This window comes from Balaenoptera musculus, chromosome 9 (genome assembly GCF_009873245.2).
Source record: "Balaenoptera musculus isolate JJ_BM4_2016_0621 chromosome 9, mBalMus1.pri.v3, whole genome shotgun sequence".
NCBI classification, from domain to species: Eukaryota; Metazoa; Chordata; class Mammalia; order Artiodactyla; family Balaenopteridae; genus Balaenoptera; species Balaenoptera musculus.
The window spans coordinates 61,396,040-61,540,218 of record NC_045793.1 but is presented as its reverse complement, the minus strand read 5'-3'; the positions used below and the strand labels follow the sequence as shown (position 1 = coordinate 61,540,218).

The following is a 144,179-nucleotide window of genomic DNA, read 5'->3' as shown; positions in this document are numbered from 1 at the left end:
ACATTTAAGTTGCTTCCATTTCCTGGCTATTGTAAATAGTGCTGCAATGAACATTTGGGTACATGTATGTTTTCAAATTATTGTTTTCTCTGGATATATGCCCAGGAGTGGGATTGCTGGATCACATGGTAGCTCTATTTTTAGTTTTTTAAGGAATCAATTGCTTTAAATGTACAGATTAATTTCGAGAGAATTCATTTGGAAACAATATTAAGTTGACCATACATTAATATGACAGCTCTTTATTTATTCAGATCGTCAATGTATTTCAGTAGGGTTTTAGAAACTTTATTCATTTAAGACTGATGTACTATTTGGGAGAAAGGAGCAGATTCAGGCTTTGTGGGGCCCAAAGCATATGCTTAACTTAGGGAAACTTCTTTTAGAAGAAGAATATAAGATTACACATACAGAGTTAAGTACGAAATGAATTTATTTAGAATGAGAACAAAATAAAAATAAATTACGTATTTTTTAAACTTTACAATATCAAAGACATCAAAAAATCCAGTTATTAACTAACTGCACAACACACCTCTGTAATACTTTTTCCTACATTTTGACTGCACATTCATTGATCACATATTCATATGAAAACAATTTTATATTTTTATAGAATAATATAATGCTAATTGAGTCTTTCCCTTTTCATAGTAGATTAAAATATGCTTTTTATCAATATTATAGTTTAGAAAGTTTTTTCTTTCAGTTTCACATCTTATTCTTGGTAAGTCATAAATTTTTTAAATTGTTATCAAATTTGTGACTTCATTCAAGATTTTTTTTTTTAATATATATAGGAGTATAAGATTTTAAGACATTTCAGTGACTGACAACTCTTAAGATAGTATTTGAATTGGTGATATTCAACCAGTTTGCTCTTGATGTGTATTATGAATCTTGTGATATAAATGTAAAGTTAAGTATTTCATGGCAAATTAGCAGGAAATTCAAATTTTTTCAACTTTTTCATATGATTCACTCTTCTATCATTTTCTAGCAAGGCTGTATAAAGCCTGTAACCAAAAATGGCTATTTATTTTTTTCTCCCCATAAATCCATTCATTGTTGCTTTATATATTTGAGTTATATTATTATGTGCATATTTGGTCTTGAGCAAAATCTCCTGATCTATAGTTTTATCACTTTATAATGTCCTTTTTTGTTTCTTTTTTTTCCACTAATAGAGGCTAAAATGTTACATGTATTGATAGTAAAAGAAATTTAAGTAATTTTTAACAAATATCTGTGCCTTTGCTGTTGACTATTTTTTCTCAATTTTATTATTTTTTTTATTGAAGTATAGTTGCTATACAATACTGTTTGTTACAGGTGTACAATATAGTGATTCACAATTTTTAAATGTTATACTCCATTTATTGTTATTATAAAATATTGGCTATATTCACTGCATTTTACAATATATCCTTGTAGCTTATTTTATACCTAATAGTGTGTACCTTTTACTCCCCTTCCTTATTTTGCCCCTCCCCAATTCTCTCTCCCCACTGATAACCACTAGTTTGTTCTCTATATCAGTGAGTCTGCTTCTTTTTTGTTGTATTCACAAGTTTGTTGATTTTTTACATTCTACATATAAGTGATATCATACAGTATTTGTCTTTTTCTGACTTATTTCACATAGCATAATGCCCTCCAAGTCCATCCATTTTGTTGCAAATGGTAAAATTTCATTCTTTGTAATGGCTGAGTAGTATTCCATTTATATATACATATATATCACTTCTTCTTTATCCATTCATCTGCTGACAGACACGTTGCTTCCATATCTTAACAGTTGTAAATAATGCTGCTATGAACATTGAGGTACATGTATCTTTTTGAATTAGTGTTTGTTATTTTTCAGATATATACCCAGGAGTGGAATTGCTGGGTCATAAGGTAGTTCTATTTTTAGTTTTTTGAGAAACCTCCACAATGTTTTCCACAGCAGCTGTACCAATTTATATTTCCACCAACAGTATACAAGGGTTCCCTTTTCTCCACATCCTTGCCAATATTTGTTATTTGTGTTCTTTTTGATGATAGCCATTCTGACAGGTGTAAGGTGGTGTCTCATTGTGGTTCTGATTTTCATATCCCTGATGATTAGTGATGTTGAGCATCTTTTCATGTGCCTGTTGGCCATCTGCATTTCCTCTTTGGAAAAATGTCTATTCAGTTCTTCTGCACATTTTTTAATCAGGGTTTTTGTTTGTTTGATATTGAGTTGTATGAGCTGTTTATATATGTTGGATATTAATCCATTATTGGTCATATCATTTGCAAATATTTTCTCCTATTCAGTAGGTTGTCTTTTTGTTTCATCAATGGTTTTCCTTTGCTGTGCAAAAGCTTTTAAGTTTAATTAGGTCACATTTGTTTATTTTTGCTTTTATTTCCTTTGCTTTAGGAGACAGAACCAAAAAAATATTGCTATGATCTATGTCAAAGAGTGTTCTGCATATGTTTACCTCCAGAAGTTTTATAGTATCTGGTTTTATATTTAGGTCTTTAATCCATTTTGGGTTTACTTTTGTATATGGTGTTAGAGAATGTTCTAATTTCATTCTTTTACATGTAGCTGTCCAGTTTTCCCAGCACCACTTATTAAAGAGACTGGCTTTTCTCCATTGTATATTCTTGCCTCCTTTGTCATAGATTAATTGACCATAATTGCATGGGTTTATTTCTGGGCTCTCTATTCTCCTCCACTGATCTGTCTGTTTTTTGTGCCAGTACCATACTATTTAGATTAATGTAGCTTTATAGTATAGTCTGAACTCAGTGAGCCTGATTCCTCCAGTTCTGTTCTTCTTTCTCAAGATTATTTTGGCTATTCAGGGTCTTTTGTTTTTCCATAAAATGTTTAAATTATTTGTTCTATTTCTGTGAAAAATGCCATTGGTATTTTGATAGGGATTGCTTTGGATCTATAGATTGCCTTGGATAGTATGGTCATTTTTACAATATTGATTTTTCCAGTCCAAGAACATGTTATATCTTTCCATCTGTTTGTGTTGTCTTCAATTTCTTTTATCAGTGTCTTATAGTTTCCCAAGTACAGGTCTTTTGCCTCCTTAGGTAGGCTTATTTTTAGGTATTTTATTATTTTTGATGTGATGGTAAATGGGATTGTTTCTTTAATTTCTCTTTCTGATAGTTTGTTGTTAGTGTATAGAAATGCAACAGATTTCTGTATACTAATTTTGTATCCTGCAACTTTATCAGATTCATTGATGAGCTCTAGTAGTTTTCCGGTGGTGTCTTTAGGATTTTCTACATATAGTATCATGTCATCTGCAAACAGTGACAGTTTTACTTCTTCCTTTCCAATTTGGACTCCTTTTATTTCTTTTTCTTCTTTGATTGCTATGGCTAGGACTTTTAAGACTGTGTTGAATTAAAGTGATGAGAGTGGGCACTCTTTTTGGATGCTCTTTTGTTTTTTAATTTATCTACAAAGCTGGGGAAAGAAAAGACATTTTTCAGATTCCTTTTCAGCCATGGCTCAGAATACTGATTATGTTCTGCCAATCGGAAGTACAGACCCAAGATTGGGAGGACTGACTTTTTGGCTATATTATTTTTCAAATCAAAGTTACAGAGACATGAGTTTCTGCAGGATTATATCCACATCCATTCTCCAACTTCTTGGGTAATTAACAAGTAATTCTGGTGGTTGCAGCAGTTGGACTCTGGATTCTGGTGCCCAACCACAGTTGAGGCAGCATTGTTAGCAGGAACCTAGCCTATTGTGGTGGTGTGTCTTTGAACTCAATAATTCCAGGGATGACCTCTGCAGTAGTAAGTCCCCTAGTAGGTCAGATGTGGGATCTGGGAATGATTTCTGGAGAGCTAGGCTAGATTCCACTCTTCTGGCTGTTCTTTGATTTTCTCAGCATTGATTACTATTATTGAATCTTTTTCTACTTAATAACTGAAGACAGTCACTGTTTTCTGCAGTGAACCTCAAAGTCTTGTTCAGTTTTTCCTCTTTCATTACACAACAAATCAAAGTAGTAAAAAATAATCCTGCCGTTCCCGCTTCCAGAAGTTCCCTTGTGTTCAGTCACTCTTTTTCCCTTTCATAGTTCAGGCTTTTAGGATGTAAAGGAAAAAGCATCAACTTTGGATACTGGGATCAATTTATGGCCATACCACTCCCAAGCCATGTTTTCTTATATAAATCATTTAATCTCTCAGAATCTTAAATTCCTCATAAATAAAAGGAGATTGCTACTCAGTTTATAGGATTTAGGGAAAATTAGAGCTATTATGTGATGCTTTGTGAAATTTCTCTACCCCATTACTTGGTATTTAGTCTTAGATACACTATTATCATTATTAAACTCCTACCTTGAATCCTTGTCTTCTTGTCCTTGGACCTTTTTTAATCCAGTTGTGGAAAGAGAAAAGCTTGGAATAACCAAGAAAATAGGAAAGTAGCCCTTGCCTTTAAGGACTTTTCAGTTTAAAGAACAAATGTGGGGACTTCCCTGGTGGCGCAGTGGTTAAGAATCTGCATGCCAATTCAGGGGACATGAGTTCGAGCTCTGGTCCAGGAAGATCCCACATGCCGCAGAACAACTAAGCCTATGCACCACAACTACTGAGCCTGCACTCTAGAGCCCGCGAGCCACAACTACTGAGCTCGCGTGCCACAACTACTGAAGCCTGTGTGCCTAGAGACCATGCTCCACAACAAGAGAAGCCACCGCAATGAGAAGACCATGCACCACAACAAAGAGTGGCCCCCACTCGCCAAAACTAGAGAAAGCCCGCATGTAGCAACGAAGAAGGAAGGGAGGGAGGGAGGGAGGGAGGGAGGAAGGAAAGAAGGAAAGAAGGAAAGAATGTGAAGCTTTCTGGAAAGCATGACTTAGGCTTGCTTTTTCTATTTTCAAATCTAGGTTAATTTTGGGTTCTAGACTAAGGCAAGCAAACCTTTTAAAATCAATGGAAGGATTTTTAGATGTATCTCTCTAACCAAAGAGCAACTGAATTACTTTCAGTGGCTGAGATAAAATTATTAACTTCAAAACTCAAGCCTTTTTCACTTCCAGAAAAATGAAGTTGATATACTTGTCCATAGTAGTCCCCATCGGTACAACAAAAAACCCCCAGAAACTATATATAAAACAAACATAAGAAAACTCTGAGAGATGGAGAAAAGGGAACAGACCACTAGGGAATATGGGACTCAAGGAACACATGGTGATGAGAGTTCCCTGGGTTTTCATATATTCCAGACTGGGAGCTGGAAGAAGCCAGAAACCCAGAAATGCCAATGGGCACAGACAAAAACTCCAACAAAAGTCTGCTCTCTCTAGAGCCAAAGAGACAACAAAGGAAAAGCCATTAAGACAGAAAACCTTCAGAGAATCACCACTCTACTTCAGCTGAACACCACATAAAAAACTGTGGTCCCACCCCCATTCACACCAGCAAAGTCACAATGGGGAGTAGTTAGAGCTAATTCTCTAAGGAGAATGCCAGAAGGAATTTTTTCACATCAGGAAGGAAGAAAGATCGTGGTCACATACATAAGTACAGTGGGTTTCCTTCTCCTCTTGAGTTTTCTAAATTATGTTGATGGTGGAAGCAAAAAGTATACTACCCTCTGATGTGGTTTTAAATGTATGTAAAGGAAATGTTTAAGACAATTACATTAAAATGGAGGATGGCAAAAAGAACTTAAAATGAAGTAAGTTTTCTATATTTCACTCTAATAGGTGCAATGATGGCAGTAGTAGACTGTGATAAGTTCTGTATATATAATACCTAAAGCCACTACTAAAAAAGTTATATGAAGAGATACACTCAAAAACAAAAGCAATTCAATGAAAGAGGCATAGTTTTCCAATACATAGTGCTGGGACAACTGGACATCTGTATGTGGAAAAAAAATGTGCCTTAACATAAGTCCCACACCTTATATAAAAATTAACTCAAAATGGATCATGGACTCAAATGTAAAATGTAAAGCTGTAAAATATTTAGGTAAAAAATAGGAGAAAACCTTTGGGCTATAGGGCTAGGCAAAGAGTTGTTATTCTTGACACCAAAAACACAGTCCATAAAATGAAAAATGGATAAGTTAGACTTCATCTAAATTAAGCACTTTTGCTTTATGAAATAACCTGTGAAGGTAATAAAAAGGCAAGCTACAGAGTGAGAGAAAATATTGACAAATCATGTATCTGTCGATAACTATAAAGAACTCTCAAACTCAAAAATAAACTAAAACAATCTAATTAGATAACAAGTAAAAGATATGAGTAGAATTTTACTGAAAGGATATACAGATGCCAAATAAGAACATGAAAAGATGTTCACCATTATTAGCCATCAGGGAAATGCAAATTAAAGCCACAAGGACATATGACTATCATAAAGGCTAAAATAAAAAATAGTGATAACTCGAAATGCTGGTCAGAATGCAAAAAAAGAAGCACTTATGCACTGCTGTTGGGAATGTAAAATGGCAAAGCCAGTCTGGAAAACAGTTCAGCATTTCTAAAAATTGAACATGCCACTATCATACAATCCGGGATTTGCACTCCTGGGCATTAATCCCAGAGAAACAAAAACTTGTGTTCAAACAAAAATCCATACACAAATGTTTATGACATCTTTATTTTATTCCTAACTGGAAACTACCCATATGTCCTACAGTGGGTGACTAGTTAAACAAATGAGATACATCCATACCATGGAATAATACTCAGCAATAAAAAGGTACAAATTATTGATACACACAACAATCTGGATGAATTTACAGAGAGTTCTGCTGAGTGGAAAAGCCAATCCTAAAAGGTCAAATCTTGTATGATTTCATTTATATAACATTTGTTTAAATTATTTATTTATTTATTTATTTTTATTTATGGCTGTGTTGGGTCTTCATTTCTGTGTGCGAGGGCTTTCTCTAGTTGCGGCAAGTGGGGGCCACTCTTCATCGCGGTGCGCGGGCCTCTCACTATCGCGGCCTCTCTTGTTGCGGAGCACAGGTTCCAGACGCGCAGGCTCAGTAGCTGTGGCTCATGGGCCTAGTTGCTCCGCGGCACGTGGGATCTTCCCAGACCAGGGCTCGAACCCGTGTCCCCTGCATTGGCAGACAGATTCTCAACCACTGCACCACCAGGGAAGCCCATATATAACATTTTTTAAATGGCAACAGTTTAGTGGTTTCCAGGGGTGAAGGAGAAGGTGAGTTGAGAGAAAAGTGGATGTGACTGTAACCAGGCAACATGAGAGATCCTTTTGGTGATGGGATTCTTCTGTATCTGTTACTGAATCAGGTCCAGCTGCTCACCACTCTAAAATTAGTACTCAAGAGAGGCAACGTTGGTAAAAAGGAAAGTTGCCTTTAATCAGAATGCCGGCCATCTGGGGCGATGGTGGACTCAGTGTCCCCCAAAAACCACCTCTGAAGATTCTGCTCGGCCATGAAAGTTTTTAAAGGGAAAAGGGGAAATAATCTCAGTTAATCATTGAGATGGGGCGTCAGAGTCATCGCCGTTCCCCACTCACCGCGTACAGCCTATTGTGCATGCTTGTCGACTTCCTGTGATGTTTCTTTACATGCTATCTTGTTCACACAGTTTGTTCAGGAGATTACTGAAGGGGAAGCTAGGGAAGAGGTCTGGTGGTCTGTTAATTATTTATTCTTCATTTCTACTTCTTTGATCTATGGAAAGGACCAACAGATTAGGCAAGGTATTGTGTGATCAAAAGATTTGAAAGGTGTGCTAGGGCCGGAGATGAGTAGGGCATGAGTGTGCCTGGTTTAAGGTTAGTGACAAGACAAAAGGGGCCTCTTGTAGAGAGCTCTTTCCTGCAAAGAACTCTTTCCTGCCAAAAGCTGCTTGCATATCTTGACTGTATCAGTGTCATTATCCTGGTTGTGATACTGTTCTACAGTTTTGCAAAATGTTACAATTGGGGGAAACAGGGTAAAGGTACATGGGATCTCTCTCTATTATTGCTTACAACTGCATGTGGATCTACAATTATCTCCAAAAAAAAATTAAAACTTTAATTAAAAAAAACTTATGTCTAGAAAATTCCTGACCAGAAATGAAAAATTTCACAGTCATCCTTGTAAGACAATTTATTCTTCATTATTGTGGTAAAACTATCATGAAAGGATCTCAAAAGTACTCCAGACTTCACCAAAGACTTTGAGTTTTTTTGAGAACTGTTTCAGGAGGTAGCACCACTGCCTTTTAAAGTAAAACTGTAGCCTACCAGAAGAGGGCTTTCAGCTACAATCCAAGGACTTACGACACTTTTGGTAAATGGGGTCTCATTACTTTAATGTATATTTTGATGACACAAAAGGTGCACCTTTTTTCTTAAGGAAGCAGTCTTCATCTATTTACATTACTAGCCCTTTTTCTCCCTTGTTATTATAGTTATTATAGTAAAGAGTCCCTCCCAAGGGGACACCATCATGACATAGCAATGGCTAACCCTAGGCTACGTCTGGGAGCCTTTAAATAGTTTATCCAATCCCCGTACTTAGAAAGGTGGCGTCTTCCTCAGTTATTCTCTTCCATGGGCTTCTCCCCTCCAGTTAGCTTTCTTTTTCACTCCCATTCACCTTCCAAAAGCCACGAGATTTACAGTGAGGCATTCCTATTTGGCGTTCTTGGCAGGAGTAGGTCCTGGGTCATTCTTGAGAAAAGTAAGTGCAGCCTGGAAACAGTGACTTACATTCTCTGTCTCTCGTGGCCTCCTGGATTTTGACATACCTTCCCTTGTGACTCCCTCCCAGGACTCTTCTACTTGCAGAGATGCTCCCAGAGTTGCATCCTCTTGCTTTCAGCTCACTACATTTCTTCTGAGGCTTTATTCCCTTCTCTCCCCTTGCCCTTTATTTGACATTGATCTCACACTGCCCCGAAGCTCCTCAGAAGCTCTGGGTCTCTGTGTGGAAATACAGCTTTAAAACCCCTTGAAGTCTGGAAAAAGTTTTCCAGAAATTCAGGCAGGAGTGAAGTTCTTTTGGGGTCCCTGCAGTAGCATTAGGGGTGATGATGAATGTTTCACCTGACTTTTCTATGGAAACATGCATGCTATAGTTCCAGTAGGAAATAGCTTGGTCTTGCTCTGGGAATTCAACAGGTGAACTACCAAGTATAAATACAGAAGCAGGGGTCTTAGTCTTGAAAATGATATACATAATTTTCTCTGAACCACTTTAGCTAGGGCCCATTGGTTTAGTACAAAGTGTTCTCCTTTTCATTGCTTTATATCTTTTAAGTCCAGTTTTAGTGTCCTCTTTTATTTAATTTTAAGCAACTAAGTTTTGTTGTTTATCCGTTTTTAATTTCTAACTTCATCATATAAGGATTGGAGTATGTAGCCTGCAGAAATCTCAATTTTTGGGGAAAAAAGTATTAAGGTTTTCTTTATGGTCAAATGTAAAGTTTGTTGTAAAGAAAAAAAATTTTTTATGCTCTATTTATAGGATTAAAAATTCTATGCTTATCTGCTAAATAAAACTTCTAGATTTTTCTACATCCCTGCTTATTTTTGCCCAGTAGATTTGTCTTATTCTCAAAATATATACATTAAATTCTCTCACTATTGTTGTGCCTCAATCACCTTATCCTTGCAGATCTAATAGTGGTTGCTTTATACACTTAGCTGCTGCTTTATTTGGTGTGTATGATTCATCACTGTTAAATCATTTTCATAAACTACTTGTTATGATGCCACAGTGTCTGTGATTAATATAACTGCTCTTGTGTGGGGAGGCCATTGTTAAGTTTGAGGTCCCCAAATGCTATAACGAACATGGCTCTCCTATGGCATATCAACACAAACTATAAAACTTTTCATCTTCCCAGATGATGCATTCAATTTTTTTTTTTCATTCAATTTCTTCAGAGTAAACCTGTCACTTTTTTGGCCTGGGTCTATACTTCTCTCTCATCTACCCTTCAGGAGCTTGGAGATAGGGCTGAAGGAAGATACATTTATTGGTATATTGTTTTCTCATTAATATCACTTTTCACTCCCAATCTCTGTTACACCTGCTGAACCTAAACCAGAATCAATCTGAGGTTCTGAAGGGCAGAGAGGAAGGGGGAGACAGAGGAGGAAGATCAGTCTAGAAAGTTCAATGTCTGTTGTATTTTGGTATTCCTGGGGGCACAAGATTGGCAGAAGACAAATGGCGGGAAATGGAAGGTTTGACTGAAGAGCCAGGAAAATATATTTTCTCTCCACTGGTTCCTCCTAAGGCTTCCATGGAGGTTAATAATTGTCCCAACTCTTTCTTTCTATTTCCTGACAACATAGCTGTTCCTAGTGTGATATTAAGGCAGTCAACACTGAGATCTAAAGGCATCAAGTTGTAACAGTGGAAAGATGGATTCTTCTTATGGTTCCTTTATTGGCTATGGGTTCCTGATCAGAAATAGGACCTAGTGATTAAAGGCATGGGTTTCAATGTAGACTTCCTTGATTCAAATCCTGTTTCTATCATTTACCAATTGTGTAATCTGGGCAAGTTACTTAATCTCTATAAATCTCCGGTCCTCAATTTACAGAGAAAGGCTATAATCGTTTCTATCTCAGGGTTAACATGAGGAGTAAATGATATAACGTGCTGCGTTTCATGTAGCACCTGCCACCCAGGAACCTCTTAATAAGTAGTAGCTGCTGTTGCTGCTGTTATTAATACGGCTACCTAACATCATCATGCTCCTGTTTTCTCATTTTCAAATGCAGCAGGTGGGAGTTAATTTAATTGCTGTCTCCTTAGAAATGAGTGCATGTAGATTTTTCTCTGTCAGCCTTCCTGGCTTAGGTTTATTTAAATCTACTTTCATTGTTGAGGACGTAGAGTTCTTATCGTCTGACCTGGTACCAGTTTCATCCCATTACCAGCTCCCTGCCGTGCCCGATGCTCAGCGCGTACAGTTACCCACCTAACACTGAGAGCGCCATTCCCGGAGCTCTGCTCTCCCAGCAGCGTTGACCTTGGCGGCATCACGTGGTCTGCTACACCTTTGAGTGAAGGACTTAGATTGCACTTCTGGCCTCTGAGGCAGGGTGAGGTGCTGAAGGGGCCAAACTTTCCTTTTCTCTGAAACAAAATGAGAATTAAAAATGAGCTCTGAACTTATACAAATCCCAAACAAGCACATTGGAAGGTTGATGGTCTTTTCAAAGGAGGTGAAAAATCGGATTTAATTATTGACAAGGGATGAACATGGAACATTTTAAATACTAACAGCAAGTTCTTCACTAAAGTTTGTGAAGGGAGAAAGGAATGAGATTCAAATAAGCTTAAGAAAAACTATAGCAAAACTTACAAGAGTAGGAACTTTGCAATATACTAATGCTATTTGTATTAACATGTCAGTTATTTTTTTTCTTTTAAAAAATGCTCATATGCATGTGGATAATACACATTTGCAGACTGATCCCCAAAATGTGCATGTCTAATCAAAGTTTATTGGAGAGGGAAATAGTCATCGGTCTTGTCTATACTTTGCAGAGTCCAGGGTAAATGCCTCTATCACAGGGTAAAACCAGAGCCTTGTAGAAGTCCATGTGATGAAATACAGGAGATAGGCTTTGGTGTCAGGCTGGTTCTAAAATAGGACTCTATCACTTATTATCTTGGTGACTTTGGGCATGTTTATACTTCCTCTCCATAAAATAGTCCCAGTTACTTCATCTATAAAATATAATAGCTACTTTAAAATATTGCTGCAACAATTAGAAATCATGCTTGTAAATAGCCTGGAATATATAAGATGCTTAAACGTAGCTACTACAAAGAATGGCTTCGTGTCAGTACTGATATGAGGTATATTTAAACTTTTATTTAGGTGTGTGTGTTGTAAAGAATTTAACCTTGCTCAAAGAGATCTGGAGAGTATCCTACCTAATAAAAATGTCTTTGTTTACCTGGGGGTTTCAAGCCACAAAGAGAATCTCTCAGTGGCATTTAGTGTAGGGGCTTTAGGTCGTATGATATTAGCTCAGCCTCCGCAGGAGCCAGAGATTGAGGTCAGCCAATCAGATAGCCAACCAGATCCATGTGACCAATAAAATCTCTGGACATCAAGGCTCTGGTGGGCTTCCTTGGCTGGCAATACTTCCTGTGTGTTTCATACATTGTCGCCAGGAATGGTAAAGCTATTCAAGACTCCACAAGACGGCAGTAGGAAGCTCTGAAAGTTCATGCTTTGAACTTTCCTGGACTCTGCTCCGTGCATCTCTTCCTTTAGCTGATTGTAATCTGTATCCTTTTAGTGTAATAAACTGTAGCTGAGAGTAATTTCAGTGAGTTCTGTGACTCCTTCTAGTGAATATCAAAACTGAGGGTAGTCTTGGAGACCTCTGAGCTTGCACATGGTATAAGAAGTGTGGGTGATTTTGTGGAATGTTCCCTAACTTTGCAAATCGCTTTGCAACTTCTCCGTAAATCTAAAATCATTCCAAATAAAAACATTTATTTGAAAACAAAATGAAACAAACCGAAACAAAAAACCCCAGAATATACCAGAATCTGCTCGGGAAAATAAAGCAGATATAGGATATTAAGTGAAGGATTCTCAAGGTTAAGGAGCAAAGCCTCAAATCACACCATCAAATTTCACAAACACCAGGAACTTGACTGCAACCACTGGTAGCTCTTTCACCAGGGCTGCTTCTGCCTCAGAAACTCAAACTTGCAAACACTAGAAAAGCACAAGTGCTGCTGCTCCTGTCATCTGTACCAGCAAACATGGAAGCCCCATTTACAGTATCCTAATCAAATATACCTTAACTGCAAAGGAAGCTTGGAACTTGAATTCTGACATCTCCCTTGGGAAGGGATGCATTATTTTGTGGGAAAAATAAGAAAGAATAACTAAATGGATGACAGAAGAAATATACCAAAGAGAAAAAAAGAGATTGCAACTCCAATTCACTCATGATTAGAAAGATATTCTTAACTCCATGGAGAGGCAGAATTGGCAAATATGATAGCAATAAAAGGTATCATTAGTTTAGCATCTATTATGTGCCAAGCACTATATATACACCATCTCTAAACTCTGTAAAAAACCCCGTATGGCAGGTATTACTATCCTCATGTTATAAAAAAACAAAACTGGAGTCCGAGAAGTTAAACATGGCCAATGTCACACGGTGGCAGATCTGACTGACTCCTTATCCTCTCCAGGCTGCTGCTTTCAGAATGTCACCAAACAAAGCACCTGAAATTAGGTTCACATTTCTATGTGAATAATTAGTAAATGTATTAGAAGTTTGCTTACGTTCAGTTTTCTCAGAAGAATGGTTTTCGTTCTGAAATCCCAGTCAGTGCCATGTGCCCAGGTAACTGCTAGTGATCGAGAGCTCAGGAAAAGTGTCCACTCAGAGGTGGTCACAGAGTGGGCAATGTTGGACAGGTGTCAATAGACATAGAGGATCAAGAGGCGCTCTCTGGCTTCAGGAACACTGTGGAGTTCACCTTCCTGGGGATGGGAAGCCTGGATCAGGCCATCACCCCACTGTTTAGCTCCTCACCTGGTGGAGCCTGCCTGAGGCCCTGATGATGACACACAGGAAAAAGAACACCGCCCATTTTTTTAAACTTCCAACACGTGCATCATTAGAACATTGTACGCGTTTTACCTTGTGCACTGCCATTCGGTTTTCTGCCAAAGACTTAAAAGACATTCTTCTTTGTTTTAGCTGAAATATTATTTGGGAAGGTTATGAATTCCCAATAGAAAATTCACACATGGGAGAATATGAAGGTGGCAGGTTAATACCTTTGTCTGACTTGCCACATTTAAATTTCTCTATCTAATCATCCTTGGAGATTTCAATAATGTGGACTTGTTTTTGCATAATGTGTATGGTATAAATGGTTCAGTACCCATGAACAATGCTTTCTTTAGTATCGACATGAAAGCATACCAGAGTGATATATTTAACATGCAAATTGAATCGTGTGACTCTCTCCTTCAATGGCTTTCCTTTGCTTTTAGAATAAAATCCAAACTCTTTACCATAATAGAGAAGAAAAAAAAAAAAAAGGATTTGCTTGTCTGTGTTATTTCTTTTGACCTTGGCTCTATAAGCCTGAATGGATCTATCTATCCAACTCAGCAGCAATGTAGCTTGTTACAAAGATCCAGGAAATATAGTTCAATTTAGTTAAATGATATTAAGTACCTATCATATGTCAAGTTCATGGTAGATGATGGGGGTATAAATGTATATAAAACATGGAGGAGGAGACATATATAAATCAATAGTTACAGAACTATTGCTTGTAACATGTAACAATGAGATACATGCAAAAAAAAAGTGCATTCACCATGGAGTGGTGGGGCAAAGCAGGGAATGACTGTTGGGAGGTAGACAGCCAGAGAAGACTGCACAAAAGATAAGATGACTAAATTGGGGGTTGGAGGATGAAGTCAATAAAGCAGGAAAAAATAAACAGTCCAGGGAGAGGAACCAGCGTGTTTAAAAAGCCCAAGAGTATGAAACAACACTGTAAGGGTTTTGTCATGTTGGGCCATAAAGCACGTGAGGAACAGGTCATAGGGGGGATGACAAGGCTGGGGATAGATCATGAGGGACTTGACTTGTTGATTGCTAGTCTTCAAGCCAATGGTTTCCAATAATTTGTGAGTCTATGGTAGAGATGTGAATGGGAAACAACATGGTGACACATCATGTTTTAAAAATCTATGAAGATATACAGTATTGTGTGTGTAAATATATAAAGAAAACAAATGTTCATATTCTTGTAGTAATAAGTACCGTAACTATTCAAAATCGTAATTGTAAATTAGTTTACATTTTAAGGTGAGGTTTGTCTCTAACTGAGGGCTTTTTCTGGTGGCAAAAACACATTCTTCAGCCTGCCAAAGGAACCTAAAAGTACCAGCCCAAAGAGCGCAGGAGTGCCCCGAGTCACCTCTCAAAGAGTGAAGGAAGTGTGTTAGTGAGAAAAAATACTGCTGCTTCCTTCAACCCTTAGAGAGACGGGTCTCAGGTTTCCCTCTGCTCTTTCTTGCAGAGGCCCCAGCCGACAGCCCAGGTGCCCACCGCAGTCACCGCGCATGAATGCACCCGAGTGGCTCTTTCCTTCCCCATCCCACTGCCCCCCCGCCCGCCATGCCTCCTCCCGCAACCTCCCAAATAAATCCTTGCCTCAGGGTCTATGATTTTCATGTATTCTGTGTATTTTAGAAATGTTAGGAGGAAAAGACTGTAAGCCTCATTTCATGTTCAGGAGAACTGTTTTTCCTTTTTTTCATCCATTACAAGAGTACAGGAGATTGTAAGAGTAAACCATCCCAATTTGCAGAGATTAGAACTACCAGACCATAACTCTGGTCATCCCTCAGCAATGTGCTGCCCTTTGGGTAGAACTGTTTATTGCTCCAACTCCTGAGCTTTCTTCCACACTCCCAAGACAAGGGAACTGCAGTTTCAGGAAACCCATGACCCTTCGTTTGTCCTGGCTTGATGTCGGCGTCACAGCAAGCTCTGCCCCAGTTACACTGAATTACGTGACACTCTCAGCTCCACATTCTCTCTGGTAGACCTCACCACGTGCCCTCAGCTGGAGCAAAAACTGATTTTACACATTGATCAAATCTTCACACTTTGAGCTATGAAGGACTGATGGTCCCAAGTGTACAATCACATCCTTGAATGGTTTTAAGCAAGGGAATGATATCTGAATTTTATTTTACAAAGAGCACTCTGGAAGCCAAAATGGAACATGGAATGAGTTAGGGTAAGAATCAAGATAATAAATGAGGAGGCCATGTGTAATAAACCGGGTTACAAATTATTAGGGCCTAAACCCAGGGAATGAAGTTGAAGACCAGGCAATAGATTAAAGCAAAATCATAGTAGTAGAGTATTCTCAGAGCAGTGGCCACAAATGCAAATGCCTCTAGGCACCATAGACGTTTGGTTACATCAGGATTTTGTTTTGCATTTGAGACTGAGTTCTACCAATAATAATAATAATAATACAGTATACAACATACAGGAGTCAACAGTTACCTCAGATGGTCTCTAGAGCTGGGACTTACCTTCTCAGGGAGTGCTGTGAACGAGTTTTACAGAATCTGGAAACTCCTGAAAATGTATATGTAATTGTGTGTACTTTTGTGGAGAGAGAGTTCATAGCTTTATAAATATTCAAATAGGTTCAAGACCCAAAAGAGAAAGCTTTAGCCTAAGAAAGGCAAAGAGAAATGCCATTCACTCGGGGGGCGGGGGGGGGGGGGGTGGCACGTAAGTCAACCCTGAGTGAATGGTAGGAAGATCTTGTTGAGGATGAAGAATGAACCCTGAACATGTGAGGTACTGTGAAGAGTCTGGCCAGTGTAGAAAATGAGACCCGGATGTTAAGGCAGGAAAGTTTTCAGCAGTAACTGCTGGGGAAGCTTGACACGGAGCCGTAGCATAAAGCTTTTTCAAGTCTGTGTCAATACTTTTATCAGAGCTGACTGGGAAAATCAGCAAATTCCCCAGGCTTTACAGAATGGATGGGGGTCGAAGGGGAGGTGTTTCCAAATAGGGGAAGTAATGGAGGAAGAAGCATTAGTGGTTCATGTGTCAAAAATGACCAGAGAAGATGCTAGTGGCTATGCTAAGTCCGCACAGGGCTTTATGAATTTTAGAAAGTGTCCCCCCTTCCTCCAAGGGGGTTCCCTCTTGGTGGATGGTAAACCCCACACATGCCCTCAGCCAGCTGCCCTTGTGCATGGCCTCACCTGCACAACAGCCCTGCCCCTGGCATACGTGGACATTGGGGACAGCACATCAACAGCCCTCCTGCCGCCTCCTTCCAACCTTCCCTAGTCGTCCCCTTCTCCACACACCAGTTGCCCCAGACCCCCAGTTCCTCTCCTGCCATTGTACCTTTCAGAGTCGCACTACATACTCTCCACACACTTCCCATCTTCTAGACAAAACGTTTGTTCACCCATCTTTCCCCTCCCTCTAACATGCTCCTTAGACAGAAAGCCTGGCGACATCTTCCCAGCCTTGCTCCCTGTTACATGTGCGCTGTGTGTTCAGGGCATCCCTGATGGCTCATTAGGCCTTGCTGCTGTCCCTCGGGACACTTCTCTTCCCTCTTCTCATTCTATCTTCTTCTTCCCTTCACATCACCTTTCTCTCTTGCCCTATGCTCTTCATTTTTTTTTTTTTTTTGCTCCCTCAGGCCCTCTGGTTGATCTTTATTACTTGCTTTCTTTGTAAAATCAGGAACTTAAAGCCAGACAAGTCTGGAGGTAAAATAATGTCACTGTGAATGTCACCACTCCATAGTTGTCTGGCTTTTCTCACAGTGTTTTGCAGAAACCTTAGAACTCAGCGCTTTGTCTAATTCCTCTCAAATGGTTCTTAGACCTGAAGAGGGTATCTGATGCGTATCATGTCAAGGCCTCTGTGCTACCTATTGGCACTTGCCATTCACTTCCTCAGCTGTCCCAACTCAGCATGGTGGTGGTTTCTACCACTGCTGGGACCCCAGTGCCAGGGTCTGCAAGATGTCCCCACCGTCGCTCCTACCCAGGGCAAGGCTGCCAATTACCGAAGGTTAAAGGTGCTGAGGTCTGCCCAGGGTGCCACCTTCCATTGATTCCAACACCCATGCTGCCAACATCTTAGACTTTTAACATCACAATGTCCTTTTCAGTATTCCCATGCTGTCCTCAAGAATTAATTCACCAGCTTTTCTCTTGTTATTTACTAAAGTTATTCAAATGTAAGCTGCCAACACTTTGATAAATCATCAAATATATTTTGGTTAGCATAAAATAACAGTGAATATTTATGATTCTAATATCTGGATCAGACTTGTGTAAAGAGCAAATGGTATTTCATCCCTTTGACCATTATAAATTAATTTTCATTCATTTATCAAACTTTCTCTAACATTCAATTTCCACATGCTATTTATTAAAGCTGCCTGTGATCTTAATTCTAAATCAGAATTCACCTGTAAAAAGATGGGGTGGAAGGCACACACCATGCCTTCCACGGAATTTCCCATAAGATCCTTACTATCTGTTATGGGTTGAATTGTGTCCCCCCTCCAAAAGATACGTTGAAGTCCTATCCCTCTGGTACTTCACAATGTGACCTTATTTGGGAACTGGGTCGTTGCAGATGTAAGTAGTTAGGATGAGGGCGTGCTGGAGTACGGTGGGCTTTTAATCCAACATGACTGGTGTCCTTATAAGGACACAGAGGGAAGACAGCCATGTGAAGGCTCAAGCAAGTTGGAGTTTTGCTGTCACAAGCCAAGGAATATCTGGGGCTATCAGAAGCTGGAACAGGCAAGAATAGATATTCCCCTAGAGGTTTTGGAGCAAGTATGACTCTAATGACATCTTGATTTCAGACTTAGCCTCCAGAACTGAGGCTAGAGTTTTTGTTGTTTTAAGCCACTCAATTTGTGTCACTTTAGTACAGTAGCCCTAGCAAACTAGTACACCATCCAAGAAATAGCTCTGCTACTAATTCACTTAGTCAGCAAGTAGTTAGACGTCCACTACTGTCTCTCTATGCTGAGTGCTGGGAATTCAGAGATGAACTTCCAGGGCAGCTGGGTCGGGGGACGCAGACACACCAACAACCAACACTGACCAGAGGGATACCTGGAATATGACACAGATAAGTACCAGAGACAATGAGAGCAAACACATGAGCTGTGCCCAAGGTAATTGAGGAAGGCTTCACAGAGAAGGGGCCTTTAGGCTAGATCGAAGGAACAAGCAGGAATTCTAAGGAAATGGAAGGAACAAGAACTTTTGAAACAGAAAGAATAGCATTAGGAAAGGACCCCACCGTGATATTTTACTGTTAGAGTTGAATCATTGTCCGTGTTCAAATCCACAGCAATGACCTCCTAGCCATTCAAACAAACTACACCCTCTGACTTCTGATATTATAGGGAGTTACCCTAAGGTATCCATTTGTTTGGCACTCAGAATAGATGACTCTATTGTCAAACAGAGTCATCTTTGAAAACACTGTTTTAAAATGTAGGTTTTATTATTCATGTGTGGTGAGGCCAGCAGGTCAGGAGATGGTTGCCACTGAATACAAAGTTTGTTACGGTTCCCAAGAGGAAGGGCACACCACACCATGGGGGCCGCATGGGGAAGCATCGGGGTTGGACAGGAGGGTGAGGTAGGCGGAGAAGAACTTGGTTTCTTGGGGAAGGAACAGGAGAGGCAAGGTAAGCAGGCTCAGGGTTGGCTGGTTTGGATAATTTCAGGGGGCTCTGGGGTGTGAGGGCTGTCTCTAGTTGTCTGGTACCTGGCCCTGGGGTGATTAGGGTGGGTGGATAGTGGTCCAGAGTGTGAGAGCCAGATAGAGGAGATGTGGATGTGCGTGTTCTGGATTGGTTAGTTTGCATATGAAAGGCATGCTCCTGGGTTTACTGAGTTTACTGTCTCTAGGACTTGGCTAGCCCGGGGAGGGAGGGATAGACTCTCCAGGGTCAGCAAGGCATCAAGATGTCAAAGCATCTGAAATGTAGAAGATAAAAAGACATGATTAATACAAACACCTTTCTTAATTACTGAGTCCAGATTAGATAAGGTGCAATTCTACTTCCTAAGTCGCCCACCTTAAAGAAATTATTTTAGCACTAAACACCTTTTCTGAAATGATAGGTTCCAAAACAAACAGCACTGCCAGGTTACAGGTTCCAGTGCTGAGTCCCAATGTGTCTCACGGGACTGTCTTCTAGGACTAGAAGAGGACCCCTTGTATTTCTTTCTGTATGAAAGGAAAGTCAGATGGAGTAGCTAGCAAGGAGTCATTTGGACTAAATGAGAGGTAAATGAGTTCATTTACATGGTGTCAATCTGTAGCAAATTGATTCGTTTGGTTTTTATGCCAAGCTCCAAGAGAACCAGGCCAACCATTTCCACAGATAGAAATGAATGATCCAGTTATCTGAGGATTGACTTTAGCATACTGATTCCTTTAAGAAATAAGACTTTTCTTCCTTTTTTCTTTTATTCACTTTCTTTTGTCCTTCCTCAGGAAAAAAAAAAAGTATCTTGGAAGTTAAAAAGGCAAAACTCTTAACATAAGAAGTTCAAATTCTTCCAAGGCATTTGCTACCATTGACATTATTAGCAATATCAATCCTTAACCTTCATTGACTACGTCTTTTGGTTGGTTGGTTTTTTGGGTTTTGTTTGTTTCTTTTTTGGTTTTTAAAAAATTTTTTTTGCTAAGCACCATGCTAAGAGCTTTACAGGCATGACCTCGTTTTATCCTCCTAATAACCCATTGAGATAGGTATTCTCACTCCCTTTGTGTTGGAAATTTAAAAACTGAGGCTTACAGACATTTAGGTAACCACAGGGGCCCCGTTAGAAGAAAGAGTGTGATAAATAGGACTCAGAACCAAGGTCATCTGATACCGTAACACATGTTTATGACCTCTATGCTAGTGCTTCTTATTGTGCCTGGAAATCACTCTAGGGTCTTGTTAATATGCAGATTTTGACTCCTCCCACTTCAGTAGGGGCCTGGGAGTCCTCATTTCTAATGCGCTCCAGGAGATGCTGGTCACCGGACCCCCTAGCAAGGCAAGGCAAGGCTGTTTACTGGCATTCAGATCTATTCTTTTCAGGAAAGCAAGAATCCCATGTTTCCAAGTGCTAAAGGCCAAAATAAATGGTGAAATTACCTGTTCCATTTTAAATCTTCAGATAGTTTCTATTTTCACCTAAAGTTAATTTTTTTTTTAATTCAGTGAATTTCAAAGTTTTTCTAGCTGCAAAACTCTTTAAAATTCATACACTTTACATTTTAGAACAGTTTCTGTTGACAGAAAAATTTCACATAGTACAGAGTCCCACATACACCCTATCCCCACACACGTAGCGTTACCTATTATTAATATCTTGCACTTAGTATGGGACATTTGTTACAACTGATGAGCTGAGATTGACACATCATTATTAACTGAAGTCTGTAGGGTTCACTCTTTGTGTTGTATGTTCTATGGCTTTGGATTCTGCCGTCTTCAGACAAGACCCATATACATGCTGGAGATCCCGTGGATATGATTCTCACCATATCCTCCTGTCTCCCCAACATCTGCCGTTTATCGTGTGCTCTACTGTTTTTCTTATGAAAGAAAAACATTTTTGGTATGGACTCATGTCTATACCAAAAATGAGAAAATGAAAGACCAGAAAAAGCTTCACGTTTCCAGAAAGCAGATGAGAGGCATCACTTAGCTTCACACACATTTGTTGACTGCACAGTCCCAACTATTTTCTGAGTTTGAGATACTTGATAGACAGCTCCTTTCTCCTGCAGCTTTGTCCTTTACGCCTCCAGCCAGGTAGGATACCCACGATAGAGGAGGACGGGACACTTCAGGATTGCAGGAGACCTAGCATTTTCCCAGGGCACCCAAGTCTGGCCCCTCCTCTTGCCCCGTTTCAGCTGCAGCTCCCCTCCGCTCCCTGCCGAAAATGGTACCACAGTGTCAGTTTCCGCCCTCTCAGTGCAGTCTCACGTCCACGCTCTCCTAGGGACTGTCTGGGGTTCCTCTGGAATGAAAGGATGCCCAGTTAAATTTGAATTGAGTATATTCATTGGACTAATCATTTAGTGTGTCCATTGGGACTGACGAAAAATACTACACACACACGGAATTTTTTTTTCTTTGAAATTCATATTTAACTGAGTGTCCTGTTTTTGTTTCATTTTGTATGTGTTTCGTTTCGTATGTGTTGTCATGTGTATGTGTTTGTTTCATTTTGCTATTGAATCTGGCAATGCTGCCTCTAAGCTCTCTTCCCACCCTCTCAAGTCTCCTCCCAGAGACCGTGTTTCATCTTTCGCTGGGACCTGCTTAGTGTTCCCTCCCAAATGAACCCACTCTCTTGAGGTACTGTCCCTATTTTCACTGTAGCTTCAGAGCCGAAAAACGAAATGTCCTGTCACATCTTTCTGACATAATGGTAAGAGTAGACCTCTCTAATAATTTTCAGTCCTCTCTGTCTTTCCCCTGTCACCAAGGCAAACATTAGGGCAATCCAGAAACAGAAATAAATTGGTAAAGGAATGTTCTTCCTATGAATCCTTCCTTGGCAACACCATCTTCCCAGGAACGACCTCATATTTTCAAGCTGCACTTTATAGCTACTTTTTTTTTTTTTTTGCTGTGCTGGGTCTTCGGTTCGCGCGAGGGCTTTCTCTAGTTGCGGCGAGCGGGGGCCACTCTTCATCGCGGTGCGCGGGCCTCTCACTATCGCGGCCTCTCTTGTTGCGGAGCACAGGCTCAAGACGCGCAGGCTCAGTAGTTGTGGCTCACGGGCCTAGTTGCTCCGCGGCATGTGGGATCTTCCCAGACCAGGGCTCGAACCCGTGTCCCCTGCATTAGCAGGCCGACTCTCAACCACTGCGCCACCAGGGAAGCCCCAAGCTGCACTTTAAAGTCTTTTCCCAACTTTATTTATCTGACATGTTTATGTGCTGCCGCTCACCCCTCCTCTTTTTATTTGATCCAATTTTGAAATGCCCCCTTTCAGTTCTTTAATTCAGGAGGGACAAGATACTATGTGATTACAAACTTGCCATCTTTTATGTATTAGGATTATTTTGTGATAACAACATTTTTAGAGACAAAGATATAAAATATGAAATATTTGCTCAACTCTAGACTTAATGAAGCCATCACAGTTGGATCTCTTAGCACTTTCTGAGTGTAAAAGGGATAGATGTGTGGACCTCAGGAAGGTCTGGTGATTTGTTTTTATGTCACAGAGGTAGACAAATGAAGGGACTTGTTTTGTAGTTATTTCCCTCAGAGGTCGCTAAGCTTTCCAGTTGCTCTCCTGGGCTGCCCACACTCTCTCCATTCCCCAGTCACTAAAGGCTTTCAGACCTTTTCAGGTAAAAGCACATTCTGGTCTCTTCCATCATAGCCTTGCTCTAAAACTAAGAGGAAAAAACCAAAAGAGCTGGAGGTCATTTTGAGAGCTAAATAATTCAAAACCTATAACCTAGTCTATTAGTTTAAAAACTGAGAGGGTTGGGAATTAGGGCAGCACATGAAGAACTGTGAAAGCAAATGTCAGAACACAAAATCCTCCATGTATGAGCTTTATCAGCCGTGTGTCCAACTCCTCAACAGAACTGGTTTTCACCTGCACAGGAAATCAGCCTATCTATCATAACATTTTGTGTGATAAGCCTTGTGTACTGTCAGATGAATCCACTGTATTTACCGCACTTGACTATTTCCCAAAATCAATCGCACCCACAAAGGCAGAAGATAAACTGCCCCTGAGAAATACTCAAAAGAATTTGACGAGATACGTTAATATTTTTAATCTCTTCTTAGTATCTCTATCATCTGGGCTAAATGACTTGACACAATTAGGTTTCAGTCCATTAAACTTGTAAAACTAACCAACTTGAAGAGGGGGGTGGTTCAGTGACCATTGCAGTGAGGTGAATATCACTTTCAGTGAGAGGATTTTTCATTTCTAAATTAATTTATTCATAGCATCTCTCTCAGTTCTGCTTCTGTAATCATTATGCCCTTTCAATGTCTTTCTGAAGTTTATATCACTCTAAAAAGATAATGAAATAAATAGAGCTTGACCATCCCTATGGCAAGGACTTAAGAAGCAAATTTGTGAGGAAAGCTAAGCCAGAGAGAAAGATCCCAAGGTAGTAAATAAATGGTTACATGTAGACATCATCAGTATTCAACCATTGATTGTTTTGTTTTGTGTTTGTATACAGAAGTGCCTGTAGGGATTTCAGTTTAGAAGGTAACGATCTCACACTTCTTTTTACTATGAATTTAGGTTCCACTGAGGTAGTTTTGCTTTTGCCACAAGAGTTGATGCCACCTGACACAATTTTTTTATGTAGTGCTATTTTGTTTATTAAAAAAAGATTACTTTTCCAAGAGCTAGAAAATGCCCACCCACCACAGAGCCTGTAAGTAACCCTTGCTCCAAATCTACCTGGCAAATACAGCCATTGACCCACCCCAGCCCCTGCATGGTGGTGGTCCTGCACAGAAAAGAAGCCAGTTCAACAAAAAATGTCATTTTGACAGAGATGGAAACTGTATTACCCACCTGGACTCTCCCGGGGCCACACAGCCATTCGATCTGTGATGTAGTCAACAAATGTGCGTTAAAGTTACAGTGTGTCTCCCTATGTGCTGGGGACACAGTGGGGAACAAAAGACTCTGCTGGGTCTCCAGGAGCCCACTAATCTAGAGCCGAGACAGACGAGTCACGGGCAAGTTCAACGCGGTGTGATGAGCCCCACGGGGGGGGCGGGGTAAGGAGCAGCCTCCTGCGGCACCTGGAAGACGCATCTAACTGGGTCTTGAGGGGTCAGGGAAGACTGTGCAGGGAAACTATCCCTCTCTGAGCCCACAGTGCTTCCCGTATCAATAGGCAAGTACATGTAAAAGCGACCTTCCCCAGCAGTCAGCAAGAAGATGCTCCAGTTCTGTCATCCTCCAAGAATAGCAACAAAAATGCCTGAAGAGCATGCTGCAAGTTAAAAAAAAAAAAAAAAAATTATATATATATATAGTACTTTTCCAGAAATTAAATGTCCAAAATAATTTAAAATATACTTAGAGATTTTAAGCTTGTAAAATGGAATATTATGGACATGAATTAAAGCCAACTGAGTTTTATACAAGTCCCACTACACAAGAGCAAGGAAATTATTTCACAAATCTGAAAATAGCAGGACAATACATAAGAGCTAAGGTTCTGATATGGGATGGATTTTTGATTTAAAGCCATCAATTACACACAGCCTGCCTATTTATGTGTCCTCTGTGGGGCTGAAGCTCAGTGAATTTGGAATAGAGTTGCCCCGAATTATGGAATTATACAATGTTACAGCTAGCCTAATCGCTAAAGCATACAGTCCAGATCTCTCTTGTGGCAAATGCGGAAGTTGAAAACCAGAGTATGTGACTTGTCCAAAGTTACAACTTAGGGTAAATGGTTTCAGAGGCCTGTTGCCAGACTCCCGGACTAGGGATTTTTAGCCTTTAGCCAATTAGACGGTGTGGTACTTCTGTGTTCTGGTCCACACAACATCTGTTCCAACTTTCTTCTTGTTTGGCTTCCTGGACCATAGATGCTGGAAAAGCTGCAAACTGCATTACCCAGACTTTCAGCCAGGATTATACAAGTGACCTGCTAAAAAGAAAGAATTAATAGCTGGACTGTAAATCTTACTGATGCTTGAGCACAGTTTAATCTTTGGTCAAACTTCTTGAAGTATCCACTGTGGTTAACTGAGGAATCCAAAGATGTTGCTAAGTACGCTGTACCTAGTTATCAGGATTGTTTATTGTATAACCTGTCATTTATGGACTGCGGCTGCAACAAAGAGTGGGAGCTCATCACAGTGACTTTGGGAAGCTAACATGATTAGGAAACTGTTGGGGTTTTTTTGTTTGTTTTTTTATTTTTTTAATTATTTATTTATTTATTTATTTATTTATTTTTGGCTGTGTTGGGTCTTCATTTCTGTGCAAGGGCTTTCTCCAGTTGCGGCGAGCGGGGGCCACTCTTCATCGCGGTGCGCGGGCCTCTCACTATCGTGGCCTCCCTTGTTGCAGAGCACAGGCTCCAGACGCGCAGGCTCAGTAATTGTGGCTCACGGGCCCAGCTGCTCCGCGGCATGTGGGATCTTCCCAGACCAGGGCTCGAACCCGTGTCCCCTGCATTAGCAGGCAGATTCTCAACCACTGTGCCACCAGGGAAGCCCCTAGGAAAGTGTTTAAGCTCAGGGATCCTAAACTCTGCAGTATCCCTTTGCTGATATGATCCACACTCACTTCAGTTTCTTTTCATTTCCTGTGACCAAAACATACCCAGTGCATGTGGCTGGGGACATCAAAAGCTGCATCCAGGGCCTCTGGGACGCTGTTGTTCTGGATGCTTTCTCTCCTGAATCCTTTCTTAAAGCTAAGTAAGCACTGTGCTGGGCAAGGCTATTGTGCCTTGACGGTCTGAATAACCATCCAAACGGGAAACTCACTCTGGTGACCTGGCATTGAGGTTCTGTCAAGCGGATCCACCTGAGTGTGACTTGGAGGCCGAAGGGAGCACCAGGTGATGTGACAAAGCCATCAAAGCTCTTAGCAGGTGCAAGGACAGAAGTATCTGTTTTTTTCTGGGGCATGCCAGTGTCTTTCTACTGTCCGGACTCTGGCATCATAGGTGCGAGTAGCAGGGATTTTTCCCTTATAGCTAATTCAGTTTTGGTGGGATGCATTTCCCGACTCTTTGCTCCTGGCTGTGTAGATGCCATGGGCCAACCGAACCCTTTCAATATGCATCTTTCCACCAGGTGGAGGGGATTCTTTTTCTGCCACTAAGAACCCTGATCAGTAGAGTTAGGGTTTTCTTTTCTCCTTTGCATTGAAAGGATTGTTCTGAGTATTTTTACTCTAGTTTGGCTATAACTTCTGTTTAAATCCCTGATCTGAGTTAAGCCATCCCACCTACAGACCCTAAGCGGCAAGATCATTTTCTGCTGGATTCTGCCTAAAGTTCAGAAGCGCCACACAGCTGCCTATGACTTGTTTTTGCATTGCTGACCCACCACTTAGCTTTTCTGGTCAGTCAGTCAGACAGACAGACAACCACTTGAAGAGGAAGGGGAACTGGACCTGTGGTTAACTCTGCTTGGGTCTCCACGGCCAGGAGAGTTTGGGATAACTTGGGAGGCCTCTCTGGCCTCATGAACATTAAGACAAACAGCCAAGGAAAAGGAAGTTTGGGAACAAGATGCTTCACCAAGAGCCTGCTTTGCTCACACAACAGAGAAGGCAGGAAAACCAGTGCAATGGGGTGGTCCCCACCCACCTTGCCAAGGCTGCAATACTTCACTCCGACTCTTGTCAACCACCCGTCACAGCAGCAAGGCCTGGGCTTCGATTGCCAATGGAACAATTAGCCTAAATATATGCATGGGGACTTCCTGGTGGTCCAGTGGCTAAGACTCCATGCTCCCAATGCAGGGGCCCCGAGTTCAATCCCCGGTCAGGGAACTAGATCCCACATGCTGCAACCAAGAGTCCGCATGCCACAACTAAATATCCCACATGCCGCAACTATGACCTGGCATAGCCAAATAAATAAATAAATATTTTTAAAAAAATAGGTAGGTATTGAGACATTGTGAAAGCTGCAAAGAGAGAAAAAAATGAGAAAAACACAATTCTCTCTCACAGGGAGCTTATGTATTAGAAGAAAAATCAGTCTCTTTTGATGCATTTAAACCATGTTGGAGGAATTCTGGGGAAGGAGAGAGAGACCGGTGTGGAACCAGAGAGAAGGGAATAGGTTGGTCCAGGGAAGTTAGGGACCCTGAAGCTGGAGGTCTCTAAAAATGAAGAGGCAGCATTTGAGGGGAGAGGTGGAAGAAGACTTTCTAAGCAGGAAAGAAATGGGTAGAACAAAGTAGAGAGGAGATAGGAACAAAGAACTGCCAGCGAGTGGACTTACTTGCTTAAAGGGAGATGATTACATGGACAAAGGAAAAAGAGTATGTTCCTTTAGGACAGAAAGAAAAGGCGCTTGAACAGTCTTGAATCTGAAGTTCCGCTATTGCCCCGCCTGTCCTCAAAAAGGAGAAAGGCAGTAAATCAGCAAGCTTAGGCTTCAATTTGTTGTGCAACTGCCTCCTGAATGTCTCAGAACTAGGACACACATTGTATGGCTACAGAAATATAAGCAGAAAGAAAACATGCCACGTTAATGGAACTGCATGAGGTTCATGAACTTCACCAGAAGGCTCAAGTTTGAAAGAGGAAAGGGTAAGACGAGGCTTTTACTCTTACCCATTTATCTAGTAACTCATATGACTGCCTCTTTTGAGTGGGGTCCAAAGCAATAGAAGGCTCTACAGCAAGTCAAGAATACGGTGCAACTGCTCTTCCACTTGGGCCTTATGACAGGGGTTCCAATGAGACCCAAAATGTCTGTAACAAATGGGGCTGATGTGTGAGCCTCTGGTGAGCGACATAAGGAGAATCACAGCCTAGAGCTAAAGGGTTTCAAAGCAAACTCACACCCTCTTCTGCAGAAAACTGTCCTTTTGAGAAACAGCTTTTGGCTTGCTGTGAGGTACTGATAAAGATTAACTGCCTAACCATGAGATATCAAGTGACTATGTGACCTGAGCTGCCTATAACAAACTGGGTGCTGACTCACTAAACCGTAAATTGTGTTTACAGCAGCAATCCATAAGCAAGTTCTATGATGAGATGGCTCAGACTTCTTTGACACCTACTTTGCTTGCATTACCTCTTTTCCCTCAGTCCACATTGACGGCCCCTGTGAGTTCCTTTGACCAATTGATTGAGAAGGAAAAAACTCAGTCCTGGTTTACAGATGTTTCTGCACAACGTGTTAGCACCAACCAGAATGGCTGCAGCATTGCAATCCTGCACTGAACTTCAAGCAGTTTATTTGACTGTTCACTTTGCACCAGAAGATGGACAAAAGTATGTACCTACATTGATTTAGGGGCAATTGTTAACAGTTGAGCCAGATGATCAGGGACTTGGAAAAAACAATATTGGGAGACACCAGACAGGGAGGTCTGGGAAAGAAGTATGAAGATGAATCTCTCAGAAAGGGCACAGAGTGTGAAGATATTTGTATCCCATGTGACTGGTCATCAAAAAACATCCATTGCAGTGGAGGTTCTCAGTAATCAGGAGAACAAATTAACATGGTGTGTGGATGTCATTCGATCTGTCCCCAACCACCCCAGTGCTTACTCAATGGGCCCATGTACAACGTGGCCATGGTGGCCGGAATGGAGACTTCCCCTCACCAAAGCTGACCTGGCTTCCACTCTTGTTGAATGCCTGACCTGCCAACATCAGAGATTAATGCTGAGCCCCCTGATGTGCCAGTATTCCCCAGAGAGACCAGACAGTTACCTCGTACAGATTGATTACATTGGTCTCTTCCCTACATGGAGGAGGCATGGGCTTATTCTCATTGAAATAAACTGTATCTGGACATGAATTGGTCTTTCCTATTTATAGTTCCCTGCCAGCACCCCAGTTTGTGAACCTCTGGAATGCTTTATTCATCATCATGGTATTATATAAATATTTCTCTTCATCAGGGACCTCATCTCAGAGCAAAAGTGCACAATGGCTCATTCCAGTGGAGTTCATTAGTCTTCCACTACCCATCACCCAGAAGCAGCTGACCTAGTAGAGTGGTGGAACAGCCTACTGAAGACGAGTTATGATGCCAGTCAGGAGATAATATCCTGAATGGATGGGGTTCTATTTTACAGGATGCAGTTGACATTTTTTAATCAGTGACCAATATATGGTACTGTTTCTCCCATAGTCGGAATACATGGGTCTGTTATTGAATGGGGGCCCCACTGCTCACCACTTACAAAATCAATTACGTACTCACAGATGTTGGTAGAATTGATCAGAATGTCAGCAACCTGGGGAGATGGTGGACTCAACATCCCCCAAAAATCACCTCCCCAGTTTCTGCTCGGCCATGAAACTTTTAAAGGGAAGGAGGGAAGTCATCTCAGTCAATCATTGAGATGGGGGTCGGAGTTGTCACCATCCCCCCACTGCGTGAAGGCTCATCAACTTCTTGTGATCTTCCTCTAGATGTTATCTTCTTCATACAGTTTGGTCACAGTTTGTTTGGGAGGTTACTGAATGGGAAGCTAAGGAAGAGATCTAGTCATCTGTTAATTACTTCTTCATTTCTACTTCTTTGATCTACGGAAAGAACTGACAAGTTAAGCAAGGTATTGTGTGATTAAAAGATTTGAAAGGTATGCTTGGGCTGGAGATGAGTAGAGCATGGGGGTGTCTGGTTTAAAAGTTAGTTTCAATAAAACTTCGCTAAAGTGACAAGAAAAGGGGCTTCTTGCTGAGGGCGATTTCTTGCAAAGAGCTGCTTACAGGTCCAGGAACCGACATATGGAATTCCATGTGGTTCCTCTCACTATTAATAATCCAAGTGCAGAATTTTTGATTCCTGTTCCCACAACCTTGGACTTTGCCAGTTTAGAAAGGAGAATCACTGCACACAATGATGGTTCTACTGAATGAGAAATTAAGACCGACACCTAGCTCCTCATGCTGCTGATCTTATATGTAAAGATGGGCTTAACCTACTGCTGATGACTGATCCTGATTACTAAAAGGAAATTGGATGTCTGCTCTACATTAGAGCAGGGAGGATTATTTGGAATCCAGGAATTTCTCCGCCCCCCCCCCCCAAAAAAAGCAGGTCCACTGAAGATTCTGACCGTTCAGGAATGAAGGTTTAGAACATCCCACCAGGCACAAAACCTTGACCTTCTGAAGTTAGGGCTGAGAGGCAAGGAAACGTGAGATGGGTAGTGGAAGAAGGAAGTTATAAACATATCCCTGTGACTAGTTGTAGAAACAATGACTAAATGGCTATATATTATTTCTTCTTTGCATTTTGTATGAATGGGTGTATTTGTGTGTATTTGTAAATACAAATTTATTTTTCTTTCACATCCTTCCACGTACTATTTTATATATGTTTACCGTTTAGTCTCTAGGTGACCAAATATTCAGATAGAACTGTGACTGAATCGGGGGAATTATTATGGCCCAGAGGTACATAGCGTGACTGCTAATGAAGGTGGATTCATTTACGGTTGAGACTTTGGGCCCCTCATTTTGAGAAAAGGGTGAGAATATCTTTATTTGAACAAAGGATAGTTGCATTTCTGCGTAAAAACAGAGTTGTTTTTGTCATTGTTTGGAAGACAAATAGGCATAGAAGTGATGTGTATGTGTGCTGAGCAGCCAAAGGGAGGAGTTTGTCAGTGATTAGGTTATGATCTCACAGCTTCAAACCCACCGTCTGCTTTGTGAGGTTGGGGCTGCCACTCTGCAAATCACATTTCTGCTCCGCCGCAAGGCTTTGTTAGGCTCTGCCAATAGGGGGCGCTAGAGAAAAACTACTGGACAGGCGCGGGAGGAAGAGGCTTGCTCCCTCCTGCTACTTACAGTGTGCTGCTTATTTGCTCTTCGTTTCTATCAGGGTCAGCCCAGCCTCACTTCCCTTTAGAAGTGGCAGCTCATTCTCTGCCATTTGCAAACTGGCCTCATCAGACCGTCTCAGAGACGCGACCACTAGCCGTCCCCTGCACCCTCCTCAGAGGTCTGAGCCTCAGCTGCTCAAATCACCATCTCGAAGCTTCTGAACCTTAATCATTTCAACCTCTCCCTTTATTCTCCCAGCCCTAGAATTGATAGCTGCTTTCTGGAATCTCTCTCTCTTTGATATCTTAGTGTCCTCTTTCTGCTTTATCAGTTCTTCAAGAACTAGTTAACAATTCTTTATATTAAATTATCTCAGGGGAAGTGCCTGGTATGGTTTCTATCTCCTGAGTGGCACCCGATTCAAAAGACACGCACAGACTGGATCATAAAGCATCGTACAATACCTCGTAAGAAGACCCTCAACAAGATGGTTGAAGGGTTTTTAAAGCAGGAAAGTGACATAATTTTTCTCAAATTCAAATTGGATTATCCTGGCTGCATTCAGGAGAACAGGTTGGAGGGGTCAATACTAGAGGTGGCTAAGATGGTGTGGCAGAAATCCAGACGAGATGCTGGCTTGAACTGAAGAAGCGGAAGTGTTGATAGAAAAAACTGAGTAAATGTAAGCGCTATTAAATATCGAATACTAGTAGAATCAACAGGAATTGGTGATGAATTGGTTAAAGGTAGGAAGGAGGGAAAGGAATTTATTTCACATGGAGGTGAGACAGGAAACCATCAAGGATGATACACAGTCTCAGGTAATGACAGCTGGTGATTCCATTCAGAAAAAGAAGCCCAAACACTGAAGGGTAATCAGGTTTAGGGCAGTCACATCAATTCAGTTGTGAACTGTGGCCTTTGGGTCTTAGGACATCTAGGGGTGGTTGGATTCAGAGATATGGAACTCATGAGAAGTAGATCTGACCTGGAGATAGAGATTTGGGAGTCATGAAAATGCCTGGTAAGAGAGCAAAAGAAGTTGATGGAGTGTCCAGGGGGAGAAGGGAGTGAGAAGAGGTCTAAGGTCAAAACCCTAAAATACAATGTGAGGATGTTTGGTGTGGTTTTGGAGCAAACAGTTGTAGTTCTCTCCATTTCTGAATTTGAAAGGTACTATCAGCTCTGTTCAGATTTAGGGCCCATTTGTGGGACTTAAGGACTTCAGAAAGGAGCTTCACAATCTCCTCCTTTTGGGATAGTTGCTATGCTGTCGTCTAGCGGTCACTGCCATGCCAGTGTCTCCCTGCATAGGGGATTCTAGCAGAGACCACCTTGTTCATTGGCATGACTCCTAGGTGGCCAGTGTGGGGCGCTCATCTCTGAGGAACTGATGCAGAGGTGCCAAAGGAATGCCGAGACCCTATGGGCAACACGAGACCTCTGAGTGAGTTAGACTACTGCAAAGCCGCGTCTAAAGGGCCACTTGATAGGACATGCATGACATATAGGTGCTGACCCAACAGGGGACCAATCTATTACCTTGACCAATTCAATTATATTTTCCTTTGAGGAATATAATGGTGTAATGGTTAAAGGCACAGGTGATAGGCAAAGTAAAAGAGCTGATCCCAGCACCTTGCACTGAGCAGCTGTTTGACCTCCAGCAAGTGACCTCACTCCTCTAAGCTTCAGATTATTCATCGATGAAATGGTGAAAGTAATAGCAACCCCAATCATAGGGAAGTTGACGTTTAAATGAGAAAATCCTTATACATCCCAATGCCTGGTATATAATAAGCCTTCTCTGTGAGCTATCTGTGCTGGATATCAGTTTATTTAGGCTCCTCTCCAAAGTCAGCCTGCATTACCGGCTCTATGATACTGGAGATTTAAATATTTCTCCTTTGCAGTGAGCACAGCGTTAAGCTTTATCAATGGAGGGTTTTTGCAGGAGATGGGATTTCTCTCCCAGAGTATGGTACGCTGCCATTTTTGCTTCTTGCTCCTGCTGTGTGGCTGTCAGTGGCACGTGTGTTGGGATAGCCAGTGGTACTCTGCCCCAGCTCTGTGTAGCCTGGCCTGAACTGGTGATCACTTCACACGGCCCTCCCAACGTGGATACTGAGCCTCCCAGGCCTTGTGGCACTCTGCCCACAGATAGGCTTCTGATGCCCCAGCTCGCTCTGTGTGCCTGCCGCCAGCCTCAGCCTGCTGGCACTCCCTGAGTTGTTGCCCAAGGCCCTCCAGACATGCACACTGCACACCCCAGGCTGCGCACTGCCCTGCCAGTGAGCAGGATCCCAATACCCCAGCCTCCTCTGCAAGCCTGCCTGCCAGCCAGCCTGCCTCAGCGTACCTGCCGGAGACTAGCTCTAGCCTGGGCAACACAGCAAACATCTCTGCTATTGTGTGGGCTGCAACCACACCTTCTCCAGTGAGCTCAGAATCCCAGCCTCGGGGAGGGTGCTTCATTCCAACTTTGTCCTTCCTTGGGTACCCTCCCTCAGCCCTAGGCTATTCTCTAGAGTTCCCTTTACATCTTTAGAGTTATTTCCCTATTATATTTAATATTTTTTAATTTTAAACTTTTCATATTCAAATTAATGGTAGTTTCTGTCTCCAGAATGGACCCTCGTGCACTATTTTTAGATATTTTATTCAACAAATACTTACTGAATTCTTGCAATGTGGGCAGCACTGTTCTAAGTAGTAACAAAGCATCAGTGAACAAGACAAAATTCCTGCCCTAGGAAAGTTGTATTCTCTATAGGAAGATTGGGGCATCGGAGTTAAATGATGTGAGATGTCTCTTAGGCTCTAGAAGGCAAAAGGTGTCCCTCACATGTTTCATAAACCTAAGCTTTGAGATAAAACTCACATCTGCTCCCTACTTTAGAAAAGTTGGTTTAAAATACTGACTAATTCAAATCCAGTTCCTTCAAATGTTTCTACCACAATCTTTTTGTTTAATCATATTTTAAAGTCAAATTGCTTTTGAGTGATCTTGTCTTGTAAGTTCATTATGATATATATTTTAAATTTAAAATTTTACTATTCTTTACTATCCTGGTGCTTGGTACCGTTTCAGTCATCTAGGGTGAGTGGCAGTATTCATTAGATATGTCGTTACTATGCAGATATTCTTTCGAAGTTGCTTAGCAACAATTATTCGATATTCAGCTCTTAACCAGCTTTTGCACAAAGATGTTTTGAAACCCTGAAGAGGGTGTACTATTTCAGGTATCTAGCTTTGAACTCTTATTTCTTTGCTAAAATAGCACCAGTTAATCTTACAATTTGTACAAAAATGATACATTTATTAAAGCCCATAATAATTGCCAATTGAACCCAGCATTTCTACATGTTTCTGTCAAACTTAAGAGATATCCAAAACACAAAACTAGTTGGAATAAGTGAATTAGTGTTTCAAATTCACTCATCTTGAGTGTCAAAATGAATTTCTTAATCAAATAAATTCTGAAAATGAAAAGATGAAAAATGAGATTAGGCTAGGTAAACTTACCATCTTCAAATTCAGTAATTTTATATGAATCTAATTGACATTACAAAGATCCTCTAGTCCCTTCTCTATCAGGTCTCTTACCAAAAGAACAAAATTAGAAACCAAGAGAAAATGCAAACAACCCTCAAGTATTGTTCACTACAAAGCCAAGTTTATTTGAAACAATCAACTAACTTGGTGCCAAGGGCTAGAAAGCAAAGACCTTTATAAAAGATGAATAAAAGCAACAAGGGCAGACACAAAAGTAACATTATCTTTATTTTCCCTCGCAAACCGGTACGTTCTTACATTACCATACTGACCAAGTTCATAAAATGTTACGAATACATCAAAATTGTGGCGAGTTTGTTTAGGCTAAAAGAAAGAGGGGAGCTAATTAAAAGAAAGAAAACTTGTTGATCCTTAATTGAAACAAAATAATTATTTTCCTGTTTTATTTAATCATGGGTGGTTGTTGTTTGAGTTCTACTGCTTTTCTAAAAACAAGCTCAGAAATTCGTCAAAATTTCCTAGAGCTTTTAAAAACTGTCTAACCCTCTTAAGTGCCCAGGCCCTATCCCATGTAGCATCTTCAGAGTGGGCACCCAGTAATTTGTATTTTTAAAAATCCAACATCATACACAATGGTAAAATGTTCTTTAAATAAGTCCCAATATGCCGTGTGTGGGGCAGGGCAAGAGGTTGTTGATATCTTTTTCTTCCTATGATCTTAAGCAAGTGTCTCCAAAAGCCTTTCAGACAGTCTATTTAGAGATTTTTATTTTATTATTTCTCTTTCCTTTGCTGTTAGTTTAAACAACAGCTATCTTTCCCACTCCCAAGGTTTTTACTAGTTTAAAAACTGAAACTCAATGAGGTATACCAGATATACAGAAGAATGTATAAAACATACATGTATAATTGAAGAATAATGATAAACATTCACATAAACATCACCCAGTCAAAATATAAAACATAGCCACCCAGGACCGCAGAAAACCCTCATATGTCCATTACCAGTCACAACCTTGTTCACTCCCATGGAAATAACCATCCTTCCAATTTTTATGACTGTTATTTCCTTACAATTTTACCACTAATATCTGCATCTCTTACAATTTTGTTTCATTTTGACTGCTTTTGAACTTTGTACAAATGGATTCATACCATATGTATTCATTCGTATTTGACTTCTTTCAGTGAGTATTATGAGAAGCTATAGTTCATTGTTTCATTGCTATATGACTATCCATAACTTTTTATCCATTCTACTGTTGAAGGACATTAGGTTTGTTTCCAGTTGGCAGCTGCTAAAATAATTCTTACATGAACATTCTTGTATAGTATCCTAATCCTCCACAAGTGTACATATGTAGGAGTGATTTTGTCAGTGGTAAAGTAATCTTAATAACGACAGTACTAGCAAATAACAATGAGAGTAAACACTTTATAGTGTTTATTTTCCAGTAACTGTTCTGAGCAGTTCATTTTCCAGGAACTGTTCTGAGCAGTTCAGCAAACACTTTATAGTGTTTAGTTTCCAGGAACTGTTCTGAGCATTAACTCATTTAATCCTCACAAGGGCAAAAATTGATTCTTGGAGGCAGGGTAGGAGGACAAAATCGTACTCTTTTCATGTATAAAGTCATATGCTCGAGATCACAGAACTAGAAAGATGGGCTTCAAATCCATATAGTTGGCAGCAGGGTCTGTACTCAACTACCGCATCATCATGTAATAGTATGTATAGGCTATAAACATCTTCAAATTTGTAAGAGAATGTTAAAATGTTTTCCAGAGAGGTTATACTAATTTATACTCCCACAAGTAGGATAAGAGAGTTTCCATTATTTCCTTTAACAACACTTGTTATTTGTCAAATTCCTTATTTTAATCTGGAGGTTGTGTGATACAATATCATTGTGATTTGCATTTGCATTCCTCTATTACAGATGAGGCAAAGGGTATTTTTTATGTTTACTGATCATGTGGGTTTCCTATTTGTGAATTTCTTGTTTAAGTTTTTTGCCTATTTTCTGTTGGATTTTACATCTTTCTCATTGATATGTAGGAATTCTTTAGATGTTCTGAATACTATTTCTTTGGCCTCTATACGTGGTGCAACCATTTCTTCACACTCTGAGGCTTGCATTTGCACGCTTTACTCCTTTTAATGAAAAAAAGTAACATGTTAATATATTCAGATTTATTTACTTTTTTCCTTTACAGTTAGAACTGGCTGTGTCTTATTTTAAAAATCCTCTACCACCCCAACATTTTGAGGATATGCTCTGTATTATATTCTTACAGTGTTGTAATTTTGCCTTTAACATTTCAATTTTAAGAAACCTACAGCCAATTCTAGGCACCAAAAAAAGTTGTTTTTTTTTTTTCCCCCACAAAAATACCCAATTGTCCAAGAACCATTTATTGAAAGGGAGTCCTTTCTCCACCACCATTATGGCAATGGAAGTACCACCATTGCCATAAACTAAACCTCCATATAATTAAATGCTACACTGTCTTAATAACTATAGTTACGTTACCGACTGGAGTTCTTTGAATCTTTAATCAATAGAAATTAGTAAGAGGCCAGACAAGAAATTCAGGCAAGGCTTTATTGGGACTCGTGCTGCAGCACAAGGGAGCGAAAGCAAGCAACAAGCTAGCCTTGCTAGCTCTCTGGGGTGTGGGCGAGCTGGTCCCTTAAATGGGGTGAGGTTAGGGGCAGGTCCAGGGGTCGGACAGGAGGGGTGGCTTGGGTGGTCTGCCCACCCCTTTGGTGGTGCTGGGATCATGTGCAGTAGCCTGTTTTGCTCCCAACACCTCAGAAGTGGCGGCTGGGTTTTGGTCTTTTTGTTTCTTGTTTTTCATAATTTGCCCCAAATGTACATGCACACAGTTACTTTTCAGTCCCTTGTAGTTTCTTTGTATTCTGCTGCTTGAGGAGACGTTTGTCCAGGTGCAAGCACTGCAGCAAAGGGTCCCAGGTCCCAGCCTGTCTGTTATGTTTGGATATCTCACAGGCAGGGTAAATCCTATTACATTGTTCTTCTTAGAGTGTGCCTTGGCTATTCTTGGTCTTTGCATATCCATTATGGATTCTATAATGTGCTTGTCAATTAGAAAAAGATCATCTGGAATTTTGATGAAAATCGCAATGGAACTACAAACCATTTGGGGATACTTAAGATATTTATAATATTCAATCTTTAAATCTTTGAGCATGGAGTTCAACTTCATTTGTCTTCTTTTAGTGTCTTTAAGTAAAATTTCACAATTTTCTCCAGAGAGTTTTGAATATCTTTTGTGAAACTGCTTTCTAAGTATTTAATACTTGATATTATTTTAAGGATACTTTCATAAATTTTCAAGTTGTTTGTTGCTATATAGGAATGCAATTGACTTTCATATAGAAATTTTTCCATCTAACAAACTTGCTAAATTCTCTTATTCATTCTAATGATTTATAGATTCCTTTAGATTTTCTACATATATGATAATGAGACTAACAGTTTTGACTTGAAGAGCAGTGATGACATTCTTGTCTTTTCCCCAGCCTCAAGGAGAAAGCTTTCAAGGATTCTTCATCATGTTTGCTGCCAATGTTTGGTAGAAACCATGTAATCAGATTGATGAAGTAACCTTTATACCTACTTTGTTAAGAGAATTTCTATCATGAATTGATGTTGAATGTTAAGCAAATGCTTTTTCTACATCTAACGAGATGATCATGAGTAAATCTCCTTTAATTTGATTATGTGGGGGATCACAGTAATTGATTTTCTAACAACTTTGGATTTCTGGCATAAACCTGACCAGGTCATGATGAATACTTAGTTTAGGATTTTGCAACTATGTTCCTAAGTGAAATTGGCATGTAATTTTCCATTTTATCATTTGCTATCAGGAATTTGCCAGTCTGATATAAAGTTAGTTAGGGAGCAACCCTCTTTCTCTATTCTCTGTAAGGGCTTAAGTTCGGAATTATTTATTTATTGAATACTTGGCAGTACTCATGAAAGAAGTTATTTAGGCATAGAATTTTCTTTCTAGGAATATTTATTAATTTAATAACTGTAAAACCATTCTTCTATTTTGGTAAGCTATATATTTCTAAAAATGTGTCCATTTCTTCTACATGATACAAATTTATTGGTTTTTAGTTGCTCATATCATATTTAAAAATCACAGAAATAGTTATGTCCTCTTATTCACTCCTGATATTATTTGTGCCCGCTCTTTTTTTTCTTAACTTCACCAGAGACTTGTCACTGTTGTCTTTTTTCAAAGAATGAACTTTTGAATTTTTAAAGTTTTCTGCCCCTATCTTGATTTTCTTTTCTTTGAGATTATTTTATGCTGTTTTTCTAATTTATTAAGTTAGATGCTTCTCTCATTAATATTCAGCCTTTCTTTTTTTCTTTCTTTCTTTCTGCTAGACACATTTAAGGCTATTAATTTCCTTCAACTACTGCTTTGGCTACAACCCACATATTTTATTAAGTATTCCACTAGTGCTCAGTTTCACTTATATTCTAGGATCCATTAGGATTATTTGGAACTGTTAGCTTCCTAGAATATGGGGCTGTTTAATCACTTACTTCCCAGGTAAATACCAATTTAAAATGATCCTCCTAGTAAATTGAACCTTTCATTTTATGAAGTTACTTCCTTTAGCAATCTGCCTTAAACAATTTTTTTCAAATATGTATATACCTACATCAGCTTATTTCCGATTGGTATAACTTTTACCATCATTTTACTTTCAAACGTTCTGTATTTTATGCTTTAGGTGTGGTCTCTTACCATAGCATATAATTGGTTTCTTTTAACCAGTTGAACAATCTGCCCTTAACTGAATAACATCATCCATTCACATTTAAGATAATTACTGACATTTTGAGTTATATCTCTCAATTTTTATCTCTCTAGTTATCTCCTCTTCTATGTTTTTTCTCTTTCCTTATTTTATAATGATTATTTTTTCCTATTTCATTTTTCCCTTCTACTAGCTTGGAAGTTATATACTCATTTCTATGTAACAACCACTAACATGTTATATAGAAATGAGTTACACACTAGAAATCACGTTTCCACTTAGTTAATCAGTACTTTTATTCTCTTCTCAGTCCATCCAAACTTAGAGCACTTATTCCAATCACTACCCTACCATCTTACATATTATTGTTTTTTAAATCCCTCATTTCTTAACCCCAGGAAACATCATTATTGTTCCATATGGTCAATGTTCCTTTAGATTAATCTATATTTACAACAATCTTGGTCCTTTATTCCTTCTTTCATCACTTTTCTACTATACAAAGCACATCCTTTAGAATTTCCTTTAGTAAGAACCTGCAGGTGGCAACTGTGCTCATGCTTTGTTGTCCGAAACTGTCTTTATTCCACCCTCATTCTTGAAATATATTTGCTAAGTATAGAATTTTAAGTTATTTTTTGCTCACGCATTACAGTTATCCAACTGGGTTCTGGCTTCCAAATCAGCTAAAGAAAAGTCTAGCTGACGTTGCTCTGAAGGTTATCCGCGACTTCTGTTTTAGCTGCTTTTACAAGTTTTTGTCTTCAGCATTCCACTGTTTCACTGCAGTTTATCTAAGTGAGGATTTCATATTTATCCCACTTGGGATAAATCTGTGGACTGGTATTTTTCATTGATTTAAAAATTCTCAGCAATGATTTCTTCAAATATTGCTTGTGCCCCATCATCTATCTGAGACTATTATTAGCTATACATTAGACCCTTTGGATTTCTCCACTCTGATATTTTAAAATTTCTCCTCTATGTTACATTCTGGATCATTTCTTCTATTTTGTACTCATTGATTCTCTTTTCAGGCCCATCTAATCTTGTGTTAAACCTCCACATTGGCTTATTTTTAATTTTAATTCTTCTATTTTCCATTTCCAGAATTTCTATTTGGTTCTTTTTAAAATATGCTAGGTCCGTTTTTATAATGCCTTGTTTCCTGTAGATATTTTAAAACTTTTTATTTTTTAAACATATAAACATAGATGTTTTATATTATACATGTGCTAATTCCAAAGTTATTTTCTTGTATATTTGCTGCCTTTCATTCATGATGCTAGTCTTCCTTATGGACTTTATTTAAACTTAAGGCATTCATTTCCTAGGAAAACTGTCTAGCATCCTCCAAAGATTTGTTTACATCTGCCAGGCATTCATTCTGGGGCCACTAAATTCATAGCTCAAGTTTTGTCTGTTTTAGCACCCAGATAACTTGAATTTGGGGTGACTTCACTTTGCACAAACACTGGAGCAGGTTTGCTTCTGGCTCGCTCTTACCCTGATGGCGTAGTCCTTAGCGGCTGGCTTTCTCCACCTCTGGAGGGCTGTATGCTTTGTCCTCTGCCTACTGTTCCAAAGGACTATCAAAACCAAAGCTGAAATTCACCCTCGGAGCCAAGGAGGCTTCAGCAGTTTCACTTAGATATTGGCCTTGTAGTTACTTAATCTCTTAGAATACTGCCAACTCTAAATGCTTCTCAAAAATACTTTTATATTCTACCTAAAAGTTTTCATTTTCATGAGGAGAAATGCTCAGATTAACAAAGTCTGCCACATTACTGAAAAGGAAATCTAACGTCTTTGTGAAATGTTGTCTATTTCGTAGCATCCTTTTCGTGCTTATCAATGTCAAGTAATTTCCCATGTCGCTAAAAACCCTGTGTAAATCTAAATTTAAATTGTTTGACTATACATGTTATCACAACTCATTTAACCTTTCTGATGTTTGGGGAATTTTTGTTCTCAAATTTTGACTCTTTTAAACACCAATAATATGTTTATATCAAAAACTTTGTCCACATTTCTAATTTTTCCCCCCCCTTAGGGCAGAATTCTAGAAATAGAGTTAATGGGTCCAAGAGCTATGATAATTTTTAAAGTTCTCAATACACATTGCCAATTTCTATAAACTGTACTAGATTCCCCTCAACCACCACCACCAATGGTAAGTTGATAACTGAACCATCTCTAGATCAAATGTGCATGTCAATAAGGCGATGTTTACAGCCAAATGGAGAATAATATATTAAGGAGTATGCCAAAGACAAGGAAGCCCTATACAACTTACTACAGAAAAAGAAAAAAATTGTAAGTCTGAAATATCAGACTAGGTAGAGAAAAAGTAATGATTCTGAAATAGTAAAGCAGTAGAGTGCATCAGTTTTAACTATATAACAAACCACCACAAAACACATAGTGACTTAAAAGGACTACCATTTACTTAACTTATAATTGGCAATTTGGGCTGGGATCAGCTGGGCAGTCCTTCTGGGCTTGGCTGGGCTTATTCATTTAACTGCAGTTGGCTGAGAGCTGGCTGGTCTAGGATGGCTTCATCTCTGCTCCACATTCTCCACAAGACCAAGTTTGTTCACATGGTAGCCGGGTAGGTTTCCAGTAGTGCAGGTGGAAGTGTACAAGGCTCTGAGGCCTAGAGCCTGAGTTGGCATAACGTCATTACCCATATTCTTTTTAGCAAATCAAGAAACAAGGCCAGTTCCAGGTTTGGGGAATTCTAAAACGGATGGAATTCCTGACGGGAGGAACTGCAAAGTCACACTGCAATGGGTATGGGTACTAGAAGCGATAGAGAACTATGGCTGTTTTGCAGTCCACCACATGGAGTTGTCAGAATTGAATAATGAGAGGGAGGCCTCCAGGAAAATTGTGAAAATCTAGGCTAAATTACAGAATTCTGGACTGAGTATATGTTAATATCATTCATTCCCTGAGGAGGGAAGAAAAGTAATTTTAAATATGAGTTGGAAAATGCCAAACAGAATTTTAAACACAGATCTGAAGGTAAGAAATGAGATTTAGGTTGGTGTTTTAGATTTAAGAGTATAGCTAATATCTGAAGCAATGGATGTGTAAAGTAGGAGTCCTAAAGACGAAATCCCAGAGAACATCACTTTTTTAAAAACGAGAAAAATTATAACCTAAAGGAGAGTTAGGCAGTATACAAACCAAGCAGGAGTGAGTTAAAAGCAGGAGAGAGTAAATAATACTATCAATCAAGCCTCACAGGATAACATTCAATCTTTTTTTTTTTTTTTTTTTTTTATTTTTGGCTGTGTTGGGTCTTCGTTGCTGTGTGCAGGCTTTCTCTAGTTGTGGCGAGCAGGAACTACTCTTTGTTGCGGTGCGCAGGCTTCTCACTGCGGTGGCTTCTCTTGTTGTGGAGCATGGGCTCTAGGCGCACAGGCTTCAGTAGTTGTGGCGCACGGGCTCAGCAGTTGTGGCTTGTGGGCTCTGGAGTGCAGGCTCACTATTTGTGACACATGGGCTTAGCTGCTCTGCAGCACGTGGGATCTTCCTGGACCAGGACTCGAGTTCCCTGCATTGGCAGGCGGATTCTTAACCACTGTGCCACCAGGGAAGTCCTTAACATATCAATGTTATACTGATTAATACCCTATTAATTTTGGCAAGTGAGTGGTTACCTTGGTGAGAGCAGCAGATGAGGTAAAAGGAAAAGGAGACAGTGACATTGAGGGTATTGCTAAATGGCTGGATGAAGTGAAAGATCACAGAAACTAGGGCAGATTGGGATGGAAATGAAGGCAGTAAAGGAATGATACTGAACAAACTGAGTGGTCAAAAGACTAATGAGTTCACAGTTACAGACCACTCTCTGACATGCCGCTGCTTTCATCAGTTCCCACACTCTTAGTGTCTCAGTATTTACACGGCACACCTACAGCAAACAAAACAAAACCCCACAACAGTTTCACTACATAGTTCAAACAACTCAGTAGGTATTTAAGTACTAACAAACAAGTTAGCACCTACTGGACACTACACAGCTTCTCAAACACTGTTAATCATACTGGACATTTTCTGTCACTAATTTTTGTGTGGTATTTGCTTTTCTCACAGCAATTGCTAAAGCCCAGGTTTACAAAGATATGTCATCCAAAAGAATGTTGCAATACAACAGTAAAACTGAAATACCTCAAGCTAGTAACTGTGTGGTGTCCAATAAATATGGCTGTGATTTCCTGAAAAATTTGAAATATCCTGCAGCACCGCTGTGGTTCTCTGTGGTGCCCTGGGGCATCTCAATTCATATTTTGGGACCCACAGCTCTATCCCCTATCCTTGCTTTATTTCTTCATAGTTCTAACCACCCTACCTACTTTTATTTATGTATTTTGTTTCCCTCCTTTAGAATGTAAATTCCATAGGGATAGACATTTTGTCTTTGATAACTGCTGTATCCCAGTCTCTAAAATGATGCCTGGCATATGAAGGTTCTTTGGTATTTGTTGAAAGGATGACCAGGTGCAGAAGGAGTAAAAAACTAATCACATTGAGATGCAATGAGAAAAGCATGGAATGTAGTAATTCATAATTTCAGAATTGGAGCTTATTCAGTTTTGAATAAAGTAGGTTTAAGTGTAGCCAAGAAAATGGGTGGTTGGATTAGTGAAAGTGAATAATGAACCATCAAAGAACCATCTGGCTACTAGGTTAGTCAACCACATAGATAGTACTAATGTCACCAAAATGATGGCAAGACATGAGATGAAGAGGTATGAGCCAGGTACCAAAGAACAAGAAAATGTATAACCAAAAAGAAAATACTACAAATGAAAGAATTCTTAAGTAAGGGTGACATAGTGATGGGTTGAAAGGGACAACAGGAGGGGGTTCTATGTTACAGTGAGTTCCAAAGGATCCCCAACTCCCACATCACAAAACACAGAGAAGCAGTGTCCTCGCAGGTGTTAGGTTTCTATTAACCAAGAAGATGAAAAAGATAGATAGTACTATTAAGAGTTTAAGGATGTAACGTATTCGTTCATGATGAAACAGGGTTCCTGAATGCACAGTTAAGACTAACTTCAGGGCAAGGGCTTTATCTTATTCATTGTTTTATTCCTGGAGCCTGTTATAATGTAAAGACTAATTACTGATTGACTTAAGAGAAAAGACTCACTGATCAGTCTATAGACTGATCAGAGAGGAATAGGAGAAAGGACTGAGGGACCCAGCAGCCATACACATAGAGAAAGCACAAGACAGAAAAAACAGAGCAAATATGAATTAATTTTTTAAAAAGCTGGCATAAACACAATTGCATCTGAAAAATGATCACTTAAGAATCTCAGAGTACACGTACATAATTATATATGCAAGTTGTTTTAGTGTACAATATTTTTTTTAATTCATAATCCCAGTCACATTCAAAAATGCTTATTTTTTTTTCAGTGTATAAATCGACTTAAGTGTAAGAAAAAAATAATGAAAGTGTTTTTATCTCCCCATGAATTAGGCCATAAATGAGATTCTCAAGGTAACTACAAATTAATTTAAGCGGTCATCTGTTATTAACAAAAACACCAGAGAAATGTATTAAACATTGTAAAATCTAGTAGACAAATGGTAATATGTATAATACTGAATCCTAAAGCTTCTTTTTAACCTTTCATTGTAAATAAACAATGACTCAGGGAGAAGGGACATTTAAAAGAATAATCATATGTATTATTAAAGCAGAAGTGATAAAATTTTCAGGGTAACAATGTAGTTAAATAATAACCTTGCTGGACTTGAGCTCACCTCCTCTTGCAAAAACTCCAAAATCACAATCAGCTGATTTTTCAGCAGAAACTCTGCAGGCCAGAGGGAGTGGCACGATATAATTAAAGTGATGAAAGGAAAAAACTTACAATCAAGAATACTCTACCCAGCAAGGATCTCATTCAGATGTGATGGAGAAATCAAAAGCTTTACAGACAAGCAAAAGTTAAGAGAATTCAGCACCACCAAACTAGCTTCACAACAAATGCTAAAGGAACTTCTCTAGATGGAAAAGAAAAGGCCACAACTAGAAACAAGAAAATTAATTATGAATGGGAAAGCTCACCAGTAAAGGCAAACATACAGTAAAGGCAGGAAATCATCCACACACAAATATATCAAAACCAGCAATCATGAGGAGAGTTACTAATGCAGGATATTGGAAATGCATTTGAAATTGAGACCAGCAACTTAAAACAATCTTGTATACATATAGACTACTAAATCAAAACCTCATGGTAACTGCAAACCAAAACTACGATGCGCACACAAAAAAGAAAGAGCAATCCAAACACAACACTAAAGATAGTCACCAAATCACAAGAGAAGAGCACAACAGAGGAAGGGGGAAAAAAAAAAAAAGGCCTTCCTGGGTGGCAAAGTGGTTAAGAATCTGCCTGCCAAAGCAGGCGACACACGTTCGATCCCTAGTCTGGGACATGCCGCAGAGCAACTGAGCCCATGTGCCACAACTACTAAGCCTGTGCTCTAGAGCCTGCATGACAAAACTACTGAGCCCACATGCCACAACTACTGAAGCCCACAAGCCTAGAGCCCGTGCTCTGCAACAAGAGAACTCACTGCAATGAGAAGCCCACGCACTGCAACGAAGGGTAGCCCCCAGTCCCTGCAACTAGAGAAAGCCCACACACAGCAACAAAGACCCAACACAGCCAATAAATAAATAAAATAAAAAGAAAATTTTAAAAAAGGAAAGGAAGACCTACAAAAACAAATCCAAAACAATTAACAAAATGGCAGTAAGAACATGCATATCGATAATTTCCTTAAATGTAAATGGATTAAATGCTCCAACCAAAAGACACAGACTGGCTGAATGGATATGAAAACAAGACTCCTATATATGCTGTCTACAAGAGACCCACTTCAGATCCAGGGACACATACAGACTGAAAGTGAGGGGATGGAAAAAGATATTCCATGCAAATGGAAATTAAATAATAACCTCAGAATTCTACATCTATCAATCATTATCATAATATACTTATAAAGCTAAAGCCATGAAGCTAATGCTTGAACAAGAATAGCATTAAAACGAGTTTATACATAAAAAAATTTTTGGCAAAATTTCACAAGCTTGTCCATTTTAGAGCCATTCTTTCTTGTTCAATCCAAAAAACAAATCTATCCAGCAAATGCTGTTACTTCAATAATGTAAAGTTTCATCCACTTATGATCCTGATCTGTATATTACAGAGAGCATTCATCCCCAGATAAAAGAATATTTCATTAACACCAGGCATTCTCAAAGCCTAAAAGCTTATGAAATAAATTTTAAAAACCAATGATAGTTAAAATAAGGGGCTCTGAATTTGAAATGCTTTGTTAAACTTTATTGTATAGACTAAAATTTTGGTTTCCTGGACTCAGTAATACTAAACTGCCTATTGGGTTTAGTAGCTTCTTGCATCAGCTCCTGCAACTGTCCAATTTGTTCATCACGAAAGTCATTAAGTCTTTCTTCTGGTAGGAAGATGCCAAAACATGCTTTTTCAGTTGAATTGTGTCTGTTTTCATTAGCTTGTTGCTGTAGCACTGCTGCATATGCCTAGTAAAAAGAAAAAAATTGAAGGTTATAGATATTAAAATGAGATCTGTATTCATTTAATGTTGAAGAACTTACTTAAAGAATTCTATCACTGAGTCTTGTGCATTTGGCAAATAAGACACGAACAATATAGAGCTGTGTCTTTACTATTCAGTGATAATTTCAAATACATCTATCTTATTTTTAGCATTTTAAGAGTTTTATTACCAAAGTCCTGAATCTGGAAATCTAGAAGGTTCAAGGCAGGTAGGAGTGGTCCATGAATGGCTTTGAGAGCATGCATGAACCACCCAAAAATCATACACAAAATTGTATGTACACAAACATGCACATAGTTCTGGGGCCATAACTTTCATCAGATTTTCAAAGGGGGAGCCATGGGTCTTATAGGCTTAAAAGTGGGTCTCAAAATTCTTTAGGTTCATTCCCCTGTCTTCAATTTAAAAACGAATTTAAATCACACTTAGAAAAAATTTTCAAACCTTTAAGCTTTCAATATTTAACAACCATCTTTGCCAGAAAAAAATTCTACATTTTTCACACTGTAATTTTTCTCTCATTCAGTCTTCACTTTCAACTTAATATTCCAACTACCATTATCTAGCACAGATTAATTAAAAGCAGATTCTCACTCTAAAACCAATATTTTAATCAGGCAGGAAGTACCACTGTATTTCAGTCCATGAAGTTAAATTATGTGCACCCTCTGGGTAAGTAAACAAATTAGTTAACTCTGGATAATGCTGCAATTCTATCTGGTTTAAGATAATTAAATTGCTTATAACTAACTGTTAGATACCAGCATCACCAAAGAAACTTTAATTTCAGATATTCCAAACCTTTATTTGAATTGGAAATAATATCTTTGTCACATTTTACAGAAACCCATTTCATATAATACCAAAAAATTGCACACACCCTAGGGCTTTATAAATTCCACTTCAAAGTAATTGTATAATTTGGATAATACTTTGTAATAGGGTGGGTGGGAATCTGTTTCTGCATTGCAGGATGTTTAATAGTGTCCCTGGTCTCTACCCACTAGATGCCTGCAGCACCCCTCCTCTTAGTCTTGATAATCAAAAATGTCTCCAAAGACTGCCAAATGTTTCCTTGCAAGCAAAACTGCCCAGGTTGAGAACTACTGTCCTAAAGACACTTTCCAGCATGTGGACAAGAGGCATTCAAAGAATGTTCATTGTGGCATTCCTTATAAAAGCAAAACATTGTTTATTAATAAAGTGTTTATTTAGACACTTCTTTATAATCCATTAAGTGAATTCAATGTCTGTATTAACATGAATAAATCTCTAAAATAATCAGAATCCAAAAAGCAAGTTAAAAAAATTTATTCATTTGTAGAAATAGAAAAACCAATACTCAAATTCGTATGAAAATGTGAGAGGCCTTGAAGAGCCAAAACAATCTTGAAAAAGAAACAAAGTTGGAGCATACACAGTTCCCAATTTCAAAACTTACTGGCTTTAGGGTAGATATATATAGACCAATGGAATAGAACTGAGCATCCAGAAATAAACCCTTACATATATGGCCAACTGACTTTTGACAATGGTGTCAAGTCCATCAATGGGGGAAAGAATATCTCTTCAACAGGTACTGCTGGGAAAATTGGATTTCCACATGCAAAAGAGTAAAGCTGCATCCCTACCTCCCACCATATACAGAAATTAACACAAAATGGATGAAAAACAAACATAAGAGCTAAAACCATAAAACTCCTGGAAGAAAACAGGGGTAAATTTTCATGACCTTGGATTTGGCAACGAGTCTAAGATATGACACCAAAAGCATAAGCAACAAAAGAAAAACTAGATAAACTGGATTTCATCAAAATTAAAAACTTCTGTGCATCAGAAGACACTCAGAGTGAAACGAAACTGCAGAATGGGAAAAAATATTTGCAAACTATATGTCTGATAAGCATTTAATAACCAGAATATATCAAGAATTCCTACAACTCAACAATAAAAAGACAACTCAAAAAATGGGCAAAAGACTTGAGTAGACATTTCTCCAAAGATATATAAACCATCAACAAGGACATGAAAAGATACTCAACATAATTAGTCATTAGAGAAATGAAAATCCAAATCACAATGAGATACCACTTAATACCCACTAGGATGACTATAATAATAGATAATAAATAAAAGGAAAATAACACATATGGGCAAGAATTTGAAGAAACTGGAAACTTGTACATTGCTAGTGGGAATATAAAATGGTATAGCCACTGTGGAAAACAGTTTGGCAGTTCCTCAAGATGTTAAAGAATTACCATATGATCCAGCAATTCCACTTACAGGTATATACCCCAAATAAATGAAAGCAGGAACTCAGATACTTGTACATCCATGTTCATAACAGTACTCATTATTCACAACAGCAAATATGTGGAAACATATCCATCAACAGATGGATAAATAAAATGTGGTATGGACATATAATGGAATATTATTCACACTTAAAAAGAATTCTGATACATTCTACAACACAGATGAAACTTGAAAACATTATGCTAAAACTGAAATAAGCCAGACACAAAAAAACAAATATTGCAGGATTCCACTCATGTGAAATATGTAGAATAGGCAAATTTATAGAGACAAAAGTGTAATAGAGGACACCAGGGGCTGGGGGAGAGGGAGTGGGGATGTACTGCTTTTGGGGCACAGAGTTTGTTTGGGTAAGAAAAAGTTTTGGGTATAGACAGTGGTAACCGATGAACAAGACTGTAAATGCAATTAATGCCTCTGAGTGGTACACTTAAAAATGGCTGAAGTGGTAAATTTTATGTTATATGTATTTTTACCACATTAAAAAAAAAGCTATGCAAGGAGTTCTACTCCCATTAATAGTGGAGTACCTTCTATCAGACCAACCCTCCTGCAGATAACATAAAGTCTACACAAAATATAATCAAACAACAATCCCAAGACACTGGAGAGCAACCAAATCAAAGTAGAAAGGAGATGACAGAATGACAGGGAACACAGGGTTAGATTGCCACTTTTATGGCATTTTTCCTGAAGGAAGATGCCAGTTGGTGCTGCAAGGTTACTGAGGACTCAGAGCACAGTGTGGGAGAACAGCAGCAGTTGGAAAGTAAGAAAGGGAAATCTCAGAAAAAGAACTACAAAAGGGGAACCCCAAATTCTGCAAATAAGCTCTGCCAAAATCTCTGGCTAACCCCTTAACTAAGCATGCTCACGACAGACTACAAGCCCAGCTAAGGCAAAAAGAACTAAATAGACACTTCTTGTCAAGGGGGACACAGAGTTTGGAATCTGAGTTCTGCCAAGTTAACTGCTTGATAAAACAAAAATCAATACACTTTGGAAGAACATAGTGGAATAATGTCTCTACAATGTATCTATCATTCAGTGTCCAGAAAAAAATCCAAAATTACAAGAAACATGAAGAAACAGAAAATGTGACCCATAATCAAGAGAAAAGGCAATGCCTGAAATGGTTCAGACATTGCCTGCAGCAAAAGATTTTGAAGCAGCTATTATTTATGTTCAAATACATAAAAGAAAATGTCAGAATAAATTCATAGATAAGAAATCTCAGCAGAAAATGAGAAACTGTAGAAACCAAATGAAAACTCTAGAACTCTAAAATGCAGTTATCTGAAATTTAAAAGTCCTCACTGAATGGGCTTAACAGCATACTAGAGATGAGAAAACAAAGATTCAATGAACTTGAAAGTATGTCAGTAGAAATTATGCAACCTGAAAGTGAAAAACTATTAAAAAATGAACTTAATCTATATTTCTGTTTTTGTGCCAGTACCATACTGTCTTGCTTGGTAGTATAGTCTGAAGTCAGGGAGCCTGATTCCTCCAGCTCCGTTTCTCTTTCTCAAGATTGCTTTGGCTATTCAGGGTCTTTTGTGTTTACATACAAATTGTGTGATTTTTTTGTTCTAGTTCTGTGAAAAATGCCAGTGGTAGTTTGATAGGGATTGCATAGAATCTGTAGATTGCTTTGGGTAGTTGAGTCATTTTCACAATGTTGATTCTTCCAATCCAAGAACATGGTATATCTCTCCATCTATTTGTATCATCTTTAATTTCTTTCATCAGTGTCCTATAATTTTCTGCATACAGGTCTTTTGTCTCCTTAGGTAGGTTTATTCCTAGATATTTTATTCTTTTTGTTGCAGTGGTAAACGGGAGTGTTTTCTTAATTTCACTTTCAGATTTTTCATCATTAGTGTATAGGAATGCAAGAGATTTCGGTGCATTAATTTTGTATCCTGCTACTTTACCAAATTCATTGATTAGCTCTAGTAGTTTTCTGGTAGCATCTTTAGGATTCTCTATGTAGAGTATCATGTCATCTGCAAACAGTGACAGTTCTACTTCTTCTTTTCTGATTTGGATTCCTTTTATTTCTTTTTCTTCTCTGATTGCTGTGGCTAAAACTTCCAAAACTATGTTGAATAATAGTGGTGAGAGTGGGCAACCTTGTCTTGTTCTTGATCTTAGTGGAAATGGTTTCAGTTTTTCACCATTGAGGACGATGTTGGCTGTGGGTTTGTCATATATGGCCTTTACCATGTTGAGGAAAGTTCCCTCTATGCCTACTTTTTGGAGGGTTTTTATCATAACTGGGTGTTTAATTTTGTCGAAAGCTTTGCATCTATTGAGATGATCATATGGTTTTTCTCCTTCAATTTGTTAAAATGGTGTATCACATTGATTGATTTGCATATATGGAAGAATCTTTGCATTCCTGGGATAAACCCCACTTGATCATGGTGTATGATCCTTTTAATGTGCTGTTGGATTCTGTTTGCTAGTATTTTGTTGAGGATTTTTGCATCTATGTTCACCAGTGATATTGGAATCAAGACAGTATTGTACTGGCACAAAAAAAGAAATATACATCAATGGAACAGGATAGAAAGCCCAGAGATAAACCCACACACATATCGTCACCTTATCTTTGATAAAGGAGGCAAGAATATACAGTGGAGAAAAGACAGCCTCTTCAATAAGTGGTGCTGGGAAAACTGGACAGATACATGTAAAAGAAGGAAATTAGAACACTCCCTAAAACCATACACAAAAATAAACTCAAAATGAATTAAAGACCAAAATTTAAGGCCAGACACCATAAAACTCTTAGAGGAAAACATAGGCAGAACACTCTATGACATAAGTCACAGCAAGATCCTTTTTCACCCATCTCCTAGAGAAATGGAAATAAAAACAAAAATAAACAAATGGGACCTAATGAAACTTAAAAGCTTTTGCACAGCAAAGGAAACCATAAACAAGTCAAAAAGACAACCCCTCAGAATGGGAGAAAATATTTGCAAATGAAGCAACTGACAAAGGATTAATCTCCGAAACATACAAGCAACTCATGCAGCTCAATATCAAAAAAACAACTCAATCGAAAAATGGGCAGAAGACCTAAATAGACATTTCTCCAAAGAAGATATACAGATTGTCAACAAACACATGAAAGAATGCTCAACATCATTAATCATTAGAGAAATGCAAATCAAAACTACAATGAGATATCATCTCACACTGGTCAGAATGGCCATCATCAAAACATCTACAAACAATAAATGCTGGAGAGGGTGTGGAGAAAAGGGAACCCTCTTGCACTGTTGGTGGGAATGTAAATTGATACAGCCACTATGGAGAACAGTATGGAGGATCCTTAAAAAACTAAAAATAGAACTACCATACGACCCAGCAATCCCACTACTGGGCATATACCCTGAGAAAACCGTAATTCAAAAAGAGTTATGTACCAAAATGTTCACTGCAGCTCTATTTACAATAGCCAGGACATGGAAGCAACCTAAGTGTCCATCAACAGATGAATGGATAAAGAAGATGTGGCACATATATACAATGGAATATTACTCAGCCATAAAAAGAAATGAAATTGAGTTATTTGTAGTGAGGTGGATGGACCTAGAGTCTGTCATACAGAGTGAAGTAAGTCAGAAAGAGAAAAAGAAATACCATATGCTAACACATATATATGGAATCTAAAAAAAGAGAAAAAATTGGTCAGAAGAACCTAGGGGCAAGACAGGAATAAAGATGCAGACCTACTAGAGAATGGACTTGAGGATATGGGGAGGGGGGAGGGTAAGCTGGGAGAAAGTGAGAGAGTGGCATGGACATATATACACTACCAAATGTAAAATAGATAGCTAGTGGAAAGCAGCCGCATAGCACAGGGAGATCAGCTCGGTGCTTTGTGACCACCTAGAGGGGTGGGACAGGGAGGGTGGGAGGGAGGGAGATGCAAGAGGGAAGAGGTATGTGGACATATGTAGATGTATAACTGATTCACTTTTTTATAAAGCAGACACTAACACACCATTGTAAAGCAATTATACTCCAATAAAGATGTTAAAAAAAAAAAAAGAACTTAAGATCAATTATCTGCGGGACAATGTCAAAACTGTGTTTAAATGGAATCCCAGAATAAAATGAGGCAAAAATTGTTTTTGAAAATTAAATGTACAGGTTAAAAAAGCTTAGCAAGCCCCAAGCAAGATAAAAACAAAATGAAGCCACACCTGGGCATACAGTAGTCAGATTGTTGAAAAGGACCCATAAGGTAAAAATCTTAAAAAAAACTTATATAGTATGACCATATGTATAGAAAATATATATTCTTTAGTGTTATATACATATGTTCAAACTGTATGAAAACAAGCATGGAAACAACAGACACCAATGTCAGGATACTGATTTCCCCCTTCCTTGTTTTTTGAGGCAAAGACTGGGGTAAAGTTTTAGCTGTACTTTTAGTATTCTATTTGCTTTTTAAAAGACTGACTTAAGCAAATACTGTAAAATGTCAGTATTTGTTAAATCTGGGTGGTGGATACATGAATGTATTTTATACAATTTTCTTCTTCCTATATTTTGGAAATTTTCATAACTTTACACTTATAAATTTAAGTATACAAAATTCTAGAACATTTCACTGGGGTATATAATTTATAATAATTAAGGTAACACTCTAATGCTTATCTTAAATTCTTATGTTTCTTGAGAAAACTAGAAATGCATTTCACACAGAAGTGTGAGGAGGAGGTCCCAATTCAAGATGACAACAAAGAAGGCTCCTGAACTCTTCTCTTCCCACAAACACCAAATCTACAGCTATACATAGAACAATTTCCTCTGAAAAAAATCCAGAAACTAGCTGCACGACTCTTACATATTGGGTAAATAAGAAAAAATCCACACTGAAAAAGGTAACAGAGGCTGAGACACAATCTCCCTATAAACCCCAACCCAGCACTGAGGATCTGCAAATAGGTGGGCACCATCCTGGCATGCTCCCATTGCCCTGCCACAGGTTGTCAGTATCTCTATGAAAGAAGCTTGTAAGGCTGGTCTAATAGTGATGAACTCTTTCAGCTTTTGCTTCTCTGTCAATAGTAAGTCCATATCTATCAATAATTATTTTAAATGTCATGAACTAAATTATTCAATCAAAAGACACAGAGTAGCTGAATGGATTAAAAAAACAGACATAACTATATGCTGCCTACAGGAGACTCAATTCAGCTTTAAGGACACAAACAGACACATGGAAAAAGATATTCCATGCAAGTGGAAACCAAAAGAAAGCTGGGGTAGCTATACTTAACATCAGATAAAACAGACTAAGGATAAAACAGACTAAGACAAAGATTAAAAGAGAGACAAGGAAGGTCACTGTATAATGAAAAGGGGGTCCATCCAAAAAAGAATGACATTTTTAATATGTATGCAGCAAATATTAACAGATCTAACGAGAGAGACAGGAAATACAATAATAGTAGGGGGCTTTAGTACCATACTTTCATCAATGTACAAATAATCCAGACAGAAAATCAGTAAGAAAACATTCAAGTCCATCTGGTGTAACAAGCATTTTAACAAACATTTACAGAACATTTCATTCAAAAGCAGCATAGTATACATTCTTCTTAAGCACACATGACACATTTTGCAGGATAGATCTTATGTTAGGACACAGATTAAGAAGACTGTAATCATATCAAGCATCTCTTCCAACCACAATGGTATTACTACGCTAGAAATCAATTCCAAAAAGAAAACTGGAAAATTCATAAATATGTGGTGATTAAATACCATGAAATTGAACAACCAATGGGTCAAAGAAGAAATCAAAAAATATCTTGAGACAAACAAAAATGGAAATACAACACACCAAAATGTATAGGATGCAGCAAATGTATAGGATGAAGCAAAAGCAGTTCTAAGAGGGAAGTTCACAGTGATAAATGACTACATTAAGAAAAAAGAAACACCTCAATAAAAAACCTAACTATATACCTGAAGGAACGAGAAAAAGAAAAATCTAAGCCTAAAGTTGGTAGAAGGAAGAAAATAACAAAGATCAGAGCAGAAATAAATAAAGATGAGAAAGGACAAAAGTTCAATGAAACTAAGCTGATTTTTTGAAAAGATAAACCAAGTACACATACCTTTAGCTAGATTCACTAAGGAAAGAAGAAGATTCAAATGATATTAGACATGAAAGAGGAGACAATACAACTGTTCCCATAGAAATGCAAAGGATCATCAGAGACTACACTGTACAATTATCCATTAACAATTTAGACAACCTACAAGGAATGGATAAATTCCTAGAAACATAAAACCTACTAAATAAGACTGAATCATGAACAAATAGAAAATCTGAACAGACCAATTAGAAATAAGGTGACTGAATCAGTAATCACAAACCTCCCAAAAAACATAAGTCCAAATGGATTTACTGGTAAATTCAACCAAACATTTAAAGAATTAATACCAATCCTTTTCAAACCCTTCCAAAAGACAGAAGAGAACACTTCCAAACTCATTTTACGAGACCAGCACTATTACTCTGATACTGAAACTAGACAAAACAAACAAGAAAAGAAAATTACAGGCCAATATTCCTCATAAACATAAATGCAAAAATTCTCAACAAAATATTAGCAAGCCCAATATAACAATACACTAAAAGGATCATACACCATGATCAAATGTGATTTATCCCTGGGATGAGATGGTTCAACATCAGCAAAACAATCAATGTGATACACCACATTAACAAAACTAAGGATAAAAATCATATGATCATCTGAGTAGATGCCGAAAAAGCATCTGACAAAATTCAAATTCAATTATGACGAAAACTCTCAACAACTGGGTACAGAGGGAACATGCCTCAACATAATAAAGGCCATATATGACAAGCCCACAGTTAATATCATACTCAGTGATGAAAAACTGAAAGCTTGTCCTCTAAGATCAGCAATAATAGAAGGATGTCCACTCTTGCCACTTTTATTCAACATACTACTAGAAGTCCGAGCCAGAGCAATCAGAACAAAAAGAAAAAAAAAAGAAAAGGCATCCAAATAAAAAAAAGTAGTAAAGCTGTCATTATTTGTAAATGACATACATAGAAAACCTTAAAGACTCCAAGAAAAAACCTTATACATGAATTTGGTAAAGTTGCAGGATACAAAATCCATATACAAAAATTAGCTGTATTTTTATACACTAGTAACAAACTATTAGAAAAATTAAGACAATCCCATTTACAACTGGATCAAAAAGAATAAAATACTTAGGAATAAATTTAACCAAGGAGCTGAAAGACTGGTATACTGAAAACTGTAAGACATGGATGAAAGAAATGGAAGAATGCACAAATGAAGAGATACTCCATGCTCACGGACTAGAATATTGTTAAAATCCATACTACCCAGAGCAATCTATGTATCCAATGCAACCCCTATCAAGATTCCAATGGCATTATTTTTTAACAGGAATACAGTAAACAATACTAATATTTGTATGGAACCACAAAATACCCCAAATAGCCAAAGCAATCTTGAGAAAGAAGAACAAAGCAAGAGGCATTACACTTCCTGCTTTCAAACTATATTACATAGCTTTAGTAATCAAAACAGTATGGTATTGCAATAAAAACAGAAACAGATCAATGGAACAGAAATAGCCCAGGAGTAAATCCGTGCATATGTGGTCAACTAATTTATGACAAAAGAGCCACAACTATACAATGGAGAAAGGACAGTCTCTTCCTGGATAAAGAAAATGTGGTATATGTGATTTTATATATATAATACCACATATAATATATATATACACGCACACACACAAAGGAATATCATTAAGCTATTTGCAACAACATGGGGGCATTGTGCTAAGTGAAATAAGTCAGATAGAAAAACTCAGAGAACAAATTTGTAGTTACTAGAGGGAGGGAGCTGGGCAGAGAAAGGAGGAAATGGGTGAAGGTAGTCAAAAGGTACAAACTTCCAGTTATAAGATAAATAAGTCCTTGACATGTAATGTATACATGGTAACCATAGTTAACAATACTGTACTGTATATTTGTAAGTTGTTAAAGAGTAAATCATAAAAATTTTCGTCACTAGAAAAAATGTAAATGTGTGGTGATGGATGTTAACCAACTTATTCTGGTAGTCATTTCACAATATATACGTACATTAAATCATTATGTTGTAGACCTAAAACTAATACAATGTTATACAATCATCCCTTGGTATCCACAGGGTATTGGTTGCAGGACCCGCTGTGGATACCAAAATCCAAGGATGCTCAAGTCCCTTATATAAAATGGTGTAGTACAGTCGGCCCTTTGTATTAGTAATTGCAGAACTCACAGATACAGAGGGCCAACTACATGTCAATTATATCTCGATTTTTTAAAATCTGATAATTCAAGCCCATACTGGTTTGATAAAATGCCAAAAAAAAAAAAAAGATCTAAGAGGAAAGATCAGTGAACATTTTGAGTGTAAAGATTGTCAGAGCAGGGAAAAAGAATACCCTTCCCCCCTGCTGTCACCCTCTATTGCCTACCAGTCTGCCCCATGCACTTTCAACATTCCTCTATTGACAGGATACAAGAAAAATGTAAAACAAACAAAAACCCCAACAACTTTAAGACAATTTGTATGTGTCCAGATACAGGGAGAAGCAGCAATAAAATATTAATTTTCTGACTAGATCCCCTGCCAAGAAAACCTACCTAGAGGGAGAAAGACGGAATAGAAAAACATCTCATATGAGCTACAGCACCCTTTGGTTTCAAGCTTGTCATGCTAGCCTCTAAGAATAAAGCTATTCCAGAATTTTCCTAAAGTTAGAAGACTCCTATGATTTGATCTCTTGAACCAAAAAGAATGCACAGTGCTTCCTCAGGTAGCAGAAAGCCATCAAAGGAAGACTCTTTGAGTATGGTGAGAGAAGATGTAGTGGGTTGAATGGTGTCCTCCAAAGATAACAAGTCCTGATTCCTGAAACCTGTGTTACCTTATATGGTAAAGGGTTTGCAGATGTATTTAAATTACGAATCTTTGAGCTGAGGAGATTATCCTGGTGGGCTCTACATACCATCACAAATGTTCATAAAGGAGAGAGACTGAGAGAAATTAGACACACCAGAGGAGAAGGTATTGTGAAGATGGAGACAGTTTGGAATAACATGGCAACACGTCAAGGAATGCCTTCACCCACCAGAAGCTAGGAGAAGCAAAGCACGGTTTCTCCCTGAGAACCTCCAACATCTTGATTAGGACATAGAGCCTCCAGAACAGTATGAGAATAAAATTCTGTTGTTTTAAGTCACCAAGTTGTGCTAATTTGTTACAGCAGCTCCAGGAAACGAATACAGCAGTAAACTACAGAAATATGATGTTAGGAAAGGCTTGTAACAGGAAAAACTACCCTTCATGCTATGGTAACAAATTGAAGTGTGGCTTGCTAATTCTCTTTCTCACTAGAGTTTTTAAAAAGGCAGAGAACCTAGAGTACCAGAGTACCTAGTCTTATCAGTGACAATAATTAGAAATATTTTAAGAGACTAGTTATACCTTCACTGTACTTTCTTATTCTTTATGTATTAAACTTGTCTATAGTCTGAATCCAATTGATTACCATTAAATTACTGGTAACAAAGTAGATAGAATCTTTTATAACATGACTTTAACTTAAAAGATAAAAATAAACTGTCCATCTAATAAAATTACCTCTAAAGCAAAGTATTAGCAAAATGCAGGCAAAGACTTTTTTAAGAATAAAAATGAACTGTATTAGATTTTTTTTTAAACCAGCTTTGGGACTTAAAAAACTAAAGGAATAACTCAAGAAGAGAAACAACCAGATATTATGGGCCTCCTGATGGAAGTACTTAACACAGAAAATCTATCTGCACTGACTATCCTCTACATTTAACCCAATTTACAGAATATGTGAAATATCACTATGGAAATTCAATCAGCAGAATCCAGACTTTGAAAAGCTACAAAAACAAACAACCCCAGTCTTAGAGCTAATAAAGAAAAAATAACTTTACAGTGGAGAAACCTAGAAGTCACCACATTAACCAAATGATCAAGATTAACATTACCAGTAATAAGTGATACTGAAAACATCATGGTGGATTAAGATGCTCCCTTTGTCTCTCCCCTTCAATCTGCAACCACTAAAACATCTGCCCTCAACAAAGGTACCTCTGCCCAACACATCAGGATGCCAGAGATCCACACATCTGTACATCTAAAGGTGGGTAGACTGGAACACATAGAGAAGACAGAACCAGAAAAAGAGCAAAGGTAGTGCCTGCAATCCCAGCTACCTGGTTGTGGCAGCAGAGCCCACAGCCCCAGGGAGCCCAGTAACAGCAGAGGAGGTAGCACACATGACTCCAGACACCTGGCCACGTTGGCACTCCTGGCCATGCTAATTGGGCAGCAGCAGCAGAGGGGCCTATGACCACATTCCTCCAGCCACAGAGGCACTCACCACTCTGACCCCTTGCTCAGAGCAGTGGTGCCTGCAAACACGACAACCCCAGACACAGCAGAGGCAACCTTGCCCCAGCTCCTCCCCATTCCCCTCCCCCCAGCAGCAGAGCCTGTGGCTTGGGAGATCCTGGACACAGCAAAGCACTTACCATCCCAGTGCCCCTGGTGGCAATGCCAGCAATACCGCAGCAGCAAGGCACGAACAACCCTCGAGGCACAAGCAGCAACAAGGTCAACTGGCAACACCTATGACAGGTGGTAGAGGGTGGAAAGTGCCAACTCTCAAATATAACCAGAGACAGCTAAGGTAAGAAAAACAAAAAACCTGTGTCATAGTGTCACCCACTGGAAAACAAAAGAAAGGACTCTAATTTCTAACCTGTTGAATCATTAGAATGAGAAAACCAAAACTAAAACCAATAACTTTAAAGAAGAAAGATGTTTGCTATTTCAAATGCACCAGCAGAGGAACAAGTCATCAAGTACCATGAAGAACCACAGTAACACTATATATCAGCAGTCCCCAACCTTTTTGGCATCAGGGACCAGTTTTGTGGAAGACAATTTCTCCATGGACCGGGGCTGGGTGGGAATGGGAATGGTTTCAGGATGATTCAAGCACATTACATTTATTGTGTACTTTATTTCTACTATTATTACATTGTAATATATAAAGAAATAATTTTACAACTCACCATAATGCAGAATCAGTGGGCGCCCTGAGCTTGTTTTCCTGCAACTAGAGGTCTTGCCTGGGGGTGATGGGAGACAGTGACACCTGAAGTGTGTTGCTTATGTCCAGTCTACTCCATAAGATGCAGCTTAATTGTCACTTGCCACTCACTGATAGGGTTTTGATATGAGTCTGCAAGCAACTGATTTATTATGGTCTCTGTGCAGTCAAACCTATTATTGATAATTGGTATTTGCAGCCACTCCCCAGCACTAGCATCACCGCCTCTGCTCAGATCATCAGGCATTAGATTCTCATAAGGAGCACACAACCTAGATCCCTCACATGCACAGTTCACAGTAGGGTTCACGCTCCTATGAGAATCTAATGCTGCTGCTGATCTGACAGGAGGTGGAGCTCAGGCAGTAAGGCGAGCAATGGGGAGCAGCTGTAAATACAGATGAAGCTTCACTCCCTTGCCCAGCACTCACTTCCTGCCGTGCAGCCCAGTTCCTAACAGGCCACGGACTGGTACCAGTCCGTGGCCTGGGGGTTGGGGACCCCTGCACTATATCACAAAAAGAGAATGACAATTCTCCAGAAACCAAACTTAAAGGCATGTAATATTGTGATCTAACTGATAGAAAAGTCAAAATAGCTGTCATGAAGAAACTAACAAGCTTCATGAAAACTCTGAAATGAGCTCAGGAATAAAATTAATGACAAGAAGGAATACTTCACCAAAAAGATTGAAAGGTAAAAGAACCAAACAAATTCTGGAGATGAGGAACTCAATAATCAAAATGACGGCTGCATTAGAAAGCACTAAAAACAGAGCAGACCCTATGGAACAGAGAATTAGTAGCCTGCAGATAGAAATCTATAAATAATATAGGTAGAAGAAGAAAAAGAATGAAGATCCAAAAAAAATTGAAAAATAAAAAAGAAAGAATGCCATTTGCAATGACATGGATGGACCTAGAGATTGTCATACTAAGTGAAGTCAGACAGAGAAAGACAAATATCATATGGTATCACATATGTGGAATCTAAAAACATGGTACAAATGAACTTATTTACAGAACAGAAATAGAGTCACAGATGTAGAAAACAAACTTATGGTTATCAAGGGGGAAAGGGGGAAGGGACAGATAAATTGGGAGATTGGAATTGACATAAACACACTACTATATATAAAACAGATAACTAATAAGAACCTACTGTACAGCACAGGGAACTCTACTCAATACTCTGTAATAACCTATATGGGAAAAGAATCCAAAAAAGAGTGGATATATGTATATGTATAACTGATTCACTTTGCTGTACCGCAGAAACTAACACAACATTGTAAATCAAATATTCTTCAATAAAAATTAATAATAAATATTTTTTAAAAAGAGGAAATTCTCTAAGAACTATCCAACTTTTTAGGAAAGGTAACATTTGGATAATGAGTATCCCAGAAGGAGAAGGGAGGGAGAAGGAAACAGAGAGTTTATCTAAAGAAATAATAGCTGAGAACTTCCCAATCCTGGGGAAGGAACTGGATATATAAGTCCATGAAGCTAAAAGAACACTTAATTACCTCAATGCAAAAAGACTTTCTCCAAGACATTCTATATTTAAACTGTCAAAAGTCACTGACAAAGAATTTTAGAGGCAGCTAGGGAAAAATGTATAACTGACAAAGTAACCACCACTAGGAAATGAGCAGATTTCTCACCAGAAATTCTACAGTCCAGGCGAGTATGAAATGACCACCTCAAAATTCTCAATGATAAACACTGTCAGCCAAGGACACTCTATCCAGCAACGTTATTCAGATATGAAGGAGAAATAAAGACTTTCTCATCTCTGAGGGAGCTCATCAACACTAGACCTGCCTTACAAGAAATGTTGAAAGGAGCTCTTCTACCAGAAACAAAAGGTAAGAGTACACAAAACTTTGCATAAAGTGATAAATCTGAACATTTCAACTCTACATCAGAATAGGTTTTTTTTAACACATTATAGAATAAAGGTTAAAGAGGAAAAAAAGCAGCAAAAATAACTATAGCTACTTAATTTGGTAACGAACTCACAATATAGAAAAGGATAATTTGGGACAACAAAAACAAAGGCAGCAGGGGAGAGGAAAAGGACAGAACCCATGTAGGCAAATGAAGACAAGATGCTGTCATCACAAAAAGGACTATTTTACCTATAAGACATTTTATACAAACCTCATGTTAACCACAAAACACAAATCCAGAACATAGACACAAAATATAGAAAAAGAGGAAACTGAGAAAACATAGAAGACCACCAAAGGAAAATGGCAGACAGAAACATAAGGACAAAGAAACAATGGAGATAGAGAGCAACCAGAAAACAAAGCATAAAATGGCAATACCAAGTTCTCGTTTATTAATAATCATCCTAAATGTAAATGGAATGAATTCCCCAATTCAGACACAGAGTGCACAGATGCATTATAAAACATGACCCAACTATATGCTATCTCCAAGAGACTCATCTCAGCTCTAAAGACAAACTTGGGCTCAAAAGTGAAGGGATAGAAGATGATACTACAAGCAAATGGCAGCCAAAAGAAAGCACGCATAGCCATAATCACATCAGACAAAATAGACTTCAAGCCAAAAAAGGTAACAAGAGACAAAGATGGACATTAATAATGATAAAGGAGATAATTCATCAAGAAGACATAACAGTTATTAATGTAAATGCACCTAACATAGGAGCACAAAATATATACAGCAATTATTAACAGACCTAACAGGAGAAATTGACAGGAACACAATAATAGTAAGGGACTTTAACACCCCACTTACATCAATAGATAAATCATCCAGACAGAAAGTCAAAAAGGAAACAGTGGCCTTAAGTGAAGCACTAGACCAGATTGATTTGCTATGTTTTTATAGAACATTCCATCCAAATGCAGCAGAATACACATTTCTCTCAAGTGGACATGCAACATACTTAAGGACAGACCATATGTTGGGATGCAAAACAAGCATCAATAAATTTAAGACTGAAATCATATCAAGCATCTTTACTGATCACAGTTGTATGAAATTAGAAATCAACTCTAAGAAGAAAACTGGTAAAATCAGAAATACGTGGAGACTGAACAACAGGCTACTGAACAACTACTGGATCAATGAAAAACTCAAAAAAGAAATTAAAAAATACCTGAATAGAAATGAAAATGAAAATACAACATACCAAAATCTATGGGATACAGCAAAAGCAGTGCTTAGAGGAACATTTACAGCAATATAGGGCTACCTCAAGTAACAAGAAAAAATCTCAAATAAATAAACTTACACCTAAAGGAATGAGAAAAAGAACAAACAAATCCCAAAGTCAGTAGAAAGAAGAAAATAAAAGAGATCAGGGGAGAAATAAATGAAACTAAAAGGACAACAGAAAAGATCAATGAAACCAAGAGCTGGTTCTTTTAAAACATAAAATCAACAAACCTTTAGCTAGACTCACTAAGAAAAAAGAGAAGGCTCTGATAAATCAGAGATGAAAGATAAGAAATAACAATGGATAGTACAGAAATACAAAGGATTATAAGAGAATATTATGAACAGCAATATGTCAACAAATTGGATAACCTAGAAGAAATGGACAAATTCTTAGAATCATACAACCTTCCAAGACTAAATACTGAATAAAACAAATCTGAATAGGCCAATCACTAGTTAAGAGATTGAAACACTAATCAAAATCTCCCAGCAAACAAAAGTCCAGGACCAGACAGCTTCACTGGTGAATTCTACCAAACATTCAAAGAAAATCTGATACCTATCCTTTTCAAACTCTTTCAAAAATCTGAAGAGGGAGGAATGCTTCCTAACTCACTTTACGAGGCCAACATTACTCTAATACAAAAACCAGACAAGGACAACACAAAAGAAAATTACAGGCCAATATCTCTGATGAACATAGATGTAAAAATTCTCAACAAAATTATTAGCAAGCCCAATACAACAATACATTAAAAGGATAATACACCATGATCAAGTGGGATTTATTCCAGGTATGAAGGATGGTTCAACATCATCAAACCAATCAACTAACAAAATGAAGGATAAAAACCATATGATCATCTCAACAGATGCATAAAAATGATCTGAAAAGATTCAACACCTATTTATCATAAAGTCTCTCAATAAAATGGGTATAGAAGGAATATACCTCAACATAACAAAGGCCATATATGACAAACCCACAGCTAACATCATACTCAATGATAAAAAAACTGAAAGTGATCCTTCTAAAATCATGAACAAGACAAGGATGCCCACTCCCAGCACTCTCATTCAACACAGTATTGGAAGTCCTAGCAGCAACAACTAGGCAAGAAAAAAATAAATAAAAGGCATCCAAACTGCAAAGAATGAAGCAAAACTGTCACTATTTGCAGATGACATCTTATTTAGAAATCCCGTAAGACTCCACCAAAGAACTATTATAAATAATAAATAAAGTAAAATTGCAGGATACAAAATCAACAAAAAAAATCTGTTGTGTTTCTAACACTAACAGTGAGTTAGCAGAGAGAGAAATTAAGAAAACAATCCCATAAAAATGTTATAGACAAAAGTTACATGTGCTTTTTCTTTACATTGTTAATTCATGGATTTATCATTTCATACTCTGCTCTTTATTAAATATTTCATAAAATTAATCCATATCATTAAAATTCATCACAAACTTAAAGAAAAAAGAAAATCCCACTTACAATCGCAATAAAAAGAATAAAATACCTAGAAATAAATTTAACCAAAGAGGTGAAAGACCTATACACTGAAAACTATAAGACACTGTTGAAAGAAATTGGTGAAGACACAAATAAATGGAAAGATAGACAATGTTTATGGATTGAAAGAACTAACACTGTTAAAATGTCCACATTACCTAAAGCAATCTATGGGTTCAATGCAATATCTATCAAAATCCCAAGGACATTGTTCATAGAAATAAGACAAAAAATTCTAAAATACATATGGAACCACAAAAGACCCCAAATAGTCAAAGCAATTCTGAGAAAAAAGAACAAAGCTGGGGGTATCACACTCCCTGATTTCAAACTATATTACAAAGCTATAGTAATCAAAACAGCATGTTAGCAGAAAAACAAATACGCAGATCAATGGAACAGAATTGAGAGCCCAGAAATAAACCCCTTATATGTGGTCAACTAATTTATGACAAAGCAGCCAAAACTATACAATGGGGAAAGGACAGTCTCTTGGGAAAACTGGAAAGTCACATGCAAAAGAATCCCTATCTTATACCATACACAAAATTAACTCAAGATGGATTGAATATCAGACCTGAAACCATAAAACTCCTAAACAAAAACTATAGGCAGTACACTCTTTGACATCAGTCTTAGTAATATCTTTCTAGATATGTCTCCTCAGGCAAGGGAAACAAAAGCAAAAATAAACAAATGGGACATCAAACTAAAAAGGTTCTGCACAGTAAAGGAAACCATCAACAAAATGAAAAGACAATCTATCAAATGGAAGAAGATATTTTCAAATCACATATTTGATAAGGAGTTAATATTCAAAATACATAAAGAAGGCATACAACTCAACAAACAACCTGATTAAAAAATGGGAGGAGGAACTGAATAGACATTTTCCAAAGATGGCCAACAGACACATGAAAAGATGTTCAGCATCACTAATAATTAGAGATATGCAAATCAAACCCACAATGAAATATCACCTCTTGCCTGTTAGAATGGCTATTGTCAAAAACAAGTGTGGGCAAGGATCTGGAGAAAACGGAACCCTCATACTGTACTAGCAGGAATGTAAATTGGTGCAGTCACTATGGAAAACAGTATGGAGATTCCTCAAAAAACAGAACTACCATATGATCCAGCTATTCCACTTCTGGGTATTTATCCAAAGAATATGAAAACACTAATTCAAAAAGAAATAAGCACCCCTAATATTAATGGCAGCATTATTTACAATAGCCAAATATGGAAATAACCTAAGTGCCCATTAACAGATGAATGGATAAAGAAGAAATGGTGTGTGTGTGTAACCATTCAGACATAAAAGAGATGAAATCTTGCCTTGTGACAACATGGATGGAACTTGAGGGTATTATGCTAAGTGAAATAAGTCAGACAGAGAAAGCCAAATATATGACTTCACTCATATATGGAATATAAAAAACAAAATAAACGAACAAGCCAAACCAAACAAAAAACAGAAACAAACACATAGGTCAGAGAACAGATTAGTGGTTACCAGAGGGGAAAGGGTTGGCAGGGCAGGGTGAAATGGGTAAAGAGGATCAACCGTATGGTTACAGGTGGAAACTAAATTTTTGGTGGTGAGCACAATGTAGTGTATAGAGAAGTAGAAATATAATGTACACATGTTTAAAACACATATGAAGTTATAATCCAATGTTACTTCAATAAAGAAAAATAAAAAATAATACATGATATTAATATCATGACCCTCAGATAATTACACACTGAGATGGGTATATACGCTCTGTAATATTCGTCTCAGTAATATACAACCTCAATCTAATCATAAGAAAATATCAGACAAACCTCAATTAAGAGACACTCTAGAGGGACTTCCCTGGTGGCACAGTGGTTAAGAATCCGCCTGCCAATGCAGGGGACACCACTTTGACCTCTGATCCAGGAAGATCCCACATGCCACGGAGCAACTAAACCCATGCGCCACAACTACTGAGCCTGCACTCCAAAGCCCACGAGCCACAACTACTGAAGCCCACGCGCCTAGAGCCCATGCTTCGCAATAAAGAGAAGCCACCGCAATGAGAAGCCAGCGCACCGCAACGAAGAGTAGCCCTCACTCGCCACAACTAGAGAAAGCCTGCGCACAGCAACAAAGGCCCTATGCAGCCATAAATTAATTAATTAATTAGTTAATTTAAAAAAAAGACACTCTAGAAAATAACAGACCAGGAATCTTCAAAAGCTTTAATGTCACAAAAGACAAGGAAAAACTAAGGAACTATCACACATTAGAGGAAACTAAGGCAGCTAACAACCAAATCCAATGTGTAATACTAGATTAGGCCCTAGAACAGAAAAAGAATATTAGTGTAAAAACTGGTGAAATTGAATACACTTAGTAACAAATATTGCACCAATGTTAATTGCTTACTTCTGATAATTGTACTATAACTCTGTATGAAGCTAAAAAAATAAGGAAAAAATATCTAAAAGAGATTTAATGGACATATCAACTAATCACAATGCATCAGTTTATTTGGATTCTTATTCAAACGAAAGTGCTATTAACAAATAGACAACTAGGAAATTTTAAAAACTGATTAGATGTTTGATGATACATGAATTAGGAATTATTTCTAATTTTGGAGGTATTATGGTCATTATTTTAAAGTCTCTTAAATATTGAAATATTTGTGAATAAAATTATATGCCTGTGATTTGCTTTAAAATAACCTAGGGGTGAGAGGAAAAGTAGGTGGGAGTACGGATGAAACAAGACTGGCCTTAAACTGACGTTAAAATGTTGGAAGCCAAGTGATAGGTACATGGTGGTTCCTTATATTCTCTCTATATTTGTATACGTTTGAATTTTTTTCCATTAACTAAAAAAAAATGTACATACATATACACATATGCATATATAACATATAACTTAAACAGAATTAACTGTGTACAAATAGCATTAAACTAAAACTATTCCAATCACTTATAAATTTCAACTATGAGTATGAAATTTAACTTACCTCCAAAGCTTCCCAGACACTGAAACGCTACTTTTGGCCTAATCTAACCCCAAGCCTGCAACTCTAGAGAGTGCTCTCATGTTGCTTTAACTTTTCAAACCAAAAATCATAGCTCTCAATTCTTTTTGTTTCAATGAGTGAGAGATATTAGGTGTCTTCAATGTTAAATTTAAATTAATTTTTATGAATCAGCACAGAAAAAAGCAAACTTTTATTCAAATTCGAATATTATTTGTTCTTTGCCGTCTCAACTTGTAAAATACCCTTTGGGGTTTTTGTTTGTTTTTGTGGATTCAGCAGGGTTCAAATAAGAAAACTAGCTAGCTTTGAGGGTATCTTTTCTCAGTCCTGAGAACTTTGTTTCCAATGAGGTCATAATGATTACCTGGGTAACAAAGTTTCATCCCTTTTAGTTCTTATTAATTAATCTTATTTGAGCCTCAGTCTCTCCTGCGCCAATTAACCATTTCCTTAGGTTTCTCCTTCTTCTCTATTAAGTGTTCATTAGAGAGCACACTAAGGTTCTTTAAAAAAATCCTACATTCATCATCCATTTTTCTTTTTTCTGTTTCTGACAATATTCTTAAACACCTTAGAATTACTATAATTTTTAAGACAGACACATTTTTAAAATCTAAGTAAAACATACCAAAATCATTTTTAAATAGGCTTCACAACAATTTCCTCACCAAAAGAATAGAATTTTGAATTGATACTTTAACACATGCTTGTGATTGTTGATTAAATTCACTTTGTGCACCACTTAATTACCATTTGTATTTATAATTAACGTGAATCACTGGATTTGTGCTACCTGCCCCACAGGCTAGCATCAAAGTAGAATAAAATTCCTTATACACCTGACACACAAAACTTGAGACTGATTGGTTCTTATAAACAAAGCTGGGCCACAATTTTTTAAGATGCCAATGAGAAACACAGTTGGCAAGAAGAGAAGAGAATGGGATTGAATATGAGATGGTGATAGAATCTCAGAAAGCCCAGAAGCTATAGATTTCAGAGAATTGAGACTTTAAGTGCAAGTAACAGGAACATGTGGGCAGAAAAGATACTGGACATATTCATATCTTTAAAAAATACATGTATATAGAAAAAAATATAAGGATTGGTCAAATTAACTATGGTACATCTATTCTATAGAATAGTATGCAACAGTTAAAAGGAATAAAGTAAAAAATGTACTGACATAAAGAGCTCCCCAAGACAAGTAAAAAAAGCAACTTGCAGAATATTATGTAAATACAATTTCATTTGCATATGTTTTTAAAATATGTACAAATTTATATATGTAATAGAATGTTTATATATTTATGTAAACACAGAAGCTGAAAGAATGCCCACAAAAGTTTGGGGGGATGTCTTTCACATTTTGTTCTGAACATCTCACCTCTGTACTGTTTTGATCTTTTATAATGAACATTATTTTAATAGTTAATATTATTTAAGTAGTTAAATGGGAGAGAAAGAAAGCAAAGAGAAGCTTACATGAGAAATTTTGGAATGGAGGAAGTTACAACTCTGCTTTTTCATGATTTATCCTAACAGCAGAGACCAAATCAATTTGCCTATTGTGCTTAATTAACTTGGCCATAAAGATTAACAAAAGAAAACTCAAATTCCATTATTTTGTTTAATCACATACCTACTACTTGTCCTTCTTTGTTCTTTAAAACAAAATTACAACTAAATATCCCAAAAGCACAGTCAGAAACACTTTTGATTCTGTAAGAAACCATGACATATGACAATCCAAACCGTCAAACTCTGTAAATAAAAGGACTGCATCCCAAAAGGATATTCATACTTAGAAAAGCATTTATCATAGACCCCCTTTAATGAAACCAAATGGTTTAAGATATCTTTCTTCTGAACTATATAAATCATATTATTAATTCCATTACAAGACAGGCATATATGGTGCTGCCATGCCCACAATCTCCTGGAAAGCTAAAATGACAATAATTTTTCAGAGTTTTGGCAAACTAAATTATTTACACTCCTTCAGTGTAAGCTCACAAAGAGAAGGACAACTACTAGATCTAAAAGGAAAAAATCACCTTTCTGCCCAAATTACTGAATTATTTAAAAATTTTATTTAGCAACATTGAACCAATAAACTTAAGTTTGGAGCATTTAGTCAAGCTTTCCCCAGAGAACTGATTAAAAATGCCATGCCTCCTCCTCCTCAAGGAACAAAAACAACAAAAACAGCCGCTCTGTAAGAAACCTGAAAGTTACCCGAATTACAATGACTAAATTCAAAGACACCTTGGGGATTTGAAGCACAGCTGCCCAAGTCATTAATACAGAATACTTTATATTACAGAAAAAAGGAATCCATGTTGGCAATAATAATAAATTTGATTTCTTGGCTCTCTTTAATCAGGTTTTATGATTTTCAAGTCACTGATGACAGATTATCCCTTTTTATAGCACAAAAAATATCAAATAACCACCTATGCTATTTCTTAGCACCCAAACACTTTTATTACATCACACTGACTCACAGAATACAAACAAACAAGAATAGAAAGTAGCACCAGTGTCACCAATCAGTGTATTTCTCAGATGGCCATGAAGCTGGGCCTCCCTGGAATCAAGTTCCCCAGGTTCCTCTGCCCAGTGCAGTAAAGCAAACTCAGGTCTCACCTGTGACTCCAGGGATGAACAAAAAAAGGTATTAATTACGACCTAAAGCAGGAAAAAAAGACTGGAACAAGAACATGGAAGATTCTTGGTTAGGAAAATAGTAAGGAAATGTAGACAATCTGGTTCACAAATGCTCCTTACACTTGTTTACTATGAATTCTGTAGACACATACAAATCAAATATGTCATGATGGCAGAAATGAGACGTCAGTGCAAATAAATAAGCACACTCCTATTTATGAAATTCATTCAAAAGTTCCTAGAAGCCTAATAATAACAGATTGTACTTAAGGTAAATATTACATAACATTTTACTTAAAGGCAACTCTTCACCACCTAAAAATAGATTCACAAAAGTAATTTTAAATATACATTTTCCTGACCATTTAGAGAACTATGAAAGTAAATGGATATGTACATTTTATGCTTTATATAGTTATAAATTATAAGTTATATATATAAAAGAACTTTATTCTTTTGTGATATAATTTGCCTAAGTCTTACAATACTTATGTTATAGATAATAGAACTAAGTCTATAATATTGTGACTCATTAACATGGGACACTGAAAAATGGTTTAAACAATGTTGTCAAACACTCCAATTAACTGGACATCATTATTAGACCTACCAAATGTGTACCGTACAAGACTATTGTGAGAATTAAATGACAAACAGTATTTTTAAAAGGCATCTGTACCCAGACTGTAAACTACTGTAGAACTCTCTCGGTGGTACGCGCCTTTGCGAGTACTCTTGCCTGAAATGCTCTTCTTGTGCCTGGCGGCTGCTTCTCCCTCAGGTCACAGGCTTACACGTCGCTTCCTTAGAAAGGGCTTCCTTACTCACCTATATAAACCTGTTACTCTCCTTCTCAGTACCCTAAATTTCCTGCTTGGCACTTACCCTACTCTGATATTATTTTACGTCACCCCTGGAATGAAAAATCCACACAAAAAAATAGGGACACATCTATCTTTTTCACTACTGAATTCCCTTGATCTAGCATGGTGCCTGGATCAAAAAAAGTGCTCAGTAATGATCATCTTAATGATGAATAAATGAATGTTGTCCAAACATCTTAACAGAAACCACTCTTCCAAGCACAATGTCAAATGCCTAATCTTCAAATACACCTATTTTTTAATCTAGTTTTTTTTAAAGAATTCATAATATAAGATTCTGATATTTTCACTTTATGGAAACAACCATACTCCCCTCAGTAACCTATTTCTTACTGATGACATTTTCAAAGATTATCTTCTCCGCTCAGTGGTTCTCAAACGTTTTGGTCTCAGAATACCTTTGTACTCTTTTAAAAAAACAAAGAATTTTTGTTATGTGGATCTTATCTATCAATATTTACCATATTAGAAATTAAAAGATTTTAAATTAATTAAAAATAATACAGGTATTAGCCATGACCTCATAAGCTTGACAAATAAACTCATAAAACAGCACATTTTTATAAAAAACTTCTCCAAAAACAAAAAAACCTCTTAGAAAAGTGGCACTGTTTTCTGGTTCTGCAAATCTAATGTCCGGCTAAAAGACAGATGGATTCTCATATCTGTTGTGATATGTAATTGTGGTTGAAGTATATATGAAGAAAATCTACCCTCACACCGACATAACAGTTGGAAAAGGGAGTATAGTATTTTAATACTTTTTCTGATAACTATAGATATTATTCCTTGACACTACACCAAAACTGGATACGTGGTAGTTTCTCAAATGTTAGTTGCAATATACCATATCAATGAACGTTTTTTACTCTATTACATAAAAATTCATTGCTGTATTTCACCTTTTGAATGAATTTTTTAATCCATACATAATTCTGTAATATCATGCATTGGTCATTTGAAAAACATTGGCTTATGCTGATCTCCCAAATGCTGACATTTTATTATAGTATATAATATATATATATATTTGTTAATATCACCACTGATAAAATGAGGGAAATCTTTAAGTGTTGGGAACTGTCAAGCTTACAGTGGTAGATATAACCTTTCCAAATCCTAATTTTTACTTGAAAGCTCAAATTTTATCTTTGGCAATAAATGTCAGTTATTTTCCATGAAGTGACAGGCTCATTCCAGTCATTTTTGAGAAAATGCAAATACCCAAGTCCGAATAATGATTATTTGTCAGTTGTATTTTTAGATAAAAATGGTGTACAATTTAAAAAGTGACTAACATGCAATTCAAATATATGCATAAACGCTTTTACTCATGACAATCATGATACTTTGATATGAAACCAAAGTGCTTCATGAGTGCTTCCCATTCTGTATTAAAAAGACATGTACTCAAAGATAAAAATTTAATAAAATTAATAATCTTTACTGTTTTGTTAAGACCAGTATTAAAATCAGCATTAAAAAGCACAAGTGCAAGGCAGATGAATAGAATACTACCTGTGCCCTGACGCAATTGTGCTCAGGTGCCAGCAGTTTTACCCATCATTGGTTTTGCACCACCAGTTCCACTGTTAAGAGTCTTTCCCAAAGTATCTTTCATGATCTCTAATTCCACTATATGCTCTTCCTTAAAAAAGAGAATTCTCTGTTTAGGGGTATTTGGAATATGCTGCACACCATGTGCCATCTTAGAGATTATTCATTAGTATATTAAGGGTTTGAAAAGTACCAAAATTTAAAAAAAAAAAAAGGAAAACTATAAAACTGTTTAATATAATGTTCCAAAAACACGTCTATAGCACCTCTTCAATGAAGAGATTAAAAAGATCTCAAAGCACACACTTGAAAAAAACATTACTATGATCAGAAACTTTAAAATGAAGATTCCAACTTGCCTCAGAGAAGAGCCACTATTCTTTCCGATTTTGCATTTTTCTTTCATTTAAATGCTTACTTTAGTTGTCAATTATCTAACTGCTATAAGGATTTAACAAAAATAAAATCTAGGAGAGGACCTTCAACATGGCAGAGGAGTAAGATGTGGAGATCACCTTCCTTCCCACAAATACATCAAAAAGACATCTACATATGGAACAACTCCTACAGAACACCTACTGAACGCTGGCAGAAGACCTCAGACTTCCCAAAAGGCAAGAAACTCTCCACGTACCTGGGTAGGGCAAAAGAAAAAAGAAACAACAGAGACAAAAGAATAGGGACGGGACCTGCACCAGTGGGAGGGAGCTGTGAAGGAGGAAAGATTTCCACGCACTAGGAAGCCCCTTCACGGGCAGAGACTGCGGGTGGCAGAGGGGGGAAGCTTCGGAGCCACAGAGGAGAGCGCAGCCACAGGGGTGCGGAGGGCAAAGCGGAGAGATTCCCGCACAGAGGCCTGGCGCCAACCAGCACTCACCAGCCCAAGAGGCTTGTCTGCTCAGCCGCTGGGGTGGGCGGGGGCTGGGAGCTGAGGCTCGGGCTTCGGTCGGATCCCAGGAAGAGGACTGGGGTTGGCGGCATGAACACAGGCTGAAGGGGTCTAGTGCGCCACGGCTAGCTGTGAGGGAGTCCGGGAGAAGGTCTGGACCTGCCGAAGAAGCAAGAGACTTTTTCTTCCCTCTTTGTTTCCTGGTGCGCGAGGAGAGGGGATTAAGAGCGCCGCTTAAAGGAGCTCCAGAGACAGGCGCAAGCTGCGGCTATCAGCGCGGACCCCAGAGACGGGCGTGAGACGCTAAGGCTGCTGCTGCAGCCACCAAGAAGCCTGTGTGCGAGCACAGGTCACTCTCCACACCTCCCCTCCCGGGAGCCTGTGCAGCCCGCCACTGCCAGCGTCCCGTGATCCAGGGACAACTTCCCCGGGAGAACACACGGCCTGCCTCAGGCTGGTGCAACATCACACCGGCCTCTGCCGCCGCAGGCTCGCCCCGCATCGTGCCCCTCCCTCCCCGCACCGGAGTGAGCCAGAGCCCCGGAAGCAGCTGCTCCTTTAACCCCCTCCTGTCTGAGCGAAGAACAGACGCCAGAGGGCGACCTACATGCAGAGGTCAAGCCAAATCCAAAGCTGAACCCAGGAGCTGTATGAACAAAGAGAAAGGGAAATGTCTCCATGCAGCCTCAGGAGCAGTGGATTAATTCCCCACAATCAACTTGATGTACCCTGCATCTGAGGAATACCTGAATAGACAACGAATCATCCAAAGTTGAAGCGGACTTTGGGAGCAACTGTACACTTGGGGTGTACTTTCTGCATATAATTTGTTTCTAGCTTTATGTTTATCTTAGTTTACAATCTAGAGCTTATTATCATTGGTAGATTTGTTTATTGATTTGGTGGCTCTCTCCCTTTTTAAAAAATACATATTAGATTTATATATATTACATTTATATATTTATATATTTTTTTCTTTTCGTGACTGTGTATGTGTATCCTTCTTTGTGTGATTTTGTCTGTATGGGTTTGCTTTTACCATTTGCCCTAAGGTTCTGTCTGTCCATGATTTTTTACTACAGTTTTTAGCACTTGTTATCATTGGTGGATTTGTTTATTGGTTTGGCTGCTCTCTTCCTTTTTTTTAAATTACTTTTTAATTTTTTATTTTAATAACTTCATTTTTCTTTTCTTCCTTTTCTTCTGAGCCGTGTGGCCGGGTGTCTAGCCTGAGCCTCTGAGGTTGGAGAGCCGAGTTCAGGACACTGAAACACCAGAGACCTCCTGGCCCCTCGTAATATCATTAAATGAGAGCTCCACTCAACGACCAGCAAGCTCCAGTGCTGGACACCTCATGCCAAACAACTAGCAAGACAGGAACACAACCCCACCCACTAGCAGAGAGGCTGCCTAAAATCATAATAAGGCCACAGACACCCCAAAACACACCACTGGACGCAGTCCTTCCCACCAGAAAGACAAGATTCAGTCTCATCCACCAGAACACAGGCACCAGTCCCATCCACCAGGAAGCCTACACAACCCACTGAACCAACCTTACCGACTAGGGGCAGACACCAAAAACAATGGGAAATACGAACCTGCAGCCTGCAAAAAGGAGACCCCAAACACAGTTAAGTAAAATGAGAAGACAGAGAAACACAGCAGATGAAGGAGCAAAGTAAAAACCCACCAGACCAAACAAATGAAGAGGAACTAGGCAGTCTACCTGAAAAAGAATTCACAGTAATAATAAAGATGATCCAAAACCTTGGAAATAGAATGGAGAAAATACAAGAAACGTTTTAGCAGGACCTAGAAGAACTAAAGAGCAAACAAACAATGATGAACAACACAATAAATGAAATTAAAAATTCTCTAGGAGGAATCAATAGCAGAATAACTGAGGCAGAAGAACAGATAAGTGACCTGGAAGATAAAAGAATGGAAATTACTATAGCAGAGCACAATACAGAAGAAAGGATGAAAAGAATTGAGGACAGTCTCAGACACCTCTGGGACAACATTAAACACACCAACATTCGAATTATAGGGGTCCCAGCAGAATAACAGAAAAATAAAGGGACTGAGAAAATATTTGAAGAGATTACACTTGAAAACTTCACTAACATGGAAAGGAAATAGTCAATCAAGTCCAGGAAGTACAGAGAGTCCCATACAGGATAAATCCAAGGAGAAACATGCCAAGACACATATTAATCAAACTATCAAAAATTAATTACAAAGAAAAAATATTAAAAGCAACAAGGGAAAAGCAACAAATAATATACAAGGGAATCTCCATAAGGTTAACAGCTGATCTTTCAGCAGAAACTCTGCAAGACAGAAGGGTGTGGCAGGACATATTTAAAGTGATGAAAGGGAAAAACCTACAAGCAAGATTACTCTACCCAGCAAGGATCTCATTCAGATTTGATGGAGAAATTAAAACCTTTACAGACAAGCAAATGTTAACAGAATTCAGCACCACTAAACCAGCTTTACAACAAATGCTGAAGGAACTTCTCTAGCCAGGAAACACAAGAGAAGGAAAAGACCTACAATAACAAACTCAAAACAATTAAGAAAATGGTAATAGGAACATACATATCAATAATTACCTTAAATGTAACTGGATTAAATGCTCCAACCAAAAGACATAGACTGGCTTAATGGATACAAAAACAAGAGCCATCTATATGCTGTCTACAAGAGACCCACTTCAGACCTAGGGACACATACAGACTGAAAGTCAGGGGACGGAAAAAGATATTCCATGCAAATGGAAATCAAAAGAAAGCTGGAGTAGCTATTATCATCAGACAAAATAGACTTTAAAATAAAGCCTATTACAAGAGACAAAGAAGGACACTACATAATGATCAAGGGATCAATCCAGGAAGAAGATATAACAATTGTAAATATTTATGCACCCAACATAGGAGCACCTCAATACATACGGCAAATGCTAACAGCCATAAAGGAGGAAATCGACAGTAACACAATCATAGCAGGGGACTTTAACACCCCACTTTTACCAATGAACATATCATCCACAATGAAAATAAATAAGGAAACACAAGCTTTAAATGGCACATTAAACAAGATGGACTTAATTGATATTTATAGGACATTCCATCCAAAAACAACAGAATACACTTTCTTCAAGTGCTCATGGAACATTCTCCAGGATAGATCATATCTTGGGTCACAAATCAAGCTTTGGTAAATTTAAGAAGATTGAAATCGTATCAAGTGTCATTTCCGACCACAATGCTATGAGACTGGATATCAATTACAGGAAAAAATCTGTAAAAAATACAAACACATGGAGACTAAACAATGCAATACTAAATAACCAAGAGATCACTGAAGAAATCGAAGAGGAAATCAAAAAATATCTAGAAACAAATGACAATGAAAACACGACGACCCAAAACCTATGGGATGCAGCAAAAGCAGTTCTAAGAGGAGAGTTTATAGCAATACAATCCTACCTCAAGAAACATCTCAAATAAACAACCTAACCTTACACCTAAAGCAATTAGCAAAAGAAGAACAAAAAAACCCCAAAGTTAGCAGAAGGAAAGAAATCATAAAGATCAGATCAGAAATACATGAAAAAGACATAAAGGAAACAATAGCAAAGATCAAAAAACTAAAAGCTGGTTCTTTGAGAAGATAAACAAAATTGATAAACCATTAGCCAGACTCATCAAGAAAAAAGGGAAAAGACTCAAATCAACAGAATTAGAAATGAAAAAGGATAAGTAACAACTGACACTGCAGAAATACAAAGGATCATGAGAGATTACTACAGTAACCATAGGCCAATAAAATGGACAAGCTGGAAGAAAGGGACAAATTCTTAGAAAAGCACAAACTTCCAAGACTGAACCAGGAGGAAATAGAAAATATACACAGATCAATCACAACCACTGAAATTGAAACTGTGATTAAAAATCTTCCAAAAAACAAAAGCCAAGGACCAGTTGACTTCACAGGCGAATTCCATTAAACATTTAGAGATGAGCTAATACCTATCCTTCTCAAACTCTTCCAAAATACAGCAGAGGGAGGAACACTCCCAAACTCATTCTACAAGGCCACCATCACCCTGATACCAAAACCAGACAAAGATGTCACAAAAAAAGAATACTACAGGCCAATATCACTGATGAACATAGATGCAAAAATCCTCAACAAAATACTAGCAAACAGAATCCAGCAGCACATTAAAAGGATCATGCACCATGATCAAGAATCCTTGCATTATCCCAGGAATGCTAGGATTCGTCAATATTCACAAATCAATGTGATACACCATATTAACAAATTGAAGGATAAAAACCATATGATCATATCAATAGATGCAGAAAAAGTTTTCAACAAAATTCAATACCCATTTATGATAAAAAAAAAAAAACCCTCCAAAAAGTAGGCATAGAGGGAACTTACCTCAACATAATAAAGGCCATATATGCAAACCCACAGCCAACATCGTTCTCAATGGTGAAAAACTGAAACCACTTCCACTAAGATCAGGAACAAGACAAGGTTGCCCACTCTCACCACTACTATTCAACAAAGTTTTGGAAGTTTTAGCCACAGCAATCAGAGAAGAAAAAGCAATAAAAGAAATCCAAATCAGAAAAGAAGTAAAGCTGTCACTGTTTGCAGATGACATGATACTATACATAGAGAATCCTAAAGATGCTACCAGAAAACTACTAGAGCTAATCAATGAATTTGGTAAAGTAGCAGGATACAAAATTAATGTACAGAAATCTCTTGCCTTCCTATACACTAATCATGAAAAATCTGAAAGAGAAATTAAGGAAACACTCCCATTTACCACTGCAACAAAAAGAATAAAATACCTAGGAATAAACCTACCTAAGGAGACAAAAGGCCTGTATGCAGAAAACTATAAGACACTGATGAAAGAAATCAAAGATGATACAAACAGATGGAGAGATATACCATTTTCTTAGATTGGAAGAATCAACACTGTGAAAATGACTCTACTACCCAAAGCAATCTACAGATTCAATGCAATCCCTATCAAACTACCAATGGCATTTTTCACAGCACTACCACAAAAAATTGCACAGTCTGTATGGAAACAGAAAAGACCCCAAAGCACCAAAGCAATCTTGAGAAAGAAAAATGGATCTGGAGGAATCAGGCTCCCGGACTTCAGACTATACTACAAAGCTACAGTAATCAAGACAGTATGGTACTGGCACAAAAACAGAAATATAGAGCAATGGAACAGGACAGAAATCCCAGAAATAAACCCACGCACATATGGTCACCTTATCTATGATAAAGGAGACAAGAATATACAATGGAGAAAAGACAGCCTTTTCAATAAGTAGTGCTGGGAAAACTGGACAGCTACATGTAAAAGAAGGAAATTAGAACACTCCCTAAAACAATACACAAAAAGAAACTCAAAATGGATCAAAGACCTAAATATAAGGCCAGACAGTATAAAACTCTTAGAGGAAAACATAGGCACAACACTCTATGACATAAATCACAGCAAGATCCTTTTTGACCCACCTCCTAGAGAAATGGAAATAAAAACAAAAATAAACAAATGGGACCTCATGAAACTTAAAAGCTTTTGCACAGCAAAGGAAACCATAAACAAGATGAAAAGACAACACTCAGAATGGGAGAAAATATTTGCAAATGAAGCAAATGACAAAGGATTAATCTCCAAAATATACAAGCAGCTCATGCAACTCAGTATCAAAAAAAACAAACAACTCAATCGAAAAATGGGCAGACCTAAATGGACATTTTTCCAAAGAAGATATACAGATTGCCAACAAACACATGAAAGGATGCTCAACATCACTAATCATTAGAGAAATGCAAATCAAAACCTCAATGACGTTTCACCTCGCACTGGTCAGAATGGCCATCATCAAAAAGTCTACACACAATAAATGCTGGAGAGGGTGTGCAGAAAAGAGAACACTCTTGCACTGTTGGTGGGAATGTAAATTGATACAGCCACTATGGGGAACAGTATGGAGCTTCCTTAAAAAACTAAAAATATAACTACCATATGACCCACCAATCCCACTACTGGGCATATACCCTGAGAGAACCATAATTCAAAAAGAGTCATGTACCACAATGTTCATTGCAGCACTATTTACAACAGCCAGGACATGGAAGCATCCTAAGTGTCCATCAACAGATGAATGGGTAAAGAAGATGTGGCACATATATACAATGGAATATTATTCAGCCATGAAAAGAAACGAAATTGAGTTATTTGTAGCAAGGTGGATTGACATAGAGTCTGTCATACAGAGTGAAGTAAGTCAGAAAGACAAAAACAAAAACAAATACTGTATGCTAACACATATATATGGAATCTAAAAAAAAAAAAAGGTTCTCATGAACCTAGGGGCAGGACAGGAATAAAGAAGTAGACGTAGAGAATGGACTTGCGGACACGGGGTGGGGGAAGGGTAAGCTGGGACAAAGTGAGAGAGTAACAGCGACATATATACACTACCAAATGTAAAATAGATAGGTAGTGGGAAGCAGCTGCATAGCACAGGGATGTCAGCTGGGTGCTTTGTGACCAACTAGAGGGGTGAGATAGGGAAAGTGGCAGGGAGACACAAGAGGGAGGGGATATGGGGATATATGTATATGTATAGTTGATTTACTTTGTTATACAGCAGAAACTAACACACCATTGTAAAGCAATTATACTCCAATAAAGATGTTAAAAAATAAATAAAAATAAATAAAATCTATAGAAACAAAACAACTGAAGTTTTTTTGATTTCTATTTGGGAGAAAACATGAGATGTATGGGCAATACAGTAAGATATAAAATAAATGAGATAAAACTACTAGAAAAAAGGAAAAGTGATTTGTATATAACATAGTTATCAAGAAAACTTTAAAAAACTGATTAAAACCATTAGGATTAATACAGGCACTCAGGAAAAAGGAGTTAGTACCAAAATGAATAGCACCACACACACACACACACACACACACAAAAATCAAAGACATACTTGTGTCAATTCTCCCCAAACTGATTCACAGATTCAGTGTAATCCCAATCAAAATTACAGTAGGGTGTTTGTAGGAATTGACATGTTGACTCTAAAACACATATGGAAAGTCAAAGGAACTAGAAAAGTTCAGTTTTGAGAAGGAACAACAAAGTTGAAAGACTTGCTTACTTGATTTCAAGACTTCACTATGAAAGTACAATAATCCAGAGAGTGCGGTACTGGCAAAAAAGACAGACACAACGAACAACAGAATGAAACAGAGAACCCAGAAGTAGCCCCAACAGCCAAATGATTTTTTACATGGCACAAAGGAATTCAATGGAAAAAGGATCATCTTTTCAATAAAATATACTACAACAACTGAACATTTATATGCAAAAAAGTGAAAACTCAATCCTTCCATCACACCATGAGCAAAAATTAAGTCAAAATTAATCATATACCCAAAAGTTAAAACCTCTAAAAAAAAAAAACCAAGGAAACATTTTTGTGACCTTGGGGTCACAAAACTTTCTTATATACAACACTACAGACAATCCACAGAAGAAAAAATTAATAAACTGGGTTTGCTTTTCTAAAGGCACTGTTAGAAACATGAAAAGGCAAGCCACAGATTGACGAATATGTTCATCAAAACATATCTGACAAAGGACTTGTATTTAGGACATTTAAAGAATTCTCATAATTCAGTAATAAAGAGACAACTCAATTTAAAAAGGAGGGTGCAGCTGAGAAAGGGTTAATTTCCAAAATATACAAACAGCTCATACAACTCAGTATCAAAAAAAAGAAAACAACCCAATCAAAAAATGGGCAGAAGACCTAAATAGACATTTCTCCAAAAAAGACATACAGATGACCAACAGGCACATGAAAAGATGCTCAACATACCTAATTATTAGAGAAATGCAAATCAAAACCACAATGAGCAATCACCTCACACAGGTGAGAATGGCCATTATCGAAAAGTCTACAAATAATAAATGCTGGAGAGGGTGTAAAGAAAAGGGAACCCTCCTACACTGTTGGTGGGAATGTAAACTGGTGCAACCACTATGGAAAACAGTATGGAGATTCCTTAAAAAACTAAAAAAAACCATATGATCCAGCAATCCCACTCCTGGGCATACATCCAGAAGAGACAAAAACTCTAATTTGAAAAGATACATACACCCCAATGTTCATAGCAGCAGTATTTACAACAGCCAAGACATGGAAGCAACCTAAGTGTCCATCAACAGATGAATGGATAAAGAAGATGTGGTATACATATACAATGGAATACTACTCATCCATAAAAAAGAATAAAATATCGCTATTTTCAGCAACATGGATGGACCTAGAGTATATCCTAAGTGAAGTAAGTCAGAGAAAGTATTATATGATATCACTTACATGTGAAATCTAAAAAATAATACAAATGAATCTATTTACAAAACAGAAACAGACTCACAGACATAGAAAATAAACTTATGGTTACCAACAGGGATGGCAGGGAGGAATAAATTAGAAGTATGGGATTAACAGATACACACTACTATATACAAAATAGATAAGCAACAAGGATTTACTGTATACCATAGGGAATGAAGTTCAATATCTTGTAATAACCTATAATGGAAAATAATATGAAAAAGAATATATATAACTGAATCACTGTGCTATACACCTGAAACTAACACAATATGGTAAATCTACTATACTTCAATTTAAAAAGAGGGAAGGGGAAGGAGGCAAAAGATTTGAACAGATACTTCACTGAACATATAGGGATCGCAATAAGCACATGGAAAGATGCTCAAAATCATTAGTTATCAAGGAAATGCAAATTAAAACCACACTGAGCTATAACTACACACACATCAGAATGGCTAAAATTAAAAGGACTAACCATACCAAGTGTTAGCAAGGATGCAGAACTTGAACTCTCAAACACTGCTGGGGGCAATGTAAAATGGTACAACCACTTCAGAAAACAGTAGGGTAGTTCCTTAAAATGTGAAAAAAATGACCCAGCTATTTCAATCTTAGATATTTACCCAAGAGAAATAAAAGCACATGCCCAAAGACCTGTACACATACACTCACAGCAGCTTTGTTTATAATAACCAAAGTTGGAAACAACCCAAATTGTTCAACAAGGGGTGAATGAATAAACAAATTCTGTTATGGCCAATGTATTATTACTCAGCTACAACACTGATAAATCCCCAAAATAATTATGCTGAGTGAAAGCCAGACAAAAACAAGTACTTACTGTATGATACCATTTATATAAAATTTTAGAAAATATAAACTGATCTGTACTGACAAAAAACAAACAAACCAAGTGCTGTCCTGGGCCCAAGGGGGAAGGTGGAGTGCAATAAAGAAAACAGAATAAAGTAAGGCACAAGGAATCTTTGTGGAGTTATTTTCTACATTTAAATATTATTTGAATGAACCAAATGAGGAAGTGTAGAATTATCATTATGACAATTATGTTACATGAGTTACCCAGAATCTACATATCTATAACTAAACCAAAAAACAAAAATAACTCAATCACTAAAGGAGACTACATGATTAAGCATACAAAAAATGAACTTAGGATATTTATTCATAGGTTTAAAAAGACATAACAGGAAGAGGGAACAAAAATTAGTAATCTTTTGTTACTTTAGTAGTGGTGATGGCTTCATGGGTATATACATAGGCCAAAATTCATCCAATTATACACTTTTAATATGCGCAGCTCACTGTACATAAATGGTACCACAGTAAAGTTGTTAAGAAAAAGGAACTAGCCAACCCGTCGTTAGCTACTCCCTATTCGCAACCTGATGCCATTGGAGGGGGGAGGGTCCAGAAAATTAGCAAGGAAATAAAATTAACTATAATAAAGATAGCAAGAATACAGTGAAATAAGAATGCATATACCCAATTGATGTAATAAATCATAGGGAACAGAAACAGCTAACATCGCTGATACACTGATCAAAGAAAATTTAAAAAAAGGAAGATAATAATATACAGAATTCAACATTATACTTTGGTTTTTCTTCTTAAATTGATACACTCCCCCCCCCCCTCAGTTATCTCATTTATACAAGGTAAAAAAAAAAAAAATCACAAAAACATACAAGAACTAAAATGATAAATTTTTATAATTCATTTCTTTTTCACTCTACAGACACGTATTTTGTAAATAAAAAGCTGTATAAATTCTATATATTTTTCTAAAACTCAATTTTCTGCATTTACCAATAGAGGATTTTTTTTTACTATCCGTTTATCTATAATGCAGGATAATTCCATATTTTTAAAAAGGAATAAACAATTATATAAACTAAGAAAAATGATGCATTCAAATTATACTTTCGTGTAAACTTTTTAGAAAATCTTTGAGATTTTATCAAGAAAATAAAACGAGCAGTATGTTTTCTAACTAATTACTGCTTAATATTCTGGGTTGCATGAAAAAATCCATAGCAACCTACAAAATTCTCAGACACCCTCCAAAGCAATCTATTAAAAGATCCAGTGAGTTAGTCTATCGAGTTAAATAATGTATTTTAAAAATCACAGATGAAATTGACAGTAATTCCACACTTCAAGTTGGGGTTGTGTGCCATGATCCAAAGCAGGCTATTATTACATTAAATACTACTTATTTCTGAAAGACAAATTTTAACAGAAAATTAAAATACACTATGTCTTAACAGTTATTTTCTACATTTAAATATTATTTGAATGAACCAAATGAGGGAGTGTAGCATTATCATTATGACAATTACGTTACATGAGTTACCCAGAATCTATGTCTATAACTAAGCCAAAAAACAAAACAAAAATAACTCAATCACTAAAGGAGACTACATGATTAAGCATACAAAAAATGAACTTAGGATATTTATACATAGGTCTAAAAAGAAAAATAACAGGAAGAGGGAACAAAAATTAGTTTATAGAGCAATGATTTTTAAAAAAGTAAAAGGCATGAGGAAAATACAAAGCCAAAGTGTAAATCCACCTGAACACATCCCTCTTTAACTGCTCTGGCATGAAAAAAGGCACTGAATATTGTAAAATGCTACCAAGTATTTTCAAGTGAGAGGGTGCCTAGATCAGCCAAATGAGTATTTTTATCCTTGAACACGACCTTCGAGTGGAAAAAGGTTTATCACTGTAAAAGCTTAATCATAAAACTCTTTTACATCGCTCTGAGTATGCTTAATGAATAACTTTCAGACATGCATTTGATTCCTCAAATTGCAAGGATGATAACTATTATTTCTACTAATCTATAAGATCCTTCATCATCTGGCCCCTGCTGATGTCACCAGCCTCATTACAAACTGCCTATAGTTCCCAAATATATTCCTGCTCGTTCATGCATCAACATCCATGTGTTCCCTCTATGTGGACTGTCCTTATTTATTTCATGGCATACAACTTCAAGGCTCAGCCCATCACTTTCTTCTCCATGATGTCTGTACCCTCACTCTAGGTTTGCCTTTAGTGCTCTGCCGGCACTCTGTACACATTTCCTATAACACACATCTTAAGGCAGTTCATATGTTATGTTGTTTGTGTTAGACTTTGAAGGTTTCACAAAGGAAATTGCCAATTTAACACCACGGTCTAAATTACCACAAAAACACAGAGAACCTGACAAATCTGAACGAACTTGCAAATTTAAACATCAGATTTCAGACCCTGATTTATCCCAATAAAATGAGGATATTCAGTGAGGATTAATATAAACATGATTATTTGACAGTGGTTTTAATTTCTCCTTTATACTGTTTTACAAAATCTCCCCTAATATCACTTTATTTTTTAATCAAAAAATATTATTAAAGAGGCAGAAAGGTCTCTTTAATCCCACATTTGAAAGTCAAATGTTATTTTTCAAATAAATAAAATACTTAAAAAACTGCCTAACAGAATACTAAACAGTAACCAAAATGAAAGCGAAACAAGCAACAAAACAAACAGGAAAAAAGTTTCAGATACTCTAATATGAAATCAAGAAATTTATTTTGCCAGTTTATAAATACAAGTGTAGTGTGATCTCTTAAAAATTCAACCTCAAAGCAGTTCTAAGCATGTCCATGCCTTCCTCTTCTCTTTTCTCTCTATACATGTAAAACCTGCATCACTAAAAATAATAGTCTCTGTAGTAAATAATTTATCACATCAGTTTCCTTTAGCTTTTATTTTTATTTAAAGGATAGTATCAATGTAGCCACTTTGTATATGTGTAAACTTTTTCAAATGATGATAAATCTAAAAGACTGCTTAACAAAAAACCATTGTTTTCAGAGGATGATTCTCATGGAGACACTGTCTCTTTGCTTTTCAGCCAGCTACAGTTTAATCTTTTAAAAAGTGAGTTACTCTACTGATCAAAGAACTCCAAGCTATTGCTTTCCATTAGAATTTCCTCATAGCCATGATACATCATTTTAAACTATGTTCCCTAATATATTTATTTTGCCATCTTCCTGTAGTTTAAGTTCACTATATAGTTATTTACACGATAATAATATATTGCTTCAGTATGCAGCAAATTGTAAGAAATTATGTTAGTCTGTCCTCCCTCCTTCCCCAAACTGGTAGACTAGCTTCACTCTAAAACTTCACCCCCAGTTATTCACTGTGAACAACTCAAAACAATTCATCAAGATGCCTGGTGGCCTGTCAGAGCTATATAAAAGAACCATGAATCGCCTAGTGTTTAGTTTGGAGGTAATTACTACCTTTCCACTATACATTCAGAAACAATGACATTAACACAGTCATTCTCTTCTGTTAGAAACCACAATGGTGTCCTAGTTCCCACTGGATCAAATTTAAATTCTATCAACCAACCCCAGTTAACCAGTCCAAAATTATTTTCAACTTAAATTTAATTGGTATTCCCTACTCCCACAGTAATATATATATATATATAACTCTCTCCAACTCTACTCTGGCATTTATTACAGTTTTATTAATTTTTTATTTATATACCTATCACAGCTACTGAACCTAAAGCTCCTCCTTGGAAGGGAAGATGTTTTATTCACATAATAGACAATGAACAATCAATGAATGAACTAATAAGCAAGCAAATACCAAATCACCTTTCTCATTAGATCCATCTCTGTATCTGCTTTATCCTGCTTCTAAACTTTTACTCCAGCTATTCTCTCCACCTGAAATGCCATCTCTTTCCTTGTTTATTAATCTAAAACCTTACAGGATGATAGGGAGACCAAGATTGAAACTGCAGCTATAAAAGCCCTTTATATTTTGGGATTCATACTTTAAAAAGAACAACAATACTAGACAGCTAATTAAATAAGGTATCAATGACATATATATTAAATCAAAATTATTTATTCAATCTATTTATTTGCATATTAGAAATTTTTATGCTTTCCCCTTTCCCTTTTCTGTACTTCAACCAGATGCTTACCAATTTTTCTTCGTTATAGGTAATATGCATACAGTAAAAAGGCATTTTTGTGTTTATATGTAATATCTATCAGCTGAACATCTAAATTATGTGACTTAAAACTTAATAAAAAGTGATTGCCTCTGGGAAGCAAAAATGCAGGAATGGAGAAGGATAGGATAGGGTAATGATTTTTTTTTAATTATAAATATTTTGGTACTACTTGACTTTTGAAACTATGTAAACTTAAAACTGAAAAAAATTTTAAAAGAACATGTGGTGACATTGCCTTTCTGGCAGGTAGGGTAGGTGTTTGTGAACTAGAACCAATTTTTCTATAACCCTGTATCTAACTGCTTCTTAGATTTCCAATCTGCCTTCATTTTTACAGTGTAGTCTTCCTTCTGATTTTCCTGTCAGCCTTATCTGTCTTAAGTCTCTGAAACAGGAAACAGTCAGCACCAGCATCACCTGGGAACTTGTTAAATACGCAAATAATCATGTCTCATCCCAGATCTTCAGAAGCAGAAACTTCAATTGGGATCCAGCAATCTGTGTTTAAGAAGCCCTCCACATGATCCTTATGTACACTAAAGTTTGAGAATGACTACTATAATGGTTCAACATTCCCTTTTCCTGACTCCTTCCTTCACGAAGGCTGCAATCTGTCAATTTCCACACAACCATGTATGTAAGTGCACAGCCCACACAGAAGATCAGTTCTGCTTAATATAAATACCTGGGGAGAAGGCACCAATTACGATAAACACTGCCCTTTATTCTGCCCTCTAATATCCAGGAACTGATAGGTGTTTAATGATAAATTTGAAATGTCATAAGCGTTTAATGAAAAGAAATAGTACAAAAAGGATGCCCTGGAGAACTTGTCACCAAATAAAAGTATCGTTTTTAACTGTAAGGTACAACAAAGACAACTACTGTAACAGTAAAAAACTGGGTGTACATAAAATATCACATTTTTGACCACTTTTACTTACCTTCTCTTAATTCTTACAATCAAATAAAACCACAGAACATGTCCTATAGCATATGTTCATAAATGCTAATAAACCAAAACATAGCTTCTAAGGATTAATTTTAAATTAAAATTTTAAAACTTTATAATAGCAAAGAAAGCTTAAATTTAATAAAGGATTCAAATAAAAATACTATTTTTTTAAATGTCACATCATAAAGTGTGTTCAATACTTCACAATAATAAATATTTGGAAAAGTCAACTCCCACTGTAAAGATAAAAAGCTAATATGGACCCTGGAACATTACTGAAATCAACTGAATGTCTGTTGGAAAAGAAAGTAATATAGTTAAGTGGAGTTTAACTTAGTACCAAAGTAAATTTCAACAGAGGTACTGTGATCATAATTTGTTGGTAGTTTTAGTTTCTAAAAAATTATCAGTATAAAGTTAAAGTGACTCTAAAGGCCAGAGTCTTCTTACTTAGCAAGATTTCTTTGTAATTTTATTCTACTTTGGTATATCTTAAATTTCAAAAAATTTTAAACAAACACAAAAATATTAACATTCAGATGCTATCAAGGGCTTGGAGAAGGGTTACTTTCTTAAATAAAGTCTTTATTCAATATGTTAAAATAGCAATTTAACGTATTCAATATGATCTCAGGATGAAAATAACAGACGTATAATTCATTATTAATGTAAGAACAACATTCTACAATATACACATTTCTATATATCATATTTAGCACAGGAAAATTTCTGGGATATTCATGGATATAAACACGTTAGCCTAGATTTACTAGAAACTAAGAGGTGCATGTTACATTACATGTATCAAATAATCCCACCATTATTGAGTAAAAATTCTACACTTTAATCACAATAAAGAAAAACTGGACACATTTGCATGATAGTCAATCACTAAAATGACTCAAAACGAAAACCATGAAAAAATTTCTGATTATTTATAATGCATGCCCCTACTCAAGCTCAACTGTAAGTTCTGGCTTACTCCTCATAAATGTTATACCATACTATAGTAAAAACAGCTTAAGAAAAATAATTCTCTCTTACAAAAGTGCCATTTCATATAGTCTTATCCATTCTTTTTAAAGAAAATAACTTCTCAAACAGAATTAGGAACCTATCTTTAAAAGCCTCTTAAATACAACTTAACTATAAAATTTCAAAGTGTAAAAATTATTAACTTCCATAACAGCAATTCTTAATCATCAGAATAATGAAGAGACATACAGGTCACACAGGGTTAAATGTGATGTACACTCCACCTAGGTGAACTGGACCTTAGGATCTTTATCCAAAGGCAGCCTGCCCTGCTAGACCACAATTTTAAACAAGTTGAGATCAGAGCCACTACAGCTACTAAAAATCTTAGACCCTACAGGTTCCAAGAAGAATGAGACAATGACTGAGTAGGCTGGACCCATCTCCCATGCTGCCAAGTGAGTAAAGGGGAACCCTGCCACCATGCTGTAATTGTCACCTTCCTCATTTCCCAGTTAAGCCCATATTAAGACAGTAGTAAGAATATGCAGAGAACTGGAGATGCTGCACTCCACAGGATTCCTGCCCCCATGTCCCTTAACAAGTTTCCCCATTTCGCTGAGTTAAGCCCTGGGCTTATAATGAAACGAGCCTTCAAGGCGTGCACATATTCTCCAGTGCATACAGATAATGTAAGTTTTTATACTACTCATACAATAGAGTAAGAATACTTTAAAGAACACATATTCACAAAATTGAATATTCAACTCTAACAACATTTCCTTAAAACCTCTATACTTCATTAGTCAATATACAAATTAACATGTTCTAAACCAATATGCTAGGGGAAATGCTTTTGGTGTTTCTCCTTTCAACAACACAGTCTAGAGTACACAGTCCTATTCCAATTTTTTCTTAATGTTATTACTTTGGTAAAATACACATAGGGAGCAATTAAAACTTTCATGATCATATCCTTTCTTTTACAGTCTAATTACGGATTGATTTTTAAAAGACAAATAACTTACGAGTCACTAGAGAGAAATTATTTTGCAAGTCCCAAGAGGTTATGATTCAGTCTATATTTATGAACTACAATTTTGAAATTTAATGGGATTTTTGGCAGTTGCAAATAATTAAAGCCTCTGGTATTTCACCCTGGAAATTAGTGAAGTATATTGGAATTTTTAATAAATTTCATCTCATTGCTTTTTCATAAATGCCTATAAGCCTGTAATAAACAGCATTAAATATGAGAGAAGTAAAAACTGGAAGGCAAAGGAGAATGAGAAGAAGTGGAAAACGGGGTAAGATTGGTTTGAATACTTGAAGGACTGGCTAGATAACAGAAAGTTAGTTTCACTAAATTGGTTGTTCAAGATGATTCAGCAGAGATTTAAAAACTCTGGTATTAATAGTAACTACAAATAAATCTACCTGAGTTTGAGGAGGGGTAAGAAATTGGGAAAGTAAAAGAAAGGTAACAAATCAGTGATTCTCTGATAAAAACTAAGCAGAGAAACACTACTATTGATATCATTCCTTCTTCCAATCCCAACCAATGGCAGCTAATTGTGAAGTAGAGTCCCAAAGACTCTATACACTAAATATCTTTTTCAGAAATGACAAAGAAACTGGCACAAGGAGAAATTAATGTGTTAGTTTACACCAAATTCCAAAAATAATTTTCCCATTTGAAAAAGTTCTACTGCACCACACCAATTTCAGTTTCATTTTACACAACTATAGACTGTTCTCCAAACCTAAGGCCTCAGAAGCCCTTTACTATTCTTTCTACAAATTCGCTTCTGAGTTCCAGAGGTTCAACATGACCAAATCCAAACTCTAATCTCAAACCCTGACACCTCTGCCTTTCACTACAGTTCCACATTTACAACTGCCTACAGCACATCTCCATTTGGGTACTTTTCCATTAGTATCAAATGGGTAACATCTCCTTGTCATTATCACCTCTTCTTTCCCCAATGTCCTCAGGAGAGAACCATTCTTAAACATTAAAAATTGTAGAACCAGATGTCAGCAAAAATGGTGGAGTAGGGAACCCCCCAATGGTTAACTCCTCCACAAAAGCAACAAATACACTGGCAAAAATTGTCAAAACCAACTTTTTCAGAATTCTGGAAACGAATGGAAAGCTTGCAGTAACCAGGTAAATGTTTAGTCAAGGAAAAATAGCTGAATCTCAGTCAGAGAGCCTTGGGCTGGTCTTGAAGACAACAGCTCATGGTCCCAGAACGGGTACCCAGTATCAGAGGGAACAGAACAGACCTTATTCTCAAACAATTGGGATTATTTGTTGTGACCTGTTTGGTGACTCCCTGGAGGAGCAGCGTTCCTTTATCTCGTCCTACTCGGAAATCACCCAGTGCTGGGGGACCACCAAGGCACATTTGTCAAAAACATGTAAGGCAAATGTACACTGATACCTGGGGCAAGGGATAACAGTTGAGGCAAGCAACAGACTAACCAAAAACCCTAGAAGGAAAGGCTGAGGAATGAGATGCCTTTGGGGAGTAAGGGTTTTGAAAAACACCCACATATTTCTGAGAATTTAAAAGGTCATGCAAATGGCCACATGTCTAAAATGTTGACAGAGTTTCGATTCCAGAGTCACTGCTTAGAGGAGATCCTTCTGGGAAAGCTGTCTGAATAGGAACATCTACACACACTTCTCAAGAGCAAGACATAAATTTTTATATTAAGCCACCGAGATTTGGGGATTATTTGTTACAGAAGTTGGTGTTAATTCTATGAGTAAAACAGACCTAGAATCTAAAACACCTAGAAGATATGCATGCTATTTTGCTGTAAAGAACTTGTTTAAAGAAAAATGAGTGACTTCTTTATACTATGTTCTTGTTTAATTAGGCTCTTAGCAAATATATTTTATTTATATTGTTGACTAACAAAAACATTAAAAGGAAAAAAATACCAAAAAATAGGCTGTTTAAATGTGTTTACAGATAGATATACTTTCCAATAAGTTACTTAGAGCAGAGTATGTTGGCCAGCCCAACCAAATCTTATATTTCATAACATAAGTCATTAGGTAAATGGAATTATATATGCTCAAATGTAACTTTGCTAGAATCTATCTTACAAGGTGAGTTTCATCTGAGTCAGAGTTTTAGTATTAACATCTGGGAGAAGTAACTGTGAAAATAATAACTATGACTAGTTTCAAGCTAAAATTGTAGAGTAACATAGTCAATACAAATCTATTCAACTCCATTCAATTACTCTTCTGAAAATGCTTTAGATGAGGAATATATGACAAGAGAATAGCTCTGAATAAAAAGAGAATCATTTGAAACAATGGGAAGGCAAAGTAACGAATGGAAAAATATGCAATTGTTAACAGTTTACCTGGAATGACCAAAACCTGCATTCATCTTGAATAAATATTTTTAAACAAAAAAATTAACAAGAGTTTCACAAAATTCACTAAAACATATACATAAAAAAAAATTCAGGAAGCAGTATCTCAAAAATGTCAAATAGACATAAAATACTAATAACTTCCTTGAGCATAATGCCATACGTCACACTTAAAAGTATCATGAATTTCTTCTCCTTACAGTAGCAGCATCAAAATGCCAGTTACTGAATTTTGCAATTTACCTTTCATATTTAGAGACTTAGCCTTTAGTATTATAGAGTTAATGTTAGTTTGGAATTTTCAGACTATTACATAGACCGTAAATGCTGAAATAAGTAAAAGTCACATAGAAATATTATATAATACTTGTAATACTGTATAAAATGGAATATATTATACTTATTTTCCTTAAAAAGATTATAGATACCCCCCAAGATCCCCCCCAACAAAACATGTATCGTTAACTATTACACTTGTGAAGTATAATAATATATAGTAGCATAGCTTGCCCAAATATTGCTTTATATAGAATTCATTAACTGGAATCTCTTAACAACAAGAATCAGTCATATATGTCTCACTTTATAGTAGAAAATTCTGAAAAAGTTTCATGAGTCATATTTTGATAAGTTGAAATATATTAAATGAACTACAGAATGAAAGGGTTTCTTCCTAAATACTTTGTTAATGTTTAAAAATCCCTTCGGAGATAAAATAGTCCTAATTAATCATGATTTAGCTTTATATGCTATACACTGGATTTCATTAAAATGATCTTGGTCTATATTATTTTCTAATTTTTTTTCCAGTGTTACAGCACATGCATCTTCCCATTTCAAAGAATTACTCATAAACATTGGGAAAACAGGAAAGTGTTTATAAGATGAAAAGAAATGAAGACTTGTTTTGAAAAAAAGGCAAAAGAGTTAAAGCATTCATCTATATTCCTAGAGAATATAAATGTCAGCCTCCTAGAAGTACCCTCCTAATTAACCCACTCCCCAAAAGAAAATTTTTAAGACAAGTAATCTAGCAATGGCTGGGATTTCTATATGGATTCCCAGGTTCTAACTAACTGGAATGTAGTAATGTGCATCCAGTCTTGTTATCAGAAAACAGAAGGAAATGTCATAACAAGGATACTGTGCACAAAGGAATAATAATGTGAGGAAGTCTGGAGAATATAGAGAAGAATCAATTTAGAGAGGCAGTAAAATGATCTCTGAAATTCTTCCAGTAGATCATTCGTCTCCAGAGCAGATGTGAGCACCTCAGGGATACACGGATTATAGCAAGGCAATCCACTGGGGTAAGGGAAGAAAATATCAGAATTTCTATTTAAGTTTTTCATTCAAATATAAGAGAAATTTTATTTTATTGCTATTTAAATTACAGGCTGTCACTGGCATCCTCATAACTGTGTAATACAGTCAAGGTTATGCAGGATTCAGGCAAAGAATAACATGAGGTTAGTTCTCCAGTTCCCCCATGTCACCAAACTGACAGAGACCTCTCCCTATAATCCATGCATCTGCTTCTGGTGTACAGTATTTGGATGTGCTCCAGTGTGATGGGTCAGTTAAATAGATTTATAATTTATATTATCTAGTTTAATTAACTCTTATAAAATGAACAACGGCTTTAAGAGATGCCTATAGAGAAACTTCTGGTTGAAGACAATATTAATAATGCAAGCACAAGCAAAGAAGATAATGGAGAATGGACACTTCTCCAATGATGAGTACAAGCTCATCAGCTACATTAACAAGGTAAAAACAAAGGCAGTAATGTACCTTGATATGATGTGATGAGAATGGCATTTACTTCTTCTGTGGACTTCCCCCCAAAACCTGTAATTTCAGTCTATTCATGAGGAAAACATTAGATGAATCCCATTTGGAGGACATTCCACTAAATACTTGACTTATACTCCTCAAAACTGTTAAGGTCATCAAAAACAGGGAGAGCCTGAGAAACTGTCCCAGTCTAGAAGAGGCTAAGGAGACATGTAATATGGTCTCCTGGATGGGATCCTAAATCAGAAAAAGGTCCTTAGGTAAAATCTAAGCAAATATGAATAAAGAATGGACTTTAGTAAGCAACAGTGTACCAAAACTTGTTCATTAGTTGTGACAGAGGTACCATACTTTTTTAAAAAATGGAAATATAATCAGATCTAAAAAAAAATCAGCCACAAATTTTCAGAAGTATCAAGACTATTTGAAATACAAATTTACATCCACTGTTGTTAATGATGAATGCTCTACCCTAACTTATAATATGCTGCAGATATTAGCTAATCATAAGACATGTTCAGATCTTATAATAAATATATATACACATATGTAATACATGCTTCAAAAGCTGAGACCACAATTCTAGAAAATAAGTAAATTAACTAGATGTGATACTACTATTCATATCTCACCAATTATTTACTGAGCACACATTAAATGTGAAGTACTAAAGATACAAGGATAATCACACAACTTGATTCAAGGCAGCTTATAATTTAGTGATGAAGCAGACAAGTAAGAAAGGTAATTAGCATACAATGTAATAATGAAGAGGAATGAGTACATAATAATCGCCATAAACAGAAATTAACAGAGTTCAATGGGAGAACTTGGGCTGAGAAACGAGACATGGGGCAGAGAAGGTGTCTAGGACAAGGTGCCATCTAAACTGAGCCTAAAAGAATAAGAAGTTGATTAAAGCTAAACAGGAAGAAGGTGTTCCAGAAACAGGGAACAGTAGGTACAGGAGTCTAGAGCTACACTGTCCAACAGAGTAGCACAAACCAACATGACTACTGAGTACTTGAAATATGATTACTGAGAATGTGAATTCTTAATTTTATTTCATTAAAATTTAAATTTAGGGGCTTCCATGGTGGCACAGTGGTTGAGAATCTGCTTGCCAATGCAGGGGACATGGGTTTGAGCCCTGGTCTGGGAAGATCCCACATGCCGTGGAGCAACTAGGCCCGGGAGCCACAACTACTGAGCCTGCGCGTCTGGAGCCTGTGCTCCGCAACGAGAGAGCCTACGACAGTGAGAGGCCCGCGCACCGCAATGAAGAGTGGCCCCCACTCACCGCAACTAGAGAAAGCCCTCGCACAGAAATGAAGACCCAACACAGCCAAAAATAAAAATTAATTAATTTTTTTTAAAAAGTTCTTTATATAAAATTTAAATTTAAAAACTGAAGCAGTTCAGCATGGTAACGATGTCAATGTTCCCTAAGTTGATCTCCCCAAGTTTTAACAGGATTCCTATCAAAATCCCAGAAATTTTTTTTTTTTTAGACATAGACAAACTTATCCTAAAATGTATATGGAAAAGGAAGGGCCCTAGAATGGCCAAAACAGTTTTGAAAAAGAAAAAGTGACAGGAATCACACTTCCTGATGTTAGGGCTCACTATATCGCCATAGCAAACAAGACAGTGTGGTGAAGCATAGACACAAAGGTCAATGGAAAACAGAGAACCCAGAAACAGACTCACAGAAACATACCTAACTGATTTTTTAGGTGCAAAAGCAATTCAATGGAAGAGAAACAGCCTTTTCAAGAAACGGTGCTGAAGCAACTGGACATCCATAGGCCAAAAAATGAGCCTTGAGTTAAACCTCACACCATATGCAAAAGTTAATTCAAAATGAATCACTGCCTTAAATGTTAAATGTAAAACTATAAAGCTTTCATTAAAAAAAAAATTGGAGCAAATCTTCAGGACCTGGGAGGACACCAAAAACATGACCCATAAAAGGAAAAAAAAACAGTAAGTTGGACTTCATCAAAATTTAAAACTTTTGCTCTGAAAAAGATCTTGTTAAGAGGATGAAAAACAAACTATAGACTAGAAGAAATATGTACAAACCATGTATCTGACAAAAGACTAGTATTAGAATATATAAAGAATTCTCAAAACTCAAGAGAAAGAAAATCTAATTAGAAAATGCGCAAAGGCATGAACAGACATTTCACCAAAGACAACATACAGATGACAAATAAGCACATGAAAAGATGTTCACCATCTTAGTCTTTAGGAAAATGCAAATTAAAACACAATGAGATATCACTATACACGTATCAAAATGGCTAAAATTAAGAACAGTGACAATAAACACTAATGAGGATGTAGAGAAACTGGTCAATTATACATTACAGATAGGTATATAAAATGGCAGTCACTCTAGCATATAGCTTGGAAATTCCTTTCAAATGGATTTACCATATACCCCAGCAATTGTACTCTTGGGAATTAACCCAGAAAAATGAGGACATTTTATACAGGAGTTTATATACAAATGTTCATAACAGTTTTATTCATAATAGTCAAAAACTGCAAACTACCTAAATGTCCTTCAGTGGACAGTGGTTTAACAATGGTTAAACCAACTGTGGTACAACTACACCATGGAATATTACTCAGCAATAAAAAAGGAACTGTTGCTACACAAAGCAGTTTGGATGAACCTCAAGGGAATTGTGCTAAGGGAAAAGGCAAACCTCTAAAAGTTACATGATACCATTTATATAACATTTCTGAATAACAAAATTATTAAAATGGAGATCAGATTAGTGGCCAGGGATTAGGAATGGGGTAAATGTGCCTACAAAGGGGTAGCACAAAAAAGCCTTCTAGTGATGGTACATATCTATTTTCATTGTGGTGGTGCTTACCTATCCATATAAAATTGCACAGATCTATAACACACACACACACACACACACAAAGTGCATTTATAACTAGAGGAATATGAATACGTTCCCTGGACTGTAAACAATGCCAATTGCTTGGTTTTGATATTATACTATAGTTATACACGATGTTAACACTGGGCAAAGATGGGTCAAGACCCCTGTACATTTCTTTGCAACCTCCTATGAATCTATAATGAATTCAAAGTAAAGTTAAAAAAAAAAACAACTAGCATAAAATATCTTCCCAGTAAACACAACTTTCTTGTTTTGATTTCAGTTTAACAGTTGCTTTGTGTAAGATATTGTTACTGTATTATACTAAGGGAAGGGGAGTGCAAGCATTATTTCTAGTATTACACACAAGCATATTAACCAATCCAGTTAGTGTGAATGGATTGGTTCAGCTCAAGTGATGTTTTTATGGGCACCAAGGTAATGTGTATTAGAATACTTTATGCAAGACAGAATGACTGACAGTGATACCTATTAATTGGTAATTAAATCAAAATACTTACTTTTAAAGTTAAAATATAATTAAATTTGTTTTTTAAGCTTAAAAATTTAGTATGGACAACTTTTTAAATTTAATAGAAAGGCATATTATTGATGCAGAATTGAGTAGATGCAAAAGCTAGTACGATGACAAAAACATTAAAAAAGAAAAGAAAAAAAAAAAAAGGACTGGAAGCAGGTACTACAAATTTCATGATGAATGGCAACTGCAATTTACTAGAGCACAGCAAAATGAGAAGGCTGTTTGTTTTTGTGCTGGTTATTAATTTACAGCCACAGCTCCAAATTCGCTCAAAGCCTGCTCTGTGAAATGCATCTGGGCCCTTTAACTATTCTTCCTTTGCCAGCAGGCTGGATGTTAAGCTGTGTCAGGAGAAGGCATGGGAGAGTGCAGGAGGAAGGTTTTGCCTCCTTATTCCGGAGTGCTTAAGCGTGCACAGCTTTCTCCAGACCCGCTCCTGTAGCACTCGCATCTCCTGAGGTGCCTGGTAGCCAGCAACAACCAGCAGCCCACAGCGCCTCTAGTCACCCCCCTCAGAGGTCCCCAGTGAGACACCTCCCTGTAAACAGCTTTCCTCAGCACCCTTAGGTGTTAATTTCTGGCAAGTTCTGCCAAGAGCGCACCACAGCAACTTCTCTGCCATCCAGACAGCTATTGCTGTGCCCTCTCCAACAAGGTCTGGCTCTCAGCTGGAGTGGGGGGACCCGGCTTTGTGCACTCTCTCTCAGCCCTGAGGGGAGTGGTTGCTCCTTTTATGTTACTCCTATTCTCTTCAATTCTTCCTAGCCAATCTCTTGTTATTCCAATCTCCTGTTATAATTACTAATTCTTTATATTACACTTTCCTATTCAAATTACTGTGTGGTTTCCCCTGCTGATTGGTCCCAGTCATGTAAAAAAGTATTTTTAAGATAAGAGACAATCTGAAGAGACATTTTTAGTAAACAGTGATTTTGATAAGTTTCCTTTCAAAAGTTAAAAAAGAACTGATAAAATTAGTTACCTAAAATCAGAATTACATGTCAAGTAAAGAAATTTTAAACAATTTTTAATAAGATCTGAGCCTGTAGCTTTGGCCAGCTATGAAACAAATAAAATCAAGTGCACTGAGGCACAGAGGGTCCAGAGATATAACTCCTTCTGGTTGGGAGTAGAACAGTCAAATAAGTTTTTGACTCTACTTCCCTTACCAGATACTTAGTCTACCAGGCAGTCTGCTCTGGTCTGTGCTTCACCCAAACACAAAGCTGCCATTCAGTAGGCTCAGCAGGAAACATGGGAAATTATAGGTTAGGTACATGTGAAATATGTAAGGGAGATAGAGTATATAGGGGAAAAAAACAGAGTTTGAACCTACCAGAGTAGTTTCGTCATTTAACATACAGCACAAACCTACAACTATTTATGTATATTGTCTGGCAACGCTTTTTTATTTTGTCATCGACTCTTTTGGCACCAGTGTTAAAAAAAGGCATCTTGAATAAAAAATTAAGTACAGAATTTCCATTTCTTAAAAAAATTTGATAATAAATGTGCAACATGGATACTACTGCAGGCAGTATCACTGACCACATGAAAAGCAGCAGATACAAATTCACTGATTCAGCACCGGTATCTACTTTAAAGTTATAATGAAGTATTTTAAGAAGACTGTGCATGGAGACAACCTAACATGTGTAGCTATAGACACTATGTTTACACGTTACACTAGAAGCATTTTTTTCAATTAGATCAAATCCCTAATCATCTAAATTAATTTTACTCATTTCTACTCAATTATCGTATGCTTAAATAAAAAGCAATCATTGTTAAACTGTTTGCAAAAGAGTAACTTTGCAAAAAGTTGAATGATGTTAGCTTGGTATCAGTGATACCAGATGCTTCAAATAGAAAACCAATTAAATAACAGCTTGATTTCTTTATCCAATTCATGGAATCAAAGTAAAGCTATTAGAAATTCATTCTTAAAGGTGAAATATCTGACACTATTGAGCTACTATAAATTCTGTTTAAAAGTTCAACATGAAAGATAAAATTACTTGTTTTTACAGTGATAACATGAATATAACTTTTGGTAGAGCAAAACACCAAGAAAAAAAAGTTATTATTAAATTTAGAGACCCTTAGAGAAGCAATGTACTTGGCATTGGTTGTGGTATGTACATAATTTATAACTATGCCCAAACTGTGATATTCTACTAATCAAAGCAGAATCTGTTGTCAAAACTGATACATTTTTTTAAAAACTCTGTAGTTTATACAGAAAGAATAATCTACAAAATCTTTACAACAAGGTTGACATTGAATGCAACAATTCAGCATTGCTGTACAAACTTTCTTTGTGCTATCACGTACAAATTTTAGAAATATTGGACCTTTTAAAAACCTAATTTATAAATCAACTTAAGTGTCCTACAAAGATACTGAACTTTTTTGTAAAGGAGTTCCTTACATTTTGGTTGCATTTTGTTCAAATCAGTAGGAATTCTTCAAATATGAGACAAAGAAGCAAAAAGCTTAAGCTTTTAACTCTTAACAAACGGCATTTTTTGAAAATAAAGCTTATAAACAGGAAGACTGAGATTTACTGCTACAAAAACAAGAAACAATCAATAAATTAAAATTAAATTTTAAGAGCACAAATGGTATACAAGACTTAACTATGAAATTCTATCATTGCATATTTATCTCAACTTCCGGGAAAATTTTTTTTTTTTTTTTTTAAGCAAGATAACTTCTTTCGTTTTTTTTTTTTTTAATTTATTTAATTTATTTATTATTGGCTGTGTTGGGTCTTAGTTGCTGCGTGCGGGCTTTTTCTAGTTGCGACGAGCAGGGGCTACTACTCTATGTTGTGGTGCATGGGCTTCTCATTGTGGTGGCTTCTCCTGTTGCAGACCACGGGTCTAGGCACGCGGGCTTCAGTAGTTGTGGCACGCAGGCTCAGTAGTTGTGGCTCGTGGGCTGTACAGCGCAGGCTCAGCAGTTGTGGCGCACGGGCTTAGCTGCTCCACGGCATGTGGGATCTTCCCGGACCAGGACTCGAACCCATGTCCCCTGAACTGGCAGGCGGATTCTTAACCACTACACCAGGGAAGCCTCCTGGGAACAATCTTTTGAAGGATCTCCAATATTTATAGTTGGACGTATTTATATTCATACCAAAATGGATGAAAATTTAAAAGGCCTATGATTTTGGATCATCTGAATCCGACAAAACATTCAAAATAATCAATAAATAAAGACAATTTATCTAACAAGTTTTGTCTTATAAAAATATTTGTTGGGACTTCCCCGGTGTCCAGTAGATAACACTGTGCACTTGGGGTGGGAGAGAAGTCAAGATGACAGAATAGGAAGACGCGGAGTTCACATTTCCTCACAACTAGGGCACATACCAGGTGGGGGCTTGGACACCTAGAGGGACGGGAGAAATACCCACGCAACTGGGTAGGACACGGGAGGTGAAGGATGGGGGAAGTTAAAGTAGAGGCAGGTCATGACTGGCACCCCTGAGGGGCGGCTGGGGGAGGGGAGGGGCTCCCAACATCAAAGAGGCCCACCCACAGAGCAGCAATCAGTGAGGACAGGGAGAGACCTTGAGGGAATCAGGGGATTGAAGGGGAACATGGCTAGTGACTCCCCCAACCGCTTGGGCCCCGGCGAGCCAGCTGGGGTCCTGGGCCTAAACCTCAGCCCTCCAGGGCCCCCCTCTGGCCGAGTGGGTCCTGGGGGCGTGGGAGTGAGGGAGAGGGGGAGGAAAAGTGGAGGTGTGAGGGGACCGGCACCCCTGAGGGGTGGTGGGGGGAGGCGTTCCCACACTCTGAGGGGCCCACCCACAGAGCGGGGAGTCACAGGAATGACGAGAGACCATCCGGGGATCAGAGGGGAATGCAACCAGCGTTTCCCCTGTCCACTCAGGCCCCCGTGAGCCTGCTGGGGTCCCAGGACTGAACCTCCACCCTTCAGGGCCCCCTCCATCTGTGCTAAGCCAAGGCCCCACCCCCCACCTAAGCCCCGCCCCCTGCCTGAGCCCCACCCCACCCCCACCAAGGCCTTTTCTGGCCTTTGTGGCTCTTGTTTCATTTATATTTTTATTTTTTCTAACATTTTTTGTTTTTCTAATTTTATTTTATATTTTATTCTTTGTCTTTTTTTTTTTCCCACATGGCTTGCGGGATCATAGTTCTCAGGCCAGGGGTCAAGCCTGAGCTCCTGTGGTGGGAGCGCTGAATCCGAATTGCTGCTAACAGAGAACCTCAGATGCCGGGGAATATTAATCGGTGTGAGGTCTCCTGCAGGTCCTCATCTCAGCACCAAAACCCAGCTCTACCCAACTGCCTGCAAACTCCAGTGCTGGACACCTCAGGCCAAACAATCAGTAAGACAGGAACACAGCCCCACCCATGAAAAAAAAAAAAAAAGAGATGACAAAAAAATGTTACAGGCAAAGGAGCAAGGTAAAAACCTACAAGATCAAATAAATGAAGAGGAAACAGTCAACCTACCTGAAAAAGAATTCAGAGTAATGACAGTAAAGATAATCCAAAATCTCAGAAATAGAATGGAGGCATGGATTGAGAAAATACAAGAAGTGTTTAACAAGGACCTAGAAGAACTAAAGAACAAACAGTGATGAACAACACAATAACTGAAATGAAAAATACACTAGGAGGAATCAATAGCAGAATAACTGAAGCAGAAGAACGAATAAGGGAGCTGGAAGATAGAATGGTGGAAATAACTGCTGAGGAACAGAATAAAGAAAATAAACATAAAAAGAAATGAGAACAATCTCAGAGACCTCTGGGACAACATTAAACACTAAAACATTTGAATTATAGGGGTCCCAGAAGAAGAGAAAGAGAAAGGGTCTGAGAAAATATTTGAAGAGATTATAGTCGAAAACTTCCCTAACATGGGAAAGGAAATAGCCACCCAAGTCCAGGAAGTGCAGAGAGTACCATACAGGATAAACCCAAGGAGAAACACACCAACACACATACTAATCAAACTAACAAAAATTAAATTCAAAGAAAAAATATTAAAAGCAGGAAGGGAAAAGCAACAAGTAACATACAAGGGAATCCCCATAAGGTTATCAGCTGATTTTTTCAGCAGAAACTCTGCAGGCCAGAAGGCAGTGGCAGGATATATTTAAAGTGATGAAAGGGAAAAAACTACAACCAAGATTACTCTACCCAGCAAGGACATCATTCAGATTCGATGGAGAAATCAAAAGCTTTACAGACAGGCAAAAGCTAAGAGAATTCAGTACCACCAAACCAGCTTTACAACAAATGCTAAAGGAACTTCTCTAGGCGGGAAACAAGAGAAGAAAAAGACCCAGAAAAACAAACCCAAAACAATTAAGAACATACATATCAATAATTACCTTGAATGTAAATGGATTAAATGCTCCAACCAAAAGACAGAGAGTGGCTGAATGGATACAAAAATAAGACCCATATATATGCTTGTCTACAAGAGACCCACTTCAGACCTAGGGACACATACAGACTGAAAGTGAGGGGATGGAAAAAGATGTACCATGCAAATGGAAATCACAAGAAAGCTGGAGTAGCAATTCTCGTATCAGACAAAATGACTTTAAAATAAAGACTGTTATAAAAGATAAGGAAGTACACTACATAATGATCAAGGAATCAATCCAAGAAGAAGATATAACAATTACAAATATTTACGCAACCAACACAGGACCATCTCAATACATAAGGCAAATGCTGCCAGCCATAAAAGGGGAAATCGACAGTAACAAAATAACAGTGGTGGACTTTAACACACCACTTACACCAATGGACAGATCATCCAGACAGAAAATAAATAAAGAAACACAAGCTTTAAATGACACAATAGACAAGATAGATTTAATTGATATTTATAGGACATTCTACCCGAAAGCAGCAGAATACACTTACTCCTCTAGGGCGCACAAAACATTCTCCAGGATAAATCACATCTTGGGTCACAAAACAAGCCTTGGTAAATTTAAGAAAACTGAAATCACATCAAGCATATTTTCCGACCACAATGCTATGAGATTAGAAATCAATTACAGGAAAAAAACTGTAAAAAACACAAACACGTGGAGGCTAAACAATAAGCTACTAAATAACCAAGAGATCACTGAAGAAATCAAAGAGGAAGTCAAAAAACACCTAGAAACAAATGACAATGAAAACACAATGACCCAAAACCTATGGGACACAGCAAAAGCAGTTCTCAGAGGGGAGTTTATAGCAATTCAATCTCACCTCAAGAAACAAGAAAAATCTCAAATAAACAACCTAAGCTTACACCTAAAGCAAACTAGAGAAAGAATAACAAAGAAAACCCTAAGTTAGTAGAAGGAAAGAAATCATAAAGATCAGAGCAGAAACAAATGAAATAGAAATGAAGAAAACAATAGCAGAGATAATAAAACTAAAAGTTGGTTCTTTGAGAAAGAAAATTGATAAACCTTTAGCCAGATTCATCAAGAAAAAAAGGGAGAGGATTCAAATCAATAAAATTAGAAATGAAAAAGAAGTTACAACAGACACTGCAGAAATACAAAGCATCATAATAGACTACTACAAGCAACTCTGTGCCAATAAAATGGACAACCACACAGAAATGGACAAATTCTCTGAAAGGTACAACTTTCCAAGACTGAACCAGGAAGAATTAGAAAATATAAACAGACCAATCACAAGTAATGAAATTGAACTGTAATCTAAACTCTTCCAGCAAATAAAAGTCCAGGACCAGATGGCTTCACAGGGGAATTCTATCAAACATTTAGAGAATAGTTAACACCTATCCTTCTCAAACTCTTCCAAAAAACTGCAGAGGGAAGAACACTGCCAAACTCGTTCTATGAAGCGACCATCACCCTGATACCAAAACCAAAGATATCACCAAAAAAGAAAGTTACATACCAGTATCACTGATGAACACAGACACAAAAATCCTCAACAAATTTCTAGCAAACAGAATCCAACAACACATTAAAAGGATAATACACCAAGATCAAGTGGGATTTATCCCAGGGATACAAGGATTCTTCAATATGTGCAAATCAATGTGTTACACCATATTAACAAATTGAAAGAATAAAAACCACACGATCATCTCGATAGATGAAGAAAAAGCTTTGACAAGCTTTTGACTACCTCTTTTGACATAGAGGTAGGTTCCCTCTATGCCCACCACAGTGTTTGCTGTGGGCATAGAGGCAACCTACCTCAACATAATAAAGGCCATATATGACAAACCCACAACAAACATCCTTCTCAATGGTGAAAAACTGAAAGCATTTCCTCTAAGATCAGGAACAAGACAAGGATGTCCACTCTCGCCACTATTATTCAATATAGTTTTGGAAGTCCTACCCATGGCAATCAGAGAAGAACAAGAAATAAAAAGAATACAAATTGGAAAAGAAGAAGTAAGACAGTCACTGTTTGTGGATGGCGTGATACTATACATAGAGAATCCTAAAGATGCCACCAGAAAACTACTAGAGCTAATCAATGAATCTGGTAAAGTAGCAGGATACAAAATTAATGCACAGAAATCTCTTGCATTCCTATACACTAACAATGAAAGATCAGAAAGAGAAATTAAGGAAATAATCCCATTCACCACTGCAACAAAAAGAATAAAATACCGGAGGAAAACCACAGTGGGGTGGGGATGGTGGTGTGCTGAATTGGGCGATTGGGATTGACATGTATACACTGATGTGTATAAAACTGATGACTGATTAAAAAAAAAAAAAGAATAAAATACCTATAAGTAAACTTACCTAAGGAGGCAAAAGACCTGTAACTCAGAAAACTATAAGACACTGATGAAAGAAATCAAAGGTGACACAGGCAGATGGAGAAATATACCATGTTCTTGGATTGGAAGAATCAATATTGTGAAAATGACTATTCAACCCAAAGCAATCTACAGATTCAATGCAATCCCTATCAAATTACCAATGGCTTTTTTTTTTACAGAACAACAAAAAATCTTAAAATTTGTGTGGTGACACAAAAGACCCCCAAGTAACCAGAGCAATCTTGAGGGAAAAAAACGGAGCTGGAGAAATCAGACTCCCTGACTTCAGACTATACTACAAAGCTACAGTAATCAAGACAATATGGTACTGGCACAAAAACAGAAATATAGATCCATGGAACAGGATAGAAAGCCCAGAGATACACCCACGCACCTATGGCCAACTAATCTATGACAAAGGAGACAAGGATATATAATGGAGAAAAGACAGCCTCTTCAATAAGTGGTGCTGGGAAAACTGGACAGCTACATGTAAAAGATGAAATTAGAACACTCCCTAAAACAATACACAAAAAGAAACTCAAAATGGATCAAAGACCTAAATGTAAGACCAGACACTATAAAACTCTTAGAGGAAAACATAGGAAGAACACTCTTTGACATAAATCACAGCAAGATCTTTTTTGACCCACCTCCTAGAGTAATGAAAATAAAAACAAAAATAAACAAATGGGACCTAATGAAACTTAAAAGCTTTTGCACAGCAAAGGAAACCATACACAAGACAAAAAGACAACCCTCAGAATGGGAGAAAATATTTGCAAACGAATCAATGGACAAAGGATTAATCTCCAAAATATATAAACAGCTCATACAGCTCAATATTAAAAAAACAAACAACCCAATCAAAAAATGGGCAGAAGACATAAATAGACATTTCTCCAAAGAAGACATACAGATGGCCAAGAGACACATGAAAAGATGCTCAACATCACTAATTATTAGAGAAATGCAAATCAAAACTACAGTGAGATATCACCTCACACTGGTCAGAATGGCCATCATTAAAAAAATCTACAAACAATATATGCTGGAGAGGGTGTGGAGTAAAGGGAACCCTCTTACACTGTTGGTGGGAATGTAAATTGATACAGCCACTCTGGAGAACAGTATGGACGTTCATTAAAAAACTAAAAATAGAACTGCCATATGACCCAGCAATCCCACTACTGGGCATATATCCTGAGAAAACCATAATTCAAAAAGACAAATGTACCCCAACATTCACTGCAGCACTATTTCCAATAGCCAGGACCTGGGAACAACCTAAATGTCCAAAAACAGATGACCGGATAAAGATGTGGTACATATACACAATGAAATATTACTCAACCATAAAAAGGATGAAATTGGGTCATTTGTAGAGATGTGGATGGACACAGTCTGTCATACAGAGTGAAGTAAGTCAGAAAGAGAAAAACAAATATCGTATATTAATGCATATATGTGGAATCTAGAAAAATGGTACAGATGAAGCTATCTGCAGGGCAGGAATAGAGACACAGATGTAGAAAACGGACATGTGGACACAGCGCGGGAAGGGGAGTGTGGGAAGAATTGGGAGATTAGGAGTGACATATATACACTACCATGTGTAAAACAGATAGCTAGTGGGAACCTGCAGCATAGCACAGGGAGCTCAGTTTGGTGGTCTGTGATGACCTAGATGGGTGGGATAGGGTGTGGAGTGGGAGGGAGGTCCAAGAGGGAGAGGATATATGTATACATACAGCCGATTCACTTCGTTGTACAGCAGAAACTTACACAACATTGTAAAGCAACTATACTCCAATAAAAAAAAAAGTTAAAAAAAAAAAGACCCCACACTTCCATTGCAGCGGGCACAGGCTAGATAGATCCCTGGGTGGGGAACTAAGATCCCGCATGCCGCGCGACACGGCCAAAAAAAAAAAATTTGTCAAAAAAAGCTACTATAAATGGAGATAAAAAGACAGTACCTGTTAAAATATTGTGGCTTAAATATTTATACAATTCCAATACAAAAAATATTGATTTGAAAATATCCTCCATCGAGCAGAATTTGCCCTGAGCTTCTTTGATATCTCAACATTTATAGAAAGATAGTTTTCTCAATTAAGGAAGTCAACAATTTAAATGCATTAGTCATAAAATGTAACTTTGATAAAGTTTGTTGCAAGCAATTTTAAGAAAAAAATTTAAATAACAAAACCATATTGCAAAACCTATATTCTTCAGAAAAAATGACACGTTACAGACAACAACATCTAAAAAGAAAGTACTTTAATATATCCCAAGAGTAATTATTCTATTTATGTTCTTTTTGTAATGGTCATATAATCATTATAAAGGCCATTTTTTTTTGGCCTTAAACAGATATATATAATTTTTATATTTTAAAAACTTATTTTTGTGAACAGTTTTCATAAAGAACTATTTTATAGCTCTATCAGTATAATAAACCAAATTTATAAGTCAATAAATATACATTTCAGATGTGTATGTGTGTTTTATGATTTTTAGTACTTCTAAACTTCCACGTGTCCCAGTTTTAACAAATTATACAATCAAATTCAGACATGAGATAAAACTGCACATTGAAAAAGACCAGATCAACTATACTTCAATAAAAACTTTAAGAAGCTTAATGAACATCAATATATAAAAATAAAATAGCTTCTTGATACATATCATTCTAAAAAAAAAAGACAGAATGTTACTAGCCAAAACAAAAAATGCCATGTTATTCCCCCATCTCTTTTTTAACTAGATCATCTATCATCTAGTGGTCAAAAAACAAACAAACAAAATACCTTGGTCTATTTACATTTTCACAAAATTTCCAAATCTTTATATTGATGTTTTTCAGGTCATTGTTCATCTAATTCATGCTTTCCCAAGTAATCTACCATACCTATGTAAAAGCTGCATACTCTTTAAAATTTTATGCAAAGTATACTGCTTTATAAGAACCACAAACATTAACTCAAACACAATAATGTATTTGGTAGCTATCTGCCTTGTAAGATTGTGAACTCCAGCAAATGAAGATTACATCTGGTGAATTTTTTTTTTTAACACTATGAATTATCAATGTTGAGGGCAGTATATGAAGCATGGTAAATATTTAACAAACATATACAGAATGAATGAATTTCTCTCTCTCTTTTTTTTTTTTTGCCACACTGTGCAGCATGCAAGATCTTAGTTCCCCAACCAGGGGTTGAACCCTAGCCCCCTACACTGGGAGCGTGGAGTCTTAACCACTGGACCGCCAGGGAAGGCCCCAGAATGAATGAATTTCTTAAATTGAGACAGGGAAGATTACAGAGAAGACCTGACAGTGATAGAGAAGGGAGGCAAAACACAAAACAGTCAAGAGAGCATGAGGTGGCCATTCACACAGAAGAAAGTATGTTGACTCAATTCCTTAATTTCTAAAATAAAGTCGAATAAAAGTCCACATATTTGGTTTCACACATTTATCTATAAATAGTAAATAACTGAACTCAATCTCCACTAAACTGGCTTACTAAGAAAAATGACATTTACCAAAACAAGTCTTTAAAACACTATTCAGGGGAAACCCATGAAACCTTCAAAAATGAATTTAAATTATATAAAAGAAATTGGGAAAAAAATTATTCTTTTTAAAATTTTAAAATGAGTGAAAACATTTAAAATGTTCTAAATAGCAATAACTATCTCTATCAGACAATACAAGTGTGAAAATTACTAGTAGAAATATGAAAAGACACTATTTCAGATAAAACTGAAATACAAAGTTTTCTGAATTTCATTCAGTAACGTGTTTCCAGATATCTTCTGCCATCACGTGGAAATTTTTGAAATTACACTTACACAAAAAATTCCTGTATCTGACTGGAGTATTCCAGTCAATACTATAAGGAATGAATGAATCCGGTTGTAAAAAAGGTAAATATTCTTAGAAGAATTTAGTGAAAATGACCATGCACAGTTGCTCCTAGTTTCTCTCTTCTTCCGGAGAGAAGATGGTGCTCATTGTAGCTTAAGGAAACTGCATGACAGACACTCAACTTCTTTTTCTGTTTCCAAGAGTCTTAGCAATTATGCCTGTCCTAGGACTCTCCCAGTTCATGATCTTAAATTTCCTAAATACTCTTTAATTATCTCTCTCCATTCTTAGGCACTTAAAACACTATATTAAATGGAAAAAGAAACAGATATTAAGCTACTTTAAATTGTCTTGAATCATTAGGAACCACAGATGCTTGATACAAGTTTTACACATAGCAAAAAAATAAAAATAAAAAAAATATATATATATATATATATTATATATATATATAAAAAACTGAACCAGAACATCCCTGGTGGCGCAGTGGTTAAGAATCCGCCTGCCAATTCAGGGGACACGGGTTAGAGCCCTGGTCCGGGAAGATCCCACATGCCACGGAGCAACTAAGCCCATGTGCCACAACTAAGCCTGCACTCTAGAGCTCGCAAGCCACAACTACTGAGCCCGTGTGCCACAACTACTGAAGCCCACATGCCTAGAGCCCATGCACCGCAACAACAGAAGCCACCACAACGAGAAGCCCGTGCACTGAAATGAAGAGTAGTCCCCTCTTGCCGCAACTAGAGAAAGCCCGCGTGAGGCAACGAAGACCCAATGCAGCCAAAAATAAATTAATTAATTAATTAAAAAACTGAACTAGCTATTCATGCATTCATATGCCTAGTGACTTGACAGCATATCTAGATAAAAACATGGATTAAAGTGCTTGGAATAAGCCTAGTACACTATGAAATATAACACTGAATTCTCATTTATTTATGAAATATAATTTAAGAATTCCCATAATCAGGATAAAAGCCTTTGCTTAAACTATTAATCTTTATAAACTATAATTCACATATTTGGTTAACTTTTTATCCAACATGTTTGGTCTTCATCTGAAAAATCACACATTTTTCTTTTGGAGGAAAAAACCAAGATTTACTGAGCATCTATCATAAGCAAAATACTGTCCTAGGAGCTTTAAAGTACACAAAGAGGGACTTCCCTCGTGGCGCAGTGATTAAGAATCCGCCTGCCAATGCAGGGGACACAGGTTGGAGCCCTGGTCTGGGAAGATCCCACATGCCGCGGAGCAACTAAGCCCATGCACCACAACTACTGAGCCGGCACTCTAGAGCCTGCAAGCCACAACTACTGAGCCTGCGTGCCACAACTACTGAACCCGCACGCCTAGAGCCTGTGCTCTGCAACAAGAGAAGCCACCATAATGAGAAGCCCACGCGCCGCAATAAAGAGTAGCCCCTGCTCGCCCCAACTAGAGAAAGCCCGTGTGCAGCAATGAAGACCCAACGCAGCCAAAAATAAATAAATAAATTTATTTAAAAAAAAAAAAAGTACATAAAGATACGTAAAACATAGTTTTCATCCTCAAGGAATTTACCCTCTACTAGCACCAAAAAGGATGTACACAAATAACTATAATACACTGTAGAAAGCATTAAGAAAACAAAAATACAAAATAATGTTTTAGGAAATTAGAAGACAGAGTTTTGCTTTTTACTGGGAGAATTAAGAAAGAGTTGATAGCAAAGGATTGATTGGAGCTGTTATGAAAGACATTTTAGGATTTGGCTATACAGAATAAGACAGGAAAACATTTAGGGCAAATGACTAGTGAGGCCAAGACAACTTAAGGCCACATTCAGAGAACAATGCTCAGTTGAACATGACTGGAACTTAGGAAACTTGACAAAGAATATTGAGATGTAAGGTAGGAAAAACATATTCAAGTCAGATTTTGCATAGTTTTGAACTCGGGTTAAAGAAAGGTCAATGGGAAAACAGTGATGGCTTTTGACGAGGGCAATAATATGATCAAAGTTGTGTTTTATAAGCTGACATTTAAAAGGGACTAAAGGCAAGATTATTTATGAAATTACTACAAACATCCAGAAGCAATGAGAATGGAGACAACAGGTCAGAGTTCTGATATGGTAAAAGGAATCAACCAGATTTGGCAACTAACTGGATATGGAAGATAGGAAAGAAGGAAGAACTAAGAATAATGAAATGACAAAATTTGTTTTCAGTACCTTCAAAACTCCTTCCTATCAAATCTCCTTCCTACCACACGCTACAGCTAAAATAGTTAACATTGAGAACTTACCATGTACAAGGCAACTATTGTGCATATATTGTCTAATTTAATCCTTAACCTTTGAAGTAAGTACTGTTGGTATTCCCATTTCACTGATGAGGAAACTGAGGCTTGGAGTGGTTAATCAAATTATCCAAGTTCACACAGTAAGTAGCTGGATGTTAATCAATGTCATTGTTAATCATTAAAGTGTTAGCTGCCAATAATTTAAAATGGAATCTCTCATAGGGTAATTATATTTTAAAAAGAAACTCAAAGATAAAAAGGTCTTCAAAATCCAACAGAACAGGGCTTCCCTGGTGGCGCAGTGGTTGAGAATCTGCCTGCCAATGCAGGGGACATGGGTTCGAGCCTTGGTCTGGGAAGATCCCACATGCCGCGGAGCAACTAGGCCCGTGAGCCACAACTACTGAGCCTGCGCGTCTGGAGCCTGTGCGCCGCAACAAGAGAGGCCGCGATAATGAGAGGCCCGCGCACCGCGATGAAGAGTGGCCCCCACTTGCCACAACTAGAGAAAGCCCTCGCACAGAAACGAAGACCCAACACAGCCATAAATAAATAAATAAATAAATAAATAAATAAAAATTTAAAAAAAGAAAAAAAATCCAACAGAACAGAGTCAGATTAAGGAACAGCAAGTAACAGGGTAGATATACTGGGTAGAGAACTGCCTAACAATCATAAATTGAATGGCTAAGGGAAAGAGAAGTTTCCTCCTGTAATCACACCACTCTTTGTTTGCCCTGCTGCCAGAAGACCAACATTCTCAACTACTATTCTTTAGAGTACAATGAGTCTTCTATCTTATACAGACTTGTACCAGACTTATAAACTCCTTACGGATACTGACCATTAATCTCTGTATCCCCTGAAAAATAGTAGGCATTGAATGAATCAGTGAACAAATAAACTCAGTTGGGCTCCTTCTGTCTAGTCCTCCCTAGTAGTGTGACCAACAGCCTCATACAATTCAAGACCTACATTTGAAGCAATTTCTCCATGTCCCATCTTGAACTTGTTGCTGAAACCTCTCCTCCTGATTCTTTGCTTTCTTTCCAGTTTTTCCTTAATAATGTCTTCTAGATTATCCCTGACACTCAACTTGTTAAGGCCATGAACAAACAAATGGCTGGCTTTATTTATATTAGAAGACGTGTCTCTACTAGAGTCTAGGACGTTTCCAAGGGTTCTCCAGCCCACTGACTTCTTCCTCAGTTACGAGGAAAGGCTTTACTTTCCATGGAATCAAACAGTACCCATGTTAAATCATGAGAGGCTTCTCCTTTGACTGACTATCCAACAGGTTGTGCAGCTGGCCTAAGAGATGGGGCCAAGTTCCCAATGCTCTAGACTTAAATTTGTATATACTTTCCCAGAGAAACAGTATAACAAATAGTAGTTAGGCTCCCAGACAGCCCTGCAGAAAAAGTCTATTTCACCACAGTACAGTTAAAATATTACACAATGGCAATTACATTTTTATTTTTTCATCATAAATATACACCATATTTATGCTATATTGTGGACTAAATAGCTGTTTATGGTTAATGCTGGTTAACAAGATTTCAGTATCCAAACTAAAAGAAGGATGAGTTATCATCCAAGTATTAAGCAGAGGAGTAAACTGCTGGGTATCACCAAACTACAGTTAAGTAGAAAACTAACAAACATAATTAAAAGCAACATATACGTCTACCTCTATAAGTACAGACTAAGATAGAGCAAAATTTTTAAAGAAAAAAATCATTAAGATTTGAGATTCCAGGTATACTTTTAAGAAAGAAAAGATAAAACTACTAAATAACTTTTTAAACTTTATATAACTTCACACTAGCTCTATTACTATTTAAGAAAATATAGTTTAAAAATTTACTGCAGTTCAATCTTAATATATGAACTTCTTGCCACCCCTTAATTAAAGGTGTAGAGCATATTTTGATAGCAAAATGCTATCTAAAATATGCTTTAGTTGAAAAGAATAGAATTAAAATAATCTGGTATGTCTTACTTCTCAAAAGTGCCAAATCTGAATTTGTTCTTCACAAACAGAAATTAAATTTTCTTCTTTTTAGACACATGCATCGACATTTGTAGACAAACCCTATTTAAAACAAATTTCATGTATGCAAATGCAGGTTTACACAAAGAAGGAAATTATGGGCTGATTATTCATTTTACAAAAGGATTAACAAAAGAATTTGTTTAAATAGTTAATCTGCCAGAATACTTAAATACAGTTAAAATTTTTAAAAATCAACTTATAAACAACTTTTCAGAAATGCACTCATAGCATAAAAGCAGTTACAAAAGTATCAAGCTTCCAAAACGTTATTATTACAATCTTTGTCCCAATCCCTTGACTAACCTAGCAGGTGACACAAAAAGATTAAATACAATAGCTGAAAATGGCACAGAAAAGCAAATTTTATATAGTTCTTAACTATATACATGTATGTCTCTCATAATCATTAATACTGGTTTCTTGTTAACTGTTTCTTTACTGCGTGCAGTGAAATTGCACGCAGAGGCTAGCAAACAATGAATCAATATGGCTGAAGGTGACCTAAGAAACACAGAGCAAAGGGTCTTCTCTGCCTTCATTGTGCAGGCAAGCCAGAGGTACAAAAGAAGAAAAATCCAAGAGATCCCATCAGCGTTGCAGCTTGTTTTTGATTTTTCCTTTGCAGTTTTCTAAGTGCTCTGAGATACAGAAGACAATGTCTGGGAAAAGGAAATCCAAATCTGATGATCCAGAAATGGAGCATTTTGGAACAACTAAGGGAAGCAGGAAGGATCCTAATGCTCCCAAGTAGCCACTACTGGGAGTGTTCTGTTCAGAGTTCCACCCTGAGATCAAATCCACAAACCCTGGCATCTCCACTGAAGACCAAACAGATGTGGAGTAATCTGATAGCAAAAAAAGCAGCCTTACAATAATAAGGTAGTGAGGCTGAAGGAGAAATAGGAAAAAGATTTGGCCAATGCAGGAAAATCTGATGGTGCAAAGGAGACAGATGTTGCCTAAAAAAAGGAAGATGAAGAGGATGACAGGAGGAAGTAAAGAAGAAGGGGGTTGAGAAAGAGGAGGATAGAGAAATAAACTTGAGTATCTAACTCCACATGAATTCCAGAGTAGGGAAGAACACAATAAACTTCTTGGAGATGGCTCTGCCCTCATTAGATTTAATTACAAAATTCGAATATAATCATACTGCAGTTTCTAAAAGTGCACTAGAAATTTTAAGTAATTTACATGAAGTAGCCAAGAGTGTTATTAGTACCCTGAAATTGTATCCAAGTTGTATATATTTCCAAATATTTTAAAATAAGACGTTTTTCTCACTCTGTGCATCTTGCTTAGCCTAGTAAAAGCATTTAAATATATTCATGGTGTTTTTTAAGTGGTGTTAACTATGGTTATTGGCTAGAAATCCTGCATTATCAACTGTACATATCTATACCTTATAGAATGAATAAGTAGGCAGCCAGGCTGGGAAGTGTGAGGCAGTGAACAAGGTACCTTTTGGAGGGGTTAGAGCTTTGGGTCTGTGCTGTAAGGCTGGACCCACTGATGCTGCATGCTGATGTTATTATACTTGTTTGTCTGTTTATAAATTTATTTATTTATTTATTTATTTTTGGCTGCATTGGGTCTTCATTGCTGTGCGCGGGCTTTCTTTTTAGTTGCAGCAATCCAGGGCTACTCTTCGTTGCAGTGCACTGTCCTCTCATTAAGGTGGCTTCTCTTGTTGCGGAGCACAGGCTCTAGGTGCGTGGGCTTCAGCAGTTGTGGCACGTGGGCTCAGCAGTTGTGGCTCGCGGGCTCTACAGCACAGACTCAATAGTTGTGGCACACGGGCTTAGTTGCTCCGCGGCATGTGGGATCTTCCCCAGACCGGGGCTCGAAGCCATGTCCCCTGCATTGGCAGGTGGATTCTTAACCACTGCGCCACCGGGGAAGCCCTATAGTTGTTTTTATATATACGTATTTGCCATGCCATCAGCTGCCATTCTTAGTTTGGAAAGGGGAAAGTTCCTATGAGAAGTGTGTGATTTTTTTTTTATTCAATGGGATAGTTTTAAACAAACTAGACAACTTCATCTTCAGCAAAGTGAAGAGTCACTGCAGCAAAGTCCAGAAAGCTTTGCTACTTAAACATACAATATACAACATTCTGCTATTTTTTTATGTTTATAATGATGAAATGTTTTTTGAAAAAAAAAAATAGACCATGTATATGTTTAAAATTATTCAAATAAAGCATAAATATTTTAGTGTTTGAAAGCTTAGAATTCAAAATTCAATTTATTTTAGAAATGCTTCAAGTTCTACTAATTTAGGATTAGGGAAGACCAAAAACTTCTAAATAAGATAAATATGATCCTCCCTTGGGAACTGAGCTAAAAAAAAATCAACACACAATGGGAAACATCTGAATTCCCTCAGGCCCAGAAGACCAATTAGGTAGCTTAATCTATCAACACACTGATAATAATGATAATGCTTTGGCAGAAAAAAATGTGCTTAAAATAAAAATAAAGTATCAAGAGGGGGCAAACTTCCTAATGTGTGTTCAGCACTGTCCAAGAAAAAAGGGCAGTGAAGCATGAGGACCCACAATGTTTTCTACTGTAAACTAAACGGATGTTTTCTACTACAAGGCCTGATGAAAAATCTCTCATGCCTACCCAGTTCCCATTATTTTAATTCCATGTTTACCAACCATGGCAACCTTATAAGCATTAATTCAGTTTCCTAGAAAGCTTAATAGAGGTCCACAATCCCTCACTTGCAATTCTGAAGTCAAAGAAGTTTCAAAAAACAAAAGCTCTTTCAGAACTCATCTGGTAGCAAATCCGGACCTAAATGGACATGAAGCGTTTATTTACTCTGCTTAATATGAACAGTCAAATGCTTTACTGCAGAAATATTAATGTACTTGATTACAGGGTACTACTCCAGATCCCACATGGGTGTGTCTTAAAATTCAATCATACTCCTTCTTACGTTTCTAAAATCTAAAAAATTCTAAATTCTGAGACACCTCTTAAAGAAGTGTCCCTGGATCTAAATATGAATATTCTGACTCCTGGAAAAGGAGAGCCCTCTTCATCAGCCCCCACTCCCCAACCCAGAGAAATCAGCATTCTAGCTTATACTTCAGTATTACATAAATTTAGTTAGTGTGAATCTGAAGTCAATATTTGATCATCTCTGGGTATGCTGATAAAGTCCAATTCCAAATGTACAAGATCAATTACCAGGACTTACAATGACAATCTTGGGTGGCACAAACCTACCTAGAATCTCCTTCCTAAGCCTACTGGTTTCCAAGCCACCTTCCATCCTCTCTGACCTGCCAGAAGACAAACCAACAGTTAACCAATTTCCTCTGCCAGTCCTAATACACTGTCAGCCTTCATGCAACCTTCTACAATACTTAGAAAAAGAAAAGGTAAAAAATGAAAATAGATTTCTAACAGTTATTAAGTAGCAACTTAATTTTGATTAAATTAAGTTACTGGAGAATTATGACTATTTAAGTATGATCTCTAAGAAATTAACATGAGAAGATTCTTCACGTTGCTTAAAAAGACAAAACTATACCAGATAGATGGCCCTGATGACTCTTCTGACCTCAGTTTAGACCCCTAAAGATTCTAAATTCTAAATATGTCTTCTAGTGGTTAAGGAAAAAAGAGTAACTAGATAAAGTTTAATTTTTAATCTATACATGTTTATTCTCTCCCAGCAATGCTTTGTAGTTTTCAGTGTAGAGGTCTGTACATCCTTTGTCTGAATTTTCCCTAAGCATTTCATATTTTTTGATGGTAAGTGATATTTAAAAAGTTTAATTTCTAAGTTTTCACTGCTAGTATATAAAAGTACAGTTAATTTTTATATATTGATCACGTATCATACAACCTTGCTAAACTGACTTATTAAATTCCAGAAGTTTTTTAGTAGATTACATCAAATTGTCTACATAATCATATCTCCTGTGAATAAAGGCAGTTTTATTTCTTTCTTTTCAATCTGGATGCCTTTTATTTCTTCTCTTATTTCAGTGGCCATTTACAATAACGAATAAAAAGTCTACACATTTAGATTGTTCTAATTTTACAAAACTCAGCAAGAAATAATTAAAATATATAGCTGACATTATTTATTAAACATGAAGAAGTCTAAGTTTAACCTACAAAATTTAAAGGGCAAAATTAGGAACTATATTTATAAGGTGCTAGTTGACTCAATGTATGTGTTTTCCTGTGCTTTGTGACACAAGACTGGTAACAAAAATGCTGAGTATATCCAACTGCATTGTTTAAAATCACATTTATTGGCTTTCTTATAATTACTAAAGTAGCACATGATCTGGAATTTTGAGGTACAAGGAAGAAAATTATAATCATCCTTAATCCCAGCACCCAAAGATAAACACTGTTTATTTTTAATTGTATCATGAGCAGTTTTTATACCATTAATTCTTCTGAAACACCATTACTAAGAGCTGCATACTAACCCATCCATCATATGGCTATGTTATAATTTCATTCTTCTGCCATCACTGGACATCTATACTGATATAAATTTTTCACTATTACCATATACATTCAACACAGCAGTTAAATTCATATATAAATCAGAGAATGACCTCTTATGAGTCCCTTTTGCCCATTCCTGTATTAAAGCTGTTAAGTGTTTTCCCAGTCCAAGCTAAGTTCTTTTTATACTAATGCTATCAATCATCTATCACATTAATCCCAAACACATTCCATTTGCCTTTTTATTTTAACTATTTTTTAATTCAGGAATTATTAATTTTATGTTAATGGTAAGTATTACAAAGAGAAATAAAATGTACTGTACTTTTATTGTCCGTGGTATCACTATGGTAACACATAACCCTAAAACTAAAAGATTAAAGAGAAAAATCAGTGGTGCCAATGAAAAGTGTAAAGTGGGTTAAGCCGTTTGATATAGTTTTAATTCATCTCCTAATATAATCATATCTTAGAGGTAAAAGAGAACTTTTTGGTCCATCTGTAATTTCAAGGGTAAAATATTACTTCCCTTACTAAGACAACTGAAGCCAAAAATCACACAGGAAATATATGTGCCTGACTAGCACAATAGTTTAACAGTTACATTGCAGCAACTTCTATTCTCATGTCATTAATGAAAAAAATCTTTGAGAAAGAAATGTGTCGCAATTAGCATCTTGGGCTAATAAACATACAAATAAATCATTACCTAAACAATACCTAAACATTTCCTAATTATGCTAGAGGTGTATTAGATAGAAACATGATTTAAAAAATCTTCCCTATCCCTTAGGAAAAATACCAAAAATGGAAAACAAACCAAATATACAAATAAACTGTAATAAGCAAACAAGCAAAATTCAGAGAAAAAAATATATAATCATTTTACTTTAAACAAAAGTTGAATAGTCTTTTGGAAACATTAATTTCCAAAATCTTAACTGATTTTCATGAGGTGAGAGCACAAGATTTTCATCGTGCTAGTTGTGTGGCACCAAACAAGTCAGTTTACTTCTACAGGCCTTAGTTTCTTCATCTTTAAAATGAAAAAACTGAGAATCCCCAGTTTGAGATGGCAGATTGGAGAAATCACAGAAGCTTATTTCTTATTTCTTCTCCCTTCCAAAACTCCACTGAACTGATAATAGAAAAACTTTTAAAGGAGAGATCCATAAAGACTAAGAAAGGAGCCATTAGAAGCCAAGAGATTTCAATAAGGTTCTCAAGATGGAAAACAGGTGGAGAAGTTTAACTAATAAAACAGCCTAAATAGAAGCAGCCACAGCTTAGAAAACAAAACAGAGAATAACAGCTGAAGATAAAGCCAAACTGCCAGAACCAACTGAACACAAACACCAGGAAGGTAAAGAAAATGAGGAGCAAGAAGCAAATCCAAGGGAGATTTACTGAAACTCTGTAATCCTAAAAGTCATTTTCTAATCAACAAGCCTACCTATATGCAGAGTTCTCAGTTTCTTATTGCTTTACTTGTAAATTTGGACAGATAACCAAATTCACAAGATACTTGAAACCTGAAAGATACCAAAATAAAATGAAAAATGTCCCCAGAACAGATAAATTAAGGAATAGTAAAGAATATATTGCTCTTTATTATAAGCCCTCCCACACTAATTTTTTTTAACCACATACATACATTACTTTGGTTTTTCAAAAAAGCTTAAGAGCATTAACCGAAAAAACAAGTTTACTGAAGCAATGTGAAGCCCCTTTCAATCAATTCTAATACTCCCTATGTAAAACTTCAGACACTTGTTCTTATTAAGCAACCGTAAAATAATTTATCTCATAAAATAATAAGTAAACCAGTAAAATCAATATTATGCCTATATATATAATCCTTCTATTAAATTCTATGCAAAAACTTACTTCAAATTCTTAAGTCTGTGTGGTATATAGACATACACACACCCCTATACACACACAGATCTGTTTTAGAACCATAATTACTAGCATATTAATATTATCATGCTATTACCATTATTTTAAATCTATAAATTCCAATAACTTTAAAATCACTTAAATAAAAGGACGTACCTCTATGTTCCAGTAATATAGTATAAAGTCAATAATATATGCAATGTTGATCAAACTATGATTTTAAAAAACATCTTAATTTACTTTATAACATAAGCACTGTTAAAACACATCTGACACCAATAAAAGTTAAGTATTTCTAAACAAAAAATACCGTAAAAGCTTCCAAATACTTCAGAAATGAAAACAACAAAAAAAAATTTTATGTTCCAAGGATATACTGTTTCAAATCCTCACCTTCACCCCTTTTTCAACCATTAGTTAAGGACCAGAGTATGGCTAAAATTTTTTAAGTGGTAAAGCTTAATGTAGAAAAAACACATGTGTGACATATCACCATTCAATAAACCATCACCATCCAATAAACCATCACAAAAACACTACACTGAGTAACATGCAGAATAAACAGTACAACTAAGAGGTTCCCAGATGACTCCCTCATACTTGGTAGATGATCCCCCACACATACAATCCATCTATTGGACAGAGAGGTAATTCATTCCTTTTCTCCCACAAACTAAAATACAAAGTTCAAATCAGGATGTTCAAAAGCAACAAAATGAGGTCCTCAAATTAAGTAAGAGAGACGTACAATTATAAAAACTGCAAAATACCCATCCAACCCTAATTATATTAAGTTAAGGAAACTCTAAATATAGATGACATGCAACGTAATCATACATTTTTTAATCTGATGATCCACTTCAAAGTCATAAGATATCTCACATGAGTTACAAATGGACAGTTACATGAAATTTGAAGCATTTCCTCCTCTCTAAAATGAATACAACAAAATAAAACAAAAAAGCAAATATTATGATAAAGACTATCATACAAATCTAAAGACTTAAACATAATCAGGAAGGGTAAAAGTATGTTCTTTTGCAGAAGTAGCTTAGGAACAATTGAGTACAGAAAAAGAAAAGAACACAACAGTTCCAGCACTACACTACTACCTTCATTGTCTTTAACTCCTAAAGGTTAGTTGTCTATCTTTGACCACTATCTATCTAGCTTCCCCTGTTACACCCAGCCTGGGCACTTTAATTCACACCTTTGGACCATCAATTACAAATAATGAATTCCAAATCTCTATCTCCAGCCACAATCTGTCTCCTGAGTATCAGAGTAAATATATCTCAGAACATCTCCACCTGACTGTCCCACCAGAATTTTTAACACAAAAATGTACCATACTGAACTCATCCCCCACCTGCTCCTCCTATATACTTATTCTGGTTATTGGTATCGTATTCCAAAACTTGAGAGTTATCCATCCTATGGCCACCCCTCTAATTAATCCTGTATCAGTCACCAAGTCAAATCCCATTCTACCTTAAAAAGGGTAACACAAAAACCCATACTCTCCATCCTCAGCACCTCTGTCTTGGTTCAGGCACATACATATTTGGGATTACTACATCTCTCCTAACAGTTCTCCCTACCTTCAATTTGTCTCATTCTTCAATCATTCCTTTCTATTGCTGTTAAAGTGATCTTTCTAGAATATAATTTGAATCATTTCACCACTGCTTAAAATCTTTCAATGATTCAAAATAAAGACCTAAAATCCTTAGCAGAATATCCTGTCTCTTGTCACCTCTTTAGCTTTCTCTCTTCCTTATCTCCCATGTAATACACTAAATTCTAAACACATCACTGCAGATCCTGGAAAAAAGTCATACTGTTTCTTACCTCAATACCTCTGCATAGGTTATTCCCTCTTTCTAGAGAGACTTTTTCTTGACAAGGTAACTCTGACCTGCTCAAACCTCAGCTCAGACATTACATGTGGCCTCAGCTTCCTCCATTCCCTCCTTGCCCCTACAGCACTTCAGAGACACCCTTTCATACTATAATCGTCTATTATACTCTAAACATGGACACCATAAAAGTAAAATACACATATTATTCATTGTTGTGTCCTACAATGCCTAGCACTTTGCCTGGCAATAAGTGATCAATAACTATTTAAAGAGTGTTTAAGCATTTTGCTTTTTCCAGAAACTTCCACTATAAACCTCCCCCAAGAGACACAGAGCAAAGCACCTACTTAAGGAAAACAATGGAAACCAGGCAAGAAAGCAACAGACATAAATAAATGGGGCAAAAAAATGAAAAATTAAACACACGGAGTCTTTTCAAAGTGGCTCCTAAGGAGCTGTTTTTTGTCTCACATTCTAACACAAACGTCTTTTACTTGCTATTTAATTTTCAACATTTATTCTAATTTCCCAGAAAATAGTGGTAAGAAGTTCTTCTCTCCACAACTGGGTCGGCACAGAAAGAAAAATGGAAAGCATTACCTAAAACAGCTATTCTTCAAAACTGAGCATAGTCAGAACTTTAAAAGTGCCATAATAAGTAAGACTCCCTGATCTACCCAGCCCCAATTCCACTTTTAACAGTTGTCCCCTAAAAGGCTTGGGAATAAGATTACAAGGGGTATTTTACTAACCAGTTATCAAACATCTCTCCCTGAACTTAACATTTTTTCTCTATGGTAAGGAATTACATAAATTCACTATTTACTCTGTAAATATGCATTTACATTTTTATCCTTAAGATAAAATGAAATACTTTGCTCTTACCTTCCCCCAAAGGTCCCTGAACAGAAATTTCCCGAGATGAATTTGCTCTAATATTTGCCACAGTTTTCTGTGATCACAGATGAAGGGAATAGAGAACTCTCCTCCCAATACTGAGTCCTCTCATATTGCTGAACCTTCCCCTTTCTCTTCTCCAGTGGTATCCATACCCAACTTTGCCTTTTAAAGTAAAGCAAATTCAAGTTCATAAGTAATTTTAGAAGTGTGTGAAAGAATCCCAGAGACCAAATGCCACATAGCACTAGGAGAGTTTTTTGTGGGTTTGTTTGTTTTTTTAAGCTGAATTCCTGACACCAAGTCTCCTCGGTTGATCAACACATTTTTTTTTTAAACGAGTTTTTTTTTAAATGTCTCTTTCCTCTAGCCTATTATCAATTTATTCTGGGTTCCTACTCTTTCCCTAAAAAGCTTCCCAGTTCTTAGGACCTCCCAAAGTGCCCTTATTTCTTCCCAACATAGAGCTAGACTTCTTCCTGTCCTGCCACAAACTGACTTGGCTTAAAAGATGTCACTTACATTTACATACACTAATTTAGAGGTGCATATTGTAAATAGTTATGATTTTACAGATAAGAAAATAAGACTAGGAAAAGTGATCTGACACTTATTTATTAAAATAAATGCCGGTACCTGAATTTGAATCCAGTTCTTCTGGCTTCAAGAGCAAGTTACCATATTAAAAGAAAGCAGTCTGCAGCAGTCTGCATTTTAAAAGAGTCAACTTCCCTGGCTCTAGGCAGCCTCACTACATCTAATACACACGATTTTTAGGCAAGTTCTAAATTTCACCATTGTCCTAAATGTCCCTCTTGCAAGCATCAATGAGTCTACAATAAAAATTCTGCAATTCAGTGAAAAAGTTCGGTGTTCACCCTAATGTTCACCCTGTGTTCACCCTTTATGATTTTTTTTTAAAAACAGACTTCAATAATCTCTGTAGCCATCAACTTTTTAGGCTGAAGAATTGCTTACCTCAGTTCTTAAACCAACAGTGCTTCATGCTTTCAAATACCTGTCGCTCTAATTGCCAATTTCATTCATTTCTTGATATTTGCAAATAACTAGGGGCAGTGCTGCATGGCTCCCAACCCCACGAAATACTCTAAATGAAATACTCTGAATATCATTTGACTTCACTCAAAAAAGGGAGGGAAAGTCAAAGGGTTAATCCCTAATGCATGTGTCTGCTTAAGATTTAGTGCAATGATGCAGAGCAATTCAACAGAATAACGTGACTTGAGACTACGAAGAAACGGACTTTCACCTGACTTACCTCTAACCAGCATTTTTGCCCACCGCTTGTAATTACCCCCAGTCTTATCCGATTTCTGTATCAGTCAACTGAGAATATTATTAAGACCCAACAAAGAGCACTGGGATTTTAAAAATAGTAATTATAGAAACAAGCCTCTAAAACTCTGAAAACGAGTAACGAGAAAACCATTAATTTATCAATAGGCGCTCGCTACGTGCAAGGCATTGCAGGAGACAAAAAGCTGCCAAACGGTAAGCTCTTTAAGCACTTGACGGTGACATTCAATTTTGTAACCTCCATCCTCACCCCTCCAGCGCCTGGCAAAACCTGAACTGAATTGGACACGCTGTTGTAACGGGATGTGCTCCAGCGAGGAACCCGTGGGATAAACAGACCAGCTTGGGACGTAACTTTGGGAAGTAGTGTTTGAACGGCTTTGCGCTGTTTAATTCAAACGGAACAGGCTGCCGCCGTGCTCGAGCTCGTGCGGCCCGGGGAAACCAGCCGGGTCAGGCGGTCTCTCCCAGAGACAAACCGGGACACCGCTGAGGGACCTCAAAGGTCTGGGGCGAAGAAAAGGGGGTAGTTACTTGCCTCCCATTCCTGCAAGAATCGCTCGGCCTCGTCAGAACCAACGGTCTTATGTCTCCTAAATTCGTCCTTCACGTACTGGTCACCAAGGGCTTTGAGGTCTGGGGGCAGAACCCGGTGCAGCAGCAAAATGCGCCGATACAAGGCCCGGACACGCGAGACGTGCCGAACAGACATAACTCCGCGCGTGGACCACAGGCCGCGCCTGCGCAGAAGGACCGCGCGCGCCTGTCCTCCTTACAAGCCGAGTATAAGTAACCCAAACACAAGCGGAAGAGGGCGCGCGGCTTTCATCCGGTTTGGTCCGGCCTAATATCAGGACCTTCCGGAAACGCGAGCGGCAGCGGCGGGCAGAAATGGGCCGGTCCTTCTCTGAAAGGGGCGTAGCTTTCGTGGAGCGCCAGCGCAGCGACCACTTAGGGGCTGCGTCTGGGGCGGAGGGGTCGTCACGCTTGCACGTCAAGCAGCCCACGCTTGTCACCCCTCAGTTACACCTCATCATCTTTACCATTCATCTTACCTCTTTCCCTCCTGATAAAGGCTTAAGAAAGGCTTCGTCAAAATCGGGCTCCTCCAGGAAGCCTTCCATGGTTGGCTAAAGACACTTCAGATGTCTTTGCAGTCTTCCTGCGTTCTGCGAGAGGGATCGGAATGGGATTAATCTCTCCATTCACGAGCCCACACACCCACGTACCTTGCACAGGGCTGTGCTCCTAATTTGTACCCTGAAGGCGTGGCCTGTTTCATGTAACTCAAGTGAGACCTGAGCCAGCAGGTTTCAATCCTTAGCTCAAGTCAAGTTGGCTTTAGAAGAATAGAGAACATTTTAAATGTATTGTGTCCAAGGCCACGATCCAGGAGATTCTGATTAAATAGTCTGAGATGAAAACGTAGAATCAGAACGTTCACAAATCTTCATCTTTTACAACGGCGATACTGAGAGTGTGACCAATCAAAGCTGGCAGCAGTTTGGCCTCGTTCTTTCTGTCCCATCACACCTTTGGACCTTCAACAAATCCTGATGGCTCCACCAACAAAATGTATGCAGAATTCGATCATTTCTCACTACTCCCTATTCCACAATCGTCTCTCTTTACCGGATGCTGTAGTCACTTTTTGTGTTTCTGCTTCTGCCATGATCAACTTTGATCGTGATCCACCTAAACTGTAACAGCCTCTGCTACTGGTAGTGTCTGGATGCCTTATAAATCCTTGCTGGTTCCCATCACTCTGACCGTACCTTTTTACATAGCTTTTTATTAAATTATTAATAGGTTTAAAAAAAAAACAAAAAACCATGTCACTACTCTGCTCGCCAAAATCCTCCAGTGGCTTCTCATTAGAGTAAAACGCAAAGACTCTCCACTTCTTAGCTCTCTATATTTTCTCCTACTGCTCTCTCCCTAGTTGGCCGATTCCAGCCACACTGGTCTTCAAAGCCCCTAATTCATCTTTGAACAGGCCAGGCACTCTCCCAACTGAGGGCCTTGGTATTTGCTCTTCCATCTGCTTGGAATGTTCTGCTTCAGGTATCTTCTTGGCTAACACCTTTATTTCGCTCAGCTCATTACTTCAGGTCTCTTTCTGATTAAGATCCTCCCTGGCAAGCATATTTGATATTGCTACAACATCATGCTAAGAACTCCCTAAGCCCCCTCTCTGCTTTATTTTTCTCTGTAACACGTACATATTTTACTTGTTTGCTTATTGCCTGCCCCCTGCCTTGCCCCCACTAGATTACAAATTCCAGGAGGGCAGGGATTTTGTGATTTTAAGGGTGTCAAGTGATTTATATGACCTACTGGTGATGAAAGGGCAAGAATGTGGGAAAATTTATGTGATTCCCTCAGAGACCCCAGATTTTTGTTTATGCAAAGACTTTTTGAAAGACAAAAAGACACACACCCCTCTACCAAGGGCAGGGACTTACTCATTTTAGTATTCTTTTCAGGGTCCACCACAGTGCCTTACAAATAGTAAGCACCCTAATATTTATTACCTTGAATGCACTTTTTTCCTTTTGCTTAGATTTTAGAAAAATATTTGTTTAAAAGAACACAGAACATTTTTTTAAATGGATTTAATTTGGTTTTTTGACAAACCACATTCATGGCAAGGATTGAATGGCAGCACGGTTATTTTACTTCAGGAAATTTTTTTCTAACCATACTTCATCTCTTAATATCCCTGTAAATTAAAAATTAATTTCTTGTTCCAGTTTACTTTTTTTCTGGTTTCCTTTGGGGTTAAAGTACATGTATAATAAATGCTTCTTTTAGAGCCAAAGCTCTTATAAAAATGTGGGAAAAAATTCTGCCAGTAAATTAACAAAACATAACAATAAAAGAATTAATTCAGCATAAAGGGAGCAGAAAAGGTCCATAAAGCTTTGGGTAATCAATGCTCAAAAATGACAAATGATGGGTAAGAGAAAAGCCAAGACATAATGGTGTGGTTAGGCCTTGAGGAGAGGAATCAAGAATAACAGTGAGAAGAATGGTAGATGACCTTTATTTTTTTACAGTGGGCTGGACAATGAGTTATGTTTTGAGGACAAAATTTTCTGTTTCTTTGACCTTCCAATTTAGGCTGACCAGTTTTCCTCTTGTGGTCAAAATAGCCATGAACTGAAAATAAGATCTGAGTTCTATTCCTGGCCACTAATCCAGATCAGTACACTTCATGCAGGCCTTTCCTTTATCCTTCCTCCATGTAATTCGTTTTCCTGTGTGTTATTCAGCAAGTCACTCAACCAATCTGCGCCTCGATTTTCTCACGTGTCAAATAAATTGGGTTAGGTAATTCTCAGTACCTTTCAACTCTGCTAGTCTAATCATGATTTCTCCCCAATCCCCTCCAAAATTTTTTGTAAAAGGAGAAGCAGATATGTACCCACTCTGAAATAACTGCTTTGAAAAGATTTTTGTTTAAGAAGGGGAAACTCCTCAAAACTTGAATCAAAGAGGTCTCCATGTTTTCCTTTATGGAAGTGCAATTGACAAAGAAAAATCAGGAGGGAAAATTGCTTTTGGAAATGCGTTTCACTTTAGTCATATTGAGCTTGCAGGGACAGTCTATGTTAAATGATGCATTGAACAAGTTGCCTAATAGTAAAAGTGCCGTTGGTCTAAGTCAGTGGTTTTCAACTTTGGCTGTATATTATAATCACCTGGGAAACTGGTTTAAAAAAACTGATAAGGCCCACTCCAAACCACTTGAATCAGCATCTTTGCGAGTGGGGTGAGGCATGGCTATTGCTTAGAAACCCCTCCAAGTGATTCTAATGTGCAGCCAGGATTGATAACCAATGGTCTAAATTTCCAACTTGGAAACACCTGGGTTCCAGGACTAGTACCCAAGTTATTGACACTGTTAAAAACTGAATACTAAATATCCAGTCCTTCAATATTAAAGTGTTCCTGCAACAATGGGGATAAAGATTTTGATATAGCTAAAAATATTTTAAACATAAAAGTAAAATGGGGGGGATAAATTGGGAGATTGGGATTGAAATATACACACTACTATACATAAAATAAGTAACTAATAAGGACCTACTGTATAGCACAGGGAACTCTACTCAGTACTCTGTAATGACCTGTATGGGAAAAGAACCTAAAAAAGAGTGGATATATGTATATGTATAACTGATTCACTTTGCTGTACACCTGAAACTAACACAGCATTGTAAATTAACTACACTGCAATAAAAATTTTAAAAAGCATAATCAAAAAGAAAGAAAAACAAAGTAAAACATCTCTGAGAAACAGAATGTAAGAGTGAAGAATAAATTATATAACTCCGGGCTATGTGCACATTTATCAACAGGAGGTGATTAATAACTTAAGGGCTATCTGAAGCGCTCACTCCAGAATCATCCCACTTCCCACATGCCACATCCACAGCACCACCGTGTCTCCCAGATGACATGGTTTAAGCTTTCCAAATAAGTAATGAACATTCAGAACACAGCTTACTTATGCAAAGTTGGCACTCAATAAAAATAAACAAAATCTCTATCATCTGTACTCTCCTCCAACCCAAGCCTTCCACTAGAGCTCTTGATTGTATCCCAACCCTTCTGAGAGGTAGCTTCATAATTATCCCCTCATTCTTTCTCTCACTGGCATCTTCAATTATTCTCTTCATAAGACTAGTCCATTCAGCTCATAAACATTCACAAGAACACTTCACATTAAAAAAAAAATCCCTCCATCTATTCTACCTCCCCCTCAAACTACCATCCTATCACCCTGCTTCCTTCATTGGCAAACTTGAAACAAATATTTCTCCATTTCCATTCTCATTCCCTGCTTAATCCCTTTTAATCTATTATTGTCCCCACTACTCCTCTAAAATCACTTTCTTCAAATTCCCTAGTTACTTGCTTCTGTTCACACATCTACTCTCCCCTGACCTTCTAGAAATCTTTCCATCTTTCGGCTTCCATATGTTTGTACTGTCCAGGTGGTCCACCTCTAGGGCCCCACTGTCTCTGTGTCCTTAGCTAGCCGCAGTTCTTCCTGCACCCAAACGAGAATGCATCAGTCCAAACATCAGCGTCAGTGCCCTTGTCCTGGCCAGCTGTCCTCAGCAATTGGTGATGCTCTGCTGCCCCCACCTGGCCAACCCCATTCTAACCATTTTGGAGGCCCTCGCTGGACCCTTACCTGGAAAGGGTAAGGACATCTTAACCAACTCTCACACCCACCCAGACCTCTCTACAGTTTCAACCTTCCTTGCTAAGCACTGGATAAATTCAAATTGGATATCCTGTCATTCCTTCAGAGTCTATGTCCCAAATTAAACTCATCATTTTTCTCCAAAGACCTTTCTCTCGCCACCGTTCTTAAATTTACCTAGGCTCAAGACTTAGGGTTCTGTAACATCTTTCACCCTCTTCATGTATCTTGTTATTGAGGAACCCTTGTTGAGACTTCTTTTGTAAATCAGTCACTTTTTTCCCATGTCATTGACCCACCTGCCTTGACTCCATATCCCTAGTTTAAATGACTACAACAGTCTTCTGATTGGATTCCCTTTCTTCAAAATTCAAAAGATTTTCCATTGTCTCAGGGTGAAGTATGTGCCCCCAGAATATAAAATTGTATTAAAAAAATCACATTGTAAAAAGGAAAAAAAAAAAAAAATCACAGTGCAACCAAAGGCAAGACTTGAAGCTGAGCTATTATTGATCTACTTTTTCATTATATTCTACATGTATAAAATTATATTTTCATTATAATATACAACTATACATTATACAATTTTCTTAAAATTGAAGGAAAAATTCTAAATAACTTCAGACAGAGATTTCAATTTTATAATGCCATTACACTTTTAACCTGCAGAAAGCAAAAGTAAGTAAATAGATACACAAATGCAAAAAGTAATTGTCTTACAAGAGAAGGCATTCCTCTCCCCACTCCCCAAATTAGAATAAGTTCACAGTATGTGTTCTTCCTGCTCACAAATTTAAAGTGACTAAATTATATTCATATACCATTAGGTTCCAGCTTTACCATTTCTTAACTATGTGATCTTGGACTAGTTGTTTAAGCTTTCTGGGTCGCAAGTTTCCTTCTCTTAAAATGAGAATAATATTATGTACCTAAAAAGCTTCCTGTGTGTTTTAATGATTTGATATGTAAAAGGGATTTAGACTAGTTTGTCCACAGCATATAGAAACTGCACATAGTGTTAGCAATGATGATGATGACATAAAATGATAGCCAGGGGACTTCCCTGGTGGTCCAGTGGTAAAGAATCCGCCTTACAATACAGGGAACTAAGATCCCACATGCCACGGGGCAACTAAGCCCACGCACCACAACTACTGAGCTCACGAGCCTCAACTAGAGCCTGCGTGCTGCAAACTACAGAGCCCATGCGCTCTGGAACCCGCCCGCCACAACTACAGAGCCCACATGCCCTGGAGCCTGTGCACCACAACTAGAGAGAGAAAACCCGCACACCACAACTACAGAGCCCACATGCCCTGGAGCCTGTGCACCACAACTAGAGAGAGAAAACCCGCACACCACAACTAAAGAGAAGCCCACGCACCACAACGAAGAGCCCGCATGCCACAACTGAGACCCGACGCAGCCAAAAATAAATAAATAATAAATAAATCTTTTTTAAAATTTTAAAAAAATAAAATGATAGCCAGTAAAAACTGTGAATCTTAGTTTAAGGTTTTTTAAAACTGTTTCCTGCTTCAGAATACAACAACCTTAGAGGTATGAAACTTTAACTGAAATGATATAATGCAATTACACTGTGACACCTAAAATTTTAAACCAACATTTGTGCCTGAGCCCCTACTATACACATGCACGATGGCTTTCCTTTGAGCAACAAGAACAGCTGCCCTTGAGGTGAGAATCTCCTGTAAATCTGGACTGTGTTTACTGATTCAAGATAAATCCCGCAGTATCTAACAGGCCCTCAGCATCAACAATGGGAACGGAACTTTTCAGTCTCGGGCTTGTGTTGTGAAATCACTTGAATTGCTATTACTCATGATGGCTGGGAATGACTAACAAATTAAAGGAAAATTAGTGTTTAGTCTCTGTCTACGATACTGTAGCCGTGAGGATGAGGAAGGAGGATCTTTTATCTACAGAATAAAGAGTGGGGGCTGGATAATTCTTGAAACTACATAATTCTGAACCAATAACTTCTTAAAAATTAATTTCAAGATTGCATTAAGAGTGTTTAAACAGGGGCTTCCCTGGTGGCGCAGTGGTTGAGAATCTGCCTGCCAATGCAGGGGACACAGGTTCGAGCCCTGGTCTGGGAAGATCCCACATGCCGCGGAGCAACTGGGCCCGTGAGCCACAACTACTGAGCCTGCGCGTCTGGAGCCTGTGCTCCGCAACAAGAGAGGCCGCGATAGTGAGACGCCCGCGCACCGCGATAAAGAGTAGCCGCCGCTTGCCGCAACTAGAGAAAGCCCTTGCACAGAAACGAAGACCCAACACAGCCAAAAATAAATAAATAAATAAAAGAGTGTTTAAACAAAGAAGCATTTGTTCTTCCTTCATTAGACAAGACTTTGGCAACAAAAGATTACAGTATTTCTTTAAAAATATAACAGCAAATTATCATATACATCTTAAATTCAGCTCAAGTTTTAGAACAAATCATAAATTTATTTTAATTACTTTGTTTAATCGAACCCCAAATGGTCTTTCAGATAGTACAATAATGTTCTTAAGCAGATGAGATTATTTTAAAATTGTTACATTCTTTCTCAAGAATGTGACAACACACGCAGCCAGTGATGAAATATGCATTTCAGTTAGATCAAATAGGGTTTATATTAACGAAAAATTTAAAAAGAAGAACATAACTCTAGTGTTCCTTTATGGATATATGATGTGATTATAGCCTTTTTCAAAAGCTGTGGCAGAATAAACATTCTATAGAGAAGCTACTTTGCCACATATAGGTATATAATATTAAAGAAAATTTTTTGTTCACAAGTACCCAATTTAAATGTATTCATAAATGAATAGTAAATCCATTTTTAATGTACTAATTATAGTCCAGAACCATTATAAATTAAATTCAGACATAATTAAAGGGGAGACTTAAAACCCTGTGCAGTGATTCTTCATTTTTATTCTATGTAGCAGACTTCTAATGAGTCCATAAAAAGGCCATTCAAGATGCCTAAGAAAGAATCTAACCTGAGCATACAGAACGTTTTCCACAGTCTTCCTGCTGGAGAACCTACATAATGTCTCACGGAGATGAGTCTGAGGGAAGTGGTGCTTCTCCAACTGTAATGTACTCACTAATCATCTGGGTATCTTATTAACATGCAGATTCCAGTTCAGTTGGCCTGGGGATGGCCCTGAGAGTCTGTAGCTCCAACAAGCTCCCAGGTGATGCTAATGCTGCTGGACCACTCGCTTTAAGAAGTGAGGTCCTAAAACATAATACATATCAGAAGCAAACAGAGAATGACATTTTAGTTCCCCAAACTTCGTCTTCTTCTTTATATATGTATCGAATGTGGATATTTTGGCTGACATGTAAACATTGAAAATTTCTCCAAATTGAAGTCCTATTTAAAATATTTGCATTGCCCTCAAAAAGAAGTGGTATGAGAAGCAAAGAGAAAGGAGAGTTATTCTTTGTTAAATAAATATATCATCTGAAAGGATAACATAAATCATTGAGAGCAGAGAAGAGCAAAAATAAGGCTCAAGTATGATAACCTTGAGTTAAAGAACCAAGGCAGGAGAGAAAGGAGACTACAAAGGGAAGATGAATCAGTCCAGCCTCAGACGTGTTGCCTTCAGGGGTGGGGCTCGCCCAACCTCAGTGGATAACCTTGGTATGGTGTATGGGGGAGATTAAGTCTTAAGTACTTAAGGCTCAAAGTATTCACGAAGACCTACAGTTGCCTAATCAAATTGCTTTTATGCCTTTGGATCAGCGTTACATTACCCCACAGGGAACTTAAACACAACATAAACATGTATTTAAATGAACTTAAAAGAAAGCTTGTTGTCCCGTCTCCCGTTTTAATTAGATATGTCTTATATAAATGCAGACTCTGTGGTTTCCCTGGCAAGGCTACAGCACTAAGTAAATCCACTATAGCATTATTTTGTTTGCTTTTTTCCCCTTAATTAAGTTTTTAAAGTTTCCTTAGCTCTCTGTGTGGCTGCTTCAGCTTAGGCAGCCGGGTTTGTGGTGAAGGGTTGGGAGAGCACATACCAGCCACCTCATACCCCTCCTGGGCGCCTTATCCTACCTCCTGTGCGGCTAGATAGAAAAGCAGGAGGAAGAGGAGGGCAAAACACCCCAACTGCACAACTAAAGGCCCTCCGTGGAAACCCCCTTATATCATACCTAAGAAAAGCCCATTATCTTCCTAGCATATTGACAGAGTGGGGATACTCAAAACCCTTAACATCAAGTACGTGGACAGCCTTCCAAGGCTTATGGAAAACAAGGATACTGTCCAATTTTATAGTGCCAATGTATTAAAATATTTTGCTGGCTCCTGTGCTATCTTCACCATAGATCTCTGGCCTGGAGGCCCCCTCTACAAGCCAATTTCAGAGGCTGTAATCACGTCTTAGCAAAATAACCAACAAGGGGGCAATCAATACACAGGCCTCTAACATCTTTTGTGCGAGCCTTAGTGAGGAAGGCAAGGTCTGACTAATGGTCACACGCTGAACAGCTGCCTAATTAGAAGGCTGAATGGCCTCAAAACGTTGTGAGTTTTTGCCTGCCTTTTTGTTTTGGATTTTTTTAGTTTAATATTAATTCGACTTTAAATGAATGCTGCTAAAATCGAGAGCAAAAAGGAGCACATGTATAATATGACATGTGTGTGTTGATACAGCAGGCTCCAAATGTGTGATTAAGCTAATGGTGACTCACATAAAATATAGGTATATATTTACATATCTTTTTTATGTTTTCAGACTACAGCAGAGAAGACAATAAATCCATATAGTATTCTTTAATTTATGCTTCTGTTCTTCAGGTTATATACTTGGTTTAAATAAATTACAATTTGTATATGAACAAAGATATACATAGGAAAAAGACTGGAAGAAATAGACCTACATGTTGAAAGTGATTACCTTTGAAAAGTGAAATGAGAGGTGATTCTTTTTATTTTTTATGTGTTTCTTCTCCCCTCCCCCACCCCAAATTTCTGAGCTGTTTAAAACAAAAGCAAACAAACAAAGAAGACTATACTACAAGCAGAAACATAACTAATGATTCTTCTTATTGATACTTGTTTCCACAGCTGTTTTACATAGGTTACTTAATTCAGTCATTCAACGCAATTTATTAAGAATCTCCTATGTCCCAGACACTGTGCTTGGTACTGCAATGCACTAACATACATACATTACATGTGTTTATCAAACAAATATTAGCCAAATCCTCTTCATTGACCTATGGAAGGGTGCTAGAAATGCAGGCTCCAAGTTACACCTGATCCTTACTCTCCACCTTTTCTTAACGTCACTGAGAGTAGACTTACTCTGACTAAGCAAACTTTTTTTAATCACTTTGTTTTGATCTTTAGTGAAAGTAATGTCACTTGATGTTAGCAGCGGAACCGCCTTCAGCCCTGAAGGCACAAGTGCGCAGGCCTCACATCTGCCTTTTTGTGGCTCTGTGCTAAGAACAGCAATGGCACAGCAGCTCCCACCCCCCCTCGAGGCAGAGGCAGGCTTGGGGAGACGTCTGTGAACCCCTGCTCCTCTCCCTTCTGAAGACACTCCTATTTAGGGAGCCCCGAAGAAAGCTCTGTGAGAGCAGGCTCACCAAACAGAATAAACAAAAACTGATTAAACACTCAAAGACCAAAGTCTGGAAAAGATGCTTAGCTAGTTAAATATAGATCTCTTCAAAACGGAACTTTTGTGTATGCCCCCCAGGTTCCAGAAGAAACCACTGTGATTAACAACTTCCAGCTAACATTTAAATTCCAATGTAGCTAAGTGGTGTGCCTGCACTGTCTAGGTGTAGCGTGTTATTTAAAAACATCTGTTGCCAAGCCCAGCCTGTTGCTTTCCACAACAGACAGCATATTAGAAAGATTTCTTGACTGGGCATTCACGGTCCTTCATACACTGACCCCAGCCCTTGTTCCTCACACTCTGTGTCTGCATGACCTTTCACTCCAGTCAACCGTCATAACTAGCTAGTCCTAGAACATGCCTCTCATTTTCCCTTTTTTGTCTCTTAATCTCAAAAGACTTCCTTTCTTTTCTCTATTTTATCCATTCTCCAAGTGACATTTACTTCTTCAGGAAACTTCTTAAGAGGACTTCAACCTTCAGAAGGCCCTCTATCCTTGGACTCCATTGTGCTTCTCTCTACAGAACTCATTAGGCCATGAGTGGGACTAAGGGGGTAGATGGTTGCGATTGGGTGCGGCTGTCGATCCCCAGTCTACACACTCTTAGAGCATCTTCTCTCTCCAGCTCCTTACCACTCAGTACTGTTGTTTTGGTTTTCTTGTCTTTGGCCTGCATAAGACAGCCCATCGAATAGCGAGCTTAGATGGATCTTCAATGGGCCATAGGGTTCTTTTGTGTTACAGAGCACACGAAGAGTAACCAAAGAAATGTTAAATCATCATTTTATAACCTCGTGGGTCTTTAACATTTCAAGATTGAGTCTACGCAAGTAGACTTCGTTCTTTGGAGACAAGTAGCATCTCATACTCCTTTTATCTCTCAGGTTCCCAAGGCAATGCTCTGCATTATCTTTGGTGCTCAACAGATTAGTGTTTCTTTATGTTTTTATTCAATACTATCAATGACAAAGTGGTCCCCTAGAAATACCACAAAGCAAACTACCCATGACATTTTTCACAGAACTAGAACAAATAACCCTAAAATTTATATGGAACCATAAGAGACTCAGAATTGCCAAAGAAATCCTGAGGAAAAAGAACAAAGCTGCAGTCATAATCCTCCCAGACTTCAGCCAATACTACAAAGCTACAGTAATCAAAACAGTGTGGTACTGGCACAAAAATAGACATAAGGACCAATGGAACAGAATAGAGAGACCAGAAATAAACACACCTATGGACAATTAATCTTTGACAAAAGAGGCAAGAATATACAATGGGGAAAAGACAGTCTCTTCAGCAAGTGGGGTTGGGAAAGTTGGACAGCTGCATGTAAATCAAGGAAGTTAGAACACACCCTCACATCATACACAAAAATAAACTCAAAATGGCTCAAAGACTTAAATATAAGACAAGACACCATAAAACTCCTAGAAGAAAACATAGGCAAAACGTTCTCTGACGTAAATCATAGCAATATTTTCTTAGGTCAGTCTCCCAAGGCAAAAATAAACAATTGTGACTCAGTCAAACGTATACGCTTTTGCACAGCAAAGGAAACCTGAAACAAAACGAAAAGGCAACCTACAGACTGGGAGAAAATATTTGCAAATGATGTGACCAACAAGGGCTTAATTTCCAAAATATACAAACAGCTCCTACAAGTCAATAACCAGAAAAAAACCAAACAACCCAATCAAAAAATGGGCAGAAGACCTAAACAGACATTTCTCCAAAGAAGACATACAGATGGCCAAGAGGCACATGAAAAGATGCTCATCATGACTAATTATTAGAGAAATGCAAATCAAAACTACGATGAGGTACTACCTCACACCAGTCAGAATGTCCATCATTAAAACATCTACAAATAATAAATGTTGCAGAGGGTGTGGAGGAAAGGGAGCCCTCTCACACTGTTGGTGGGAATGTAAATTGGTACAGCCACTATGGAGAACAGTATGGAGGTTCCTAAAAAAAACTAAAAATAGAGTTGCCATATGATCCAGCAATCCTACTCCTGGGCATATATCCAGACAAAACTATAATTCTAAAAGATACATTACCCCAATGTTTATAGCAGCACTATTTACAATAGCCAAGACATGGAAACAACCTAAATGTCCATTGACAGATGAATGGATAGAGAAGATGTGGTACATATATACAACAGAATATTACCCAGCCATTAAAAAGAATAAAATAATGCCCTTTGCAGCAACATGGATGGACCTAGAGATTATCATACTAAGTGAAGTAAGTCAGAAAGAGAAAGACAAATACCATATGATATCACTTATATGTAGAATCTAAAACATCTACAAAACAAAAACAGACTCAAAGATATAGAAAACAGATTTGTGGTTGCCAAGGTGGGGGAAGGGAGGGCAAGGGAAGCATTGGTAGTTTGGGATTAGCAGATGCAAACTATTATACATAGAATGGATAAACAACAAGGTCCTACTGTACAGCACAGGGAACTATATTCAATATCCTGTGATAAACTGTAATGGAAAAGAATATTTAAAAGAATATATATATGTTTAACTGAGTCACTTTGCTGTACAGCAGAAATTAACACAACATTGTATATCAACTATACTTCAATAAAATTAAAAAAAAGAAATACCACAAAGTAAAAAATGTCCCTTGTAAATCTGGAGATGATCAGCTATCTGGCTCCATTCCCTTTGGACCCTCAGTCAGACCCCTTTTATAATCTGGATATTCTGCAAATATACTCAGACTAGATATGGTTGCAGTGGCTCAGATGAGAGTGAAGAGGGCACAGTATCATCATTGTAATCATACCTTCTACCAGCATTTCTATGTGGACTCTGTAACTCCATGATAATTTTGTGGCAGACTATTTATTGCCCCTGATACTATCCTCATCTCCCTTTTAGAAATAGAAATCTCACATTTTAACTGAACCCATGGCTGCCAAGCTGGCATCATACTGTCTAGTTCTCCTTGTACCTAGGGAGAGGCATATGACTAAATTCCAGCCAGGATACAATCTCAGATATAGCTCCCACCCAGTTTGCTGAAACACTTGTGTTGAAGCCCTGAGATGCCATGTCAAGAAGTTCTACCTTTCAGCTGCCATGCGGTGAGGAAGCCCCAAATAAACCTACACAGAGAGTCCACAAGGAAAGGCCTCTAGGACTATAGGAAGAGAGAGATGACAGGCCAGCTTCCAGATGTTCTAGTCATCTACTATTCCAGCTCCAACCACTGTCTAACTATAATTAGATGAGAGATTCTGAGACAGAACTACCTAGCTGAGCCCTTCTTGAATTGTTGTCCCAAAAAAACCACAAAATATTATAAAATATGCTGCTATTTTAAGCCACCAAGCTTGGTGGTAGTTTGTTACATGGCACAGATAACTAGAACAGTCACCAAAAGTACAGAGCTCACTACCCAGTTTTGCTGGGGCCATGAGGGAAAAGGAGTTTTTCTGGCCAGAGGCCTTGCTGCCTGAGAATTTTAGCATACAGACCACAGGGTTTGGAGGTAAGAGTCTTAGTCTTTCCCCTTTGCTCCAACTTGCCTAAAAAGGATGAGTTTAAGCAATTCACCTGAGTTTTTGTATTCCACAGACTCTTGTACAAAGAGCCTATGTGGCTTTCAGGAAGGCTGTGAGGGTCAACAGGACACAGGAGGAACAATCCTCCCAAGGCAAGTGTTCAGTAACTGTCACCTGTGGCTTGATATCCTCGTGCCCGCTCATCTTCATGAAAATCTATGAAGAAGCGGAAGCTGCATGAAATAGATAACAATCTGATGAGCAGACTTCCTCTAGTGCATCAGTAGAGCCAATGGACTCCAGTTCAATGTCAGTTACCTTCTGACTTGTTAAATTACAGATGAAAGGCACTAGCCCTTCCATGACTTGCAGAGGGGAAAGCTGCTTCCCATCCTAAATCCCTCTTCCGTAACTCCACAGGGGCAGGCCCCATTGTTTTTCAATGGGAGGAACAGTAGAAAAAGTCTGCTCTAAATGGCCTCTTTTTCTGGGCTTTGCTCTCTGTGAGATCTCAGAGAACACATGTGGTCAGGATCATTTCTTCCAGCACCACAGCTCTTTTTCAAAATTCCTCCTTGGGCAGCCAGCACGTCTCTTATAATCCCCCTGGAAATAGCTTTTCCCTGAGAATAATCGCCCTGGCAATGAGGCAGGGAAGAACACATTACAGTGTCCCAGGAAAGCCCTGTCTAAGGCCATCATTTAATGGCAATCCTAGCATGGTATGGTGACCACTGAAGGAAAATAACGCTTTACTACAGAAATCAGGCTCTGTGGCTTCTCAGCATGGGTGGCCAGCCAACCAGGTGGGCAGCAACTGCGGGGACAGTCCTCAACCTAGGATACTTCTAATGTTCAATGGTTAAAGGAAAATACTGAAAATTAATTATTTTTGCTATATATTTCAGTATTTATCCTGCCTGCAACCAGACAGAAGCAGAACCAGAAATAGCTGCTACGCTAAAAGCTAAAATTGAGACTATTTTCTGAAAAATATATGTCTATACTTCTACACATATGCAGAATGAATTGTTTAATCATTGTAATTTTTGAGTGAAACTCTTGAGCAAGCTACTAATTAATAGTAAGGTGAGCCAAGCTCAATATTTTTGAAAAAAGAAAGATGGCCACAGGTCATTGATACTGCACTACTTAGGATTCTGGAAATGTAACTAAATACTTATGTTGAAATGGATTTTGATTGCATCAGTATAACTGATAACATCCCATAGAAAGGTATAAATTTAGAAGGACAGGCTGTATTTCATAGGCTATGTTTTGGGTAATATTTTTCTCATCTTTCGATCTGTTCCCACAACCCCATTTTTGCCAGAGCAGGAACACAAAGAAATTCTGTTTCTGGCTTCAATTTTTAAAAAATCTAAAGTGAAGCAAAACTCAATTCTGAAGGCTACTTTGCCTCTCACTTTTAAAAATATTAAAAATACTAATTATTGGACATATGAAAAGATATATGCTTTTGAAAAGATTAATAGATTCAAAGCAATTTTTAAATCAGCCTTTTTCCTACTATTATAATTTTTAAGTGTTTCAGGCTTTTTAATGGAAGCTTTCAGAGCTGCATCCTGAGTCATTTAATTTCTGTTAACAGATCTGTCCTGGCTTCTCATTGGCATTTATTCCTGTGCCACCCACGTAGAACTCCAAATGTGGATCCAACGACTGCTGAGCTGTGAACACTCTATTTGTGTAATTCTGCCAATGACCACCCTTAAACCTCAGAAGAATCAAAGGAAAGCAAAGATATGCTGAAATGTTAAAACACACACACACACACCAATTTTGAGGACACAAATAAGAATGTGAGTTCTTCTATACTGCACCCTGTCAAATAGGGCTCCTAAGGGTCAGGACCACCAATGTACAGTTTTTAGCTGTGAAGGGCATGATCTGTGGCAAAGCTGTATATGCATCTGTACCAGCCTGCCCAGTGCTCCACACGGAAACCAAGACTAACCACAGCTGAAAGAGGAAACCCTCATTTGGTGCAAAGAATAGGTGAATTGTGAGCCCTGGGTCAAAATACCTTCTTTTACCTTCCTCTGTCCTTAAATAGGATTTGTGTCTGTGTGTGTGTGTGCACGTGTGTGTGTGCGCACGCACGCACATGCTTTGTACCTTAAATCACAATAAAAAGACATCAGACAGTAAAGCTCAGCAACTATGGATTGGGCAAAAGCTAAACAAAAAGAATCTATAGTAGTCATTTGAACCTTAACTACCAACTTTCTTGCCAACATCACTAACACTAAAACCTTTGTTTCATTTTGATTTCAATTTGTAACTTCAGTTTTATTCAGTGCTCTAAATTAAAGTGAGGGTAACATCAGTTAATTATAAGTTAATTTTGGCATAATCTGGAATAAGTTAGAAGATTGCTTAGTTCCCATAAATATATTGTAATCGTAAGTTGAGACTTTAGACTCTGAAGGGCACTTTAAAATTATTTCCTGTCTAAACCTCTCATTTTAGAGATAAAAAAAAAAAATATGGAGATCCATTGTGATTAAGTGACGTGCCCAAGGTCATACAGCTAATTAAAAGTTGAGCAAGAACTAGATTCCATGTCTCCAGCTTCCCCATCTGCTGTTAGTTTTTTCTATTACACCTCAACTTTTGATTAGTCATAGTAAGAGGTAGCAGTGAGCTGGATTAAACAAAATAGCAAATAAACTCGGTGCCCCCTTTCCTTGTTCCTGGGCTCCTTGAAAATGGGGTTGTTTTGATTTGTTTGTTTAATTATTTTTATATCCTCCATAGTATCTAACACAGTATAGGTTTTCAGCAAAAACGTGTTGAGTTAAATGCACTGAATAATTGGGGGAAATCAACTGAGATATCTTTCGAGGAGCAGCAAATTAAGGTTAACATTAGCATTATAGATGGTGAAGGAAGTCTGCCAGAGAGATGGAGAATGATGGGGGAAACTGGTCTGGAATTTACATTTTCCATTTCTATACCACAAAGAATACACTTCATGGAGGTAGCAGAGATTTAACAGGAAAATACAAATAGCAGTATTATTTATATTATGTGAATAAGCCATTCCTTTTTCTCATTATCCTCAAGTTACTAATGAATCATATTCTAACACGTATAACTCTCACAGTTTGTTCTTATTTCTCAGATATAACTTAAGTCATCTCCCCATTGTGTATAGTACCACTAGCTCTGAGCTTATGAAGATTCAAAGTAGGTTGCTAATTTAACTTGTAGCAGAAGGGGTTATCATACATTATAAAGAGCATTTGAGCTGGAATTTGGAGACGTGGTTTCTAGTCCTGAACCTGTCAATAATAAGCTGTGTTACTCTAGACCAGTGGTGCAAACCCACTTCTCCCATCTTCCTTCCAGCTTTAAAATCATAGGACTCAATATCCCTTCTTAATGAATCATAAATATTTATCTAAGACTAGGTATGTGTTTATTGCTCTAAATAAGGTAACTACACCTCATTTGGAGAGAGCAAACTTTACCACCATCATACACAGAAGGCTCAAGTCATATGTTAGGCAATGACGAGGCGATGATGAGGGGCAAGGGGATTAAAGAAGTATAACACAGGGTCTCTGTCCTCCAAGGCATTAACAAGCCAGCTGGGGAGACAGACTTTCACGTAAGAAAATAAATAGATAATGTTCACATTGGTCTTGTCCACGCTATGGGTCTAATTGGTGTCCAGGTAGTTTTATTGGGGCAATGTTTTTTAATAAGTACTAAATTAGGTTATATAATCTTAAATGCCATATGCATACAGAGAGACAGAAACGTGACCTAGACTGGAACCACATACCCTGAAACTGGAAGACTGCGGCAAGATTAACTAGCCCAGGTGCCTCCCACAAAAAGACAGGGCCGTGAAACCAGCGCAGTCACAAAGGGCCAGGTGCTGGAAGGGTCCCACAATTGGGGTTTAATGCTCTGTTGTTGCTGTCTTGAAATTCGTAATAATGTTACCTTTGGATCTGGATTTTGTGAGCGAAGTCCAACGAGGCAATGGAGCATGCGCCAGGATCTTAGCACCTCAGCTCCAGCGTGATCCCGCCTACCTCCATCTTCCTGGAACTGGTTCTCAACGGCCTTCTCCCCACACACGCCCACACCCCACACACTAGGCAGTCCGACCTCCCCCTTCCCGCCCCAGGACTGCTAACGCCCTCTCCGCTGGCAGGAGCCCGGGCGCAGTGTGGGGACGGAAGGGATGAGTGGTGGCCATTGCTCGCCCTCGGCAGACAGCAGCATCTGCTGGGCAACCGGCCGGAGGCTGCGTCTGGGCGTGGGCGAGCCTCTTCCCTACCCTCATCCAGATCCGGAGCACCTGCAGGCCCTGAGGTTTAAAGATCTCAGGGGGTCATCCATCTTGCTGTGGCCTCAATTTCCCTAGACCCCGCCCCCAGCCGAGGCACCTTGCCTGGGTTGACAGCTGCCAGAAGCAGAAGCTGGTAACTGTCAAGCCCAAGCACACACGACCTTGGGCAGCTGTGAGGGGCTGCACTCACCCCACAAGTACCCCCAGCTCCTGTCTTGGGAGCCCTCTCTTCCTCCTTCCTCCTGTCTGAGTACCGCTGGTATTTGCTCTTCTGGTCCCCGAGAGCCAGGAAATATTTCCACTCCATTTTTATACTGTGCTCTGATATTTATTAAAATTGACATTGCACAATATAAAGATAAGTGGGAATACTCATTTAATATCTAATTTTTATTTAATATCTAATTTTTTCTTTACTTAGAATGACATTATATAGCAAATTAAAAAAAAAAAAAACACCACGGCAAGGTCAAGAGA

General features: G+C 37.6%; 1 protein-coding gene across 2 annotated transcripts; it reads right to left on the bottom strand.

The window, feature by feature from the left end:
• Window positions 1-46,711: 46,711 nt before the first annotated feature.
• On the bottom strand, window positions 46,712-125,770 carry SDHAF3 (succinate dehydrogenase complex assembly factor 3). Of its 2 annotated transcripts, none has more exons than XM_036862790.1 (2): window positions 125,489-125,770; window positions 46,712-46,997 (listed from the first exon to the last, which is right to left on the bottom strand). In XM_036862790.1, exons 1-2 carry the CDS (start codon window positions 125,663-125,665, stop codon window positions 46,797-46,799), a joined length of 378 nt encoding a protein of 125 aa, XP_036718685.1. In that variant the 5' UTR covers window positions 125,666-125,770; the 3' UTR covers window positions 46,712-46,796. The 2 variants fall into 2 exon arrangements, with proteins under 2 accessions (XP_036718685.1, XP_036718684.1); XM_036862789.1 differs by having other exon boundaries at window positions 46,712-47,000; window positions 125,492-125,766.
• Window positions 125,771-144,179: the final 18,409 nt, after the last annotated feature.

Coding starts and splice junctions, on each gene's coding strand:
- SDHAF3 (XM_036862790.1), bottom strand. CDS start 125,665: ATGTCTGTTCGGCACGTCTCGCGTGTCCGGGCCTTGTATCGGCGCATT. Junction 46,998..125,488: donor TCTTGCAGGAATGGGAGGCA/AGTAACTACCCC, acceptor TTTTACTAGGCA/TATGCAGCAGTGCTACAGCA.